The sequence below is a fragment of the Helicoverpa armigera genome, chromosome 19 (assembly GCF_030705265.1).
Source record: "Helicoverpa armigera isolate CAAS_96S chromosome 19, ASM3070526v1, whole genome shotgun sequence".
NCBI classification, from domain to species: Eukaryota; Metazoa; Arthropoda; class Insecta; order Lepidoptera; family Noctuidae; genus Helicoverpa; species Helicoverpa armigera.
Genome location: NC_087138.1, coordinates 9,377,829 through 9,522,007, shown reverse-complemented (window position 1 = coordinate 9,522,007; position 144,179 = coordinate 9,377,829). Strand labels below are relative to the sequence as shown.

The 144,179-nt window shown below is 35.8% G+C and overlaps 8 protein-coding genes across 12 annotated transcripts; 2 read left to right on the top strand and 6 right to left on the bottom strand.

Moving 5' to 3' along the window:
* Window positions 1-45,522: 45,522 nt before the first annotated feature.
* Window positions 45,523-49,450, bottom strand: LOC110382599 (uncharacterized). 2 transcript variants are annotated; one of them, XM_021343243.3, is made up of 2 exons: window positions 49,321-49,450; window positions 45,523-46,500 (listed from the first exon to the last, which is right to left on the bottom strand). In XM_021343243.3, the coding sequence occupies exon 2, from the start codon at window positions 46,490-46,492 to the stop codon at window positions 45,590-45,592; it is 903 nt and encodes a 300-aa protein (XP_021198918.3). In that variant the 5' UTR covers window positions 46,493-46,500; window positions 49,321-49,450; the 3' UTR covers window positions 45,523-45,589. The 2 variants fall into 2 exon arrangements, with proteins under 2 accessions (XP_021198918.3, XP_021198920.3); XM_021343245.3 differs by lacking the exon at window positions 49,321-49,450 and adding an exon at window positions 46,942-47,120.
* A 10,370-nt stretch (window positions 49,451-59,820) lies between these two features.
* On the bottom strand, window positions 59,821-88,289 carry LOC110382600 (coronin-7). 3 transcript variants are annotated; one of them, XM_064039332.1, is made up of 23 exons: window positions 88,216-88,289; window positions 87,393-87,769; window positions 79,957-80,143; window positions 79,401-79,604; window positions 78,837-79,058; window positions 78,363-78,490; window positions 77,740-77,880; window positions 75,390-75,965; window positions 74,024-74,132; window positions 73,426-73,554; window positions 72,222-72,342; window positions 71,495-71,596; window positions 71,093-71,190; window positions 70,741-70,854; window positions 67,059-67,301; window positions 66,265-66,524; window positions 65,771-65,892; window positions 64,688-64,826; window positions 63,923-64,054; window positions 63,462-63,536; window positions 62,584-62,719; window positions 61,805-61,929; window positions 59,821-61,550 (listed from the first exon to the last, which is right to left on the bottom strand). In XM_064039332.1, the coding sequence occupies exons 2-23, from the start codon at window positions 87,699-87,701 to the stop codon at window positions 61,458-61,460; spliced, it is 3,765 nt and encodes a 1,254-aa protein (XP_063895402.1). In that variant the 5' UTR covers window positions 87,702-87,769; window positions 88,216-88,289; the 3' UTR covers window positions 59,821-61,457. The 3 variants fall into 3 exon arrangements, with proteins under 3 accessions (XP_063895402.1, XP_063895400.1, XP_063895401.1); XM_064039330.1 differs by lacking the exons at window positions 59,821-61,550; window positions 61,805-61,929 and having other exon boundaries at window positions 62,291-62,719; window positions 75,381-75,965; XM_064039331.1 differs by lacking the exons at window positions 59,821-61,550; window positions 61,805-61,929; window positions 75,390-75,965 and having other exon boundaries at window positions 62,291-62,719.
* Window positions 88,290-88,878: 589 nt separating this feature from the next.
* Window positions 88,879-95,550, bottom strand: LOC110383065 (ras-related protein Rab-30). Its single transcript, XM_049841689.2, has 4 exons — window positions 95,100-95,550; window positions 93,811-93,994; window positions 92,957-93,108; window positions 88,879-91,502 (listed from the first exon to the last, which is right to left on the bottom strand). The coding sequence occupies exons 1-4, from the start codon at window positions 95,268-95,270 to the stop codon at window positions 91,401-91,403; spliced, it is 609 nt and encodes a 202-aa protein (XP_049697646.1). The 5' UTR covers window positions 95,271-95,550; the 3' UTR covers window positions 88,879-91,400.
* Window positions 95,551-95,841: 291 nt separating this feature from the next.
* LOC110383061 (speckle-type POZ protein-like) lies at window positions 95,842-97,379 on the top strand. Its single transcript, XM_021343781.3, has one exon. It carries the CDS (start codon window positions 95,954-95,956, stop codon window positions 96,971-96,973), a length of 1,020 nt encoding a protein of 339 aa, XP_021199456.1. The 5' UTR covers window positions 95,842-95,953; the 3' UTR covers window positions 96,974-97,379.
* An 89-nt stretch (window positions 97,380-97,468) lies between these two features.
* LOC110383062 (probable RNA-binding protein EIF1AD) lies at window positions 97,469-98,429 on the bottom strand. Its single transcript, XM_021343782.3, has 2 exons — window positions 98,179-98,429; window positions 97,469-98,073 (listed from the first exon to the last, which is right to left on the bottom strand). The coding sequence occupies exons 1-2, from the start codon at window positions 98,299-98,301 to the stop codon at window positions 97,741-97,743; spliced, it is 456 nt and encodes a 151-aa protein (XP_021199457.2). The 5' UTR covers window positions 98,302-98,429; the 3' UTR covers window positions 97,469-97,740.
* A 596-nt stretch (window positions 98,430-99,025) lies between these two features.
* Window positions 99,026-112,633, bottom strand: LOC110383064 (DNA polymerase subunit gamma-1, mitochondrial). Of its 2 annotated transcripts, XM_049841649.2 has the most exons (18): window positions 112,265-112,633; window positions 111,916-112,111; window positions 111,516-111,670; window positions 110,706-110,905; window positions 110,281-110,429; window positions 109,634-109,847; window positions 108,122-108,696; window positions 107,744-107,962; window positions 107,226-107,331; window positions 106,523-106,653; window positions 106,041-106,213; window positions 105,364-105,487; window positions 104,812-104,992; window positions 104,026-104,198; window positions 103,272-103,407; window positions 99,726-99,894; window positions 99,346-99,462; window positions 99,026-99,233 (listed from the first exon to the last, which is right to left on the bottom strand). In XM_049841649.2, exons 1-18 carry the CDS (start codon window positions 112,555-112,557, stop codon window positions 99,029-99,031), a joined length of 3,516 nt encoding a protein of 1,171 aa, XP_049697606.2. In that variant the 5' UTR covers window positions 112,558-112,633; the 3' UTR covers window positions 99,026-99,028. The 2 variants fall into 2 exon arrangements, with proteins under 2 accessions (XP_049697606.2, XP_049697607.2); XM_049841650.2 differs by lacking the exon at window positions 112,265-112,633 and having other exon boundaries at window positions 111,516-111,657; window positions 111,916-112,045.
* Window positions 112,634-113,105: 472 nt separating this feature from the next.
* LOC110383059 (AP-1 complex subunit mu-1) lies at window positions 113,106-114,828 on the bottom strand. Its single transcript, XM_021343779.3, has 2 exons — window positions 114,672-114,828; window positions 113,106-114,523 (listed from the first exon to the last, which is right to left on the bottom strand). Exon 2 carries the CDS (start codon window positions 114,514-114,516, stop codon window positions 113,248-113,250), a length of 1,269 nt encoding a protein of 422 aa, XP_021199454.1. The 5' UTR covers window positions 114,517-114,523; window positions 114,672-114,828; the 3' UTR covers window positions 113,106-113,247.
* Window positions 114,829-115,305: 477 nt separating this feature from the next.
* Window positions 115,306-129,311, top strand: LOC110383058 (peptidyl-prolyl cis-trans isomerase D). The gene is made up of 8 exons (XM_021343778.3): window positions 115,306-115,659; window positions 119,828-119,965; window positions 120,389-120,495; window positions 120,657-120,848; window positions 121,566-121,685; window positions 122,237-122,405; window positions 122,775-122,878; window positions 126,018-129,311. The coding sequence occupies exons 1-8, from the start codon at window positions 115,575-115,577 to the stop codon at window positions 126,282-126,284; spliced, it is 1,182 nt and encodes a 393-aa protein (XP_021199453.1). The 5' UTR covers window positions 115,306-115,574; the 3' UTR covers window positions 126,285-129,311.
* Window positions 129,312-144,179: the final 14,868 nt, after the last annotated feature.

Here is a 144,179-nt window from a genome sequence, read left to right as displayed (position 1 = left end):
CAACAAGAGGCCTTTGCTAACCAATAGGACCCCTTGAACCTTTTATACAAAATTTATTGTACGCCCTTAAGGAGTTCCTTCACGGTATAAATAAAAAAATCTAAGCCCACCATATTACATTTCGCATACATTAAATTATAACAACAATGTGTTCTTTTTCACGGCGAAAACTGGAATATGTTCTTATAAAAATATTTATGTATTTCTGAAGGAAAAAATATTTACCCTTCTAGTAATTATTGAAAAAACATCTCAATTTTGGTTTTGTATGTTTATTTTGTTGCTAATATGTAAACTATTGTCTATAGCTTTTGTATCGTTCGTGGCTTATTAGGTCTCAAATACTTAAATGTATTAATAAATCAATCTAAGCTAAATATTCGATAATAGATTCGTTTCCATAATAAAAGTAGCCTTCTTCAATACATGGACTAACTAAAAGTAACATAATATAAAAGTGAAAAAAATATTGAAATCGGCCTGAGATTAGTCTGTTCAGGCAAAGAAACGGACTCACCTTTTAGCTTTAGATATAATATGAGTATAGATTTGGATAAAACATTTTCTAATCTAAACAAAAACTTTTGTATCAAATATTTATTTAATCCCAATAGTTTATTTCACTCTCAACAAATAATGTTGGCGTGAAAATAAATTCGTTTGCTAATGTTGGTTGCTTTTATCCGAGGTTGGCCAACCGTTACTCAGGGTAATAAATATACATCAACCTCGCAGAACGATTCGATGAGGGAAACTTGTTTTTGAGACTTTTTCTAAAGATTACTGTTAACGCACGACAAGTAAAGGAAGTAAAGGCATATTTTTTGGTTATTTCAAAGTTTTGGAAACAATATTGACAGTCATAGCTAAACCACAGTCGCATATAAACACATTTTTGGCTAATAGTTTGATAGACCAGAATGTAGTGAGTATACCTTTTTTCAACTACCAGTATCGACTTGATTATTGTGTCCAGCTAGACTTATGCATAGCAATCACCAACTTAGGCATATCATCATCTGCCTTACCTTTTCAAAATTATTTTGGGGTCGGCTTCCAGTCTAAGGCTATGTTCAGATGGCAAGCGCATAGCGCGCGTTTTGATAACGTGCGTTTACAAATACATACATTTTGTTCAGGATGTACACATGCTAACGCGCGTTAGGCGTTATAAAATGTATGTAGTTGCAAACGCGCGTTATCAAAACGCGCGCTATGCGCTTGCCATCTGAACATAGCCTAACCGGTTGTAGCAGACTACCAGTGTTTTACATGAAGCGACTGCCTATCTGACCTCCTCACCCTGTTATCGTTAAAGGCACAGATAAATATAGAAAATAAATCTCCCACTGTCTCTTTAATACTCCTACCCTCATGCAACTCATTAAAAAAACATAAAAATTAATGTCTTACCATGAATAGGCTGGCATATCTTATCGAGTGACTTCGTAACGGCGACAAACGATTGTAAATGCGCAGTAGAAAATTACGAGAACTGTGAACTCGCGATAAAGCTTTCTCCTTTACTTACAATGACCATTTATAACTTCAAGTCCTTTGTGAAACTCCAATTTTGTGACCTCTAAACTCTAAAGGTTCTTAATTCGTTTCTGATTTTCACTAGGACTGTCACAGTTTGAAAGTGAAAAATGATATCCATGAAATGCAAAAAGTAATGTGTTACTACACAAATTCTACTTTACAACTAGATCCGACTAAGTAGTAGACGTAATTTTTTTATAGTCAATATCTTCAACTTTACCAGAAATAGGTAGGTACGGTAGATATGGCATCGCGAAGTTTTAGAAAAATGTGTAATCTTAAAAAAGACAAAGTTTCCTGAAACATTTTGTATTTTTTCCGCATCTAAGCTCAAAAGACCACGCTACAATCATTATGAATTTAGCGTACATTCATAACTAAATCGATAGCCGACGAACAACGGGCCAACCAAGTGCTTTCTCTTGTCGCGTCTTACAAAAAGTAGCTTTCAATAACTTGGGCACAATACCGCCATTCAATACTTAACAAAGTTTTTTTAACGGCTCAATTAATAGCTGTATTGTTTATATCTTTTGTTTTGCACGAACTTCGGGTAATGGTCGAGGCGATGCAAAAATTAATCATAATGTGTAATTAATCGTTTAAGTTTTTATTGCTGTTTATTGTGGGAATTCTTAGACATTGCTCTGGAAGGGAAAATTATGAATTGTCTGGTCTATTGCGTCCAGCATGACCTTTTTGATTAGGGATTTTCTGAACTTAAACCTAGCAATTGACATCTTACAGTACCAGCAATTGCAAAGCGGTTAAATCAGCACAGATTTATATCTTATACATGCGAAGATAGAAAATTTCTTGAGAAATGAAACCGCGTGAAAAGAGCCAATTGGTAAGCTGTCGGCAAAACATAGGTATATAAACAATAGCAAAGCAATTATTCGGCACAAGTTATGCGATAAGCTTGACAAGCTGGCTGACATGTAGGTAATTGTATTCAGATGCGAAGCTATGCTTGTACTGCAGTGTGTTTATTTACACGCTAATACAAACTAACTGTGTTAGTCAACATCGTGTAGCTTCAAGATTTGCTTATGAAAAGCCAAACAGCTGACTATGAAATAACTAGTAAAACTAGCTAAGTTTGCCTTTTAAAATATATAAACGAATGTGGTGTTAGTTACACTACTTATAAGTCGAGAACGACTGAACCGAGAAAAGTACATAGGTTGCTCTTTATCTTAAAACGTGAAGCACACTGATACAACATTAAATGTTCAAGATATTTTATATTCCAAGAATTTTTAACAAAAAATATTGCAATAAGAATAAAACATCACAAAAAATTCCGGTCACAACGTAAATCCTGAAATATGTACAGCCAATAGAGCTGCTTTTATTAAACCATATCTGCAAAAACATAAATTGCTTATACATGTTTCAGAGTAGGGATGCGATATTAACATATCGACAGCATACCTACGAGTAATAATTACATAACGGTTGTTTTCTGTCAACACCTTTGTCAACAAAGGTGCAACAAGACTTGATGATGCCTAGCTGATGACAACATGAGAAATATGTATATAATATTTTATCCGATTATATTATTAAGTTATTAGTTTCGAAGCACAAAGCATGATTGAATGAATATGCATGATTTGAGTTTAATTTACTACGAACAATATCCATACAAAGAAAGATAGAGGAAAGGCTTTATCACATGAATATAATCAGATGTATAATATGTAATAATATCAGATATATAAAAGGGATGCTACAGGAGAAAATTATACGTACTCTGCAACTTGAATAAAAATTTGCCTATCGACATATCGATAATTAAAGAGGGCACGTCACTACAGCACATTACAGCCGAACGGCCGAAGGAAGGGGCAAACATTAAAATGGCATCGCGCGTTTTTATTCGCTCGCGATAAGGATGCGCGGTGGCATGCACCCACACACGTACCGATGAGTCTTTATTACCACAATATTCTATTCTGTATGTTTTAAGGCCTTTATTATTATTTTTTGTTGTTTCTGTTACAGCCTTTTTATCGTCCCACTGCTGGGCACAAGCCTCCTCTCACATGGAGAAGGTTTGAGCATTAATCACCACGCTTGCTCAATGCGGGTTAGTGATTTCAGACTTTATAGTCTAGGTTTCCTCAAGCTGTTTTCCTTCACCTTTTGTTGCCATTGGTGTCTAAGATATACTTAGAAAGTACGTACAAACTTAGAAAAGTAGCACTTTCCTGACCTGAAATCGAACCCACACCTTCATACTCGAGAGGTTGGTCCTTTACCCACTAGGCCACCATGACTTTTTGTTGTAAAAAAAGGGATTTTATAAGTTTGACCGCTTTGTTGGTATGTCTATTATTGGTATTTATTTATTTGATTTACACGATTTCAAAAGTCAATTACATACATAAATTAGCATAGTAACGTTGCTTACGAAGGAAACTATAACTGACGGTAGGATATGGATGCGTTTTTTTCTGGTTGAAAGCTGGTTTTAATAACGTTAAACTGTTTAAGTGCAGAGTTGTTTAGGTGAATCGTTTTGAACATAAATTGTGTTAGTATGCAAAGGATCAGCATAGGTATGAGTATCATACAAATAATGGTCAGCATTAAAACCGACAACGCTATAAAGCATACAACAAATATTTAAAAACTCAACACACTGTGTATCCGGTTTACTTTGGCACTGTAATATATATAACACAGTTCACAAACAAAAAATACAAAAGAAAATATTATATGAAAATATTTTGTCCCGTTTCATCGTATCTCCTCAGATACTGGTCGGTACTGTATTAAGCATTAAAATCCTACTTAATGTACCCCTATTGCATTTGGTTGTAACAACCTTTTGAAATGTAGTGAATGGAACTGAAGATATGGCGAGTACCAGATTACAGCTTGTTTGCTCATTTTGTACTTATCTGAAGGGGAATTTACAAAGAAAAAATTGCGGTTTAACTGCAGGGCAGTCCTTATAATCAGCTAGTTACGAAGGTATAAAATACTTGAATGCGAATAAATGAGAAATATTTATTATTTATACATAATTTATTTACCTACCCCTGAAATAAATGTTAACGTGATATAATTTAATGTATGCTCTAACATTTTTGGAAAGCCAGTTTACAAGCAAGGAGCCAAAATTGTTTTATTAATGCGTTCCCTTGACCTAAAATGCAAATTAACTTTATTAATTGCAACCCTGTGTTGGCTAAACAGTCTCTTTTTAATTAAAAGTACGCATGTAGTGTGCTTGTGGTTTTTTAATTCGTAGTTTTTCGTGTCGTAAAATTTTATAGCGCACTATTACATTTTTCGAACGCCTGTAGCTTACATACCGCCTATATGTATGCCTTATAATCTTTTGGATATTTAGTGTAATTCTAGCGAAAATTCTCTTCCAAACTTTATCATTTCACATGTTGTTTAAAAACCTCAAGTAATTTACTTCTAGTTAGAAGTACCTACCGTTAAAGTAAGTCGGCTAAGTATTGAATTTAAAATTTATTTCACTTAATAACATTTTTGAAACTTTGTCGTGACATAAAAAAATCTTTGAAATTAAAACTATTGACTTACCACCGAAATGAGGTACTTAGATATAATTTAGTTTCATAAATAAAATTAACATTCAAATGTACAGAAAACACTCAAATATCAATACAACAATACATATACAATGCAATAGCTGATCACATAGTTCCACTGACGTATTGATCACGTACGGCTGTAATGGCGCGTTAAGATCGCGAACGATTCCCGCTTCCATGCTATTGCCCTGTTATGTACTATATGTATAATGCTATATACTCACGTAACTGGTGAAATGTTAATGTATATATGTATAACATAGGCATATGTAAGGTAACACCTCTGATGAGGTCTGTAGGAAATAGTGGGTCTAACATGAGTTATTGTCGATATTACGCTTTTCGAAACATGTAATTCCTGTCTACCTATGTAGAGTTTATAGCGATTAATTGAATTTCTTAGAATTTAATTTTTATCTAAGTAAGTTAGATTTTCATGCTTATCTATTTCTGTCTATGCATGACGCAGATATCCTCATTCCCAGCAATGAACACAAAATATTAATTAAATAGATAACTTAACAAGCTTATAACTTAATTAAAACATTGATCATGTATACCTCAGTCTGATTAAAGCTGCCATTGCGAAAATTTCATCAAATCTGAAATCTGATTCGTTGATTAAAGCGAAAAAGGCCGCGTTTAAAAAGTATTCGTTAATTACTAAGAATTACACGGCCTCGCTAAATCTTAATTCAATAAAAAGGGATGTTTGAAAAAACTCTAGTGAAAAGATTAAGTGTAAAGAGTGACTAAAAGCGACCTTTTTTAATATGAATAACTTGGTTATGCCTACCGTTTTCGCAATCTGGTTTTACTAGATATGGTATTACAGAAAGTCTGGGATATTGGCATATTTCACAAGTGACTAAAAGTGAGTCGATAATTTTGAAAATACAAGATATACTTAATGTAACGTAAGTGTATAAGGTAAAAAGGTGGGACTGAGCTACAGATAGATACTTAGATTTCAAAGTCTAACAATGAATGGGGGTGTGTTATCACCAAAGACTAGGTTATCACCACTTAAAACTTTGGTGTCGTCGAGAAATATATCGTATAAGCCTCTCCTTCAACATGCTAGCAATATGAACAATATAATCATCCACACCAGAAAAACAGATGGTATGTTACACGTATACTTTTTTAATACAATTCCATCTACTCATATTGGTTTATACTTCTAGCCGTTTTCCTGAAGTCGTTAGACACGAAACGAAGACAAATGACGTATGTACGTGATCAATCATGACTTTTGACGTAATTATATGATCTCGCACCGTATGCGATAGGTTTGCGTAGAATTGCAAAAGTTCTCGAGTACGAAGCCGCAAGTAGGTGGCAGATTAATTACATTTCGTTACGCATATTTCCAAGAATGGGAGAAAACTCTTAATAAGTTTTTGTCACTGGTTTGGATGTGGGAACATATATTTCATACTTTAATAAGACGTTATACTCTTCAGTCATTTATGCCTATATGTCATTGTTGATAGATATGTACGTAGAACGTATATCTGGTAGCCAGAAATACCAAAGAATAAGTGCTAGGAACGCAATTTCGACTAAATCGAGAACCTCAAGGAACTAAAAAGCAGCATATAATTTTACCTAATACAGGAATTGAAACTTCATCCTAATTATTAGCAAGAAAAAAAACCAAGAAAAAGGCGGAAAGCATCTTTTTCACGTGAATAATGAAAGAGGGACAAAAAATAGTGCTCTTGATAAATTGAATAAAAAGTGTATGACAGCCCCTCCCTGGGCAGGTGACGCGCCTTACAACGGTTAATTACTATGAAAATTATCCACCTTTATAAAAGAGGGGGTGAAAGTGGGCCAGAGCGCTTTTATGCTTAAATTTTAGAAATTGAGGAGTGTTTAGTTTGGGAGTTCCTGAGCCGTTTTTGTAATCGGTAGGTGCTTGAGAATATCGGATGAAATTCAGGTGTTTTGCTATTTTATAGCTTCATTGAAGCAATGTGACTGATATAGACTAGCTTTGGTATTTGACGTTGTCTTTGTGATAAATAAAACTTGATTGGTAGTGTAATTTTGTCAATTGCAGATTTTGAGATATACAAATGACAGAAAACACATCAAAACAGTCTGAATAATAAAAATATATTGTTTTATTTGAAGACTGTTCAATTAAGGAGGTAAACAAAAACGTCTCGATCTTATAATTGAACAATAAAACTGTGAGCCGCCATTAAAAGTGAATGGCAATAACATTTGACTGGCCTGATCCTGCCGAGATTGATGCCTTGTGCCACTTCCGCGGTACTATTATATATCGGAGATACAACTTTGATTTATAGAAAAAAAAAACCGTTTTTTTGTGTCTATGTGAAGCTTCAGGATAGCTCAAAAGAGTTAAGGCTGACATTTTTAAAATTGAACTTCAAAAAGTACAGATTTAGAATCTATATTAAAAAAATATTATCAACACCAATAAAGTTTTCGTAACAAGCGTTCGATAACTTATTGCCACAAATCTAGCTTCAGGGCTGAAGAGTACCAAAACGAATAGGTCCTTGAAGAATACCATAGCTAATACTCACAAAATATGAATGTAGGCAAATATTTATAAACAAAATACAGAAACCACATCTGTCCGTTGTACCACACGTCCGTGCTTGAAGGGAATTTAATTAAAAATAAACATTTATAATACGCGGCCCATTCGTTTCTGTGTTATTCGACCGCGAGCGCGACAGCTTGAAATTAAACACCACCCCGTTTAGATATTAACGTGCAGTTTTTAGCATCTGTGGGGAAAATAGGTTGTGTTTTTGATATTATTAATTTGTGATTTTGTAACTATTTGTTACTCGAGGTATAGCTTGCATGGATGTGGAGGGATAAAAAGATAAAGATAAAACGTCATTTATTCAAAGTAGGCTGAAAATCAGCACTTTTTGAATGTCAAATTAATAAAAGTCAGCCCCCAAAACGCCCGCCCTTCACCACTTCCTATGTGTTTTTGCTGGGAAGAAGAAGAGGTTTTTGATATAGAGGTAGAGGTAGACGAAAGATAGATTGATTACCTGAACGTTGACGTGAATAAGAAGGTAGACTGTTGAAAGAGGAATGGAAGTAGAAAACACGACCAGCGCAGGCCTCATACGACTTGGAATCAGGGTCGAAGAAGAAGAAGCTTACATACTAAGGAAACTGTCATAAAGTCCTGTTCTAGGTTTCTAGGTGTCATTTATTAAAACTTTCTTGCAAATTGGTTCAGAAATCAGCCATGTTTCAACGAAAATAATATAGTAAGAAGGCATTTTGGTTGAATTTTTCGATGTTGTAATTTTTCGAACAGTAAAAATAACAAGAATTATTCCACTAAAATTCACACAAAATCGTAATACATATTTAGACACTGACACCACGCGAAGCTAGTCCTCTACATATAAAATTAGATAAGCCGTTTATGCGGGAGTTCCCAAAAAACAAACAAAGAGAGGTTACCCTCATTTGCTGCTCTCTCACAACGCCCATAGTGATAAATAATGATCTGAAGGGTCTAAAGGCATCTATGGACATGCATGCAGATAATTTTATTTTGAAAATATGTATTATATGTATAACCTTAACGAGAATGCGTTAATATTGTAAATTCTTTCTATTGATTCTTATTTCTTTTGAGCTTTATAACAATCTTAAGAACTACTGGTCCGATTTTAATAAATACATTAATAAACCATTACGTACCCATAATGTCAATGGTTTGTTTTGCTAGCATCTCATAATGACTTACATTTAAGCATGGAAGTAAGAGAGTTTTAGGTATTTAGACATTACACGTTAGTAGCGCCACACTCGTGAAACTTGCGTTCCATCAGACCTGCTGCATGCTGGGGTTTGATGCGAGTTTTTTTCAGTTTTGTTGCTTAATGTCCAACGTCATTATAAGCAGTGACGTCACGCCGCGCTACAGAATACGGCCACGCTGCGCCCCCGCAATAAAACGTATTAATGATTGTTTTAGAGTTGCTCGTAAATTTTACTGTTGTACCGAAATGTCTGCTGTAGCCAACATACGCGTGGAAAAACATTTTATTTTTAGAAGTTAGGCATCGTGAGTTTCAGTACCGCGAGTCTACATTTCATCTTTCAATCATTAAAATATTTCCACAGAATACGGATTTCAGCTAGAAAATTCGAGAACATAAGACGTAAATTGAAAATTAATCGGCGTTTTCACAAAAAGGCTTATTCTCGCAGGAAACGAAAACGTTTTTCCTTCAGCGCTTAAATATATCTTCGAGGGATGTATTATACGGGGTGCTTTATCTGCCGAATAGAGGATGGGTTAATTTATAACCTTACGGGCTACGGCGTAGCTCGTAGCTAGCTCGTAGGCGCGTAGCACTACGAAGCTACGATGCGTAGAACTTTATGTGGTGTTATGGATTCACCGTATAACTGGTTATAATCTTGATCTAGTGGATTCGTTTGTTTGAATTTAAATGGCGATGTATAAGTCAGTTTTTTACTAACAAGTCGTATAAAAAAGCAGTTTTCTCACACATTTGACATAATTCAATTTGCAAACCGAATGACGTAAAATTAATCAAATATATAGCGAGACATACATTAGTCTAACTACCTAATGACTAAAGCTCCAAAAAATAAATTAAGATATACAAGACAAGAATTTATTGAAGGCGGTAATTTGACGCAGTGTTCAATATCCGTCAGGAGCGAGACGTCGCCGACACGTACTCATATCTATCATACTTTAATACTTTCAGCTCTCGCGTGAGAAAATGTTAGCGAAAGTGGAGGGTTGTACGTACTATACGTAAAAAGGAAAAATTGATAAAGAATTTCTATGGTACTGGTGAGAATACTTAACAAGAATGTATCAGTTTTTCATGTGATTTAGTAATGAAGATTTCAATTATATCGCCATCTGCCTTTCTGATCTAACTTCATACAGCTACAGTGTTTTGCATTAAGCGAATGCCTATTTGACCTCATCAGCCCTTTAAGACTTCTTGTCAGATTCTCTAGCTTTTGATTACCAGTAACGACTACCATAGATGTACAAATGATAGCTGAAACCCACAAAAACGTGTATAAATTATGACGATGATGATGAAATCCTTATGACTTGATGTTCACCCATTGAAGAGCATTTAAAATAATGAAAACTAGTTTTTTTATCGGTATTATGTCGAAGTTGTTGGTCCATTATACAAAAAAAAAACCTTTATTCTCTGTTACATCTGTCTAAATTAAGCTTTTTTATTCAGCAGTGTATTGTAACTGAAATACTATTTCATTGGCTGTCAAAAGAGATTACATTGTTTTAGTAGAATTCTCAATCTGTCACAAAAGTAATGGAGTCAGTCTAGCGTGACTGGAATGCCAATTGTAAGCAATAAAGATTTTATTTTATAAAACTTTTGTTGAAGAATTCACCCATAATAGAAGTTAAGAAATAATTGATTTGCAGAAAAAATTGACCTTCCAAAAATTTAAAAATATGTTTTACTTTTTTACACTCCAAATTCTATAGTTTGGTACCGAGTGAAACACCAACCAACCAAGTCCCCACAGAACATTTTGTTAAAAAGCCTCACTATATAAATCATTCGAAACAAGCAAGAGGCTACCCAAACTTTTTTATTATTTTACAATAGACTGAAAAAAATGCTAGAATAAACTTTGTTTCACAAAATGAACCAAAAAATGCCTATAAAACCAGTGGTAAAATTCACGTAGCGAGATGGAATTTTATTTGATCTACGTGCCTACGACCCACTGTGCATAGAATAAGTACAAACAAAACGTTTCGCCGCTCATTTTTATATCGATTCTAATATCTAGCTTGATATTCAGTGAAGAGTGCGAGATTCGTGAAAAGTAATAAAATCCTAATACCGTTTACGCAGTCACTGAAAATATCTATACAAATATCATGTTTTCAGATATCGAATACCAGTTTTATTACCTAACGGAGGCGGTTGGAAGGTTAAATTCTATTTTTCGCTCACGTCTACATTGCCTTTGTTTTTCGAAGTTAGATTAAGTTTAAATTCCATGTAAGTGAGACAACCTTTCTTAGGGTTCAAACCAAACGATATTTAAGTCCATCAAACTGGCATAAGGCTACTCATCGCAAAATTTGATTTACATTAAAAACGCAAGTTTGCGAAAAATCCAATTGAAATCTAAACGCAATTTTAAAAACATATACATAAAAATTGAGAACCTCCTTTTTTAGGAAATCGGTTAAAATCACTCGGTACCGTTGAAGCTACATTAGTAATCAAACTAACAAATCTAATGGGAATCGAGCTTCTTCGTGAGTTACGAACTATTTGCACGTACACCGCTCGGGCTCCGTGCATGTGGTTCCGATCCTAACATCGCATGGAGTATGGAAGCAATGGAGTATTCATTATCTTAGTCCTATCAGAAATGTGAAGGTTAATCTGTTTGTCATGGATGCTAAAACTATTTGATGATATTTAGTCACTAACCGGAATGTCTTAATATCGAGAGTCGGATTTCCAAAAAAAAATAATTACTTAATAGAGGCACCATAACTGCTTCGAAACTATGTATCTCATATTCTCATGTTCATGAGAAAAAAAAACAAACCAAAATAAATATTGTGTCATATCTTCATCGTTCCGTTTACGAAAGTTATTTATTTGGCGTACATAAATATCAGTTTTCATTTTTGCCGGGTAGTTTGCGTATCGAACAATAAAGAACGGAATTTAAATTTTATTTTATTAAAAACATTCTACTGGCAACGGCTCGCTGAATTATAAGTGGGCACATCCATATTTACATCTTTATTTAAAAAGAAAGCTCAAACATCCAGTTTAATATGAAAAAAAACATGAAATTGTTTTATTTGTCTTCTGATAATGCTTTTTTACAATCATGTGTACTCCATTTACTTGGTAATCTGTGTATCTAAGTACGTTCTCCATACATTTGAATGTTTTATCCATACGAACAACTACGGATGCACCGCTCGTGTAACCAATGGTTAGGGTGGCTCAATATTTCGTTTTTGGAAAACTATGCAGAAAGGATATAAGATAATTCATTTTTTTAATGTTTGTTTTTATTATTTTATACATTATTTTAACGTTATTTTCTAAGATTTCTTATAAGTACAAAGTGATATGAATTTTTTTCTCAGTGATATTTTCACCCAAAACTTTCTCTATAATAACATAAACCGTCTGGGCAGTCGTTTAAAAATATAATATGCATACCTACTATAAATTATAAAGCACTCAAAATACAGCTGGATTAAGATTAACACCTTTAATATGAAAATATCAGGATTCGACTATCACTCCGTATTCAATCTAATTGTCCTAAAATGTCCTTAAATATACTACAGCGTGGTCACAGTAGTGACGACTGGGAAATACCGTACAAAGTCTAGCCCCGCGAGAACAGGCTCATTGCCAATCGGCTATCGTTGGCATTCAACAAAAGTAAGGTGGAATCACGCTTTGAACGCTCATTAGATACCTGAATTGTTTTCCCCGAAGACTGTTCACTTAATGCTCTTTATACTCACGAGAAAACAATTTAAGTGATTTCTGTTACTGCATAGGTTTTTTATTTCAGCACCAACATATAATCTGCGGGATGGTTTGAAAGAGTTACCGCGACCCTGGTACATAAGAGGCCTACGACGGAACACGACGGTTCCCAGTCAATAAGAGTCTGAACCCACAGCGGGAGGAGGGGTAATTTGATAAGTTTTTGGTTTCGTTAAAAAAAAGCACCAACATATAATACTGCATACAAAAAAGCCTCTGACCACAGACTGGCAAGCGCAGAGTAGGTCACACACGTATGGCTTACCCGCTTTTGCGAGATAAAACATCATATCTTAGAAATGTTTTCGTGCTTGACCTAATTCTGGCATCAACACTAAATAATCTCGCGCTATATATTACCGGTAGGCATTTGTTTTCCTACCATCCTTAGTTTTTCCCTTTCAACACCTCCAATGAATTAAGTGGAGATAAAGCGAGTGATAAATAGTCTTACCTTACCTCAAAGGTCCTTAAGCAAGCCCTTTTTAAAAACATCTTTGGCCCATTGTCCTGGCAGTTTACGTGTGATGCAATTTTGAATTATGGACTACCAGAGCTTTTACACTATCGGATAATCCACTAGGTTTTTTCAAGCGAACAGCAAACAATTTGACAAGCGATTCAAACGATGACACGTGAAAACTCGCGACAGGATTTTGGACCGGGATTTCTATAACCAATTTATTGTATGGCTAGAATGTCAAAATTCAATCTTAAACAAACGAATCAAGAGATAGCTTATAGAAATCCGTTATTAACGAGGTATTCTAAGTAAAAATGTATCCAGTTACATTAGCAATACTTTTCAAAGAAACAGATCCTATGAAATCACTCAACTGCTAAGTTGAAAGGAGTTAAATAAATAACTACTTAGAGTAACGAGGTGCTCTTGTAAGCGTTTAGTTTCAATGTTCCTTTGTAATGAGGAAAAGAAAAGATAATAATTGGAAGAGACTGAAGAGGTCTTACGTCAGTTCAGAGTATTTTATTACTGCTAGCTTCGTTTTTCCGGATCCGAATGACTTAAGACTTTAGAAGTATTTGAAATTACATTGAACAAATAAAATTGCTTTAGATTTGTATTAAAATAAAACGACAAAGTCTTGCTTGATCATCTGCCTAGCCTTTCTGCGGCTATGTACCAGGTCGTAGGCCTTTTATGTACCAGGGCCGCAGTAACTCTTTCGAACAATCCCGCAGGCCATATAACATACCTAATAAATTAAGATAGGTATATTTAATATTCTTAACCGTACTTGTAAGCGTCGCTTAGTTACGTATTCTATGGTCAAATCTTTAGTTAACATGGCTCCTTTATTAAACTGCTAAAGCAACAGCACTATTTTCTTAACACAGAACTATAAAATAAAGTTAACCAGCTCGATGAACGGAAACCACATTAAAACTAAACTAAGGTGTTTGCCAATTCCCGGTAGGTACTGCATGTAAGGGCGGCGACAGACAGACGACTTTGAATGGCTTTGGCCTAGTTGAAACGGGTGGCAAGTATCATTGTACCTGCTGGCTTTTAATAAACTTGTTAGGTTTAAATACTCATGTTTAAAAATAGAAGTTTTAGATGAAATAAACTGATAAAATACTTTGAAGTAATAAAAAAATATTTTCACTAATAAATATGCACACAGTTTTCAATATATCCATAGGTCGCTGGTTCATATCCAAATGCTCGAAAGACCAATGTCTAGGTTCCCCACAAATCAAATAATAAATTCTTCGATAGCACTAACTGGTTGTGGATAATCAGGAACATAGAACAAAAAGGCTTCCAAGTAGTATTTTAGATCGTCAGTTCGATTTTAATATGCAAAAAATATTGTCTGACATTCAGTACAACTGACAGTTAAAAAGAAAAGGGGGGTTATAAATGATATATTAATCATACTTATTAGTGTAGATTTTTTGCTACTTTCCAACACATGTTAACATAAAAAAATTGAAAGCTTATAATCATGCAGTGCCATGAACTCACATTGCAAAAATGATATTGTCCATTTCTGCAACAATGGGCATTTATTAATTTTAATTTGCATTTTCACCCACTCTTCAAAAAAAAAAATCACGTAAACTACACTGATTCAAACAAATATTTTTCTCAAAGCGACTTTTACTATTGGACCTAAAATCGGCACTAAGTTAAGATTTATAACCTGCCGAGGTTAGTCGTAAATGTATCGCTGGCCTTAGCTGTGCATTCGGCCCACATACAGGTGTAAGGTAGCTAGAACACAGAAAGCGATATCTGAACGATGCTTCAAATAATAATCACTATTTTTAATACTTTTTTTCATCTATTTTTCAGTAAAATAATTGCCACAACAAGCTCAATGCATCTTAATAAATCAAATTATTGAATAAAATGCCATGAAAATGCAGAAACTTATGCATTATTTATTTCAAAGATCAATTTCGGGGGTCAATTTCTGTTTTTTTTTTTTTTAATTTTTACTAACTGTAACTAATACTGTTGATAACTTCACAATTACATAACTAACATCTAAAGCATAGTACTGGAGCTGAAGCCTTATTTTCAAGCTGGATTCGGATCTGAAATCGTGTCGATAAATCGGGTCCCGTAAGCGAGAAGGGTAATCCCGATGTACGGGTCCGTTTTATTAATTGCAGCGAGTGTTTCGTCTCTGCAGTGCAGGGACATCAACTGCGAAAGAACCTTTAAATTAAGAAGGTCATTGACCCATGCATCGGACTTTAGGTTTATGAATCTTAGGCAAAAACTCAACTCGTTTATAATAAGTGTAAGAAGGGATTATAGCTTGTCAGGCTTGGGAATTTCAATCACTCATACTTACTTAAAAAAAAGTGTTTATTTCACGATTCAGAAATATATTTTTATAATACAGTTATTGATATGTTATCTAAAGTTGTGTGTGTGTTGTGTTAATTGTGGATGCACCATCATATTTTTACTCATTTAAAAGGCAGGCCCTCGACTTTTAATTCACATTCAAAATGGCACAATCAAAGGTAACAGCGCTGATCCGAACAGAGTAAACATGTACAGTTGTGAAGGTACGTAAAAATGTCACTACGTAAAATGTACGTGCATCGACGAGCTTTTATCGGTGCTATCGGTGCAGTAGTAGCTGTAGTACTGACAAGCGTCGTGCATTGAACACATGCGCGTGTGAGTGACAGCGTTACGAACGTTAGTACGTAGCTTCACAACTGTTTACAAGAGAACATATTTAAACTGTGATTGTTCTGAACAGTTTGCTTGGAGTCTATATCCAACAACAAAACAAAAGAGAAAAGCTCCAATTAGAATGCAAGGATACGAGTATAAAGGATCTACAAGTCTGAGATATCCGAGAGTAATTGGCAAATATGGACATCCAGATCTGAACGTAGTCAGACAATAATTGTTAGACTGTTTTGCTTTTCATTGGTATCTTATTGCATGCAAGAGAATATATGACGACGAGATAATGTAGTTAGTGTATGCTTGAACAGATTAATTCAATGAAAGGGATTTCAAGCCATCTTATAAGCTGTAGTGAAATACAATTCTATTACTTTAGAATTTTGTTATATGACTCACTTTATAGTTTAAAATCTCAATATAACTCGGGTTCTTATTATTTTCATAAAACAAATGTTCGCTGTGACTAGCCTGAGCAGGATTAATAATCTTGATTATATAAACATTCGTGGTGAAAATTGTATTAAACCTACATCCCTGCTTATCCCCGAAAAACTAAGAACCGGTTTACAAAGAAAAGAGCCCACAAATGTTCTCGCGATTTCCAACACTCCTAATTGTGATGAACGGCGCACCTCGCCGGTATTACAGATTTCTTTGCGTAATTTATGTTGCAATTTACCGCTTTTTTTTTATTTTTACTTTACCAGAATTTTTCACTTGGCAGCGTTTTTTATTCGCCCAGATTTTGCCTTTATTTTTTTAGGCTGTCAACTCTGACTGGCTGTGTGTTATATTGTGTTGTTTTTTTTTTGTATGTTGAATTTTATGGTTTGGTTAATTTATGTGTATATTTTAAGGGCTACGAGGCAAGACGTAATCAACCATACAATGAATAATAAGATGTTAACTGCTCGCAAACAGTACATAATAAATAGTTTTCGAAGCACTTATTTCAGAACAATATTTTACCAAATCATTTACCATCCAAGTGGAAATAGATCCAAAACAATAAACATCAATAAAGGTGTATCTTCTGAAGTGTAATCCAAACACTCGGGCGTAAATTATTGTGAATTATTTTAGACTTAATTATTATTCGAATTTGAACTTTTAATTGATTCGCCGACTTCGAGCACCAAGTTCCGACTGCGAAACATAGGTAAAGAGGAATATTAATTATATTGGAGAATAATTTATGAGTTTTAAAACGAATGTTGTACGTATTCGAATATTTCTGCGAGTAATTGAAATACTTAATTTGCTCACGTGTACGTAAATACATCAAGCAAACATAATAGAATAATATTACGTAATATTTATTTGGTAAATGTGAAGTAGAATATTATGATCGTAATTGTGAGCTAGGACGACATTGAGATTTCAGCCATTATTTTGTATATGACGACAGTCAATAACTAAAAGCCCATTCGTTATTTTTTCTAAGCTTTTAGCTCTACACATTATCTTTTTCGTCTATAATATTTTAGGGATCGTAGTTAGGAGGATCCCTATTTTTTGACAAAATATAACATTAGGCCTGTTTCTTTTACAGTTTGGCAAAGTCAATAAAAGTCAATGTGCCTTAAGCCATCAAACACAGACCTGAAAACATTTGTTTATATACTCTATAGTGAATTTGATATCAACAAAATGTATTTAAAATTAACAACATATTAAGATACGTCACCCCGGATTTGTTGTTCAACAATACCCGAAAAGCGAGGATTTGGAATCGCGGCAAATCCCGTTTCAGGCATAATGGGTGCAAATTTGTGGGGATTCGCGGTGCCATCCGACCGAGCGGTGCTAAGCCCAGATTTGTTGCTTACCTACCGTATTTTAAGCCCCAATAATGGCATAAGACATATATTGCGTGATACAGCCGCTTGTCACAGAATCTGTGAGTCTGTGAAACGAACGGTATAATTTTGACCCAAAACAAAAATGTGAAAGACTGCCAAGTTCGATAATATGGGAATGCTTCGCCTATAAAAGAAGTGAGATCTGAATAAGTACCAAGTTCCATACAGATACCTCAGTTAAAAATAGTTACTTTTTAATGATGTCACTTGGCAAGTTTTCATACACCTTGTTATAAACCTTCTAAACGCAATGAATCAAGTATTTAATTTTCTATTAAAACTTGCCAAGTAACATCATTAAAAAGTAACTATTTTTAACTGAGGTATCTGTATGGAACTTGGTACTTATTCAGATCTCACTTCTTTTATAGGCGAAGCATTCCCATATTATCGAACTTGGCAGTCTTTCACATTTTTGTTTTGGGTGGGATTTCATTTATTTTTGTAAGGTTGTTTATTTTATTTTTTTCTTATGATGAAGTTAGTTAAAGAAATGTCTCATTTATACTATCTTTTAGATTTTTTTTATATGCACTATGTTTCTTACAAAGAAATGAACTAGATTAACTAAATGGACTAGATTTACCAACTGACTGACATGACATGTTATCATATATTATGTTCGTGGATCAAAGTTACACATTCGTTATTTTCGAAAGTGATTCACACTTGGCCGTTTTCAGATTTTTACTTTACTTTGACTAAATACAAACCTTTGTACCATTCGAAGATATATTATATAAATATAGATAAATTTAGTTCGTTTTAGTTCCTTAGGAGTGTAAATAAATAAATAAATAAAATGTCATTTATTTCAGGCAAATTCACCCATATCAGAAATTCACACAAACAATATTAATAATTAACTTATACATACAATCAAACAATATTAATAAATCAATTATACATCACAATTACAAAATTAAAATAAAATGAAATAAAATAAAATAAAATAAAATAAAATAAAATAAAATAAAATAAAATAAAATAAAATAAAATAAAATAAAATAAAATAAAATAAAATAAAATAAAATAAAATAAAATAAAATAAAATAAAATAAAATAAAATAAAATAAAATAAAATAAAATAAAATAAAATAAAATAAAATAAAATAAAATAAAATAAAATAAAATAAAATAAAATAAAATAAAATAAAATAAAATAAAATAAAATAAAATAAAATAAAATAAAATAAAATAAAATAAAATAAAATAAAATAAAATAAAATAAAATAAAATAAAATAAAATAAAATAAAATAAAATAAAATAAAATAAAATACAATAAAATAAAATAAAATGAAATAAAATTAAAATTTTCTGTTTGGCATTCGCACAGTTACATGCCTGTCAGAACAGTGTTTTATGAAAGGGCAGTCTAGCCTATCCCCGATCATCGCCAAAATAGTGTTGGCACTGGCCCGCACTCTGCGCACTAGGGATGCCGCGCGTTTGCGCATAGTAGCTTGAAAGCCATCGGTGCGCGATTCTGTGAACATACCCGAGGCGCTACAGTATCGGGGCAATCCCACAACTGCCCTGAATGCATTATTGTATTGGACGCGGATGGCACTGTAGTCTCTGCTAGTATAGTGCGCCCACAGACTGCACGTGTACAGCGAAGTACAGTACGCTCTGAAGAGTGTCACTTTGACCTCGCGTGAGCACCTCGCAAATCTGCGAGCGACCATATTCGCTTTAACAGACAATGCCCTCCGCTCCCTTTCCATGTCAGCATGATCTCCAAGACTAACAGTTACGATATGCCCAAGGTATTTAAACTGTTTAACTCGTTCCAGAGCAACACCGCTAAGTTTCACAGGAGGTATGTTTACTGGGCATCTCGCACCCGCTGTCTCAAAGATCATATACTGACTTTTTTTAACATTGTACATTAAACCATGACCACAGGCATATTCCTCACAAGTCTGTATTAACTTTCTCAGTCCACAGATTGATGCACTCAGCAGCACCATGTCGTCCGCATAACTGAGATTATTTACACAAACACCATCAATGTGACAACCAACATGTTGACTACTGAGTGCAACAATCAGACCGTTAATGTACACATTAAATAGGGTCGGAGATGTTAAGCCTCCTTGCCTGACGCCGCACTCAAGCTGGTACGAATCCGACATTACCCCCGCCCATCTGACATTATTGGTCTGCTGAGCATACCAGTATTGGAACACGCTGACGAGTTCTAGTGGCACATTTATGCTTTTCAGCTTATCCCACAGCAACCTATACTCCACACGGTCAAATGCCTTTGACAGGTCGAGGAAGCACGCGTACTCTGGGGTTTTACGATTTGTATAGTACTTGACAGTCTGCTTAAGACACAGTATGGCACTTTCAGTTGATAGGCGAGGGCGAAACCCAAACTGGTTATCATGTATTACCACGAATTTATTCAACTGTGTGTTAAGCAAACTGTCAAACACTTTTGCTATCACGGTGGCAAGAGAAATAGGCCTATAGTTACTTTTGTCACTAAGGTCTCCCGTTTTATTTTTCACTATAGGCACCACCACAGTTTTCATAAAGTCCTCCGGTAGGTAAGAATGGCTCACACACAGCGAGTAGAACACATCCAGAACCCTTGCGATGTGTAAATTTACACCGGGTATAAAACACCTTCATTATTTTGAAACCGACTCACACTTGGCCATTTTCAGATTTTTCCCTTTACCTTGACATAAAGACCTACCTCCATGCCAAATTTCAAGTCAATACGACCATTGGAAGTGGTCTAGGTTTTTGATGAGTGAGTCAGTGAATCAGTCAGTGAGTGTATAGTAAAAATAGCGATTTTCTAACGTCAATATCTCAAGACCTACAATAGGTATATTAATGAAATTTTGTATTTTAGATAAGTGAGGGGGTCTCAACAGATACTAGAAATTTGATATGCGTAAATAAAATAGATTTTGAGTTACAGGGGGGTCGAATTTGGCCCGAAATGGTTCGTGTAATATAACCCACGGCCGGTGTGTCGCATTTTTTGCTCGAACTTGGCGGACACACTGCCGTGTGTCTAGATATCAAAAGTGTAAAATTCTGTATCATGAGAGATAAATGTATGGCCTGACTTATATACATGAACTGGAAATATAGAAGCTGTTTATAAATATACTAGCTATTTCCAGTACTTGACTTCGTTTTCTAGAGACCTACTAATTCTACTATGTCCTTTTTCAGGCTTTATATCTTCTACATACAAAACATTATGTGAAATCGTAAAAGCCGGACGGATAGACAGAGTTGAATTGACATTATTATTTTCATAGCAAGGATTAACGCAGACCCGTTTCCAGCAGTGGGTGAAAAACTGAATTGCAATAATTCTTTTTTTAATATCACATTTGACGTAACTCGGAAATGTAAATACAACTGACAGTTCCAAATCTCAGGGACGGATTTGGAAAAAGCGCAAATTATATTCATTGGCGGTCTTTGATTTCTCGTTTAGAATATATGAATAATTCAATGCACCCTTCATCTCTCGTTGTTTTTCCGTAGAATCATTTCCTGTCGTATTTCTTCAAATCAACTTGTTTACTTTTGAAAAATGGGGGTGTAAAAAGATCTGGATGAAAACTGGATTTAATTTTTTTATTTTGTGCTTTGATATATCATAAGCCATAAATGAATGTTGAAAAAAGTATCTGTGTTTCGGTTCCTTGGTCAGAATTTAATATTTGAATTTGGACTCTCCCAAATTGAACCTTCTACACCTACTTTTCTGCCTAACCAATTGAGTAAAGCTTGCGTTGCTTATTCATTCATAATGTGATACATTATATATAAATTAATAGTGTAACATAAAAATAAATTTAAAAAATATTGTTACATATCAGTTACGTTTTTTCCCAGAACACGTAATATACATAAATTGCAGGGAACAAAAGCCTCGTCAGTATTATTTCTCCTACTCAATACTGGAAAATAACAAACGATAAGTTAAAAATATTCCGCTACTTCACTTAACAATACGAGCGTATATTTTTACAAAAGTGCAGCAAAATAAAGTTCGTTTTTACAACCGCGCACCGCTGCAGTCGGATACCAATTTGCTATAAAAGTAAAAATGTATTGGAATCAAATGAACATATTCGTACTGTCGCGCTAGTGCTGTAACAAATATCGATATAAAGTATCGACGTCGTAATGTGATTTTAATGCAGCACTACGGGGCGGTTTGCGGGCAAACGGTGTTTGCTTGCTACTATTTGTTCGACCTTATTAACTTGAATGTGGGTGAAATACGTACATTACTGAATACGGTAAACATAAAGTATTGGTATAGGAAAACTGTTGGGAGGTCGTAAACCACAATGTATGGAATATTCTGTTTGGTCAGTCGCACCCACTATTCCACGCTTTCAGCAGATATAGAGGATTAAATAGCACACATAAGCCGTATAACAGATATACCTAACTGTAAAATCGAGTTTCGGGAAGCTAAAAATGATTTCAGTTCTTTCTGGTATCCGCATCTCGCGTTCACGAGTGGAAGATATAGAAAGATAGAAATCGCGCTCTTTATGAGCAATATCTAAAAAAAAAGATAAAACTCAAAAAGGTTTTCATCTTTGCATGTTTGAATAGTACAATCATTTTTGAACATGCAATATATGAACTTGCTCCATTGAACTATATGTCTATACATATAGTTCAATGGAGCTACATGTCTATATGTATAGACATATAGTATTGAATTGAAAGATTGATTCGATAGGGTTCGATCCAAGAATGAACTGGATAAATCCTTTTAGTGAGAGTAGATTTTTCCATGGAAATCTCTGTGGCTGCCTTAACCGGATTTGGATCAAGCTGATAGCAATTAACCAACATGTTACACGGATCGATGGCGAAATGAAGATGTGCTCCAGATAAACCCTTTGGGAAATTAATTTCTTATTATGATATGAAAAGATAGCACAAGGAAAGTAGAACTATACCTAAGAAGGTAATTTCTTTTGTTTTGTTTTAAAATAAATGTTTTTTTTTTAATCAAAGCGGGTGACCTTTAATTGTGAGGGTTAATATACACATGTACATTGTCTTTGCACGATTCGGGGTCTCGGCCGAAAATGGTGGCAGATATTGTTATGGATGAAAAAAAAAATTGCTTTCTAGTGTCTCTGAATAGGCTTTCCGATTAATCCTCTATGGCGCAATGGTCACCAAGCCGGACTGCCGAATCTGAGGTCCCGGGTTCGATTCCCGGTTCGGTCGACATGTTTGTGTTGAGCATGCTTGTTGGTCGTGGTCTGGGTGTTACAATATGTATTTATAAATATGTATATGTGTAGCTATATGTAATTTATCAGTTGTGTTAGCACCCATAACACAAGTTAATTAATAACTTACCATGGGACTAACCAACCGTGTGTGAAAAAGGTGTCCCGACATTATTTATTTATAATCCGCGAGGACATAACCAGAGCAGTAGCTAGAAGGGATAAATGAAAATGCTTTAAAAAACTCGCAGTACGCAATTCGCTCACAAATCAAGTAAAGCGGCGACCGACAGTAGCGGCACGGGCTTCACAATAAAGCGAAATAATCACCGTCCCACGCACGGCGTTATGCCACTAATGAATGAAGTTATTGTTTTGTTGATGCCATTATAGACCTTCGGATAGCCGGACCGGCCTGCCCCCAATAGCCGTGAATTGTGGCCGAAGCCGTTTGGGAACTTCCTCTTTGTTACTTTCCAAGAAATATTTTATGGCGAATTTGAGGTCCAATAAAGGCAGAAGAAGTGCTCGTTATAAATCTTAGTGTTTCGGAGTCTTGTGATAGTTCTCAGGTGTGGAGGTAACGAGGTGGGATTGTTTTCCACTTACGAGTTGGACTTGAGTTATAGTTTGCGGCGTATCGGAAAACTTACGCTTAAGGGATATTCAGTTTCATTGTTATCTCGCGCAACTTTATCGCATAATTGCTAATCTGTCAATTTTCAAAGTTTAATTACGTAGCTGCTATTTTATTATGATTTGAACTTACAACATAACCTACATACCTATCAATGTACGAGTATTACAATGTGGGCGGTTACATACACAAATAGACCGCAAAAAGTGAAGATCAATTGTGATCTTTCGCACTTTGGTAGCTCTTACGGATCCATAAACCTCTCCCAATTTTTATTTAGGGGCGTTGACGAATTAATCAAAATGACTGAATGGAATGAAAGCAAATGCCTCGAATTCAGCGCTAATGGCGGCTTAAAAATATATAGTCATGTTCATATACGCCTTTTCAAAAGTCGTGGTGGCCCAGTGGGTAAAGGACCAACCTCTCAAGTATGAGGGCGCGGGTTCGATCCCAGGTCAGGCAAGTACCAATGCAACTTTTCTAAGTTTGTATGTACTTTCTAAGTATATCTTAGACACCATTGGCTGTGTTTCGGATGGCACGTTAAACTGTAGGTCCCGGCTGTCATTGAACATCCTTGGCAGTCGTTACGGGTAGTCAGAAGCCAGTCAGTCTGACACCAGTCTAACCAAGGGGTATCGGGTTGCCCGGGTAACTGGGTTGAGGAGGTCAGATAGGCAGTCGCTTCTTGTAAAGCACTGGTACTCAGCTGAATCTGGTTAGACTGGAAGCCGACCCCAACATGATTGGGAAAAGGCTCGGAGGATGGAGGATGATGTTCATATACGCCTTTTATTTCTGACCTAATAAATGTGTTTCGCTTCAACGATTTAACAACTATTTGCTTTATCAACTCGAATTCTGTTTTCAACTTAGGGATAGCATCTCTAGGGGTATTCTCTTTCTGAGAAGTCATAATTAAAAAACAGAAACTTGCTAAGATGTTGATTGAGCCCAGAACTTCGTCGTATGTAGTCGTTCTTGGGCTTTTATCGTGATGTTTGCTTTATCTCCAAAGACTTAGTATTAAGTTGTCTAGTGGTCTGTGGTCTAGTGATTAAAACTCTTCTCGGATTAATAATACGCGAGTTCGATTCCCGGTCAGGTATTGACAATAATTGGAAATCCCAACGCTAGACCAACTCGTAAGCGTTTACTTCGATTGAGTTACAAATAATATTGAATTTTGTAGTAAAAAGAACTTGGTGCCAAAAAAAATGTCGACCAGTGAATTTTATTTAACCAAAGTCATTACTCGCCTCGTATAATAACGTGTACACAAAATAATTCAAAAGGATTCTGCTCACCCCTTTTGGGATTACGCGTGACAAATTAACGGGGCGCCGATGATACACGAATTGAAACGACGGATCGTATGTGACAATAACCGTCAGTACCGACCGACGGAATTACGGCTCGTGTTTCATTCAATTTTAATGAATTATCTTTTCAATTTAACTTGTGTTTATGCGGCAAACCTTTTTGTGGCTAGTTTTTGGTTATAAATGAGTGGTTTTGGTTTCTTGTTGCTATGTGGGAAGGGCATTTTGAGACCTTATTTGAATAAACCATTCGATTTTAAGGTTGAAAAGGCTGTGTTAATATTTGTTTACTTGAAAAAACCTACTTAGATTTTATTTATTTTGTTACTTCCCCCCATGGTTTCACCTACATAAAGAGTATGTTATTCTGATTGATATAGATACATACCTATAAACCATATATTACTGTAAAGTTTCATTAAACCTATTTTGAAGGTACATTGGTACTTGTTTTAGGTACGACCTTTAATACAGTGAAATATAATGGTATAAAGGGATGAGCCGAAAATGTTACACAATGAATTAAGAAGAGGCGCCTACGCAGTAATTCCAGGTATATCATAAAGCCTGCTGGGACTGAACACTAAACTGACTAATATTTTGCACCTACGAAGTCAACCTACACTTTGTTACAGTGCTTTTGGAATATTAAGACCATAAAGAAAGTTTGTTACAGTAAAAAAATATATATTTATAAATACTTTATCTAACAAAAGCGGGCGAAGGACTTGTGTGCGTAAATGTTCACTCGCATTGTTTTTCTATGTGTAAGCTTAGAAGCGCTCACTGTATCTTACGCGTACTGTATCTTCAGTTAGAAAAAAATATCCCAACGAATTGAGAACCTCTCCGTTTTGGGAAGTCGGTTAAAAAGAATGTCTAGTTTTTGCAGGTTTGAGGTTGCGCAGTCATTACGGTGGAGATTAAATACTGTGTGCGAGCCTCACGTAACCCACGCAAGAAGATGTCAGAATGTCAGGGAGAATAGCTACGGGGAGTGTGCTTGTCAATAATATACGTCAGTACGAGCTGAATGCCTTTAATGCACTGTCATAACATAACTAATACATATAGGAATTAGGTCGGTTTCGTAATCCGACCCGACAATGACAAAAAAATACTTAATGCTAAATTATGTATTTAAATAATGGCTTGCACATACTGACTGCAGGTGAGTAGAAAATGTTTCTGCTTTTTCTGTATCTTTACGAGCCCACGAGAAATGCTTTTATCTAAAGGTTTTTCAGGTAAAGAAACCATAGGTCCTCCAGTTAAGAAATGCCTCGGTGTTAAAACATCACTCTTGAGGGTCTGAAGAGAAATTACAAAGAGGTCGTGAATTTAACACGGCTTCTATCTTAGCTAATATAGTTAAGAATTTTTCGAGAGTGTACCTACATTTAAAAGGAAAATGTTTATTCGGCTATTTCACTTTTAATGTATTTACACTTGCTGCTTCTTTACAATTGTTATTTATCATAACATGAATTCTACTTCTCATGACATCCATTGTATTTTGATTTTGATTGGGTATCTCACTAATCCGCCAGCGATGTATAGCACTCTGACACTATCACGACATGCGTCGTTAATTCGGTTGAAGGTACCTATGTGACAACTGTGCAAACACGTTTCTTCGAATTTAATTTGTTGTTTAGCTTTGTTCAGGCCTTTATTTCAGAGTTCCTTCTGAGCTCTTATGAATAGCAACTGGTACGAGATTCTTCATCATCAACTTTCCTATATTTGGGTGTTAGATGTATTTTCCTTAAGACGAGGTAAAGTCGCAGGCAACGCAGTTTCGCAGAACTCAGTTAATAAGTAATAAGACACAGATCCTTATAATTAGTTATCATACCTCATTTCTATAGCACTAAACCAATGTGGAAGTACGTAGTACTACGAAATATCCCTAACAGCAGATAACACGAGAAATAGTCGCCAACCCGAGCTCAAGTGTAGACAAACAAAAGTTATTAATGTATTCATCTGTGTGGAATTTAATTACCTTTCCGTCCTTAGTGAATTATTAAGTTGGCTGAACTGTGAGGTATTTCTAGGGTTCAGTACCCTTGAAATACCGACTACACAACCCAAATAGAGAGGTACAAGGATTAGTGGCTTCCACGTGTACTGAGAACAAGTTTAGGTATCGTAATCTAAATGTAAATTTCCTAACTTACCTATGTGAAAATGCGAATGTGAGTTTACATATTTGTTCGTGTGTAACGTTTTCATGGTAAAATGGCTGGAGTGGTTTTGATGAAATCTGTAGCTTATGGTTTATTATGACTTTCGTGCTTGAAATTCTTTATTTAAAAGTTTATGTACACAGTTTATAAGACAAGAAGACAAACAGAATACTTAAGTGCAAAGGCACTGCTTATTTCTTAAGAAATCTCTTCCAGCAAACTCGCTATATGGGAGTTAGATTAAAAGAGATGTAGATAGAATCACTAGTAACATCCGTGTTCCGGGAACATGGGTGAAACTGAAGAATACGACTAGTTATGGTCTAGAGCCAAAAACTGGATTAGCAACTGAAATAACCTTTTTGATTTTATGCTTTGAATAAAAGGATTTTAATATTTTTACAATCAGCCAGTTCAGCAATCAAATATATAAAAATATGAGAATATTGAAATTTCCCAGTACTTTTTTAAATTCATACAAAAAAAATAAACTGAATGCTAGTGACACAGGTAATGCCAATATTACAGCACAAACAATTTTAATTAATAATATTACTCTCCCTACAAATGCAATTGCAAAAAACAACTGAAACATGATACTTTGTATCCATTAATAAATGTTTTTATTCAGATACTCTTTTTTTATTCCCGATCTACGCTTTCTCTCCAAAATATTTTTGCTTTAAAATCTGCACCGTCATTTTTACAAAACTTGTACCTGCATGTATGGCTGTTTTACTGGCTTCTAGTATAACCGAATGCAGGTGAGCAACAGTGTTTTAACATAGAGCGACTGCTCAACGGACCTCTACAAAAAAACCGTTTTTTTTTTTCATATTCTTCAGGGAACAAATATAATGACCACCATAAAATGCTTTGATACCCTTAGTTTTGTAACCAGAAATATCTACTGAACACCAGAAAAATAAAGTCTAAAAATGTAATGGTACCAGCTATTGTAGTCACGACTTCACTTTAAATTGTATTCGACCACCAAATTTAGTAAATGATCACCAACTCTTGACGGCCAAATTAATGTATTATTTTTGCCTAAATAAGTCACTGTGATTGCCATAAAATGTAAGCTTATTACTAAATAAAGTATTATGATGCCATATTAAGTTATGTGTCCGGCTGGCAATGCATGCGTGAGTGTCAGTATGACGAGTGACAGCCGTGACTGGGGAAAATGGAAGAAAATGACATAATTGCGCCGACCCCAAGTAAAAATGGGAACAGGGCAGGAGAAAGAAGAAGAATGTGTTTCTCAATACTGTTTAGAGGCATGCAATAGACAATTTTCCACCCTAGTGCAGGAAAAGGGTCCCCATAATGTTATTACATTTATTGTATCAGGCCGAACTTATTTTTTTGGAGTCAGTTTACTTAAACAGGATAGCAAGATGTAAAAACTTTGATTACATTTTATATTAAAACGCTGGTATAATTTTGATGATCATTTACTACTTTTGGTGATCATTTACTACTTTTGGGATAAGAATGATCTATTTGAACTCATTTTGCTTAAATTACTTTAAAATGGTGGTTTAATTTTGGTGATCATTTACTATTTTTGGCTTACGCATGATTTATTTTGGAGTAATTTCCCTTAAATAGGATAGCAAAGTGTTAAAACTTTAGTTATAGTTTTACATTAAAATGCGAGTTTCATTTTGGTGATCATTTACTATTTTTGTCTGCTATTTGTTACTATATCTGGTGATCAGTTAAACATAAGCCTATTCTTCATCTGACTATCATGCCTAAGATCGATAGGTTAAAATTATGACAATGCACGGAGAAGTCACGGTAGGCCTTAACTTAATTCAGACTCCCTAAATTGTTTCCTAATTAGGATTTAATTAGTAGCGACACTTCTTCCGATTTAGGATTCCAGTCAGAATTTTAAGTTCCTAAGTGCTATTTCACATTACTAAATTAGTATGTGAATTATTAAGGACGTCTGAATTTCAAGTGGAATAAGGCCTATACATAGACATATCATCAGACGACCGACCAGCCAAGCGTACCTTAACCTTTGAACCGACCCGATTCTTCCAAACTTAGCCACATAAAAATAAAAATACAGGAACATCGAATAAAAATAAAACATCCAACAAGGCTACAAAAGCATGTGTCATGTATACTAACAACATCTTCCCACGCCTTCATTATTATCGTACAAACACTTGTGATTCTGCCTACCCCCGTACGTAATATCACCGCCCGCAATATTCGGGCACTTTCAACGAGCCCCTGATTTATAACCCGCACGCCACGAGTTACGACTAGGAAGAGCTAAGATTACAATATCATCATTTCTCTTCGATATTATTATCATTTTGATTTAGTATTTCGAGCTTACTGCCTTAGGCTGAAGTGTAATTTAGTTAACTAAAAATGAAATATTTATAGGCGTTTCCTGAAGGTGTTTTTTTCGTTTTGTTTTATTCAAACCGTAACAGTATTTAATATGGTTCTCAAATCTGAATACATTTTTTCCACGCGATCTTAGGGTTCCCGCACCGGGATGAAAAGTATCCTAGACTTTATTCAGATGTTGAAGCTATGTGGTATAAAGTTTTTTTCTTGAAAGCGTAACAAACATTTTCTTTTCATTGTATTATAGCATGAAATAATCGATATGATCCATGAATCCACATTCTCAATATTAGTTAGACTGATGCTTTAATATGCCACTGTTGTTAAACTGCAAAGTAGTCCTCTTCGCAGCTCCGTGTGGACGAAGTAAGTGGCTGAACTTACTAACTTCATATAATGGAATGAGATAATTTAATGCCGTACCACTGGCCTCTGATACTACTATTATGTACTTACTTCACACTCGCAGACTTTGCACAAATGTGCGAAATTCGTTATTTTGTTCAATGCAGTAGTTACGGCTGTTAACTTTGTATAGAACTGACTGCAAAGGATTGAAGAAATGTGGTTTTCATGCCTTTCATGATTTAAAATGTTAAATTCATTTGTTGTTTAATGCTTTTGAACATGAAGGGCGTGACTACGTTTAATGTAAGAATCAGATGTCAAACAAATATGCTTTAACATTTTAATTAATTTAATCAAAGGTACACACAGTCTGAAATCCTAAGAATGGAGATATCCGGGTGCGGGAAAGTGGTTCCCAGAAGCTCATGGAACCGGAAAAAAGTTGTTATAATTTTCTTCTGCTAATGTAAGCACATCATTAGAAAAACATGCCAAGTCTCAGCATTTATGTTGTTTAAAAAAAAATGAACCTTTATTGAACTTTCAAAGATAAACAGAGCTATCAGCTCGACAGTTGAACGTCGGAATATATTCGTACCATACCAGGTGAGGCTGAAACAGACATAAATCTAAATCTCCCGAGACCTGCACTGAACAAGTTGCAGTGAATGATTGCATCAGTTTCGCTGTATCACTCACTTGCAGACCAAGTTTTAACTGTTCGACGCTATGGGAAACAGGTAAGCTTTTGCTAGTGAGTAGTAAATGTTAACTTCAAATATACTAGTCGGGATAACTACTGTAGCGCGTAGCTAGTGACCGGGATCTCGGGAATATTTCAATGAAAAATCATTAATAACTTTTCACTAAAGAAACAAAAATCTATTAAAAAACCGGTGCGAAAGTGCGAATCGGCCTCACGCACAAAGGGTTCCGTTCCATTATTTATAAAATGAGCAAAAAATCACGTTTATTGTATGGGGCCCCCCAAAATAATTATTTTGTTTTCAGCAATTTTGTTATAGTGGCAACAGAAATACACTATCTGTGAAAATTTCAACTCTCTAGCTATCACGGTTCATGAGATACAGCTTGGGACGGACGGACAGAGGAGCGAACACAATATATAGGGTCCCGTTTTACCCTTTTGGTACGGAACCCTAAAAATTTAACGATGTCGACGATAGAACGATCCTAAAATGTTAATTAGCACCAGAGCCTGTAGTGGCTGAACCCTCTGAGCTCTGTTTGGTGCACTGAATGTTCAGTTTTGAAACAAACTCCTCATACAAACAGGAAATCGATGCTCCTGTGTCCACTAACGCACTGTGCTCCTATTAAGCAATTACAACACTACTTAGTAGGTATACATTATTTTGAATTCGTTTTTGTCAAAAATATTTCACAGATTTAAATAAAATCAAGGCGTCTTGAAAAAGGTACACCATTGGACGCACTTTCAAAAGTAACTTCTAAGTAAAGTCAGTCGGTATTTGTATTACAAACTGAGGAAAATACAAGCTTACATTATATACAACCAACACGGAAATGATTTCAAATATATCACGACCCATAATCTACGTAAAATATCGACGATAAGAACTTTCATCTTTCCCAAATTTTTATTCCAAAAATAAACACGAGAAAAGTTTTATAGCATCAAATATTTGCGGAAGCGACACCAAACTTGGATTGAATCCACTTTTAAAGTTTATTGACATTTCTTTTAAAATATTTGTTAGGAGAAGTGTATTTCTTATCATTATAATATTTGTTGCTGACATCTAAATGGTACCTATTTACACTTTTTTTTTGTATGTTTCAGTCACATGATTTCATTGAATACAATTTTGATTACCTTTGCTCAAAAAAATCCAGCTTCTAAAAAAAACAACATTGATATTCCACGAACTTGGTAAAGGGTAACGCATTCCATACTATTCCATCTAACTTTGTACCTACGTGCTAAATCCCGGAGGCAGGGAATCCAGAGCCCGGGAATTACACTAGAATCCCGTATTTACGTGATTCACGAATTCTTATGTAAACGTAATGAAATATGTGGACAGTTGGGACAAAAAAATTATACACCCGATTTTTTTTGAGATTTTTGAAGTAGATTCAGCAATATAAATACAGCTTTTCAAAGCTGAATTCGTAAGTTCGGAAACAAAGATATTTTGAGTACCTAGTGCCGATTTATTTTTAGTTCGCTTTTCTTTCGTGAAAGAGCAAACCGTAACATTTATTCGGAATAGATTCGTATCTTCCTTTTACAAACAACTGCACGCTGCATTTGGACTTTCCAAGAATTTTCCTATAAAGTATTGCACTTGTGTTTTTTTTGCAGAAATATACAAACCAGGGTTATTGTTCTATGACTCTCGATGGCTCAAAGCATATAGTACACTTTTCGAAAAACTCGGTGTCGTTCTACAACTAAATTCCCAGCACAAGTACTTCACCCCTGAGAGCTGATACCTAGAACTGGTTTCTGCGCAGAGACTGGTGCAATGTTCAGTAATGACAAAAAGTTTGGTAACCTACACCAGAAGAGTCTTTATTTTCTGCTATTTTGTATGACAGCTAGTCTTCAGCTGTATTCGGTTAGACTGGAAACCCACCCCAACAATCTGGGAAAAATATTAATTGTCAGGTGTTTAATATTTGTAATTTCATTTGATGAACAATAACACAAAATAATAAAACACACATCTGCAAGGTGTTAAGTTGGTAATTAATTCGTTTGCGGTAAACAATAGTGCTAATTTGTCAAATGTTGCCTGCCTTACATTATTATTAGCGTGTAATGAACGCGTCCTGTGACGTCATTTGTCATCTCGCGCGTTTGAAACGCTATACACATTAATTAATTATCTGTGGCATGTAATGTCAGTGAAAATTTTTGCCGCCTATATTTACAGGCTAAAGAGAAGGACAAAAAATTAGACAAACATGTTGTAAACTAGTCTTAATTTTCAGTACAAGCGTAACGAATAAACTTACATCAGCTAGGGTTCACCGCCTTGACCACAACTCTCAATGATAAACAAAATATTTGTCAATCCTTTACCCTCTTAAGACATGCAAATTGCTGCGATTTATCGTCCGAGCCCCGGCTCACGATACAATATATTTATTTCTTACTTTTCACAGCAAAAACCAGTAATTCAAACAAACGGGCCGCTCAAATATCTTGATAAATATCGCCGTTTAGATTTTTTATTGCATTTATAACTCAGTTTCTGAGTATAATGCGTTCTTTTCTCGCTGTAATGTAAACAACATTTATTTTGTTGGCAACCAGAATCAGACCGTGACTGGGTCGCATTGGGCAAGATAGCATCGATGCATTATTTAATGTCGTTGTAAATATAACTTACTGCGATAAGTAAATAAAGAATTTGTCAATTATTTATTGATAAATCTATCAATTAAATAATCAACTATATGAGATGCTATTGTGTATCTCGTGTGCCTTGGGTGCGGTTACAAATATACAAATCCTACAAATGATGCCTTGTGCGGAAATCAAACCCGCAACATGAAACTCAACTGCCGAAGCGATCGGTCTTTACCTAAGACATCATCATCTCAGCCGTAGGACGTCCACTGCTGCACATAGGCCTCCCCCTTAGATCTCCACAGATACTTGTTGGAGGCGACCTGCATCCAGCGTCTTCCTAAGACCTTCGGACGAAACAACGACAAAGCCCATTTCTGAAAAGGTTTCAACTGCAGCTAAAAACATTGCCTATTTTCGACAGTTGGATAAAAACACTTTCATATTTGTGAATAGTCATAAAAAAGCGTACTTTACGGTATTATGATTTCAGAGTTATTTAAACGAAAATGTCGGGGAAATTACGTTTACTAAAAGCAATTACTCAGAGGCTATCGGTATCATTTTGTTATTCTAGACTGCTTTAGCTGGAAATTCTGGTTTATGTTGAAGTAAATAATTCATTTGACGGTGCTTACTTGGAATTCTCTTATAAGAAGCAATGGTGTTATTACAAAAAAGTTCAAAAGACGCTTTTTAAAACTTTTGTATTTTTTTTTAAACTAGTGTCAAATGACAGTTTAACTTTTTTTGTAATAGCACCGTATTTACATCAGAACAAGTACCTTTAACAAAATTTTAACGAAGATTTATGAAAGTCAGTTTTCGCACACCATGTGTAAATCTCACTTAAAATTGGGCAAGCCCGTTCGCCTTGAACGTACTAAATCATGAGTCTAAAATATGGGCTACGGAAGCTGCAAACTAGAAGTTAGCAGACTGACGAAATTGATCCCAAGATCTAAAAGACCAAACCCCAAGCTTTATTCTATTTTTCAGTATCTGTTGCTAAACATTTTCAATTCTGATTGAATTCTGATCTATTTCACGTGATACTGGATATTTATAGGTCGATTAAACATTTGTGTATAATATTAGAAACTATATTAAAGTACAAACATTGTAGTAAACTTAAACTAATTTGTAATTCTAGCTTATCTGCAACTTATTATATAATTACGATAGTTATCGGGTTCAAATATTATCTTCTGGGCAGAAATAGATATGCTATACTGATCTGTAATATTACGGTTATTTATGGCTACTAACAACATTACGTTTTACTATCAGAACTGTAGAGGTACTCGTACAAAGTTGCAAATGCTCTATATGAACATATTGAGTAACTCCTATGACGTTATTGTCCTGACTGAAACTTGGCTTATTCCTGACATTAGTGATAATGAATTTATTGATGATCGATATGTTGTCTTTAGATGTGATCGGGACCGTGTCGTGACGAACAAAAAGGACGGTGGCGGTGTTTTGATTGCTGTGCTTCGTGAATTGCGTGCAACAATTTTGACAGCTCAATTACTTAACTCTGAAATCGAACATGTATTGGTACAGATTCCTGCCGCCCAGCGAAATACACGCCATATTATTGGTGTCGTGTATATACCCCCAGCGTCTAGTATAGAAATATATGAACAGTACTTAGACATGCTGCAAGGCCTAGCTAATCATCCTAATTGTAATTCATATCATTTCTTTGGTGACTATAACTTGCCTAATATTGACTGGGTGCAGCTGGGCAATCATGCCACTGCCCGACACACAGACTCTACGGGACGTGTATTACTTAATTTTATAAATATAATAAATGGTCTACAGTTCAACTACACAAAAAATAGTTTGGGTCGTGTGCTAGACTTGATTATCTCTAATGCAGACCCTCAAACGGTGCCTTGTAGTTTCCTGGTAAATCCCGATAGTCACCACCCTCCATTCTGTATATTAACTCAACTAAATGTGCAGTTCAAGCCGATGAAATGTAATCAGGTTCGCAGGTATAATTTTTAAAGCAAACTATGATTGCATCATTCGGGACTTAGGGAACGTGGATTGGGACGAGTTACTCTCTCATCATTCATCTGAGTTGGCTGTTGATTGTTTTTATGAAACTATATACGGAGTTATTAGATCACATATTCCATTAACTTATTCTAAAAAATCTAAATTTCCGATTTGGTTTTCACCCTCTTTAATAAAAATATTTAAAACTAAGGAACATGCTTGGATTAAGTGGAAGAATTATGGTAATTACTCTGATTATGTGCGTTATTCAAACTATCGTAAACTGTGTCACAATGAGACCACAAAATGTTATAAGCGATATATGACATCGGTCGAGGATAGCATTCCCAAATCTATAAAGTACTTTTGGTCGTATGTCTCTTCCCAGAAAGGCAAAGCTAAGTATCCTGATAATATGCATTACAAAAACATCTCTTCTGATAACCCCAAGGAAATATGCAATCTGTTTTTAACTTTCTTTTCATCTGTGTACGAACCCTCTACTTTCGACCCAGACCAATGGCAACCGTCTAATTGCTATGAAGACAATTCGCCGTGCATCTCTGACATTTACTTGTCAAAGGAATCTATTTGTAAAGCATTAAAGTCGCTGGATTCTTCTAAAGGGGCTGGACCTGACGGCATACCACCTTCTTTCTTCATAAAAACATCCGACCAGTTATCCACCGCGTTACATATAATTTTTAATAAATGTTTGAAGGAAGGGGTCTTCCCTACTGTTTGGAAACAAGCCTGTATCACCCCTGTATACAAGAGTGGCGATAAAAATAATGTAGAAAATTACCGACCCATTTCCATTCTTTCCACTTTGTCAAAGGTCTTTGAACGACTTGTACACAGTGCGCTATATCCTCATATCCGTCATCTTATTATACCTGAACAACATGGTTTCGTCAAACGTCGCTCTACTACCACTAATCTCATGAGTTTTGTGAACTATCTTTTTGAAAAAATGGATGGTCGGGTACAGGTTGACGCTGTTTACACAGATTTTCAGAAGGCCTTTGACAAGGTGGATCATGCTCTACTTATGGAAAAAATGGCATTTAATGGTATACGTGGCAATTTGCTTAGATGGTTTGCTTCATATATTTTCAATAGGACTCAAAAAATCGTTATTAATGGGCATGAATCAGACTCTGTAGTAGTAAAATCCGGGGTTCCGCAGGGATCAGTATTAGGGCCTTTTCTCTTTGTATTGTTTATTAATGACATTAAACATTGCTTTGTTAACTCACATTTTTTGATGTATGCAGACGATATGAAAATATATAACACTTGTAAAAATATTCGTGACTGCTATGATTTGCAACAGGACCTTGATAGATTTTATGAATACTGCCTCAAAAATAAACTATTCCTTAGCCTTCCTAAATGTTTCAAAATTACATTTACAAAAAAAATTAATAAAATCAATTTTAATTATTCAATAAATAACATAAGTCTAAATGAAGTCCAATCCGTCCGCGACTTAGGTGTTACTCTTGACTGTCGTCTACATTTTGATACTCATATTGATAATATAGTGAAAAAAGCCTTTCGGATGTATGGACTGGTGATGAGATTTTCTTGTAACTTTGTACGACCCTCTACATTCTTATTATTATATAAAACCCTGGTTCGCTCGCAATTGGAATACGCCGTTCAAATCTGGAATCCTTTATATGATAAGTACAAGGATAGGCTAGAAATTGTCCAAAAAAAGTATTTACGTACTATGAATTTTAAATGTTATCGTCCTAGAGCCTCCTATGAACAATTACTGACACGTTATAAAGTTCTTAGTTTGGAATCTAGACGGCTTCTTCTAGGTGTAATGATGCTATATGGCATATGCAACAATAGATTCGACTGTATTGATTTATCAAATAGTTTAAATTATACAGTACCTAGGTCCGTCATGCTTCGTGGGGTACGTGTGCCTCGACTATTCCACACAAATTCGTGCAGAACTAACGCTGGGGTACGCATGCCTCTCCGTCGCCTCGTTGACGCGTACAATACTCATTTTATGGAGCTTGACATTTTTACTCTTTCCAAAAATAGTTTTAAGGCAAAAGCAGTAGAGTTATTAACTACATAAGATATTTTAGGTTTTTTTTTACCTTTCTGTATCTAATCTTCATAACAGTCTTCAATTTTTTATTTTGCGATGCACACTGTATGTTTGTTTTTTTCTACTGAATTTCTTTATTAATTCGTGGACAATAGTGTGGGTTACATGTATAATAACACTGTTTTGCATGAAATTATGTGTATTTTTGTAGAATAATATGTAAACATAAGGATCTGTTTGTATTAAGCTAAGCATGTAACTGTTTTTTGTCCCAAATAAATAAAATAAAAATAAAAAATAAAATAAAATAAAATAAAAATTCTGACATATCACGGTTCATGTTATGGCAGCCTAGTGACAGATAGACGGATAGACGGCCAGAATAAACTTAGTAATAGGATTTCGTTTTACCTTTTGAATACGGAAACCTAAAAATATGTGAGCATTTCCTTCAATGATACTCGACTATAACTAGAATATTACGTTGCACTACGAACTGAATTTGAACCGAATTTGCCTGTTTTGTACATTTTGTGCAAGTTTCCTTGTCCTTTAAATGATTACCCTATATAAGCCAACCTTCACTTTCCTCCCAGAGTGCTATAAACTGCTGGCTTCACACAATATGCACGCAAAAAATATAAATTTGTTCACTCCACTGAGCAACGAATGTATAACTCTGAAAAATTGTGCTTTTACTCACTGAAGTGGTGCGCTATTGTGAATGTACCAACCTTCAAATGAAGGTTGATAACCATCATTTGAAGTTATTGTAAGTGTACTATTAGCAGAACTTACTGTACATAAAATGAGAATCTAAAGTACCCTAGTGGCCCACATTACCTGCTTAACAAAACAGGTAATTAATTTGGTTTTTGTTGATGCATAACAACTTTTACATAAACCGCATCTAAATTATTTTACCCGTTTAAAAGCTACGGTGCCACAGACAGACACATACGGTAGTCATACTTATAACACTCTCCTATTCGCGGCGATTGTTAAAAACACAAAACGATATACATATTTTATACAGTATTCTTGGCCCCACAAACTACATTTTGCATCCATACAATCAATTTAAAAATTGATGTCTGATCAAGGTAATCGTATTTTTTCAGTAAGTGTTGTATTATTTTCACATCGTGGCTCAATCGCGTGGCTCACCAATAAAGCGTATTGGTGGATCGCCGCAAAGCCGTGGTTTTGATAAACCGATAAGCTAGATGCGTGGCTATAACACTGGGCTTGAAACCAAACCACGCATCGATCATTGGATGAGAGAAATTAATTGCACACTGCGGACCTATATTATTTTACGGTATTGAAGACGGCTGTTGGTAAATAAATAGTTTATTTTTGATGATCTATACAAAAATGCTAATAATAAAATGTACCTACCTCTTCAAAATACAGCTTTGGTTTATGAAAATTAAAACAGAATGTTACTACCACCTACCCCGGCACAGACTTGTAATAAATTAGGCGGAATTTCTTGAACGGGCCATCCGAAACCTAATTACAGCGTACAGAACGAAATTCCTTCAGCATTCGATATAAAGCGTGCAGCACTTCAGAACATTTTAAGGACTAAACACATCTACAGAAGTTTCATACGTACGCGTCGCGGGGTACAATCGCACAACTTTTTCGTTACAAATGAATTCCTTTTGCAGCGGCGCGTGACTGGCATGAACCAGCCAAATACGCTATTGTGGCGTACTCCGACAATGTGTAGTTGGACCCTTAGCACCTTATTGTGTGAACTCGCGGCAAGCACACGCGATTTCAACCTTCAATCGTGAGGAAATAATGCCTATTTTCCTATGAAGCATCTGAAAGGTGAAAAGAAAATTCCGTAATGTAAAGCTTTTTTGTTCGTTATTAGTTCGATTGCTTTGACACTGTTTAAAGTTTGTGTTTTACTACATGTACTTAATTAGCTTTACGTGCTTTTATTTATGTGGAATAAAGGTATGTTTGTAAAAGGGGTGTAAAAGTTGCACAGGCAAGTAGTTTCCTTTCTAAAATGAAACTGCAGGTGCAAATAAAAGTTTAAAAATCATGAAGCCGTTTCATTTGAAGGATGTTTCAATAAAACAATACCTGCAATCGATTTCCATCAGTATTGGATCCCAGCAGCAGATTGACTTCGAAAGTATTGGCTTTTTCCAAATAAATTGGAGAGTCAGAAAATCGAAAATATGAACAAGTTACAATTCACAGAGCGAAACAATCGGACCAAAATTGATGAAAAATGTTGAGCGTATAACGAGTTTAGTTTTAAAAAGTAAAGTGTGTGTTTTGGGGCACTGTGCAGTTTTTCAAATCATAAAAGTTAACCATTTGAATAAAAGTTCAGAACCAAAACCGGACTGAAATGTTAGGCAGGTTATATTTTTAGCTTGTAATTTTTTATTCAAATATTGAGTGTTATTTATTCTCCTACAGTTTGTCACTATTTATAGAGAAGATGCCTCTCATTTTTTACGTATTGACGTACCTACAATCTGGCCTCATCACTATCCCTTCAGCAAATGGGTCAAGCTGTCAAGCACCGATTCTGAATATGGTTGCAAGTCAAAAGCGACATAATTGATCGCCAAATTCATGGAATAAAATCGTAGTGAATTTCTGAGGCAAGTCAAAATCCAATTTTAAGACCCAAAGCAAAAGCAACTCCTAGTTTAAGCCGTACAGGATTAACAACAGAAGATACGGGAGTTTTACAGGCCCCGTGCCTACAATATAAGGGCCTACAATATACTATACAGGGTATAAGTGGCATAGAAGTCTGGAGAGACCCTGCGTAACTAGCCTAGACTAAATAGTAGTAAGTGTCGCTTAATAGCTGTTAGTAAAAAGTTTACTTTCTTTTTAGGACGTAAGAGGCCCATTTGGCTCGTTCATTACAAACCGTTTATGTTACCTGTTCCTGGACCAGGAAATATGTAGGTACTTTGAGCCGTTTTAAAAATGGGACTAACTGTTTTTTTTTTTTTGTTTTATATTAAATCCGCCAATATTTCACGTCATTTTTGGCGTTTTTGGGTTGTGTGGTGTACCACACAACCCAAAAACGTCTAGCAGCTAAACTAAGTGTTCTTGACTTGTTTGGGCACAAGTTGAAACATCAAACGTCAAACGCAGTACTTAGGTCGCCCCGATATTGGGGCAGTCTGGAAAATATTTTCTAAAATCTCTTGCGAAGTCCACATGAGTTTCAGAACGATAGTATCGACAAATAACAGCTGTACCTACTACAGTATTTGTTCTCAGTTTTATCGATACAATTCTTTGGCTAATCTAGAAAGAATGTGGAGACACTAAACTTGAAACTAGAGCATGTTTTTTTGTGAATGGCATATTTTTAAACCCCCTAGATACAATCTCTTTCTAATCCTAATCATGTTGTTTGAATTGCCCTTGCCTTTCAACCTAGCGTCGCGATAATCTTTAGATATTTATCTATTACGGGTATCAGTACACTGAAAGTTTTTCTCTCAAATTTTAGAGATCTCAAATAACGAAATAATAATATGATCAGTCCTATGCCATGAAAAACTGCAACGAACATTACCTGATCTTGATCATTTAACCCTTTGGTGAATTTAAAATATATTGTAGGTTAGGCTTATAATTTAACCTGAAATTACACCTTTTATATTTCAACGATATTTATTCAACAAAACATGATTGAACGCTTGTTAAATAATATAATTGTGTATGCATTGTGCCGCTCCAATATTGGAGACTGATATTCAGTTGACAGTTTAGTCGAATAATTCAATCAAATTCCTAGAATTATAAATTGAAATCGGGCGATCATGTTCATGAGTTAACGTTTTTTACTCATGTGATCGTGTAGTAGAACGTTAAACGTTAAATTATTGAGGTTTTTTCTCCGTTGAGGTAATCAAAAGATTATTCCGCCTAAAGCCGTATGAAACTCATAATGACATACTCCTATTTGCTCTTTGTAAAAATTCTCGAACCCAGAAAAGGGTTTGACTTAGTAGGCATATTCATCTGGAGGTTATGAAAATAATTTTATGAAATAAATAAATAATGAAGAGTACCTCTGTCAAGTATATAAAATGACTGAATTAGTACAGAGATAAATTAAAATCAGAGGAAGAGTATTCGTTTTATCATTAAATCGTGGTTAAGGCTCAAGACGTGGTTAAAGCTGGGTGAAATACTATATAACAGTAGGAACGCAACTTTATTCATCATTTGATATCAATAACCAAATCAAATAGAACTCCAGATCCAGTTCACATAGAAGGATTGGAGTACAAGTTTAAACAAGCCTCGTCAAACACATTCGACGAATCGCCAACGAACCTAGCCGAAACTTTTTTATTAAAACCAAATGGCCTATTCTCTGATTGTTTTATTTGACGTCAGATCCTGCAGATATTGTCCAACTTCTAACGTACAATGAGCTGCAGTTGAATTTTTTGAACCTCCTGTATGAAGTTCACTTTATTGCTCGACAAAATTCTACTAATAAATTCGAGACAAAGCAATTTTTTCGTAAGTTTTTTATTGCTTATTCTTTCATATCTGCCTTTTTGCCGTGGATTCCAATCTTCTATGTAAATGGATGGATAATCTTTTTCTACGTAATTTTTCAAAATATAAATAATGCCAGAATAGTTCTGCTCATACAATGAAATAGTCAACACCTTTATTAAATTAACCTGTCTTTGAGAAATCGATGAGGGCCTACCTACTGATCAAATTAATTGGACTTCAACCTATTTGCAAAATATCTTCATTCCATCAAATAATTCCTGGTAAAGTTTCTTTAAGTTGTTGCTCAAAGACTTAGGAAGTTACTAAGCGCTTAAGAAAGAATAAACAAGATGTTTAACTAATAAATTCCATTATTTATTAGCCAAGTAATGGAAAATTGATAGTCAATCGAATTTAACTTTCTTGGAGTAATTTGGAGAACATTAATTACTTTTGTTATTAGTCTTTGTATCTACTGTTTGGATTGCGAAAATGAAACGATGCAGTTAATGAATATGACACAAATATACCATTAATAACTCATTCAGAGAAGTATTACCTAAGCATAAGTTACCGTTGGTCCTCAGCTACTATTTGTCGAACTTTAGAGTGTATGAAAGATTCGTATTGACAACCTCCTTTTTTTTGAGTCACCAGTTAAAAATTGATTGGCAATTATCCATTGGAACAATCAATTTAAGAGGATCCACATGACGGAATACCCACACATGAATCGGCAGTTTGCTATAAATAACAGTCTATTCCGTTAATTACTTCATCTTATCTCAACGAGCTCAGTTAATAGCTTTGCACTAAGCAAAGCGTCGGTGTTTCTATTTTTATCATTTTTTCTCAATTGAATGAGTAGGAAACGTTTTATCTGTGATGGCCAGCAGTATCTAGGTAAGTACTTCCTACATAGTAGCACAGAAGATAGGATGAAGCATACAGTGCAAATGACAAAAGTACTTTTAATAATGCTTGATGTTATTAGTGAACAAACAAATATGCAATTGCATTAAGAAAGTCTTGAGCATGAACTTTAGATGAGGAAGAATGGGATACCAAATAAACGATGGATGGATGGTGTGAAAAAACCCAACTCAATTTTGGATACGGGCAAAATATTAGAGTCTACAAAACCAAAATGCTAACTTCAAGAAATAAGGTTTTTTTAAAGGCCAGGAACGCACTTGTGTATCCTATAGTGTTGCGTGTGTCAATGAGCGACGATATGCACTTTCCTGGGCTGACGCTCTGCTATTTTTTATAATATGGACACCTAGTACAATTTCTCGGATGTGGCTCTTAGACACGAATACAGAACCTCATCAGTATCTATTTTAACCACTAGAGAAATGAGGCAATAGGTTACGCCATACATTTTATCAACGACTTCATTTTTGAAATCTCTGACATCATTATTCGCCTGTCTTATTTCAATAAGCAGCAATGATCACGTCAGTCCAATTGACTCCTACGAGATGAAGAACAGCTGATAAGTACATATAATTCTTTCATTCATAGTGTGTGACGTCATTCCTAGGGCATGTTACTACCGATAGACGCCCACAACCTTCACAACAGCTTGCTTCCGTCCGTTGATTCATAGTAAGTAGTGGAATCGCTTCTAATATAATATTCTAATATGTTAGGTCCTTGGACAGAAATGTGTTAGAAGGTCTTCTTATAAATAGCCATAGAACAATGTACCATGAGGTAACTGAGGAATTATTTTAGTATGAATATCACATAATATTGGGCTCCCATCATACCATTCATTCTGGGATTTGTAAGATGTTTTGACCTATATAATATTCAGCAGTACGGACCCAGTAGCAATTCAGTAGTACTTAATGATCACTTCTGGCCAAATTAACAAAATCTGCCCTAGTATTTCTAGACAGATCAAGTATAGCCACAAAACAAGATCCCCAAAATATAAATAAACGTTAGACTGTTTTCATAACATAATGACACATTCAATTAAATCCAATCTTTCGGGAAATCCACACACGTAATCCTATAGCCGACCTTGTGTATATTAACGTTAATTGTTTCGCTCGAGATATTGACGGCATCGTTCTTATTATAGTTTCTTACGGTAACCCGTCACTGTTCACCCTGACCTCAGGACAATTGTAGGAATTGCTCGAGAATGCCGCTAAGGTCGCGCCCGATACTTGTAACGGAAACCCCGTCTGGATTAGGACTGAAGTGTTTTGTTTTAGAATTAATATTAGAGTCATATGGAATTATTCGGAGGATTGTGAAAGGGAAATGGGGAGGCATTTACCCAGCAGTGGACAGTGTAAACTAAGAATAAGTGGGCTAGTTTAAGAATCGCAGGGAAAGGTAGCTCCATCCTGAGTAGGAATATGAAATGCATATGGGGGGCTCGGGCTAGGGGCTTACAACTCTTACATACTAAATATTTATATATGTATTGGCTGTCACTAGCAAAACTTTCATAGTGAAAGAAAATGTCGTGAAACTGCGAATTCACATACGGTTAAAATAAAACTATGCCCAGTTCTAATATGTTCTTAACAACTATATTTTATAAATACCTAGAACTTTTAAAATTACAAAATTAATGAATGCACAAAAGCTTTTAGGTTGATTGTATTTTTATTAAGGTGCCAAAATTAATCTGAAAATATTCTAAATTTTGTTCCAAACGTTTCTCCTTCTTAAAATTATTACGTATCTATCAAAGACATGATCACAGTTGTACTAATTAATACGTATATAGATTCGAGTCTACATTTTACACATGAAAAATTACTCGAGAAATCTCAGGTAGCGTACAAGCTTAATAAATAATTGAAACAATAATTCATACAATAATTAAAGTTTTAGTGATAAAATACAGTGTAGATATCGATTGAAGCAGTAAAATAACAATAGTACTGTTGAAGTATTCCGAAATTGTCGACGACTGAAAGTAAAAAGTATTTTTTCTTAGTTTATTACAAAGAAAAACTCGCATTTGTTTAAGAATTGTACATTGCATTGAATACAACAAGTTATACTGGGTGTCCCATAAGTCCTTTGAAATCTAAATTTCGAATAAAATTTAAATGGCGCACGGGAATGGCATGCGGGGTGCGGGGATAGCATCAACGGTCTTTAGGAATTCATTCGCCATGGAAAGTTTTACCGTAGCGGACCGTGGTTTTTGTGTGTTTGAGTTTTATCACAACAATGATTCAACGTTGACGGAAGACAACATCGACGTAGTGCAAGAGTCAGTTCGTGAAAATCCTACTCAATCCATTCGTAAGCGTTCCAATGCATTAAATACACCCAGATCGACGTTACAGCGCATTTTAAAGAAAGCTAAGAAATTACCATCCATAAAAAATTCAGTTAATACAGGAATCAAAAGATACGCCGCGCAATGAACGCGCAATGGTGGCCGAATCATTGTTTTGATAAAACTCAAGCACACAAAAACCACGGTCCGCTACGGTAAAACTTTCCATGGCGAATGAATTCCCAAAGACCGTTGATGCTATCCCCGCACCCCGCATGCCATTCCCGCGCGCCATTTAAATTTTATTCGAAATTTAGATTTCAAAGGACTTATGGGACACCCAGTATTATATTACACTTACAACTAAAGTGGCTTTGCATTTCTAACTAAACGGTGGGATACAGATTAAAAGAATTTGAATATTTTTTGCTTTTCAATGAACATTATTATCTACAGTTTCCAAATATCAAGAATATGTACATTTTCATTAATATCTCGGTTTAGCTGGTTTAACCACGCCACAATTATTGTGTTCAGTTTGCTTCATAATAAACAGAGACTTATCAGAAGTGAAAAGAATGTTGTTATTATTGTCAAAAGCCATGGCACCAATAGTAGGGAGCTTCGCGACTCTTACAAGAGTAGAATACGCCACATTCTTTGAAAGCATAACTTTGTAAATACCATCCAACCACCAAGCGTACACATTACCATCTAAATCCATAGTTAAACCTCTGAAGTAAGCATTTTTAGAAATACGATGCACAGTATTACCTTTACTCACAAACAAACCTAAATTACTTAAGAATATAACATAATTAACGTTTTCTTTTTCTACAACTAAAAACTTCCTGATTGGCCAATCTTCCAATATCGTTTGGAAGTAATCGCCTTTCTTCACAATAATGCCTTTATCTTCATACCTCGTGAAATATAATTGATTTTTGTAAAACACATTCGTTATCGTATCACCTCTACTACTGTAAGATGAAAAAGTTTTCAAATTGTTATCTAAAATAAATATTCCATCACTGCCGCCGAAATAAATCAAGTTGTTTGCCTGATCTATGTCGAATGTTCCGAAATTAAGTATCTGAGTGCCAGAAATTATTCCATGTTCATCGGGGTGCTCTAGATCCACGAAGCCGATCTTGTAATATTCTTCGTCTTCAAATGTGGGTTCGAAACTGAAGTATAGGACGTCCTTAGATCGCTGGAGATCTATCTTGTGAATAACGATGCGTTTTCTGAAGGGAGCATCGAGTTCTAGGAGATGCGATATATTATAGCACGTGGTGTTCACTAGGACGCATGACGGGCACGGAGGTTCTTCTACGACATCGACGATGGCTGCCGTAGAAACCGCCAGAAGGAACGCGAACAAAATCATAGTTGTATCTGTAAAAAAATCCCAGAATATTAAAAAGGATAATTATGAATAAAAAAAATCCCGAGTAAATTATGCTTACGAAAAACCGAAATTTTATTTTATTATTTAACATTCTGCGAAAATTCCAACGCTCGTATGCTACATAAAGGTTTTATTTAATCTACGTGGAATCGAAAAGTACATTTTTCTATCAAAATAAAAAACACAAATGAAAATCCAGTAAAGAAGATGCATAGCAGTACTTGCTGAACACTATGTGTATAGTTTGGTGCGGTGTTTTTCTAACAAAACCAATATACATGGCTCCAAGCTTTATATTACGAAACATATTTTCAACGCGAAGTTCATATTCATTCACTCTCTGAGCCAAAAAACGCGGGAATCGGCCACAGTTACACAATACCAAACTGAACCAAAAAAGCTAACTTAGAATATTTCATATGATATACCTGTTCACTTCACCGAATCCGAGTCAAAATCCGAACAAATCGAATACATTTATCGAGATTCACTATTTTTATTTTTAAAACGTTCACGTCACATCGTTCTCGATTTAAAATAAAGTTACGAATAAAAAAAGCTTAGAGTAAATACGGGCCAAGGCTTGACTAGCGGAAAGCTTATGAACGAATCTAGGGCGCGTTTGTAGTAAGATCGATAATGTCACGCGACGTATACTCATTAAATATTAAACGCTATCAGCGGAATTAGAAGTGCACTTAGCGCATTGAAAACTGTGTCACTGAAACGAATGAGGATCGATTTCATTGGATTTTGTTTTTCTTTGTTTCGCGATGGGTAAAGAAAACCTTACCTGTCTATGGTCTGTTTATAAAATACCTGATTGTCTAAGAGCTTTTTTAGGTCGTTTGTTTTTTTTTTATATAAAAACTATAAAAGATATTATTTAAATTATAAATATTTTTTTTACTTTACAGTGTAATCAGATATCGGTACTTACAAATTAATAAAATAGGGAGACGAATATCAAAAATGTGAAATTACGTTATATTCATCTTGTACCAGATAGATTATGGTAGTTTGTATAATGATCCTCTTGCCATAAAGCATTAAGTTGTTCCATTATGAGCTCAGCATGGATATTGCATAATAAATCTTTAGTAAACAATCTTGTGGAACAATCTCTGTATAACTTTGTTGGTAACCGGTTTTCTTTTCACATTGTGACTCTGTGATTCATTTGTATTATAAGTTTTAAGTTTTTATCCCCTTTGTTTGTTTTTGAGTAATAATTTTGTCTCCTATTTTTGTTTTTTAACAAAAAAGTCATAATCCTCCGAGCCTTTTTCCCAACTATGTTGGGATTGCTTCAAGTCAGTAAGTCGTAGGTATGTGTTTATTTTGCTTGAATAACACCGCAGTATTATAAAGCACTCTAAAACTAAACGGACTTTTTTGGAAAAAAACATAAAAACACAGTTAACATTTCATGACTTTGCCATCAAATCTTCAAAAAGCTACACTCTTACATTAAGTACATTTCGTTTCGAAAATTATCTGAAAAAAACTCATTACTTCACCGTCTTAAGTCTCAAAATGCAGTTTTAAAATAATTTAAAGCTGTTTTAAGTTTGGTACGTTTAAAGCTAAAAGGAAATGCTCTTGTCCTGAACATGTTTCCGGCTTACGGAAGCGACAGCTTTGAAGAAATATATTATTTACGATACAAGTAACCATTTTAAGCTTTTATTTACTTGTTGTTTAAACAGAGTTTAATATTTTACTTTCTGTTATGTTCCAAATTCGTGTAATATGGAAATGGAATCGGTTCCTCAATTCTAACCAGCATATTCGTATTATATGCGATGAGAAAGCGTCTGACATTGTTTTTTTTTGACGGCTTCATGATCTTTCCATCTACTATTCTACTACCACCATATCATTCACATACCAGTTTTGATTTTTCATCATGGCTCGTTGCATGCATCAAATGTCTTTTTAACAACACTCGGAATTACAATGTTGAACATTAGAATCATCTCCGACACATAATATGCATTTACATATAGCCCTTAGCGACAATTTGAGTAGGAACAATCAACTACCTCTATCTTCTTGTATGCATTATAATGGGAGTATATGCCACACACAATTTTTAACACATTTGAATACTCTGTAAATAAAAAGTAACGTTCGTCGAGAGTCTTTTGTTAATATTTTGTGAACCGTGAACTCGGTGCGTGTGATGCCATTTTTACAAGCTAATTGTTTTTTGCTCCTTTTTTGTGTCGGTTATAGTTACTTTATTTATTTTTGTGGTTTTTGTTTTCAATTAATTTGTATACTTTTACCAATTGTTATTGATTTTTTTAGTAAGTATTTTTAAACCTTTATTGGTTCATATTGTTTTGTGTCTGCAGGGTTTATAGATTTATGACTGGAGCAAGGCTAACATGGCTCAAAGCAGTAATAGTAGTAGGAGTGGATAAATTAAATCTTGCTGCATTCTTGTATACCTATGGGGGGAAAAGACATTCTATGCTCTATACTGAAAACGGGGCTAAGTGTAGTATCGTGATGATATCTATTATAATGATTTAAGTATGCCAAGGCTGAATCGATGCAATTTTACTAAGAAACAACCCAAGTATTTAAAATCGATACAGGTTTCCATAAAGTGAATTTATTGTCAAAATTGTAGGCAGCTTTATGTTAAGCTACGTGTACCTAACTTACTGACTTTTACGTACACAATGCTACACTTGAATAAATACTTTACGCACCTACGCATATAGACAGTAAAGTTGCTCAAGCTTTTTTTTTCAATTCCTCTTTTAGACGACGTAGAAATAAGTAAAAGTTCTCACCTTTTAAAATTAAAAAAAATCCAAAATGTCGCGTCACATTTTCACATGGCCGTACAAATATAAACAAATACAAAGTAGACAATAAAACGCGCGCTCCCTATTCCGTCAGGACGCACAATGTGTATCGTTTGTAACAGCTACCTTTTAAATACCAAATTACCACATATGTTTATTGCCACTGCGTAGGAATAACAGAAGTTTAGGCTCGTAATATGATAGTAGAATACAAATATACAGATTTCAATTGCCTATAAAAATAGGAATTTGGTGGTGTCAATGTCAAAACAACAAGAGAAAAGCCATTAAGTTCTATGAGTACCTATTTGTGAGACTTTTCAGTTTACAGTCTCATGTATTTGCGTTTCTTCTTTCTATATCCCCATTGAATTAAATATCTTGACTTAATAATAAAGTAAGTACTTTGGTTTTATTTCGAAAATTAGCTCAGGCATGTATCATAGCAACAACAATCAATGCGCGAATCACGAATTGCAGTGATATAGACTAAATATAGATAATTCCGACCTTGATAAAGTCTATGTGCTCTCTAAGGCTATAGACTATCTATATGTTTAAGTAGTTTTGGCCTGAAAGCGCATATTATATATTATTTATATATTCTTTCTCAAGGTTAACTCTATCCCTGTACCAAATTTTGTTAAAATCAGTTCAGTGGTTTAGACGTGAAAGCGTAACAGACAGACAGAGTTACTTTCACATTTAATTTTATAATATTTATAAAAGATTTATCATCGCATTTTACGCTGTCTGATTTATGTCACATTGGTGTCATTTTACATTAAACAGATGCTAAACATTACGCACATACATTTTGACATATTGGAATAGTCGTATCAAATCCCTATTTCATGAATGTCCCTTTTTCCTACTTATGAACCAATTATGTGCTACTTGTGCTATATATGTTAACTTAAACGACAATTTGGAATTTTATTTTATTTTCAAATATTTAGATTTAAAATGCAATTTTTATATTTAGATCTTCTGTTTTTTTATAATTCAATCTGGTATTCAAGTTGTACTAAGACTTTTATCTTGGATCGCGACTTGATACGTTTTCTGCATTTACAGAAGTTGATTAATAGGTTTTCCTCCTCAAATTACAATTTAAAATAAATGCAGTTCAATTGGCACAACATTGATCTTGTTGACTAAATAGGTCTATTTTCAACTCAGGTCAAGATATATAGCAGAATAAAAACTTCTTCGTCTTATCGTGTATTATGGATCGATCAGAGATAAGTGCTCTTAAAGGACTTCTATTTAAAAGAGATTGATAATCGGAGTGTGAATCGAATATTTAATAGAGACGGTTTAAAATTTTTTAACTTTATTTTTAGACTCTTCAATAATTAAGCTGTCAGATTTTTTTGCAGAATTTAACGAAGAGATCAAGAAATCTTGAGATCCTGTGAATCAACGCGGTAATATGACAAGCTTCATTCATCTGTGGTTTGTCCAAAAGGTAGGACTACAAATACGTAAGTATATAAGCCCACTTATTAGCCCAATAAGGGGCACCTAAATTGCATCAAGTCTCTTTGAGGACTCGTTAGATTGGTAAGACTGGTTTTTCTGGCTTCTGACTACTCGGAACGACTGCCAGAGCTCTTTAATTGCCTGCCTCATCAATTTAACGTGCTTTCTGAAACACGGAGGAACTCCTTACAACAAGATGGTCGCCCATCCATGGACCCACCGCGCCAACCGTTGCTTAACTTTATCGATCGACCCGTGCAGTTGTTACATGCATTTCTCTGACCGTAGTACCCTCGGATCCACCGCATGGCCACAGATAATACAACGATACGGTAGGTGCACAGTCAAACAAAACGTTAGGCTTGACCGGTGAGAGTCACATGGGACAGTATTAATTATTGTTCAGCTCTGTGCTGGCCATGGGTCAATCAAATACCGTTATTAAATGAATCTGACAGTCGGACAGTCAGAAAATTTGGCGGTATGTCCATGTTAGCTATAACGACTATCTATAATAATATTAGGTATAGAGCTGAACTGCTGAAGTCTGTTTATTTGCTTGAACGCGCTAATCTCGTGAAGCTATACCCATGTTTTAAATGATCCTCCCACCATCCAGATTGTTGTAATTAGAAACTACATTTTTTTTAAAGCTGGAAAGAAAACATCAGTATAAATAAAAACATCAACTTCAGAAACAATATTGTTTCGCGAGCCGTTCAGTTAAACAAAATTATTTTCACTTTGCATACGCTTTTTGATAGGTTTTTTTTTAAAATAAACTTTTGTTATTTTAAAATAAAACAAAATGCCATCTGCCGAATTGCCATTAAAAACTCTGCTTCATAAACTTGACGAAAGAGCACCATTTCTTCTCATAACTTCTCAGAAAATAACTGTTTTAAAAATGATTATTATAGAACTTGTTTATAAGAAATACCTACATAGTTAGGTACATGCAGCCATCCCAAAATTTCCCAAAATAAATGTAAATACAAACGCTTCTGTTACATTTGCGACTGAAAACTCCCAACGACAATATTCTCACTCAGCATTATAATTGTTGAACACGGTCCTAATATACAGAAACACTTAGGGAATTGGCGACAAGCAAATACAATTATTAGATATATTAAACTAGCGGCGGTTTTAATCTCAATATCTTGTCTGAAGAAAACACGCGCTTTATACCAGTCTGTTGTTTGTAGTACCTGAGCATTCAGTAGAGGATCTATCACAGTGGGCTGGTGACTTCACATTTATTTCTTCTTTTTAGATACTTCCTTATGTACTAACCTTAAATACTCCCCCTATATAACACTACTTATGTACTTCCAAACGTACCTCCTTAAGGCTCCGCACTTCGAAAACAACAGTTTTTTCGTCGGGTAGTATGAGGCCTGGATACATTCTATAGATCAGAAAATTTAACAGTGAGTAGTCGAGGATATTGACCAGAGAATATGAAAAAAACCTACTAAAAAAATAGTCTCACACATAGAAAAAAAAAGGCTTGAAAATGCCTCTCGAAAAAATTTTTCGTCAGCTAATTCTCAAAATATTCAATGGTAACCTACACATGTTTTATCACTAAACGATAGAATATTTCCTAAGCTAAAGAAAAATACCACATATTATATGGCTTTATAAAGCACATAAGGAGAAATATTTAAAAAACGTATAAAATTCAATGTCAATTTTCATTTCATGAATTTTACCTTCTGCCAGACGGCGTTCCGCCGTGAAGACGAATGGTCATGTCGCTTTGTCATCCAATGACAGTTCATCCTTCGTATTCCCAAAAATAATATAAAAAAATATATTTGTAATAACATCCTATAAGTTCTTTTTTTATGACTGAAAGTGGATTTATTTTAATGTACTACATATAATTTGCTACATGGAAGATGATCATGAGTGTTGTGGATACTTTACTCTTACAAAAAAAATGTTTTCAAGCGTATGATGTGAGATTACAGTTTTAGACGCCTTCCACCGGTCTTAAAAAATAGGAACATTAAGATAATGACCGTTAAACTCAGGTAAATATGTGATTCCATTCACAAAATTTATTTATTTTCCAAATATTTATTTGTATTAGATTGTTAGGTTGTTTATTGCAAAACGTAGTTGTCATGGTAGCCGAATTTAAACTGTCATTGCTTGACGCGCAAGGAGGTTTGTGTTTGTAGTAATTTATTTTGGAATCTGACTAATAAGGAAATTAAAAATGATTTATTTACGATAGCGAAAAAGAATTATTTACGTGAGAACGTCGAAAATAATTAATTATTCCGTAATGAGTAAAAATATGAAGTAAACATAGAAGTTTTGTTTAGATATCATATCAACCATTTCGGATGATAGAAAAAACGATTTATAAAATTTATATATTATTATGATACAAAACCACTTATTTGAATTTCTACCGAGGTGATCATTCTTCAGTTCAAGACTACTCGTAAAAGCAGTTGGACCCGAAATTAAAAATAAACCTGATCAAAAAAGCCAAATAGAGCTTCATTGGAAGCGGTGAAACAAAGAACTAACAAAAATGTATAGCAAAATGTTGCTAAGTTGCCATTCAGAAAGTAACGGGTTTGTGAAGATATGACTATTTTAAAGAGCATTTTCTCTAATTTCCTGGGTTCATGTCTTAAAATTACGATGTATTTTTCGCGACCTTTTTTATAAGATTGCTTGAAGGCAGTTTTACAACCAAACTTCTGTAATGAAGCTAACGATGTGCCTATTTCTCAATATTGTGAATGTTTTGTGCAGTACACAACTGTTTTCAGTCTGTCAGTTATACAAGGCGTGGAAATGGTCTCTATGCCTTGTATGCCTATGCAAACAATATTTGGCAGGGAAAATCATTACAACGAAAAGTCCTTAGGAGTTTGGGCGTTCCTGGGCTTACGGCGGCCAGCCATGAAATTGGTATCAAACGATAGCTCTAGTAGTAATTAGAAATAACTTTTACTATGGGCGCTATCCCGCGGGACATTTAGGAAAAAAGATATTCGGTTATTTTTGCATCAGAAATGTATGAGCTGAGACATCCATTTTTTCGCAGTTTTTGATATAAAATTAACTTAATTCTGTTATTTCTTAGGTATTTGTTTTGTTATTTCTAATCAATCCTGATCATCTGATATAGGTTTCTATTAAAGTATTTTTTTGTTCTTGTATGAAAAGTAGCTCGTCGCTAAATAGCGATTTCTTCAATGTTACAGAAAGCACTTCTAGCTATGCTTATGTGGTCCCGGCGGGTTATTCCCGGTAACACCCTTTCGTCGACACTGTGGACGATCGGGAAAAAAAGTTTCGTTCGTTCACAGTGTTGACGAACGCTACTTATTATTTCGGGTAATTCCCATTCGGTAACACCGTCGTCAACACTGTTGACGATCGGGAAAAAAAAGTTTCGTTCGTTCACAGTATCCATGAATGCTGGTTTTTATTTTTAAAATATAGAAATAAAAATAAAACATGTCATGGATTTTTAAAGTGTAAAATAGTTATTATGAACATGATAAGGCTATTTTTTATTTTCTAGTTAATTGTGTTTTAAAAGATCTAACATAATCCATTAAAACATTTTAAAAATCCAAATATAGGTAAAAACCAGCATTCATGGACACTGTGAACGAACGAAACTTTTTTTTCCTGATCGTCAACAGTGTTGACGATAAGAACGAAAGGTGTTACCGAACGGGAATTTCCCGAAATAATAAGTAGCGTTCGTCAACACTGTGAACGAACGAAACTTCTTTTTCCCGATGGTAAACAGTGTTCACGAAAGGGTGTTACCGAACGGGAATAACCCGTCCCAGCTATGTTTATTCACCTTGGACAGTTGTTATGAGTAATCAGAACCCGTTTAAGGCGTACCTTTTAACTGGGTTGTGTGACAATAGGTGGCAAAAAAGTTCAAAGTTCTTCGGTTTTAAAGTACATCACGGAGACAGAACTTCATAACAGTAATTATAGGACCACACTTATGACCACACTACATTCGTTAGTCCCAAAATCATCGCTGGCCGCTGATAGCCCGGGCTCCGTAGAGATTTGCCCATTGTCCTTTAAGTAGTTTTTATTCAAAATCCAAAATTACCTGTAATCTATAAAAACTCTTATCTCATACCATATTCTATTTTGACCTTTGTAGGAATATTAATCAAAATTATAAATGAGACGTCTGTTTGGGAACATATTAATGTGAATCATTTGTTTGCGATTTCTAAAAAATCTAAAGAAAATTATTGCAAGATTATTATTTGTTAAAAAAGTTTAGTTTCCTACTGACTACCTTATTCCATCCAGTGAACACAGGCAAGGATACGAGTTATGTCAAAAATCAGTTGTCGACTGTTTTCGTATCGGCGAAAACGTGAGCGGCGCCCCGAAGTGGGCTCGTACCTCACCCCCTTAGGTTGTCGATTTTGACAAGACAAGGAGCCTTAAGCACTCCCATGGGGATGAACCATGATTATACTTGTGTAAAAAAAAGCATTTCAGCTTCACCTATTTATTTAAAAACAGACAAGCATTGAAACCTGAAACTTTTGTAGCATATCTAAACATTGTATCCTGCGTTCGATACCCAACCAAAGGTCAAACAAACGACCTATATATTCATAGACAGGTAGGCTTTACCGTATTACTTTTGCCTCCCTATAATCATGGCCGAGTATTTCAACAAACCTTTACCTGGTCCGTGAGGTTGCTCACGTACAACGTAACAAATAAGTTGGGCCCCAAAAGTTACGGCTTACGTTACTTAGATTAAATAACTTGGATACTAAAGGAGGCAATATCTGTCCCGTAGAGCACGAGAATCGCAATTAATGACGTTTGTTCCTCTCAAATTTTGACGCAGTGACATTTCGGAGGCTTTTATGGAAGGAAGGTTCGGGAACGGATATAGGATTGTTTATCGCTGTTTGTAGTCGTGACGATATAAAGACAACAATTTTGTTTTAGCACCTAGGTTCTCTGGTATGCTCAGCGAGCCTAATTGCTCTCAAATCTATAAATATCAAGACTTCGAGTTACTCCCAGCAATTCTTTACGAAAGTTAAACATCGAAAATCAACGCAAAAAGTAGGTTACGTTAAATCTAGATGACGACACACACTTTAAATTAAATGTCATTCTTATTTACTTCTTCTTTATTATGTTTGCAAGCGCACTATATTCCTGAGCACAGATATCAGTAAAGCACTTTGTCAGCGCTAAGTGACCGCTTGTCGTCCTACTCCCCACTTATCTTACGTACCGAGATAGGTGCTCTACACACCACTAAAGCCTGCCCAACAGATTGCGAACATCTATCAACTAACAGTTCTTTGAAAACCTTTTTTACGAGACCTTAAGATAAGTTGGCTTTGAATTACATCGACGCGAAGTGGCTTCTTCCTGTGATTTTGTTTTGCAGAGCATTGGATTTCCCAGTCGGATTAGTGAGTGATTTACATATTTATTGGTTGCTGTGTATATTTGTTCTTCATCTTTAATATCTTGCTGGTGCAACAATTTTAATGATAAGTAGGTATCTGGCTTAAAGATGGTTAAAATGATAAATCAAAGAATAATGAAAACCGTCCTCCAAAATTCAAGAAAACCCATGTAATACAGCAGGGTGCCTTTCTAACAAATACACTCTACATCACTAAACAATTTGAATAAGTTTAACGCCTAAGTAATCCTATTCCCAATCTAGTAATCTCTTATTATCTGAACACACGACGTAATAACCCACTTGCCATGCAACCGACACCACGTTCCACGCTGTACCTACGTCAGGAAACACAAGTTCATCAGATTGAGTGACAAGGCTGGTCTGATTGCTCCTGACCCCTCACCCCTGGGATTAAGCCAGGCCATCAATCTACGACACGACACGGGTTGACAATACTGTTTCGTGTACCAAGGATGGGTGTAACGTGACTTGGGAATTTCTGTATAAATGTAACATAATAAAATGCCTGTTTTTCCCTGAAGGATTGTACAAAGGTATAAGATACCCATGTTTCGAGCGTTATTTTCATGTCTTAAGAGAGTAGTCTGCCTAACTGACCGACCTCAATCCAGTTACCCGGGTAATCCCTTGATAAGAATGGTACTACTGCCGGATTCAGCAAGAGTATCAATTGTTTACATGAAGCAACTGCCTTTCTGACCTCCTCAAGAGTCACCCCTGTAACCTTAACCCTTAGTAATATTGATTGTCAAACTCTTTGATTGTTGACTACCCATAACGAGTGCTTGCGGTGTCCAAGTGAAAGTAAATTCTCACTAGCAGGATTTAAACAGCGCCTTGAACTTCCACACCACCCACATTTTGCTGATCATGTACCTACACTGGAGTCACGTTCCAGCCAAATGACGTTTATGGGAATACGTTCTCACGTTAGATTCCGGGAACTAAATTGCGTGTTCAACTCTTCGTGTATGGTACGAATTAATTGTCTAAAGTCGTATTGTTTGCTCTTGACTTCTCTGTTCAGGGCAATTGATTTGTATTTGAAACTTTGATGGACAAAAATATAGTTGTCTGACCAATTGGAAGCAACTTTTTTTGCTGATTCTGTAAATTGTGGACCATGATGATGTCACAATTTTTATATTAACAATGGGTTTTCATTGAAGTAAGTAGGTAGGTTCAAAATGATAAAACACTGAATAATTTAGCAAGAGTTTAATAAAAAAATGCAAAATAATAAAAATATCTCCAAATATTGAGCCTTAACGCTAGGATATCTGTAGGTTTACAACATCCAAAAATACAAAAATTACACGCACTCACACAATGAGGGTATCGTCTGTGATCATATATTACATTACATGTCACCTTTATCGATAAAACTGACAAATGAATCGTCTGGAAGTTTCCTTATTTCTTGTTATCGATCAATTTTATCGATAAAGGATTAGGGAAAAGATTCAAGACATCTAACGCCGATTTCATAATAATTTAAACGTAAAAGGAAACATTGGCACTAGATTTCCAATTTTGTAGCAATTTTACGTATTACATACATAAAGGTTTTGGACGAAACAATTTAAAAAGTGACGAGGAAGGTTTTACGTTACAAAATTAATTTATTGTCATTTCACAACTTTGGTAAAGGGATTGTTTAGAGAGCAAGTTTATGCTGAGTTTTTGTGCATGTCAGATAGTCTATAATTTGACGATTTCTTTACAAGCTGTGGGATTCAGGTAAAATATATTTAGTTGCAACTTCATTTATGTGACTGAGAATGTAATAAAATAATACTGTAGAACTTTTTACTGTATAATACTCATCATAATTTATGTTAATAACACAGTATGCCTAATACTTTAAATTCAATAAATTATAATATTTCTTCAAGCTGAGCACACAGAAACTTGTATCATCAGAAACCGTCAAATGTTACTTTTGATTTAAATCTCTCAAGATTATAGATTTAATAAAATAAACAGATGGGAAATAGGGTGTGGTCTGAGTACATGATACCATTAAGATGGATTCCGCTTTTGGGTATGTTATCATACAGATAACAGTAAAGTTAACTTCTAAAAAACAGAAGCCTAAACCAGATTCAACGATGTAGTAAGGCTTGGACCAAAGCTGCCTTAGAATTTCAGGCAAAAGCGATTTTTTGAAATATAATTGAGCCCATGAATGACTAGGCTTTAAGTAATCGTTCAGCTTATAAACCCGCTTTAACTTAGACCACAACCTCTATACCTCTAGGACTTTACTCTTTCACAATAATCATCTTGCCACGTTTAATAGTTTTTTTACCAAAGGTGCGTTCTTACAAACAAACGATATATGGGTGATTTACTTTATTATTTGATATGAATATAATGTGCAATAGTATGAAGCGTCTGTTGTCGGTGATGTTCGAATATATGTAAATAACTAGATAAGAAAAGTGGTTGGATATCTAGTGTATCCTTAAAAATGTATATGAAACCTTAGTTAAGGTTTATTTATGAGCAGTCCATGACACCTTCAGTTTCCTAAAGCTATAGGATGCTATTGTTGTATCTTGATGGTAACTTGGTAAATAGAGTTTACTAAAAACAAATATTTTTTTGATAGTATATGTTACCATATAAAAACATCACTGACAACAAACCGCTTTTAATCTAAACTAAAAAATATACATAGAAACCTTAATTATAAATTAATCATAAAGTAATACATTTTGAACATATTTTTTAAGAATCTTCCCATTTAAAGTATATATTTTTGACTAGTGAATAAAATTACACCTATTCGTAAATATTTAAGTAAAATACGAAAGCCTGAGTATGACATATTCGAGTATCGTCTCGAGAGAATGCATTTCGTCATACTCGCTCTTGTAGGCCTATTGATGCGCTTTAACTTTTAATTTCATGACTATAAAGTTCAATTTTGAATGGGAATATTTAATACATAATTTTAAATAAAATGAGATTCCATTTTAATACTAGGTACAAAATCTAGCTATCTAGAACTGTCTGTCAGTTACCAGGGAAGACAGACATTTTGGAATTATATAAGAAATAGGGATGAGACATGTCACACAGCAACTTTTACAGAATTTCGTCTAGACTCATTTCGACTTCGAATAAATACTTTAGACTTCTGACTTGACTTGTTGTTACCGTAATGTCTCAAAAAAGGAAATAAAATATAAACTAATACAATTTCAACACATTGACAAGAAAAACATAGTCTTTGGCGTTTTGAGCAAAACGTGATGGGTTTATGGCATCAACTAGCGGTTCTAAGTCGCGCTTTCATACGTTAAAGATATTTTTTTTTCATATACAAAGACTAAGAGAAAGACACGTTGAAGACGAAGCAAATTATGTCATGTAAGCAAAAAGTGAAGTATATTTATAACAATATTCAATAAACTGTATAAAATTAACAGGATGTCAATATAAATTAATGCATGTCTATTCAAATGTAGGGAGTAATTCATAACGCCATTAATATTCTTTTCATTCCATTTATTTAATACTTCCTACTAGTTGTAGGAAAGCGACTATTGTTGGTATCCAAATCAAGTGTTGCTTATGTACATACATAAGCAGTCATTCTATTATTTAAACTCACTCCGACTTCAACGTGCTTTTATACTAACTTTATAATCATTGTAAATCTTGTTTGAGTAATTAAAACACTTTCCGTTTCTAGAGTACTTTTTTAAGACCAAATAAATGCGGAGAGAAAATACATAATAAAGATTCATTATCAAAAATTTACAGTGATTACAAGGCAGTAACATTTCTAGCAATATTAATGGTGACTATAGAATAATATCGGTTACATAATAAAATGTCAATTCCCTAATAAGTATGAATACCCTACACATCCTTACATACAAGTATTAGATACAAATCATACGTATATTCAATATTTCTTGTTATTTCATACATAAAGTAAATACGCAATATAAATAAATGCATTTTTTTATGGCAAAATGTAGGAATGTTGCGTTGACACCTATTTGTTTAATAAAAACTTTATGCGATAAATCGATTGGCGTCGATACTAAAAGTATCGATATGTTGAGTGAAGTGACAATAGTCGACTAATGATTTTTTTGTAATTTTGAGCATTGGAACGTTGGAGTTGCACAGTCGTTATTAGAACAAATATGGGGTCAATAAGAAACGCGATATAGTGAGCATTCTATGAGCATGGTTGGTTAAGTTTTGGTCGAACATCAATGAGATCACGAGTTAGCGTTTAATAGCAAATAATTCATTTAGCAGTGCGGCGATGAAAGTGTGGCCGTGAGCATTGAATTTGATATCTTTTGTAATAAAAACCTGTGAATTTGGAAATAAGAGTCGTCTTTATTGATTCTTATTCTTATGTCATTAAAATGTTTTTGCACCGACTATACAAATGTCTATTATGTGACCATTTTTGTGACTTAAGTTTATATTAAGACCCAAACGAGGTTATTATAACACATTTTTTAAATATCCTGATTTTAGTCAATTTTAATTTCATTGTCTTATTTGATGAGTAGCTTTTTGAATTGGGATGCATTTAATTCACGTAATTTTTGATTAGCTTTAGCATTTCGACAGTCCTTATTTCCAAACTCCACAGTATATTTTGACAATGGACTTAAACTATAATCAGTACATATTATTGGACTTATGTGCCGACTTATTATTCTAGTACTCTACAATACCACGACTATTTGATATCTAAGATTAAAATGTAAAAATGGGATCGACGGGAAAAATTTCTAGAAAATATTTAGAAATCCCAAGTTATTGGTAGGTATAAAAAGTTAATTTTATTCTGCGAGGGGGCTATACCTGTTTTGCTTTTGGCAGTACGTATAAAGATTAATCGTTTCACAAAGTATAAATTCGTTAACTGTTATTTAAAGTTTTTTTCAAATTCTCGTATGTACAGAGAAAATTCTGTCTTGTGTCAAAATACCAGAAATCTGGCTTTCTATAAAAAGTTGACGAAAAACTTGCCAAATACAGCTTTATGCGTACCGCCATAACAAGTCTACGGGCGGTCAGTCGAGTACATACAACGCGACCGAATACGGGAGCCTCTAAATAACACTACAAGCTAGGGTTGTTCAATTGCACTTGGTTTAGTCGGGTTACCTCACTGATCCCATTCGGCTTCGTCAACTCCCTCCATGCTGTCTTGCTCCAGTTTCATATTCACTGCTACCTTTGCGCTTATGGATTTCATTATCTGTGTTAAAAAGAAATTATACATGTAGGACTAACTGCAATGGGCATTATTTTTTTGTGAAATTTCAGATGCAAACGCCATAGAGAATGAATACATGAATGAAGCAGAGTAAGGAACGATAAGTAGAGATGCCATAATGCAGGTAGGTCTGACACCTTCTATGTCAAAAACGAACGATGATATTACTTGATACTTTGATTTATGTAATTGACTCTTGAGGCGAGAAAGAAACTGTGAGGTATGTATGTACTCACGCTGTCCTCCTTGGCGCGGGCGTCGTGCTGCGCCACGGGAGCATGCGGCACGTGCGACTTGATGAGGTCGGGCTTCGGCGCCGGGGCGGCACGCGACACCGGCGAGCCCGCTGTATGTGCTGATACTGTACAACATAAAGTAAGGAATTAACCACAACGTAGGCTAGCATCTTCAAATAACCCCTTTCCAAAGTAACTGGACAATAATAATGAGATTGTTTGGAAGATTTCCCGCGGCCCTGGTACACAAAGGGCTTCAGAAGGAACATGGTGGAACTAAGTCAGTAAGAGTCTGTCACTCCCTAACGTTTCACCTACAGCCGAGTTGGTTTGATGATTTCCCACCATAAAAAAGGTGTCTGATCTATTGACTAAAGTAAAATTACCGGAATCAAGCCTCCTGAATTATTTTCAGGGTGCTCTGCCCTACCACGTCGGCGGGAACAGTCGTGTTGGCAGAGGATAGTACAGCAATACTTACGCGGCTCCATGCCGGGCGGCTGCAGGCTGGCGAGGCAGGGCGTGACGCTGCAGGCCGCCAGCCACTCGCGCCCGCTCTGCCACGGCGACCACGTCACCAGCGTCGGCGGGAACAGTCGTGTTGGCAGAGGATAGTACAGCAATACTTACGCGGCTCCATGCCGGGCGGCTGCAGGCTGGCGAGGCAGGGCGTGACGCTGCAGGCCGCCAGCCACTCGCGCCCGCTCTGCCACGGCGACCACGTCACCAGCGTCGGCGGGAACAGTCGTGTTGGCAGAGGATAGTACAGCAATACTTACGCGGCTCCATGCCGGGCGGCTGCAGGCTGGCGAGGCAGGGCGTGACGCTGCAGGCCGCCAGCCACTCGCGCCCGCTCTGCCACGGCGACCACGTCACCAGCGTCGGCGGGAACAGGTCGTCTTGGAATAGTTCGCTCTAAAACACAAAACAAATCTTCACCTTCCGAGCCTTTTCCCAGCTATGTTTTACAAGGAGCGACTGCCTCTCTGACCTCCTCAACCTAGTTTACCCAGGCAAAACACAAAAAAGTATTATATTAAAATTCCAAATAAGAAAGAATAAGGCATAAGAAATTGCAGCGACCAGCAACGTAGACACGCAACTAATGAACACTTAACGTCAAAGACGACGCCAACACCCGTTTTGCTCACACGGTGAACAGGCAGCTATATAAGTGTTACATAATATAGCGCAATGTACTAGGCAGTACTCATGACGTGACGTCAAGTCATCCTACCGTGCGGCTTTCTAAAATATACCGGCCAGTGTATTCACACAGAATAAAGATGTACAGTAGCGAAGCTACCTACTAACGTTCGTAAAAATGTTACTCAGACACGCATGTGCATCGACGAGCTTTTACCGGCGCTACCGGTGCTGTCAGTACCGAGTGTCGTGCATCGAGCACATGCGTATGTGAGTGACATTGTTACGAACGTTAATAAATACGTAGCTTCACAACTGTTTACAAGGGAATATATTTAAACTGTGGTAATGACGTCATAAATTGACGCCATATTGAAATTATTGTTTGTGCTTATTTGGGTACAATATGGCGTCGGATTGCTTATACTGATTTATGTTTCGGAACTCACTATGTAAAAGAACTGTTAAACTTGCTTTTCTGTGAAATCCTGATTTTGTAATCTAAACTTACCTTTATTCTGGGCACGGTGAAGGACAGCGGCTCAATAGTTCCGTTGGTGAGTCGCAGAGCTCGCGCGAATTCCACCTGCAATGCGATCGTAACTAAGTAATTGCTGTAAAAGTGTGGTGGTTTTCTAAATTATTACTTATATTTACAATGCGGTCTTTTTCCCAACAGACAGGATACGATCGCCATCAGAGGTAAACACGTAGTCATCACACTAATGTTATAAAGACGAAAGTTTGTCAGTGTTAGTGAGTGTGTATATGTGTCAGTGTGAGTGAGTGTGTTTATGTGTGTGTGTGAGTGTGTGTGCAAGTGAGTGTATGAGTGTGTGTGCAAGTGAGTGTATAAGTGAGTGTGCAAGTGAGTGAACGAGTGAGTGTGTGAGTGAGTGTATGTATGTTTATTACTTTTTATCCAAGTATAAGCATTTTCTCTATCAGGAGGCGATTATCATTACAAGTAACCTTTTCGACGGCGACGAGGTTCTTCTGCAGGAAGGCGATGCCCTGGTGCAGCGTGGGCGCGCGGTGGTGCGAGAGGGCACACAGGTGCGGCGCCTCGCGCGTCACCTCGTAGCAGTAGATCGTCGAGTCGCCCTGAACAAACATACAAACAAATCTCAGTTTTATCACACTACATTGTTACCACCAATGAAGTTGAATACATCTGAATGACCGTCAACTTAGACCAGGTTGACGAGTCCTGGCTTACGTCGAGGCGATTGACCCGAATTTAATCCTAACTGTTACTATTTCGTCGTATCGTCATTCAGTCGAGTCGTGACGGCCTAGTAGATAAACCTCTCAAATGAGTGTTAGATCGATTCCAGGTCAGGCAAGTACCAATGCAACTTTTCTATTTTTGTATGTACTTTCCAAGTATATCTTGAATATCAATGAGTGATTGAAAAGGTGAAGGAAACTCGAACAATGATGCAGAACAATGTGTAGCCGGCAGTCGCAGTCGTCAGCTCGATTCCAAAACATATCTTTTCTTAAGATTGAAAAGTTATTTGCGAAACTGTACTATAAGATTTGATAATTAAATAAAACTTGTTTTACGGATTTAATCCTGACTATATAATAATATTTAATCCTGACTAAGATGTTGATCGTCTTGATATTTTAGTTACAAACCGACACCTGAATCTGCCCGTGACCATGGTGATGTAGATTGTAGAGGATCCGATTCAAGTGTTAGAAATGAATAAGATTTGATAATAAACTAACCCGTCCAGTAAGGAAGAGAGTTCCGGAGTCATGGTCGATGTGTGTCTGAAGTATAGCGGGCGACACGTCCAGCCCCACCGTGCACACGGGCGCAGACAGGTCGGTAGCCTTGTACAGCAGGATCTGACGCTCGGATACTCTGTTACAAAGTAAATACATGTAGTAAATAATGCGAAAATTAATTTTATATATTTTACTTAATTTAATTCAAAAAGTCGTGGTGGCCTAGTGGGCAAAGAACCAACCTCTCGAGTATGAGGGCGTGGGTTCGATTCCAGGTCAGGCAAGTACCAATGCAACTTTTCTAAGTTTGTATGTACTTTCTAAGTATATCTTAGACAACAGTGACTGTGTATCGGATGGCACGTTAAACTGTAGGTCCCGGCTGTCATTGAACATCTTTGGCAGTTGTTACAGGTAGTCAGAAGCCAGTAAGTCTGACACCAGTCTAACCAAAGGTTTGCCCGGGTAACTGGGTTGAGGAGGTCAGATAGGCAGTCGCTTCTTGTAAAGCACTGGTACTCAGCTTAATCCGGTTAGACTGGAAGCCGACCCCAACATAGTTTGGGAAAAAGGCTCCGAGGATGCTGACTTAATTTAATTCAGACAATAATAATTCTTTAAACTACAGCCATACTGAATACTACACTGTCATAAGTAAACGTAAATAATGTTTATATGACTAATTCAGTTAAAAATGAAAATCCCGCTAAAAATAGCATCTAATTATTATAAAATGTTTTTTTTTACTTTTAAATACTATATTTTTCTAACTTTTAATGCAATACAGGTGAAACCGCGGGTATAAGCTAATTAATGATAGGATAATTTACAAACTAAATTACAATCTAACCATTAGATTGATTAGATTGTAACGACAATAATGTTAGTTAGTTTATGTACCTTACCCTACCCTACGTTGTTTACCCTAGTTTATAATTTATTTTGCTTATATATAACATGGATGCGAGAAGCCGAAAATAGATCTCAGTGGCGTGCACTTGGAGAGGCCTATGTCCAGCAGTGGACTGCGATAGGCTGATGATGATGATATATAACATACATACTTAATTTATAACTTACTTATCAAACCCGGTGACAACAAGATGTGTGCCGTTAAGTGCCCACACGATGCGGGCGCCGCGGCTGCCGACCGGCCCGGGGCCCGATAATATCGGCTCCGGCGACGAGCGGGGCTTGTACACCTATATAACAGTACATTGCTTTACAATTATTATTATTTTGAAAGAACTTTTACTTACCGATTGCACAGATTTGGGCGAGATGCACCATTTAAGTATAAAATAAACCATAACCTGGAGTGAAATTGGTTGGTTTAACATATCTGTGATTTGACAGCTGTTTAGTTTGGTTATCTTTATACTTGAATAGTGCAAAAACCCTCATATGTAGATTAAATCAGGAGGATACGGCAAACTATATATTTAGTATAAACATATGGGCGAAAATATTATAATTATACAAGCCATAAATAAGTTGTTTCAAAATCATACCATGGCCTGTAAGACACGTGAAAAAATCCCTTTAAATAAATATTGCCACTCAAAAGAACTCACCCTAATAAGTCCATCCTTGCAAACCGTAGCGAGATACTCGCCACACGGTGACCAATCCAATGCAAATATCTGGTCAGTGTGTCCAGTCAGCACTATAGCGGCCACTGGGACCTCCGGGCTGAGGTCCCAGATCTTCACGCTGAGGTCATGGGCAGCCGTGGTGAGGAGATCGGAGGCCGTTGGGTGGAAACGGATGAGGTAAATCTTATCCGGGTGCGCGGAGAATGTCCGGTTGGGCTCGTTGGTTGATTCTGTGAGACCTGTTGGGTGGTAAGAATTTGTGAGGCATGAGTTGCTGATTTATTCACAAACAGACATTTAGATAATTCATTTTTAGAATTTGTAATCTTTTATTTTGAATCATGGCACGTTTAGTGTGTTCAAAGTACCGATTTCATTAAAGTTCTATATAAGTAAGTTACGGATTATTGTTATATTTGATTTATTACACGCCGAGTTATTACGACTCATTTCCCACAAAAAAAAAAACTGTTGATTTGAGAAATTACACCTGAGGTCTCATAAGACAATTTACATTTTAAAACATCACCACATTTATGTGTAACCGATTCCACAAATTAAAAGGAACAATCTCAATTGAAACACCCACATATTGATTTATAATCTATAATAAATTCTGCAAAGAAAACGGTCTCTTTTTACAAGCTTTTATTTAACTTGCAATGTATGTATGTAACTAAGTGTGTTCGGGTGGAATTTTACAACTCAATTTTAAGGCACTTGCCCTCAACCAATTGAGCTGAAATTTTGCATACATGTTTGTTTGTACTGACCTTCCTCCGGTATAATCCACTCGCGGACCTGTCCGTCGTCACAGGCGACCAGCAGGCGGGTGACGCAGAAGGGGTCCCAGGCCCAGTCCTGCAGCGGCGCGGGGTGCAGCAGCGCGAACACGCGCGTGCTGGCGGGGTGCGCGGCCGCGGCGCGGGCGCGGGGCGTGGCCCCCACGGGCAGTTCTACCACCCCCACGCGACCCCCGCCACCGCTGAGCGGGACGGCGCAGCGGACGCCGTTGGCTGTTGAGTATTGTCATTATGAGACGAGCGTTCGCAACTCGATAAGTAATTATAAATCTATTGAAATAAAGAGTCGTATGCTTATGATTATTGATACGTATGCGTAGGTATGTCACATAATTTAGATATTACCCGTCTTACCACAAAAGCTTTTAAACGTCAGTTTAAGTCTTGTCTAAAAAAATGTCAAATTATGACGTTGAAATAAGATCCATTTTGGAACCACACTTTTTTTAGACAAGTGTAAAACAGTTGCTAAAGTTTTTGTAGTAAGGCCATACATGTTCATTCATTTTGCCGGTTAATAATGCTTACACTGGCAAAAGTGAGCTGGAGTGTTATATGACCAAGTACCGATGACAGACTTTATTAAATAAACAATTCTATGATAAGCGCTACGTGATTCAATGGTATGATAATCTTCGCATCGAAAAATTAACTTGCAAAACTCGCACTAGGCACTCTGATTATAGGCCTGCGGGATTGTTCGAAAGAGTTACCGCCGCCCCGATACATAAGGGGCTTGAAAATGGCGGGTTTTAGTAAGTCTGACACTCCCTTAAACCCACAGCTGGAAGGGTCATTTGACGACTTCCAATAGAAGAAGGCTACATTATAAACTAAATTACTCAAACTTTTTGTCGTCACGGAAAATTACAAAATCGCCACACAAAAACCAAGTCTAGGCTTCAACGGGTAGCAGAGGTAAGAGAGAGATATGAATAGATACGCGGACTATTGTGAGGAGTTCAGTTTCAGAACGACAACGAGTTCTACGAAAATTGTAAACTGTAGTTCTATTGAACATAGAAGTCTTTCATTATTTTTGTAATTTTCTTATTACTTTTTCAATATAGCACTAATGTGACTTTTACAAAAAAATAACATAACATTTCAAAATATTAAAAAAATAAAATGATGTTTATACATAATTCACACAAATCAAGTCATCAACCAGGGTCGAAATAATGAAATAATATTTAGTCCGCTTTTTAGATAATCAAAAAAATATTGGATACGTATTTTTTCTTTTTTTAATTAAACATAAAATGACAAAGATAATACGCTTCAAAAATTAGGAGTGGGGGCCTTTTACGTCACAGTGTCCTGAAAATTGTAGCAACTTGTGACGTCACACTCAACTTTAACACGCTATATCTTAACAAGTTCTGATCCAATTTAAAAAAGAAAAAATACGTATCGCTTAATTTTGGACAATCTACAAGACGGACTAATTATTATTTTTTAGGAAACTAGCCTATTACTTAAATCAATATTTATTTATTTATTTATTTATTTATTTATACTTTATGTACAAAATAGGTACATTGGCGGACTTAATGCCTCAAGGCATTCTCTACCAGTCAACCATCGGGTTAAAGGGAGAAAATAAATAGGTAGTACAAAAAAAAAAAAAAAGAAAAGAGAAAGTCATGAATAGATAAATAAAAACATATTACAATACATAAATACTTAAAACATAATAATATATAAATATATATTATACATACAACATAAAAATAAAATATCAAATGTGACGTGTGAGTGACGACGACTCAATTAGGTAAGGAGTTTAAATAATGATGGCGAACTTTACGCTTAAAGGAATACTTACTGGGTGCCTTTTTTATGTCAAGGGGAAGAGCGTTCCAGAGTTTAATTGCTGATACAGCAAAAGAATTAGCCATAAATCCGGTGCGGTGACATGGAATTTCGAGCAACAAATTCTCAGAGGAACGCAGGTTACGGCTATGAGAACTGCCCAATAACTTAAAATAATTTTGAAGATAATCAGGAGCACAGGGATCGTTGAGAATAGAGAAGAGCATACAGAGAGATCTAAGGGATCTTCTATGACGAATAGGCAGCCATTTAAGCTGAGAACGAAAAGAGGAAACGTGATCATATTTACGAAGGCCGAAAATAAAGCGTATGCAGTTATTGAGAAGACGATCCATTTTGTTGAGAAGTTCTTGAGATAGATCCGAGTAGCAAACATCAGCATAGTCAATGATAGGAAGCACAAGAGACTGTACCAAAGTAGTTTTAGTACTGATAGGAAGGAAATGCTTGAACCTGTAGAGAGATCGCAGCGTTAGAGTAACCCTTGACTTACCTGGTTAACCTGCTTTGACCAACTGAAGTTGCTGTCAATCAGCAACCCCAAATCCTTCACCTGTTGCGTTAAGCCTATTGTTGAACTATTGAAGACGATGGGTGTTAAAGAATTAGTGTCCAAACGGTTTAGGTAACCGGAGCTGCCTATAAGGATGGCCTGACATTTGCCGGTGTTAACAACTAATCCAAATTTGTCAGACCACTCTTCAATAGTTCGCAAGTCAGCATTAACTAAAGATATGCAATTATTAAGATTGCCGACCTCAGTTTGTGCGTATAATTGCAGGTCATCGGCATACAAATGGTAAGAGCATTTTAAAGAGCTAGTGATGGCATCAATAAATAAAGAGAATAAAAGGGGAGAAAGAATACCGCCTTGCGGAACACCAGCCTCCAGATCACACCAATCGGATAAACCCTGATCAGTGCGAACCACCTGCTGGCGACCACGAAGATATGAGGAGAACCAACCCAATGCTGGCGATGAGACCCCAAAACGAGACAGGAGAGCAAGGAGAATATCATGGTCAACCATATTGAAAGCGTTGGAGAAATCAATAAGAACTAATAAAGTAACCTTTGAATTCTCCATGCCCTCCCTAACGTCTTCGGTTACCTTGAGCAAGGCAGTGGCTGTACTGTGACCGGGCCGAAATCCGGATTGGAAATTAGAAAGGAGGTTGTTACTGAATATGTGTGATGACAATTGTTTATGAACAACTGCTTCAAGGATTTTGGATAGAAAGGGGAGTATGGAAATAGGCCTAAAGTGATTAAGTGAGCTGGGGTTATTAATTTTAGGAAGTGGGATAATAAATGCTTTACACCAAGACGTGGGGAAAACTTCAGACTCCAAGGAAAAATTTATAATATGAGTAAGGATAGGCAGGATAACATCAATAAGGAAGGATATCATGATTCTGCTGACACCGTCACACCCAACCGCTTTGGATTTGATGTTAGCAAATATTTTACGAACCTCATCGCCAGATACAGGGGAAAAAGAGAAAGAATTTTGAGTGAATACGGGCATGGAAGTAATTTCAGACACGGTTTTATTTTTTACCGCATCCGCGAGCAAACATGCTTTCGAAAAATGTTTATTTAGATCATTCAGTGAAAAGTTGGAAGATAAGTTGTTGTTAGGAATAGATCTAGAGATACCGAGAGTTTTAAGAAACTTCCATATGTCAGCCGGTGACGAGTTGAGAACATTTTCAAAAAAGAACAATATTTAAAGGAGAGCATCACAAAAAAGATAGTTTACCTAACCTAAAGTTTGATCAAATTGCACATTCAAATATTAAATGAAGTCACTTACCATAGAATCCGTTGCATTCCCCAGATATCTGTCGGCTAATATTCTTGATATTTTCCACCTGAGTGGACTTGTGGCCCGGAGTTCCCTTCAAGTGACGGAATTTCGACACCTTGCCTGTTAACAGAAATTTGCTTTCAATATTTAAAAGTATGTAAGTAAATGCTAAACAAATATTAAGTAAGTAAGTAAAAAAGAAACACGGATTGCCGATTTCATGCGCTGATCAGGTTAGGTAGTTTGTTCTACTAAAACTCTTGAACCAAACAATTTGTGTCAGTTGTTCTCCTATTGTACAATAGACAGTTAAGAAATAAAAAAATAATTTAAAATGTGTTTATGTTTTTATTCTTACCGAAGACAGTAGACGTCCTCTTGGTAGTGACATTCGGCACTGAAGCTCTCTTGTCTTCGCGGTCCGGACTTTTGCGAGATTTGAGCGAATCTCGCCGTCTGAAACAATTGTGTTGAATTAGTAAAAAAATAATATAATAATGTTAGGCAAAAATAAAAGAGACATGAAGTTAAACAAAATATGCGTTATAATCACGCAATACGGCCTTCGGTCAGCATAATACTGCGACCCTATGCGAAACAGAGCCGAAGTGGTAACTAAGAGAGCTTTCTTTAAAAAAACATAAACAAAAATAAGTCGAATTGAGAACCTCCACCTTTTTCGTCGGTTAATAAAAAGAAGCGTATAAAATGGCAACATTTTGGACAGATTTTTCAGTAATAATACGATGTTGTGGCCTACCTCAAGGGTGCAGGCGAGGGCGGCGTGTCGGACTCGACGGCGACGCTGACGGAGCGAGACTCGTACGCGCGGCGCCGCTCCGCTATCGACGCAGCCCCGCCACTGATACATACAAACAAAATTATTAATTTTAATTATATATTCAACAAAATAAAAACAGGCCAAGAGCTGATAAAACTTTTTTCCCACTTCAGTTTTCGTACCAAATTCAGCTCTCTAGTGCTAACGGTCACTGAGATTAAACGAGGACGGACGAACGAACAGACATGGCGAAACTATAAGTGTGCCCAGTTTACTATGGAACCCTGAAAGTAACATTATGGAAAGCACTAGATGTTTTCCCGCAGTACCGAGATAGAATATAGCCTATGTTACTCGGACTATGTTATGCTGCTCAGGTATAGACTATCCCCGAGTAACATAAAGTAGCTTTCCAATATTGAAAAGCTTTAGGGTTGACCCTAAGCAAAAATAATTATAAAGCATTTAATTGATTTATGACCGAGTTTGCCAAAAACCAAAAAATATCTTACTAATATTAGATTATAAATGTGAAAGTTTATGAGAATGTATGGATGTATGTTTTCTTTCACGCCAAAGCGGCTGGACCGATTTGGTTGAAATTTGGTATGTAGATAGTGTACCCTGGATTAACACAGACTACTTTTTATCAACACACCACGCAGGCGAAGCCGCGGGCGGATGCTAGTTACTTTAATAAACTTACTCAGTAGTCTCGAACATCTTCCTACGCTCAGCTGTGCTCGGAGTCTTGGGCCGGTAGCCGGAGTCTGAGGAATTCACCTCCTCTTCCAAACTTGTATCAGACTTGCCGTTCGTGTATTCTTCTGTGGGAAGAATATGTGGTAAATGTCAACGTTTATGTAATTAAATAATGTTTTTTCGTGACAAGTTTGTATATCACTGTTTTTTTTAAAGACATAATTTTGTGAAAAGGACTAATTTAATTAAACAATTTCAAAATCAATAAATCAATACATAGTATAAAACAAAGTCGCTTTCGCTGTATGTCCGTATGTATGCTTAGATCTTTAAAACTACGCAACGGATTTTGATGCGGTTTTTTTTAATAGATAGAGTGATTCTTAAGGAAGGTTTGTACGTATAATAAATGCATAATATAGTAGAGAAATACTGATAAATTTAAAGGTTTCTAATGTGATGTCGTAAATAAGCACGTTTTTTTGCGCTTATATTGCAAACGCTGGCTGAACCCTACGAGATAGACCAAAATAATGTACTACAGTATTGTTCACCTTAAAAAGTTCAACAAAAAAGTCCGCGATGGTATATGTCTATCTCTTAGGGATAACCCAGCATAACCATTTTTATTCTTTACTAAAAAATGGTTATTTACGAAGTGATTTTAAACAATACAGCATTAATCCTTATCCAATTAAGTACCTTAAATAAATTGTGCATTTATTATAGATCAATATGCTTTTTACAGCATGTAATTTAAGTGAATATTACCGAAGATATTACAAATTTAAAATGCAGGGTCGTAGTTGTTTGCGCCGGGCGGCGCGTGCCTATAAATAGCGCGTCGATGGCCGCGCTTCGCCTTATAGGTACATTTTGCATTACTCAAATTTTTACTCAAAATTACTTATTGCTGTAGTAGGTATATTTTGCATTGCACCCGTGCGAAGCCGGGGCGGGTCGCTAGTCACTTATAAAACTAACTATTGGACTTTAATCAGATGTGCGTAGTCATTTGACCCTTAGTACCTTTATACATAAATCTTAGACTTAAGTTTATTTCATTGACTTTGTGGTGGTTTAAGCCTAATAATGAAGCCAGTACTCTTTTTGCGTGGTCTCGAACAAAGTTAATGGACTAAACTTAGCACTTAAGCCGGTACTTTTAAGTCCACTTTTTATAATTAAGTGTTAGTAGTTCTCAGTACCTTTATTAGGTGCGATTTCGACATCGCTGGTCGGCGACAGAGACTTGTCTTTCTCTTCGCTGCCGTCCTTAGCGGGAGGCGTGGATGTCGCCGTCGGGGTGGTCGCTTGACCCGACACGGGAGAAGTCGCTGTAAAACAATCTTATTATTATAATATCGCTATATTTTTTTCGGCTGATATAGCAGGCTCTCGCTAAACTTTATGACAGCACAAATATCTCATGAGTCATTCCGGAGATTTTTTTTATCTTCTAGTGGCGGAGCTGTGCACGGAAGTTAGTTACAAACCGCCACTGAGCTTGGCGAGAACTATACTGTGCATTGAAACGGGATGTATCGTAACTAATCAAGAAAACTTCGTTTATTATTAGGCATAGAACTTGCGGGTCTAGAACAGCTGAACCGATATACATAAAGATAGATGGGAACATAGAGACAAGAGTGCGAAAATTCACTTAAATTCTAAAGAACGTTTTCACGGCCGATACACGTCCACTACGGAACAACGGCTTACCCCAAGCTGTGGGGATTTGTCCATACCCCGCTGGTCATAAGTGCCGGTGATGCTAAAAAACATATTTTTATAAGAATAACTGACCTGAATCAGACTTAGGCAGTCCCGGCACGGCTGGCACGGAGAACACCTTATCGAACGAAAAGTCTTCGTTGCCGGTAGCCGCTGAGAACGGCTTCGGTCCAAGGCGAGGCTAAAGAACAGAATATTCATTAAACTACAGTTTAAGAGGTTATTAAAATATCTTAATAGAATAATAAATAAATAATTGATAAAAAAGAACAACAAAAAAATAACTCAAAGGTATTCAAGCAATTTCAATATAATAATAAACTCAGGATATCTTCACACACATACACAAAATTAATTCTGACTTAGTTTTTTCTGCTTGGTGGTTAATGGACACTGGAGAAGCGTTCAAATGCATACTAAAATAAATTAAAAACAAAAAGTTTATTAAATATATTTGATAGAACTTCAGAGAAAGATGGGTGTGGTTTGGAACTGATATGTGCAAATTAAAACCTAAGACCCAATTTCACCGACATCATAAACGTCTGTTTTTCTTAAACAACCGTTTACTTTGAAAATTGAAATTGAATCATAATAAACAATTCTTTTAAGAAAAATTACGTTTAAGTTGTTTCTGACCTTGGGCTTAAGAAGCCTACGTTATGAAACCACACTATGACCAAAATAACTTGGCGAGTCTGAAGCTGGCCGATTATTTATGCAGTAGACAAGTTCCTAAAAACTGCTCAGACTAAAACGCTAACTTCACACTCGTTGAGTAATTTCGCATGTACTGTGCTGCACACTCTATACTCCATTTATTTAACTAAATATAAACAACCTTGATACAACTTTTTATTTAAAAACTCTTACACTCTCTTAAGGTTAGCTGTATGTAAGAGAACCCAACACTGGGTTAAGCTCGCCGTTGTGCATAATCTCTCTGTTATCTGTATCTCAAAATGTGTTTATGTGTGCAATAAAGAATAAACTAAAAATAAAATGCTGCTAAAAATCAAAACTAAATACAGTAATAATGAATATACAATTGAACCATTACTTTAACCTGTAACCAGTGTAAAAAGCTATATCAAGATTATTTACCTTTATTTAAATACCTAACCAAGAGGAGTACCTATACATACATCCTACTAATATTATAAACGCGAAAGTTTGTATGTGTGGATGTGTGGATGTATGGATGTATGGATGTTTGTTACTCTTTCACGCAAAAACTACTGAATGGATTTTAATGAAACTTTACAATAATATAGCTTATACATCAGAATAACACATAGGCTACAATTTGTAAACATATTGTTCGAAATACTAAACCTGCGCAGACGAAGTCGCGGGCACCAGCTAGTACTACGGTAAATAAAACCTCACACTCACACAAATACACCAATCTACACTTCAAACCACAAACCTCATGTACCTTATAACCCGACCCAGGTACGGTGGTGGTCCTGGGTTTAGGTTTAGGGGCTTCAGAATGTTCATCGGTAGACCCAGGCTCGGATATCGAAGACCTAGGCATGGGTTTCGGTACCTGTACAGGTACGCCATTGATCAAACTGTTGCTTCTTGACAAAGAAGACTCGGTAGACTCAGTACTGTCAGTTTTCTCGATGGTCTTTTCAGTCTTCTCGTCGGTCTTTTCGCTGGTCTTTTGCGGAATGACGTCAGGCTCGTTCTTCTCTGATTCAGGATCAATTTTCTTCTCGTGACAGTTGTCGTGGCCGTTATCTGTGATCTTTTTGTGAAAGCCATTTGTTTCTTTCTGATAGTCCACTTTGTTTGGTTTCTGTCTTTCCATTCCTTTTATCAGGTCTTTTACGTTAACGAAGTCGATTCTGTCTTCGTCTTTCGGCTCTTGTGGCACTTGAGGCTTTGTAACCGGTTTTACGGTTTCTTCGATTTGGACTGGTGTTGGTTTTTTCGAGTCTGTCTTTTTCGGCGGAGGCATTGCCAATATGGCCTTAGCCATCTCTTCTAAATTGCCTCGATGAATCTAAAAGGAGAATTTCTAATAAATTAACTTACAAATAAATTAGATTGAATAAAAAAAATAAAACTTAAAGTACTCACTTTCCCCATGTACACCCGCAATGTTAAATAATACAAGCACCACACAAAATAACTAAATAAAATAACACCAATAATCACTGAATAACAAGCTTCTAAACTCACCTTGTTCTACAATAATAAATAAAAACTTCAACCACTCATTCACGTCACTATAATTACAAAAATAAACAAAAACCATGGGTTAATATTCCATGTAAACCATAAAAAGAAAACGCAACACAAAATAGCTAATGCTATAAAAAAAACTCAATTAAAAATAAAACATGCAGAGAAAAATAATATCTACCACAACTAAAACTATTTTACTATAGTACGCGCCAATTAAACTTGTAATAAAGGTCATTCAACCGCCCTGCCGTCAGGGGCGCATCACCTGTCCGCCATTTTGTAACAATGTCCTTCCGTCATTCCGAATTTGGAATGCGCTTGTCTGCCCATATTTGAACTAAAAACGACTGATCATAATTTTGACCAAAGGTTTGTAATTCTTTGCGACAAGGACGCCTCTTACCACGATACACTTGTATTGATCGTGTTAGCGACACTGTTCATACATTTTTTTCGTATCGTTTTGAAATATTGGGATACCTTAGTAGAAGGAGGTGAACGAACTTTATTGCACGCTTATTTGGCGCGTACTATAATCAAGTTCTAATAGGTCAGGCTTAGGGTCAATCCCCACTGAAAGAGCAGCGGCCGGCAACGGCTGTAAATGCAAGTGATTGAGCGCACCGCACTCTTACATTGTCCGTGCTCTTACGGCCGCTGCCGGCCGCTGCTCTTTCAGTGGGAATTGACCCTTATTAGCGACTTCTTTGAGTTTACAATTTACAATCGTTTTCAGTTAGTAACCTGAATTTTCAAAAAAAAATCTTAACATACTTTGTATTCTAGCTATCCAGATTTCGGATCTACGTTATCCTTAACAAATTGAATTTTCTTCTTATACTAACTATTCTGACTGAATCTGGACAACTAAAACAGGTCATAACCAGGCCTCTGATTCTATATACCATGATACTCTTATGGTGAAATTCCACGATTCGTGCGAATATTTGTAAAATGTCGGCGAAATTGCAGACATGCACAAGCATGAAATCGCAACTTATTTTTACACAATTTTGGTGGAATCTCGGCATTAGTTGGGCTCTGAATAACTATAATGTTCTTATTGTTCACATTTAATTTTATTCCTATATCTGAAAAAACTATGCAATGTTTTTTTATTATTTAAAGCTGAGGTTGTCTCAGAACATCTCTGGCTATTTTTTATAGCTTATAGCTTCCCCAATAAATAGGTTATCACGGCAAACAAGACGAATCTTATCCCCAGGATCGTGAGTAAATCACATCAAAAATTTAATATCCTCATGCAACTATTCAATTCTAATCTCATACAAAAAGCAATCCTAGCTAAAATCAAAATATACATGAAAAAAATCACACCCACTGACTGAAAACATAACATAACAAACGGGTGTAAAAAGACTCACGAAATATTTATATTACATCTGTGCATAATATTTCAAGATGACAAGATCTTTATGTAAGACAAGACATGAATATTACTTTGCTATTGAGATAAAACAATAAAGTCTGTCTTGCCCATAGCGGAGTAGGGCATAAAATCACATCTAAGGATCTTTTTACACCCGCAGCACTAACAGACTATGTACTTTAGCATAGTATGGACCTACCTGAGTGCCATTGTTGGCGTCCGGGTGCAAAGAAATGTTAGGCACGGGGTGATCCTGGTTGTCCAACCACATGGGGGCACTGAGGTACGTCACTGAACCGGATGTATCCGGATATAAGTCTGCGTGGTAGTCACGGTAACTCTGTAGGAAAAGATGTTGAATACCACCAGTAAGTCAGTATGAAAATATGTGATTGATTTGTCGCAAGACTATGATAGAGTCATTTCGACTCCCATATCGGACTGCGAAGTCAGTCTTGTGACCTTGTGACTTTTGAAACTTTCGAAACGCATTCTGAGAAGAATAAAAAAAAATGGTACTTGTACAAACTGCTTTTCGAAAATTTTATTTATAAGACAGTTTCAAAGTAATTTGAAAAAGAAACACTTCTAGCTTTTTCCACTTTCAGGAAACCAATGGCATTGAGTTTCAACTTTCGTGTTAATATCGTGATATTTTTTTGTTACAGGTACACATTGGATGCGTCAAGCTAAAGATCGTACACATACTAGGACGTATCTAAAATGAATGTTATTTCCAAGAGTGAAGCGTATTCATATATCTATAACATTACAAAACTTAGACCAACATGTTCCCTATAAGTAAACTAAAGTGTAACATACCTTTCTCGGCACTTGGTACATGATAGGCACGACGGAGGAGCCAGCAAGTTGCAGCACGCGGTTAACTTCGCCTTCCATTACACGCAGAGCTCGCTTCGGTACTAAGCATGCACCTTTAGTTTGTTCACCTAGAGTATTGAAATAACAAATATGTGAATTTTACAAGATTTACGGTGATATTTTTAGAATGAGGTCCTTGTATTTCAAAATAATACGTGTTTGCAAGCATGAAATTCCATTTCTGTTCATAAAATTGACAGTTTGGTAGACAAGTAGCTTAAGTATAATATATTTCATGTGTGAAGTGTAAAACTCCAGTCAAATTAGTATTAAATGACAAAAGTAAAGGTATCAGTTAAACTACAAGCTTGGATATCACAGTGCAGACTGTAGTACTAAGGATGTATCAAGATATTTGCAAGTTTGTATCATTTATTCTGAGATTTTGTACTTAGCATACAAAATTCAACTTACCCGAATGTCTAAGGCCCTCGATAAGATAAGGTTCCCTATCAGTTAGCTCCATATACAGTATGGTTGTATCTCCCTTGCCGGCTAAGAACAGCATGTTGGTATCAGGATCGAAGAGAGGCATCAGGATACCAGTAGAACAGTCCAGTTCCAATGTCTTCTGAGTTTGGGAGAGGTTGCGAACATCGCGGATCATTATCTGACGGAGACGGGCTGAATCGAATCCTGGTAAAGACATTGTATAGTGAAACATGTGTAAATTTGTGTATATTGCTCTATGTTTGAACTCTTTTGTGATATTAAAAAAACTGAAAAAAAAATGTAGCAAGAGCTAATTTGTAAGTCAAAAAGTCAATAAATAAAGAAATATTTTATTGCACATCTAACCTATGCAAAAATGGAACTTCAAGTTTCAGAAAAACTTCCCCAAAAATAAAGACAGCTTCCCATTTTGTTAAGAAAAATAATAGTTTAGCCCTAGCACTAAAGGCTTTTTAAAACCATATTTCAAAATAATCTGGATCTCAGTTACAGAGTAAATTATAATTAAAGTTTTAATATCCTTACCAGTAGTGAGGATCCTGTCCTGGTCTCCCAGCCACACAATCCTGCTGTCCTTTATGTTCTGATGGCTGTTGGCCACGTCAGCCACCGCGGTGGAGGCCCGAGGGTCTATGATGCGCACTTTCTTGTCTTTGCAGGACGTCGCTAGCAGCTTGCCATCCTTCTTCCAAGATGTTGACTGTATGACCTCGGAGTGGTCTCTGTTCACTGTAGGAAGATTATTGATATATGATTTTAACTAATTGGTTGAATAAAACACCGTAGTTACATGATCAAAGCGGAGGATTCATTAGTAGGTAATCCTTAGATTTATCAAAATTCTAGGATACTTTTTCAGGTACAATTCAAAGTTATCATTTAATAAACTCTAAGTTTCAATTCTATCCCATTTGCAACCTACTTGGTTCAAGTTTAAATAAATAATATAACCATGAAAAACTGTTTTTGTAAAAAAAAACTATAATAATAACTTCCTAGAATTACTACGATGATATACTACGGATGATATCTTTAGCAAACTTAGACTAAATATAGTTATTTACAGTTCTAAAGCACTTACCAAAAGCCTCCTTCTGCTTGGTAAGGTCCCACAGCGCGAGCTCATGGCCCGAAGCCACATGTATCAAGCCATCAGCCACGGGGTGGAAGCCCACGTTCTCGACGCGGCGCTGCTTCTGTGACAGCGTGCATTCGGGAGTCGAGAGTGACTCCTTCAAGCCTTCAGGCGGGATATGCCAGATTTTTACCTAGAAATAAGTATTTTGATTGCTAAGTTTATGTAGCACGGTTGGTTGAAATAAAGCTAGCGCGGACCTAGAATAAGAAAGGGTTTAGAAAGTCCAAAGAAAATCTTACATTTTACGCAGTAATGGGACATAAACAGATGTTAAAAGATGCAAAAACTAAGATTTAAGATTACTATTTTATTAATTCCCCCCGAAATCCCCTAGAGTATAAGAAATGGCAAAATTGTATGTGAATAAATCCTACTTAATATTATCAAAGTTTCAGCTTGTAAGGATTGTTCTTCTTATAGGTACAAACTACTGTATGAATTTTGATAAAACTTAGCAGTAATGTAGATTACAATCAGAATAATTGTGGGTGGAATTCAGTAAGTGAAATCGCTGACGGAAGCTAGTAATAATATGCCCTGAACATGTACTATCTGAGAAAATTGCTATTTCTTTCAAGGAAAACAGGTGAGACTGTATTACAAAAAATATAACATTTTGCTGTCTGCCACTGTACCATGCAGACCTATTTCAGTCTGAAGACTTTCTAAATAATTAATTAATTCCAATTTTAATTAGCATATATCGTGTACGCGAACGTGTAGGTAATTAGAAATAATTACCATGAACATAATATTAATCTCTGTGTTTATGTTTGTAATTGGTTTTCCTATGAATAAATAATCAGTTTATGACTCATCCAATCAATAAAGCATTTGTTTTTACACAATGCAAACTTAATGTTTAGTAGGAAGTAGGTATATCAAGATTTGACTTGATCTAGCTATACTACAATTTTAATATTATAAAGCTGAAGAATTCCTTAGTTTACTTGGACGCTCTTATCTCAGGAACTACTGGTTCGATTTGAAAAATTCTTGGAGTGTCAAACAGACAGTTTATCGAGTAAGACTATAGGCTAATTTTTATCCGGGACTGTGAAGTACTTCCTACGGAGCCCGGTCGAAACCGCTGGCGGAAGCTAGTTATATTTATAGGGGCCAAGCAAGCAGACACTTCGCCGTTTTGATTCCAAGTTGTATTGGTTTGGAATACCATAGGCTACACATTCCACAGTATATATAATTAATGATAAAATATTTAACTTAGCCATTTGAAGTTAAAGAGAGCATCTAGGTGACTTTAGGTAATCGTTAATTAAGAGGGCCACATAATGCAGGAAAACATTACTACCTCAGTACTGAAGATATCTGGTTTTATGAGGAAAGAGTTAATTGATCCGATTTGTAGCAGGAAAAGGAATAATATTCAATTAAATAACTTTATTTCTCACTTACAATATCTGGATCATACAAGTCTATGCTAACATTATAAAGCTGTGTTTGTTTAAACACTTTAATCTCAGGAACCATGGGTACAATTTGAATAGTTATTTCAGTGTTAGATAGCCCATTTTTTGAGGAAGGCTATAGGGTACTTATTATCCGGGTGCGCAAAGTATGTCCTACAGAAAGTATCTCATAATTGGCTCTCCTGTTGTTGCTTGCTTAGAAGAAAATGTTTGAATGTCCTAACTCCTATGTATGTATGACAATAGGTCCTAGGCTAGAAATATTAAATGACTAGCTTCCGCCCGCGGTTCATCAGTGTCCTGGTTGATCGCCTTCCAGCACACGGATAAAAAGTAGGCTATATGATATATAAGCTATATTTCATCAAAATCCAACCAATAGTTTTTAATTTCTGTTTTAGTTATGAACATACAAACTTTTTCATTTATAATGTTAGCAGAAAGTAGGATGATGATGACTGTTATGTTTGCACCTCCTTTGTGATTTGTTTTGTTAGATGTCAAGAATAATATTTTGTAATGTTGGTATTCGAAATAAAACAGTTTTGCTTTCTGATCTCGACCACGTTGTATCTTTTATTGGCGACTGCGGAAAATAAGTTAGATTTCGGTGAAAATGACGGCAAATATAACGAATATAGTGTTTCCCGGGCAGTTTAACCCAAAAACTGATAAGTGGTGTGATTATAAAGAACAGTTATTGTGCGCGCTGGATGCGGCGGGTTACGACAAACATAACCTAGACAAAGGACGATCGCTGTTTCTTTCTCAGTGCGGAAAAGAAACTTTTGCGTTAATTGCATCACTTCTTGTTCCAAAACGTCCAACAGAAGTGCCGTTGGCGGACATTTTTACGGTTTTGGATCAGTTTTATGAACCCGAGGTTAACGAAATTTTGCAAGCGGGAAAATTTTATAAACGTCAACAAGTGCAAGGTGAAAGCGTGCAAGACTTTGTGGCGGCTATAAGTCTGCTTGGTGCAAATTGCAATTTCATAGACTTAAAACGCCAGTTGAGAGACCGACTAGTACTGGGGGTGCGGGACGATCGCTTGCGACGCGACTTATTGAAAAGAAAGACTTGACCTACGAGGTCGCGTTACAAATGTGTCTGGACTATCAAGTGACGTTCCCTGATTTGTACCCTGCGTGTGTGGCTAGTGAGTCTAAGCAAACTCCGTCTAGTGTCACAGAGGCTGAGCCGATGGATATTGGTATTGTTAAATCGAACGAGTGTCGGCGGTGCGTACGTGCACACCGGCCGGGGGAGCGCTGTCCGTTTGTTAAGGCGAAATGTTTCTACTGCAAGAAGTTTGGGCACATTGCGGCGGCCTGCTCCAAAGCCAGGTCGGGAACACCAGGTCGACGATATGAGAGAAGCCAACGCGAGTAACACTTCGATTGAGAAGATGATGGGCGTATATGTCTGTGTAGAAAATTACTCACCACCTATTACCACAGACGTTATGATAGACGGCGTTCAAATATCTATGGAAGTGGACTCGGGTGCATCTCGGACCATTATGTCGGAAGCGACATACAAGAGGCTTTGGTCGACGCCCCCTTCCCTCCGGGCTACCAATCTAAAGCTTGTGACATGGACTCAAGACCCTTTGAAAGTATTAGGGCTAGCAGATGTGCGTGTTGTGCTAGCTAATAAGGAAGCACAATGTGAACTGGTTGTAGTATCCGGGAATGGACCAAATCTGCTGGGAAGGAACTGGTTCCATGCACTAGGCCTTCAGGTATCAGGTTTGTGCTGGACTGAAGAGGAGATAGAACCATACAGAAGAGACTTTCCTGAACTATTTAGAAGGCCTTGGCGAGTACAAAGGTCCTGAGGTAAAACTTCACGTACGGCGCGAAGCTACGCCCCGTTTCTTAAAGGCTCGCGTTGTGCCCTACCCGCTTAGAGAAAAAGTAATTAGACAATTGAACGAGATGGTGAAGGCGGGTGTACTGACACCTGTTCGTTATTCTGAGTGGGCGACGCCAATCACGCCGGTAATAAAACAGGACACAACAATACGTATATGTGGCGATTATCGTGCCACGGTGAACGCCGCTATAGATACAGACATCTATCCGCTACCGACGTCTGTGGAAGCGTTTGTAAGACTCAGTGGCGGCAGAATATTTAGTAAGCTGGACTTGAAAAACGCGTACACACAATTGAAGGTAGACGACGAGACAGCGATGATGCTCACGCTGAACACTCCGATCGGCCTAATGAAAGTGAATCGCTTGCCATTTGGTGTGAGCGCGGCGCCAGCAATTTTTCAACGCCTAATGTCAACAGCGTTAGCGGGTATGGATGGAGTGGCGTGTCTGTTAGATGACATTGCTGTCACTGGAGTCACGATGGATGAACACAACCGGAGACTTAGAGAAGTGCTGAACAAGCTGCAACAGATGGGACTCCGCCTGAACGTAAGGAAATGTGTGTTCGCTGCGAACAGCATTACATTCCTGGGACACATGATTGATGCAGAAGGACTTCACCCAGCACCAGCGAAAGTCAAAGAGATTCAAGAAAAGTCAGCCCCAACGAACAGAGAGACCTTACGTGCCTTCCTGGGCTTATATAATTTCTATGAAAAGTTCTTGCCTGACAAGAGCACGGTGTTGGAACCACTATATCGACTTTTAGAATCAAAAAGACCTTGGAGGTGGGGTGAGAAGGAACAAGAAGCATTTGTGGAGGCGAAGCGATTACTCGCTTCAGAGCGAACATTGGTAGGCTATGATTTGCAAAAAGAACTACTTCTCATTTGTGATTCATCGGAATATGGTCTCGGAGCGATTATTGCTCACGTCATGGACGACGGCTCTGAGAGGCCGGTGATGATGGCCTCACGGACACTTCAGCCGCATGAGAGACGATATGGGCAGATTGATAAAGAGGCCCTGGCCATTATATTTGGAGTGACTAAGTTTCACGAATTCTTGGCGGGTCGCAGATTTTCTATTGTGACAGATCATAAGCCGTTGGTGGGTTTATTTAACCCTGCGAAACCAATTCCAGACCAGATTTCACCGAGAATGTTGCGCTGGTCATTGAAACTGTCCAGTTATAATTACAGCATTAAATACAGGCCTGGTAAATTAATCGGCAACGCGGACGCATTGAGCCGGTGGACTGCTCCGGACACGTCGAGCGTGCAGGAGGAGGTGCTGCGCGACGTGCTGCTGCTGGAGGAGCAGCCGAGTGGCTGGGAGCTGGATGCTAGTAAGATAGCCGCGGAGACCAATAGAGATTTAGTATTACAAAAAGTAATGTTTCATGTATTGCACGGATGGCCGCGAAGGAACATGGACCCGAGCCTACAAGCTTATTGGACACGGAGAGAGGCTCTTTCACATAATAAAGGTTGTTTATTGTGGAGCAACAGAGTCATAATACCTACGTCCTTACAGGACAAAGTGTTAAAGTTGTTACATGACCCTCATGCGGGCATTGTCCAAACAAAAGCGTATGCAAGAGGTTACGTGTGGTGGGTCGACATGGATCGGCAGATTGAGAGAGTGGTGGCCAACTGTCAGCAATGTCAGCTTGTAAGAAATAACCCACCAAAAGATCCGCAGACATGGATAGTTCCAGAGAAGCCGTGGAGCCGTGTGCATGTGGATTTCGCGGGGCCCTTTCAGGGAAAAACTTTTTTTAGTACTAGTAGACAGCTACAGCAAATGGTTTGAGGCTGAAATCGTACCAGGAATGAATAGTAGTACGGTGATAGCTGTTCTAAGGAAAATTTTCTCATCACAAGGGCTGCCCGAAGTTTTGGTGTCTGATAATGGACGTGCATTCACCTCGGATGAATTTAATAATTTTCTGAAAAGGAATGGTATTAAGCATTTGTATTCACCGCCCTATCACCCAGAGACTAACGGGCAAATTGAACGCACGATTCAAACATTTAAAAATAAAATGAAGAAGTTAGGGAATTTGGACATGCAGTGGCAAGAGAGACTGTGCAAAGTTTTATATTATTTACGGACGTTACCAAATAGTTCCACGAACAAGACACCTGCCGAGCTACTGAATGGGCGAAGATACAGGACGGCCGTGTCGAGCCTACATCCCGACTCGATGCCGAGCCGCACCGAGCAGCAACTGGAGGCGGCGGCGCAGCGCACGACGCGGACTTTACGCTGCTGCAGCCCGTGCTAATACGCATGTACGGGCCCGGGAACAAGTGGTGCCGGGCCACCGTGGAGACGGTAGAGGGTCCGACCACTTATTTGGTAAGGACGGAAGATGGCGAGCTGCATCGGCGACATGCAGATCAAATACTGGCCAGATCGCAAGACACGTCTGATAAGGGTTCACCTGTCATTGACAGCCAGCCAGGCAACGAGACGGATTCTGAACTATCACAGGATCCGCCGATTGTGATTCCACCGCCCGAATTATGGCCGGATGTTGTAGGAATTCCTAATGATTAAGTTAATTTATGTTAGAAGTAGATTTTATTTGTAATTGAATTAATTAGTCTTTACCAATCATTATGAGGGAAAGGTATGTTATGTTTGCACCTCCTTTGTGATTTGTTTTGTTAGATGTCAAGAATAATATTTTGTAATGTTGGTATTCGAAATAAAACAGTTTTGCTTTCTGATCTCGACCACGTTGTATCTTTTAATGACAATAACAACTCAGATATTAATTTTTCATTTTTTGGACTCTGTTTTTAATCTAACTATATTAAAAGGAACATGTAGCTCATAGCTGTTACTAGTACAGACTACAGACCAATCCTGTGAGTCACCACAATCTTAGAACAAAATGTGAGTGAAATAACATGACATTTATTTATCTTGTTGCAAGTTTCAAGTGATAAGTACGAGTTTTTATCTACTCACATTGTTGCTATTATCACTTTTTACAAATACCCTTTCACTGTGTTACTGGTTACAATGATAATATTAGTAGAACAAATAATAGTAATGTAGTTCAACTCCAATTGATGACAGCTGCATTACTCACTTAACTTAATTATGAATTAAAATAGAGTTTAAAATAAATTATTATAAAAACTATTTGATCTCATAATATTAGTTTTATGTATGATATGGCCTCATATAATAAATGGAATTAGTATGTAATTGTAAAAGTAAATGAATAAAAATGTTATTCCTGAGATTACTTAAGACCTAGCTGACTAACTTAGAACTTAATTCTGAAGATAGGTACTTCAGAATGAAGTTCTAAGATTACTTATCTAAAGAATTAAATGCTATGTATTGTGCTATGTCTCAGAATATTCAATTAACACATATTTGTACTAAAATTCTAACATAACAATTGTTTCTAGCTCAACAAATAAAACAAATATGCGGCTAACATACAAAATTCCATATATCTGTGTTCTCCAGAATTATAATAATTATTCTGCTTACTCTCATTTGGTATAAGCATGATAGTCTAGTATTTGAAGTTTAACCACATTAAAAGAAATCTTCAAGTCATAATAGCTAAAATATTGCCGTTGGAAAGTCAAAATCTAGTTTGCACACTTGAGTGAGTAAAGAGGTCTATGATAATATGTGCACATAGACAGTGCAGATTTATCATTTGGAGCCAAAATAAGATTAAATATTTTGTATTGGGACTCATTTTCAGGATTTGTATGGGCCTAAATTATTTAAATTTAAATATAAAACATTTTTTTTTCTTCATTATTACTGCCATTGAAAATATGAAATTGTGCTTATTGAATGATTATCTTAATGTGTACACTGACTGTACAGCAATTTAAGTGGGGAGATACTAATTCACAAAATGGTGAGTAGGATAGACAGTTATAATATAAAAAAATGTAACATTCAAAGTATTATATACCTTTAAAAAAAATATTTTCTGATCACAATATACTTAAAGCAATTTTGGGAGTAATAATAATGATATTTTTTTATTAAATGCAAATTATCTTAATAATCAATGACTTACCAAGGAATCCTGTGATCCTGTCAGTAGCAATCCATCATGGAATGGTGAGAACTCCATATCTGTTATGGTGTCGGAGTGTGCATGAAGCAGAGGCATTGTCTTGCTCTTCCTCCCACAGTCGTCTAACGGCAGCACAGCCATGCTTGACCCCACATGCTCCCAGTTAAACGCCATGAACGCCGCAGACGCACAAATGTTATTCCCATATGTCTGATATGATCCAACACAAATGTCCCGAATGCATGCCTCCGGCTTAGGCACGATTGGTGCCGCATTTTTATACTTAGAGGCTTTGAAACGCCAAGCCATGATTATCCACTTTTTTAAAAAAGTTTCTCAGTCTTTTCAATTTGGAATGTATGAAGAAGTGTGTAAATCTGAAACAATTTTCACCAACTTAAAATTTTTAAAGTACCTCTTATTGCTCATAAACGAATTTAACACTGCATTACGGTATTTTTAACCAACAATAAACATTAAACATACCCTAATTGCATTTCTAATTAGAAAAAATCAGGCTAGAGGCATAGGCGCAGTATTTCTTTGTACCATAATCACATAGAAGAATTGTAACAGAAACTTAGTATTATATATAAAAAACAGATAGTTTATCTACATATACAACAAAGTTGTAACAGAACACCTTAAATACCTGTATGGAAAAATACAAAATACCATAAAAACACCTTTTGTTTTGAATAACTCGGCCGGCTGTCGCACCGGAAACGCTTTCAACTAGTTATAATCCTGAGTTTTGTGGGGCAATTAAGTTTTATGTTGTTTTCTTTACAATAAAAAATATAATTTTTAATCAACCACTCACCTTATCTGGTAAAAATTACTCAGAAATTCTGATTTCCGCTAGACACTCCCCCTAAACGTCGGCCATTTCAAAGCTGTGATTTCAAAGCGACATTAGAGTGGATCGATAAATAATATAAACACTATAGTCGATGCCGTGCGTTGACATTTCAAGAGGTAAGCGAAATTAATTCGATTTAGAGTTGTGAATCACTTTCTTATTTTCAGATTATTCAAAATCAATAATTTCTAATGAAAAAAGTTATGAATGAAACTATCGAAAAGTTTTGGTACGTATTTCCTTAAATTATTTTGGTCTTAGTCGATTTTTTAAATTGAATTTAGTAATTTCTGCTACAGCACTTATGTTTCGCGTTCCGCTTCTTGCAGAATCTTTCGGATACAATTTGTAAAAACATTTGCACTCACTTTATTGACAAGGCGCAAGTTTAAAATTCTATTTTTATATTTATTTTATTGTTGCATTTAGTTATGTACTCAATTACTAATGGAAAGTAAGTTCAAATCGCTACAGTCAGATCACTCTGTGATGACACATTACAGTTAAAAAATATCTACCCCTTCTAGGTATTTTTATTTTTGTAGGCTTTTTTAAAAAGAGTATTCAAAGGCTTTTGCGTGTAATTTGGAAAGGTGAACTAGTCAAGTAAGTAAAATACACAACTTTATATCCAAAGTGATCATTTATTATAATCAGAGTATTACAATAATTCAATTTCTTTGGTGAGGATTAATTTCAATATATTTATAATCAATGTAATATGGGAAACATTTATTCAATTACATATTTCAGATCCAATAATAGTGCAACCAGCCACAAACCAACTTTAAACTGTATTAGATGAATTCAACATTACAAATAAGCATAAAACATATGCAATTTATAACACAGGTAAAAATATATTTAAAATTAGCGTTGTCAACTTGGCAAGTGTGGCCGACAAAAATAAACTTTATATTGCACAAAATTACGAACAACATGAAATATTTAACTATAATAATAACATTCTTTGAAAACCACGTATATGTGCATTATATGGTTAGTGTGATGTTAGGTATAAAAAATGTTTTAACATATAAAATTCCACAATAGGCACCTACAACAAAAAATAATAAATATTATTTTTTAACACTAAGTTAAAATTAACAATTTACTAAAACACTATTATGTAGCTTAAGTATATTGTAGCAAAATTAACATATATATAATGATAAATGGATCCATAATAAAAATAAGTTTTTTAAAGAAACTATTCATGTTTCAATGAGATCACATTACCATTCTTCCCTACCACCATTACCATAAGAACGACCTGTTACTAATAGTAGACATCCTAGTGAACTTACTATGAGGAATGTAATAAAAATATCCCTTACACCTATTAACGTTTTCAATTTTATCTGTTAAGGTTTAGTTGAATCACGAAATGCCTGTCTAGAGAATTTAAATTGAAGTAACGACAACGTTAGTCACAAATTCTTGCATGATGAGTATATTAGTTCTTAACAGAATTGCAGCTGCCTATTGAACATTTACAGTAGTAAAAACAAAAACGAAATCGTGCCTTGACTTCAGTTTCATCCAAAAATGCATATGACCTGCATAAAAAACAGTCTCCAATTCTGTAATTCCTGCGATTACCTTCAGTTCGTACTTTTACTATTTTAAGTGTACACTAATGCTATTCAATTGTCTACAAAATAGTATTTCAGTAATATTAACCTACATTATCTAGTTAACCATTCCGAAGTCAATCTGTTAAACCCATAGATATTTGTAAAAATGCGCTAAAATAGTCTTAGTAAAAAATAATACTTCATAAGTACAAGCAAAATACTGGTTAAATAATGTTACTGTAGGTTCATTTACTGCTATTCGTAATCTATAAATGTCATTAATGGCGAATTATTACAAACAAACCTACAAAGAAATTCTGAATCATAAAACATCAAATATTCGTTTTACAACATTTTTACAAATCATCAAGGGTAACACTAAAGTTTACAATAGTAACAAAAGTTGCAAACAGCAAAATTGTATAACTTGATTACATTGGGACAATGTCATGACAGTTTTGACGTTACCGGCGAAGACCAGCAACATTCTTGACAGATAATTGATTTACAACTCGCAATTACCACTAACTACCCCTTACATGACCATGTTCTGTAATTTAAACCAATTAAATTCACGCTACTATTATTCATACAAAAAACAATGTTAAACGTAGTTAAACTCATCAGTATTCAAAAGATATAAATCAATCGTCGATGTAATTACCTTTATCGATTTCAATCGACTAAGTTAGGCGTGGTTCTTTGTGCCCAACCCTGTTAAACTGATATTAAAGTGGCGCCAAATTTTGCTAAGGGACCTTCTAAACTATTTTTTTTTTGTTGGGACTCATGGTTATGTATCAATCATTTGTTAAAAAGTACATAATCTTCGCCATCGTCACATGAAAATTATGTATGTATGTACATTGAATCGAGTAAACCTATAGTTGGTCTCATTTTTACATTATAAATAGAATTAACACTTGATATGCAATATAATGGTACCGATACACTACATCTACGAATTGACACAAATGAGTGACTGACGAATGACAATATGACCACGACGTCATGACATTGTGACAACGGCACAGCACTTAAAAGCAAGTGGAATGACCTCCGTTCTACGAAATACACGACATGTATGCAGCATTTTTGAAAAGATTTAATCAAAATATACATATAAAAAATCTCATCAGTCCTTCGTTCGTTGGCAAGAATAAAAAAAGTAAAAAACACAACGACTATCACAAAATTATAATCAATAATATATTTTGTTTACAACAAATATCAATTCCTTCATCTTAAATGGTAACTAGTTCTAAATTATACCATTAAATATGTACTACTATTATACTTAAGTGAAGCGCGCTATTGCCGATGTTATACTAAAAGAAATACATAAAGGTCTAGATAAATTTCAAGCCTGTGCCGAAAACGAATTAGTAAAATCTGCATGTTAACTTGTTATACATAATATTATTTTAATTGTTGTTCAGCGCACATAGAAACGCATTTTAAGAAACAGAGAAATGACAAGCTTACCTATGCAATCTACATAAAAACCATCTTTTCAAAAACACCGCAATGTTAACAGCTAATAATATCAATGAGATAAATTCGTAATATTTACGAACGTAGACAACATGAACTGTCGCCTACCGACGTTGTCTTCCCGTTGATCGGTCCTAAGCTGCCATCATATTTCGGCAACTCCTTGCACTTAGCTTGCTGAAATATAAAAAATCACAAGTTAGGGATGAAGTTAAACTTAACTTTTTTACCGCCAACCAAGATTACCAGGATTTGGTAGGTATTCTGAAAGCGTAAGGAGCCAGTCACAGTTTTTAAAGGGCCTCGAATATACTTTCTAAATTGTTGTGATACAATTTAGAGTAAAAATTAAGTCTTTGTAAATATAATTGCAATTGCTGCGGAGTATTTAAATTGAAAACCAGAAGTGATTACAACAACGTCACACTTCATCCTACGATGATGAAGTGATTCTTCTTGTATTCCCAGAAAACGCAATCAAATCTAAAGGGTTTAATAATTCAGGTCTCGTTTGGTACATTAGTCGAGAGCGGTTCTAGCTAGCGTACACATTCGTGCGAAATAAATAGGTCAACTACGTTCATTGCGGATGTAAGGTATACATATCGACTTCAGGCCCGGTGCCCTACTTTATCCAGAAACCTCATGGGAATAGAAGGCATACAGGTACACTTACGAAATAAGAATCTCGTTAGTATGAAGCGGTCATGTATTTTTGATGTCAGGTGTCTTATTGGGAAACTCAAAAATTACCAAACGAGCAGATCTAATTATAAGATCTTATGGAATGACATTAATATATAATAATATTAAAAAAAAAACAAGTTTAGCTGTTCACGGGTTTTGCCTGGATATTGGATAAACCAATGAGTAGGTAGTAAATACATAGGTAAATCCACACAAAGTGTCTAATTTATTATTCATTCTTTGTTGATATTCATGAACAGGTGTTTTTGCCGCCTTTTCAGACTAAGTAATAATAACGAGAGGGTCTGGCGTAGCCATTTGAATGTTTTCGGCTGTTTTGTACAATTTCTCCGTAGCTACCCGTGATATGGGTATGATACCCGTTACCTTCCTAGATAAATAAATACGTTATATCGTAGCTATGAACAATCAGTTGGATTTGAATATCCATCGGCGATATCAGAAGTTAAATCCACTGCTGTGTGATAATATTCCACGGCCACTCTTTGTATTTCGCGTAGCCGGAAATAATTGTGAGAAGTGCCAAGGGCAGGAATACAAAGCGGTGGTAAATTATGTATTGTTTCTCAATCAATGACTCACTTACGATATTATGAAAATGATGATATTTTATTTGTTTTAAAACTACGTGTCAATTTTATTTTCATCACTATAGTTTACGTAATTGTTAAGTAGGTAAAGTGTGCAACGTAACTCATAGATAACGTAAATAATATTATTATGAGAGCTAGTAGGTGAAATATGACTCATTACGCCACCTCTCTGTAGTTGCGACAATCTGTATTTTATATGTTTGCAAATATTTCAGTAGTAAAAACGAAAATTTAACATGTCTGAGAAAAAAAAATGGGGTGATTTTACATTACACAATAAAAAACGTAAGTAGCATGCTTTAATAATAGATGAAAAGAAAACAAACTTACTTCCATTAGTTCAACAGCTATCTCCATGAACAATCGCTCGACATTCTCGGCCTCTTTTGCAGAAGTCTCCAGGAAGTACATGCCATGGCGCTGAGCGAAATCCTCCCCAATATGCCTCGGAATCTCTCTGTCTTCTCTGTCAGTTTTATTACCTGAAAGTTGTCACACCAATGTGTAATAAAACTAGCAATATCAACTTCCTCGTAAATCACTCAATCTATTAGTGAAACTTGTGAGAAAATCTGTTCACTATATTGTTAAACTTTGTATTTACCACATTAGTGACAAAAGTTCTATAAAACCCTGAAAGTAATTGATAATAGATTGGTGTCCTTAACCTTAATGGCCACCCTACCATTTATCACATCCAGTTTGAGTTTGGTTAGTGGTCTGGAATTAGGGTCAAATGAATCAATGAATTCACTAACAAGTTCCTGTATAAATAAGGTCATGTCCCCAATTGTAATGTAATAACGCAAGGTCTTGCAATGCTATATACTTTCTCTTTTCAATCATTATGATAATTATGTCAACTGAACATCTCACTTTCATTTCTTATAGCACATGCAGTAAAAATAAAAAACAGGAGCATCAAGCGCTTATAGAAGAAGCATTGATAGTGGTATCCAAATAAGCTTTTTGGACATTTTGTTGTATTGTATTATGAGAAGGCAGTTTTTATTCATATTAATTTTGAGTGCAGATCAAGCAATTGACATTAGGATATTTTGGAAACCCAACAAAATGACTATTTATATAGTGTTGTCCTAAAATGACATGTTTTCATACATTTTGCTCGCTAAAGAATTAACATATGTATAAGTAAAAAGTACTTAGACATAAAAAATCCTTACCAACTAATATCCTAAGAACCTTATTGTTGGCATACTCCTCAATTTCTCTGAGCCAGTCCGGCAAGCAGTCAAATGTTGGCTGGCACGATATGTCATACACCAATATAAGGGCGTGTGCAGACCTGTAGTAGCTCTGGGTTATTGAACGGAACCTCTCTTGACCGGCAGTGTCCCATATTTGTAACTAAAAAATTAAATAACACATTTTTTCCTATTAAGGTGACTCTAATTTATGTAATAAGGCAAATTAAAACTAAGCATATTTAAATAGATAATTGAAATAATCACAAACTTTAAAATAACTTCAGTAGACTTACAATAGATTAATTTTACTTTGTGCATGAATGATGCACATATTGAGTACAATCACTGTATTGTAAATGTGGAGAAAAAGTAAAACTGTGTGAATTCTGATAGAACTGAAAGGCATAGTCTAGACATAGTATAGTCATAGTATAGACTTTTAGCTATTATGTAGCATGAAAATTGTTGATTAACTTTCACTTTGCTATTGAATCCTAGACTGTATAATCCTTAACTGATTCTAATTGAGTTCATTATATTCCTTAGTACAAGGACATCCAATTTTTACAGCCAAGGTCTAAGTTAGAAACAAAAACATAAACAACATACTGCCCAAACAAGCGATTCCAGCATTAAAAACCGGCCAAGTGCGAGTCGGACTCGTGCACGAAGGGTTCCGTAAATTACAGTTAAATCAACCTATCTCAAAAACTATAAGAGATACTTTGATCAAACCAAAAATCGTTGAAAGAGTTAATTAGCATGCATCACCTCTATTTTTTTTAGAATTTTATACCCCGTAGTTATAAAAATAGAGGGGGGGGGACATACTTTTTACGACTTTGAGAGCTGATATCTCAAAAACCGTTCACTTTAAGAAAAATGTTTTTTAGAAAACTTTATATCATTTTAAAAGACCTTTCCATTGATACCCCACACGGGTATGTACATCGAAAAAAAAAATTTCATCCCTCAGTTACATGTATGGGGGGCCCCACCCCCAATTCTTTTTTTTACTATTTAGTGTCATATTTTTGTAGCGGTTCATACAACACATATTCCCATCAAATTTCATCACTGTAGTACTTATAGTTTCCGAGTAAATCGGCTGTGACAGACGGACAGACGGACAGACGGACAGACGGACAGACGGACAGACGGACATGACGAAACTATAAGGGTTCCGTTTTTGCCATTTTGGCTACGGAACCCTAAAAATGATGCAATAACAAAGCCAAATATGTAAAAGCGTTAAAGGAGCTCACCTTCACTTTCTCACCGTCAACTTCAACAGTTTTAATCATGAAATCAACACCAATTGTAGCACCTTGCCCAGGTGGGAAGAGGCCTTGAGTAAAACGACGCACCAAACATGTTTTCCCAACGCCCGCATTACCAACTAACACTACTTTAAATAGAAACTTATAATCCTCCATAATGAACACCAAATAACATTTGACGCAGGAAAAAAAATAGATTTTTTATTTAATAATCTTCTCCTCTCACTGTTACGCTTTGATGAATCGAACGTTTATTCCATACCGATAAATCACTGATATTTTATCAACATGATTATTTTACGATCACACGTTCATTATAGATTAGATAGCGAAATCAGACTGTCAATTGTCAAATCAACTCTTTATCCAAAACAATGGAAAGAAAACTCCAAGAGCGAAAATATCGACGTCGGTCAGGCAAAAAATATCGAATTCTTTTACGAAGATCGCTAACTAAATATTTTCATCTGATTCATTTAATAATTTCTTCGAAGGCTCTAGTAATGTAATTAATCTATACATAAAGATATTTAATAAAGGAAAAAAGCCTTTTTTTACACAAATTACATTAATAATTGGCGATTTAACAGTTTATTTCTATTATAAATATTGTGGAGCTACTTGCTACATTCACAAACATTTGTGATAAAACATACTCTGTAAACTTTAACTGTCAAGTTTCAGTCGATTCTTACCGATTTCTGTTAAACAACACTATTTTGTCATTTTTGACATGACAGCCACAAAATAAAAAACAAAAACAATTTTGGTGCGGTTCGTTTTCGCCTTTTGGGGCGGTTTGTGAAAGAGAATAAATAACTTTGTCTCGATTTTAAAACATGTCTACTATTAATTATACGACCCGCACCGAAGGGCAGACGAAAATCAACACTATAATTTGGACAGTGCCAAATTTTATTGTTCTATTGGAAAACAAAACTACCCGAGAGTTTCGCACCGAAAAATCTAAAGATCCGGCCGATTTATCGGAATCTCGATTTCAATTAAAAATGCAATTCTTGGGGAGAGATAATGATATCATTGAAATCTATTATTTATCTCCTGCTCCTGTTTTCTTGAAGTCTATTTTGACCATATGTTTGAAACGCTTCGAAGAGCGCTCTATTGTTATAAAGGAATACCATACTGTTCAGGCAAATAAGTGGCAGTATTTAGCCACGCTGTTCAAGCGAGATATCGCCAGTTATGACGGCAGAGATATTTTCTTGCTGAGTGATGGAAGTCTCAGACTAAAGTTCCAGTTTATGGTAACTAATGATATAAAGGTAGATCGCACTAACGTACCTGAAGCACAATTAAGTAACGACTTTGAGAACTTGCTGAATAATGGCATGTTTTCTGATGTGACCATGAAATCTGCTGAGCAGATTGAATATAAGGTCCACAAAGCGGTTTTAGCCAGCCGCAGTGCTGTGATGAAAGCTCATTTTGAGCACAATACTACAGAATGCTACACTAATGTTGTTGAATCACCCCTTGAATCTGAAGTCTTGAAAGAAGTCCTGACTTTTATATACAGTGATAAGGCTCCAAGAGTTGATGAAATTCCAGAGAAATTGTTGGCTGCAGCTGACTATTATCAACTTAGTCGATTAAAGAGTCTTTGTGAAGAGGCTTTACATAAGAAATTGACAGTTGATAATGCTATAGAAACCCTGCAACTGGCTGACCTGCACTCTGCAAATGCCTTAAAACAGTTGACTCTGGAGTTCATCAAAGATGGCCAGGCTAAACTGATAACTAAAACTGAGGGATGGGCCAAAGTGAAGTCTGTAGAACTTATCAAAAGGATTTATGAATACATCATGGCCGATGATATTGATGCAGATATAAAATAATCTATCAAATCATGTAGTGAGACAATATTTACTCTTATGAAATTCCTAATGCATTTGCAATGTACTTAATAAATTACTACAATTTCAAAGTTATGTATATAGTTGAAAATATTATTTATTACTGAATATAAAGATTATGTAACTTTTTTTTGATGATTATGTGCAAATAAGAGATTTATTTTGTGGCATGGGCTCAATATAAATTAATGACATTTATTTGTTCTGTGATATGTATATTGGATATAATCTTCTTATCTATTCAAGCATTTATGCATAATTTTTATAAAAATCCCAAGAAGGAAATTGTGAATTAAAAGTAGAAAATCTGATTGTAACTCAATTATTGTAGGTTGGGCACCTAATTATATTAGAATCCTAAAAAATATTAAAGTTTTACTCAATTATCTGCTGGTTCTTTGATTCTACAAAAAATATTTTAAAGTTGTCAGTTATAATATAAACCTGATCCCAAAGTTTATTAAAATTAAACACTCATTAAGAATATTAACATTTATTACATACAAGTAACATTAATATTGCTTATTTTGCAAACATTGTTATTCATTTCATTTAATTCCCCAGCTTGCAGGTCACTGTGAAATAGTGCCTTTAATCTAGCAGACATTCATGAAATTGAAGCATATATTACAGTAATCTTCAAAAGATATCACTGAGAGAATTTTTGATTGTAATAAACAGTTCTTTTACCGACTGCCCAAAGAGGAGGCAGTTCTCGATATGTCGGGACCTTTTTTTAACAATTAATATCATTTATCACTTTCATCATCACCGTCACTGCTATCACTGTCCGAGTCACTATCACTATATGTCATCACAGGTTTTCTATTAGTGTTCACAAATAACTCATCATCACCATCAGCACTAGTTTCCTTCTTCTCGTCAAACTCTTTCGGCCACACATTATTTTCTTTGTAATATTTGATAGAGTCTTTATTCATTATTTTAACTATTTCCGCTTTTACTTTATCACCTTCTGGTATTGGTTCAACGAGAATATAATCACCTCTTTTCACCCAAATGTTCTTTCTGAATTTAGTTGGCATAGACACCAAGTATTCCTCGCCAGTAGGGGTTGTAATCTGAAAACAAGAAGTAATCATTATTTTCACAATTTGAATATAAATAAAGCAAGATAAATGTGCACTCGAATTATGGGGAAATTATGTAAATAGAGAATAACGTACCTCATGCAAGTTATTGCCTTTACTTTTCAAAACTTTTACAATACTTTGGTTCTCTTTAGGCATCTCATAGTCGTCCCACAGAGCTTCATTCATCACATGTTTCCTTTTAGTTACTTTAGACATGTTTGCTTTTCATTAAAATGAATTATATAAGATGAACAAGTTACTAACAATTTTTCAATAATTTAATTTGTAATGTTCACAGTTTCACACGCTAACACAAACATAGGTTATGTTATGGGATGAATTGCGGTCCATTTCACTAACTATATAATAAGCATTGAATCGGTGATGGTATATCTTAAAAATGTTCATGCTGTCAAAAGAACTACTAGAACTTCATGATTTTTTATTATGAATTGTAGCAAAAAGTCAGGTCAGAATTTTGCAAGACAAATTATTGTAGATTTGCAAGAAATCTAGTGTTATTTCTGATTAAGGATAATATTTTTTTCTGTAACATGCTAAACATTACACCGAATAATTTTTGTAACATGGAACGTAAGAGAACTGTCATTTTGACATTAAATCTACATTCCGTTTCACTCTCAGTGGGAAAATAAATAAACTTAATTTAAAAATGATAAAAGCTCCTTTTGTTATATCATTTCGATAGGCACCGGCTATGACTCTTCATGGGCACACTACAAAGACTGTAATCGTAGGTAGCATGGGAATTTTTATCTGCTTAATCTTTTCTTAGATATGTTGGGGTCTTGGGGTAGACTTCAGTTTAACCTGTTGCAGCTGAGTACCTGCGTATTTTACCCCTGACTTCCTTAACCCAGTATCCCGAGTAACTCTTCTGATGACCCATAGTGAATACCACAGGAATAAAACCAATACCTTCTTAATTGACTAATTTATTTGATTTACACTTATCTAATACTTCAAATATGTTCAATGATTCTCCATTAGGAATTCCGTATCCCTTATCTAAGCCATGAGGGTTGGATGGCGTCATACAGTTGAGATTCGACTCTTTTCTTAGAACCTGGTCAACTTCTACTGATGTGAAGAACGCCACTGACAGGGGAAGATCGTTTAATCCAACTCTAAAAATTAAGAAAGAGAATCTGATAAGAATATTATGACATTCAAACCAAAGGATAATATCTCCTTAATTTTTGTCATGCCAAAGATCGGACTACAGTGAGTAACAATTACCTTTGCGAACAAAATGCTCTCGTCAGAAGGTTGGTGATTTGAAGCGCCAGCGCAGTTTCATATTTATGTTCATCTGACACCAGATATCTCACTTCATCGTGAAAACTGAGGCAGAATCTGAAGTGAAAAAAGTAAATTTCGTAAAAGGTATGGTCCTTACCAAACCTATCCAACTTGCAATGTCCTAAGCCGTCATTATACCTACACGAATTGTAAAGTGAATAATAAAAGGGTCATATCGATTATTTTATCGACTACATTTTAAATAGGTTACCATTTCAAGTATCTTACTAGAGAGCTAGGAACCCTACTTTTCAAAATATTAGAAAAAGTTTTATTTTTACCGAAATCTATACTGAACTATAAAAAGTCTTCAATACCTGGCTCTAGGTGCTAAATGTGCCATGCTAGCGAGCATGAGATGCAGGAAGTCTGCGGCCGCACTCTGCACTGCCCAGTTGAGTCGCGTGCCCCCCCACCGGCCCTGCGAGTGTTCTAGCGCTCGCGACAACCGACCCGACAGGAATGCCGTTGATGGACCCTCGGAATCTGGTGGAAAGGTAAGTTTTTTTAGTAATTATTATGTACAAAAAATATATAACAAAACCTAGATTTTCAATTTACATAAGCAAGTAGGTACGAGGTTATCTTCTAGCTGTTTCTTGCTTATTTAGTGTCAAATTGACTGACACTCAGGCCCATTTTCACCGACTTCATAAAGGTCCGTTTTTTTTCAAAACAACTGTTCACTCAGAAATGTTGATATGAAAATCATTCAAATCAGTCATAAATTATTTTAAGATAACTGACGTTTATGTACCTACTAGCTTTCCGCCCGCGGCTTCGCCCGCGTGGAATTCGGTTATATTGCGGTATAAATCACAACTATAAGAAAACTTCTCATTCCCACGGAAAAATCTAAGAAGCGCGATGTAACGCTGGATACGATTAGTTGTTAAGAGGACGAATTGGAATTTTTGGCCCCAAGGATTTCAATTTTTCTCAGTAAATACAAAACGGATCAAAATACAACTTGGTTATCTGAAAGTTCACGATATAAACCTTATTTTGTTTGTTGTAGAAACATGATTACGTAACTTTTATAACAGAGAAAAATATATCAAACATACCTCTTTTTAAAAAGAGATTCACATATTATGGGCATACGGGACCGATTTAAGCCTCTTAACTTTTTTAGTAGTTGAGTATATACATACTCTTTAAAATGGTAGTAGGAATTTTTATCAAATTATCATTTCTAAATAATAAAATTACAAAACCATTTTGTCGCTTACGACTTTTAGTTATAAGCTAGCGCGCGTATTGTTATCCTCGCCCCGCTCAGACGCTCCGACCCCTTTTGGCGCCTTAGATGCGCGTGCCGGTTATGGAATTATTGTTGACCACTTCCTCGCCTTAAACCAAAACTGAATGGTACACTATATTATACGTTTTCCCTTGTGGAGCAAAAACATGCAACATGCATGCAATTCGCGGCGAACCTTAACACCGCGATACAGAAAAGCACAACGCCATCTATCGAGCTATCGGGAAGCTCGCGATTGAACAATGAGCTACAGGTTAAAGCGCGAGATATCATTGCACTTCTTACGTATCTTAAAAAAACAACGTCACCACGTTTTAAAAAGCTATCATTCCACTTCTTACGTATTTTAAAAACACATCGTTACCACGTTTTAAAAACACCCAGCGCCATCTATCGCATACCTCAAGAACTAAATAACTTAACTAATACTTATACCAATTAGTAATTCGTTGAATTTTAGTTATTTCTGGATAAGTAGATGTAAAAAAAACAGTTAAGACGATAAAACAAATTGTACGTCATCCCTCGGGAATTCCTCATTTTCGGGGATTCATTATCGTATCATTTAGCTTCTTTTACATGTTTATATTCGTTTGCAATATATTACCTTGTTTTAAACGACACACAGCGCCATCTACAATCCATCCATCAAGCAAACAATATTTTTGTTTTCCCTCGGGAATATCTATTTTTTTCGGGATAAAAAGTACCCTATTATTTAATCCGGACTTCTAACTTTACGTGTGCAAAATTTCAAAGCAATCGGTTCAGTAGTTACGGCGTGAAAGCGGAGCAAACAAACAAACTCACATTCCGATTTATAATATTACTAGCTTTCCGCCCGCGGCTTCGCCCGCGTGGAATTCGGTTATATTGCGGTATAAATCACAACTATAAGAAAACTTCTCATTCCCACGGAAAAATCTAAGAAGCGCGATGTAACGCTGGATACGATTAGTTGTTAAACCAAAACTGAATGGTACACTATATTATACGTTTTCCCTTGTGAAGCAATCGGGAAGCTCGCGATTGAACAATGAGCTACAGGTTAAAGCGCGATATATCATTGCACTTCTTACATATCTTAAAAAAAAACAACGTCACCACGTTTTAAAAACAACTCAACAACTTAACTAATACTTATACCAATTAGTAATTCGTTGAATTATAGTTATTTCAGATGTAAAAAAACCGGCCAAGTGCGAGTCGGACTCGTGCACGAAGGGTTCCGTAAATTACAGTTAAATCAACCTATCTCAAAAACTATAAGAGATACTTTGATCAAACCAAAAATCGTTGAAAGAGTTAATTAGCATGCATCACCTCTATTTTTTTTAGAATTTTATACCCCGTAGTTATAAAAATAGAGGGGGGGGGACATACTTTTTACGACTTTGAGAGCTGATATCTCAAAAACCGTTCACTTTAAGAAAAATGTTTTTTAGAAAACTTTATATCATTTTAAAAGACCTTTCCATTGATACCCCACACGGGTATGTACATCGAAAAAAAAAAATTCATCCCTCAGTTACATGTATGGGGGGCCCCACCCCCAATTCTTTTTTTTACTATTTAGTGTCATATTTTTGTAGCGGTTCATACAACACATATTTCCATCAAATTTCATCACTGTAGTACTTATAGTTTCCGAGTAAATCGGCTGTGACAGACGGACAGACGGACAGACGGACAGACGGACAGACGGACAGACGGACATGACGAAACTATAAGGGTTCCGTTTTTGCCATTTTGGCTACGGAACCCTAAAAAACAGTTAAGACGATAAGTAATAGTAGTAGTAATAGTAGATAAGTGTAATAGCAAGTATTCTCTTCTCTGTACTTAAGTGTCCATAGAATTTAGTATTGTACTGTACCCTATAAGTGAGGACTTGTTATTGGCTCTCAGGCTAACTTACAGTTCCTTGTCTGTGTTTTTTAGCTGTTAGTCCTCCATACTACTTAAATAAATAAATAAAACAAATTGTACGTCATCCCTCGGGAATTCCTCATTTTCGAGGATTCATTATCGTATAATTTAGCTTCTTTTATATGTTCATATTCGTTTGCAATATATAAGTAGATGTAAAAAAAAACAGTTTAGACGATTAAACAAATTGTACATCATCCCTCGGGAATTCCTCATTTTCGGGGATTCATTATCGTATCATTTAGCTTCTAAATTCACATGTTTATATTCGTTTGCAATATATTACCTTGTTTTAAACGACACACAGCGCCATCTACAATCCATCCATCAAGCAAGCAATATTTTTGTTTTCCCTCGGGAATATCTATTTTTTTCGGGATAAAAAGTACCCTATTATTTAATCCGGACTTCTAACTTTACGTCTGCAAAATTTCAAAGCAATCGGTTCAGTAGTTACGGCGTGAAAGCGGAACAAACAAACAAACAAACAAACAAACTCACTTTCCGATTTATAATATTAGTAAGGATTAGTAAGGATATATATATTATATATATTATATATATATATATAAGTAAGGATGTTGTCGGTGAACTTGGGCCATTGACAACATGGGAAAACATACCTACAGGATGGTAATATTTCTAACCTAACTGAGTAAATATACAGTACCAGCAATTTCTTCCAATTTGTTGAACATATCGGATTCGGTGCCTCCCACCCACTTGGGTCTTTCGAACATATCTTCTACTCTCTTCCCGCTCATTTTCGCCAGTCGCATCGCTTGGTACCCCGTCATCTCCACGGCCTGAATAAAATGATAGCAAGTTTAAATGTTTGCAGATAGATGTGATGGTGAAATGGGCGAAATAGCGGACTTAATACCCAGAATAAAAATTTTTACCTTACAACAAAACAAAATGTTTCTACATGGCTATTAAAAAACTAAAAAACAACATATACATATAACAGAAAAATAATAGTTAAAAAACTAAAAACCACTCTTCAAAAAATTACAAAAGCGTGAACCGTTTATGTCATCTTTACTCTTTTTGAACAAAACGCTCCACGCTTTATTTCATCAACTAAATGTCCGAATGTGTGCAAAGTTTCAAGTTAATCAAATGTTTAGAAACCGATTACACCGAGATTCCGTTACATACATCTATACTTCTATACTAATATTATAAAGAGGAAAACTTTGTTTGTTTGTTTGGTTGTAATGAATAGGCTCAAAAACACCTGGACCGTTTTTAAAAATTCTTTCACCATTCGAAAGCTACATTATCCACGAGTAACATAGGTAGTAACATATATTTTATCCCGGGACGGGCAGTAGTTACCACGGGACGCGGGTCAAACCGCGGGAAAACGGCTAGTACATACATAAAGTAAAAGATCCTTATGTATCGATTACGGAAGTTACCTGTTCATTCACATCTTCTTCCATAAACCCTTCCATGTATTGTTTCTTGAGTTGATAGACGCGCCTGCCTTTTGTCGAAGTGAACATTTTGGCAGCCTTGCTCTTAGCTTCCGAAATCGTCATGGTAGGATTAAATTGTTTTAGCAATCTCTCTGCAAAATTCTGACCGGCACCTATAAATTGTAATTTTGGAATAATTTCATACATAAATAAGGGTTATTTTGGAGTATTCATGGTCCATGGACATTGATGACCGATCTTCGGACTGTGTACTTCAGGCTAAAGTACCTATATAAAATTCATACCAATCCTCAGTAATCTACATTGGCCAGGAAAATAAAAGGGACCAATTTATGTGAAAAAAGATACAAACAAAACCTTAAATTCCCTGAATATAGCTGCGTCGTCCTAAAAGAACTTCTGTGTCTGGAACCCGGAGACATGAGTCCATTAACTTGAATCTAATCTAATCTAACATTTAACTTACTTACGTAAGTCACTCCTTACCTCCCCACTCAGAGACATTTAATGATTACTTAAGTCACTCCTTAGTGACGGAATGTCATACAAATCCTTCACCAAGGAATGATTTAAATAACCATTAACCGTCTTACCACAAAAACTTTTAAACGTCAGTTTATGCCTTGTCTAAAAAAATGTCAAATTATGACGTTGACATATGGTTCATTTTGCAGCCAAAATTTTATTAGACAAGTGTAAAACAGGGTTTAAAGTTTTTGTAGTAAGGCCCTAAATGTTTAAAATCATAACAGGCACTAAACTTACCATAAATCCTGGCATAATTGATAACTTTAGCGTGATCTCTCGACACGGCGGCTGCAGTGGCCGTGAGGGAGTGAAGGTCGGTCTTCCGGCTCTTGTCTCCCGCGAGCACGGCCCAGCCGAACGCGCTGCCGCCGCAGAGACCTAGTGTACTGTCTCCTAAGAGAGCGGCTATCCATAACTCCTGGAATGGAAGGTTGAAGACACCGTGACATAATATGTTCCCAACTAGAAGCCGACCCTAAAACAGTGAGGAAAGCTAGGCAAATAATGATTTTCTCAATTATGTTGGGGCTGGCTTATAGTCTAACCGGACGCATGGGTATCAGTGGTTAAAAAGCAGCGACTGTCCTGTATAGCGCTTCAACCCGGTTAACTGGGTAACCTGATACCACTTGGTAAGACTAGTTGTGAAATTTGTAGTGCTTTATAAGTATAGTGCCGTAAGACTTCATGTCAATCAGATAGTCTATCAACCCTACTTACCATCAAGTAACCGCGAAAGATGAGATGGTAATTAGAGTTACGGTTGCTTAGTATTGTTACTTAGCTTACCTGCGAGTCTACGTCAGCGCCCACAAACTTGTACCCAGTGGGGGCCTGTACCATCGCCCGCAGCTCCGAGCCCACGCGCTCTGCGTGCGAGTTGCTGGCTGTCATCCATGTTGGCTCGCTCGCACTATTCAGGACAATATCCGCCTAATTAAACCCTGGTCTTAATGAACGCTTTAGTGAGAGATTTAGACAGTTAACTTTCTTCGAGATGATAATTTAATTAAGCCTAGCACTAAAACCGGTACCTTTTTTAAGACCACGTTTATAAGATGGTTTTCGTTTAAGCTGAAACGACGCGTCCCACTGCCAAATTGTAATTGCGTCGTGCGCTGAAAATGTGGTAGTGTCGCGCGTCATTTCAGTTAGACGAGCTGTACAGACAAATTTATTAGATATATGAAGAAATTATAAAAAAAAAATTGGGGAATTAAGCACTCATAATCAATGTCTATCACAAGTTTTATGTTGATGATGTGTAGCCCAGGCACGTTTAATGTTGATGATAAGTAACCAATTACACTTTTTCGCTTAATTTATTTATCATATTGCATTTATACCTTCTATCTATACAATCCCGTTCCATCATAATTATTTTTAACACCCCCCAAAAACATATTCTTTCTATCAATCCCATTTCCATGTTAATTGTTTTCCCCTAATTTCTATATAATACTCACCGCCTAGTAAGAGTGCCACAGACCACAACTTGTGGTATGATGGCTCCGTACTTCTTGACGCCGCCTCTGAGAGCGGGGGGCAGCAGACAGTCCGGCAACCAGACCACTTGCTGGCTCAATATACGCTCCCGGTTGTTGCGCCAGTACGACATCATACGACCGAAAGTTAGCACCTATTAGATGAAATAGAAAGTTCAAGGGTACAGATGTTTCTAAAATCTGAAGAGACATTATAAAGTGGAAAAGTATATATGTTTGCTTGAATGCGCTAATTTCAGGACTTAATGGCCCGATTCAAAAAAATATTTCAGTCTTAGCCACATAGTCACAGATTCACCTGTTTTCTGAAGGTTAATCCGAAATCGTTTAAAAAGCAAATCTATCTAAAATAACATAAATATTCCCCCTTTTCCCCCAACAGTAGAATTTACTATGCTATGTATATTAGAACGAATTATTTACTTATCTATTGCATACTTTACCTTTTCAGCTTCATTCCCTTGAGCGGAGAGCACGTTTTGACTGAACATCTCCAGAAAGTCTTTCGCCAAAGGATTGCCTACTTTGTACTTCGGCCCATCTTTATGTGGAAGTCGGAGAAAATGACAGCAGCCTGAAAAAAAATAATGGTAGGTACCTATAAAGTTTTATGTTTTTCACCCAACACGATGTATTAGAGGTGGCATATAGGTAGGTACAGTTAGCAACCAAATAAACACTCAAATCTGTTATGCTTAACTATTGGTACTACTACATAGCAAGGATGAGAATGAATGCGGCAGAGATGAGAATGTTAAAGAAGAATGTGTGGTGTTACACGAATGGATACAGTAAAGAATGAGTATATAAGAGGAGGTTTGAAAGTGGCACCTGTAAGCGAAAAGCTATGTGGAAACTATCTGTGCAACTGTCTCTCATGGTATGTGATGCGGAGAAATGGGGATCATAATGTTAGGAAGGTGATGAGAATGAATGTGGACAGGTACAGTGGAAGGAGACGACTAAAGAAAAAAATGGATGGATTGTGTGAAAATCGACATGACTAGAAAGAATGTTAGGGTACTTATGAGACGACGGCAAACAGAAGAGTGGTGAAATTGAAAACATTAGGCTGCGCCGCGGCCAAATAAAATTGAGATAAGAGCAGGAGGATGATGATGATGATGACGTAGTGAAGCTATTTACCTTGAATTTCTACCCCGGACCAGACTCCGAGGCCGTGGTACTGGTTCGCGGCAGCTTGCTCGTCAACTTTCTTCCTAGCGTAGTAAGCACGCCTGCCCAAATCTTCCTATTGAAATGTTGGTTGATGTTATTTTTTAGATAAAGAAAAGAAAGAAATTAAGTACATGTAAGTACATATTTAATTCTTAATTTCTACGTATTTATAATTTTTCTCACAACATATTTCTTTTTTTAAGTCGTAAGTCGATGGCAAAATTAACTTAGGCACCATTAGACACTGACTTCTAGGCGTTTTTTTTTGTGTTTTTGGAAGTCGGTTTTATTTTTTTGTAAAAAGTTTTATTGTTTGTTATTAACGTGTTTTTACTTTTTGTTTTAAATGTAAGTCAAATAAATAAATAAAATATAACCGCGATAAAATTCGTAAAAGTGGTTTTATTTAAATGTCTAATATTCGCATAAGTGTCAGAAATCAACCTACATGTGTGTATAATCTAATATCCCAAAAAATTACATACCTCAACAGTTTTAGGCAGCATGTGCACATCAGGTTGGAAGTCGGTGTCCTTACAAAACGTCAAGGGGCACGACTTCAATAGTTCTTCTATCGGTACCAGCGGTTCTTCGGCATCTTCACTACGCTGTCGACTGTATGGGACGAGAAACCCCCACCCTTCGGACTTAATATAGTGGAGGGGGTAACCCTCCCAGGATAAGCGAAGGAGTTTTGGTGTTATCTACAATGGTGATTTAAAAAATATAGAAAAACATGTAACTCTGAATCGAAAAGAAATAACTGCTTTTTTGAAAATGTCGAATTTTTTTTGATGACGTGAAATCCCTGCGAATTGAAATCTCCTTATTCAATAAATAAAAACATACCAAAAGACACTTACTTGCATACTAGTAGTTATATTATTAGCTCCAGGTGTCCAGTCAGGATCCTTTCCGGGTTTAGTACACAGTTTTCTATACCAAGCCGGATAGCCGGCTAAATATGGCCTTTTCACAGGCAACAGTTCTCCTAATTCAAACAGGTATTCAAACTCTTTGCTCAAAGTCTCATCAACTTTCACATCCTTTTTTCTAACTCTGTTCTCCATACATTGCAGGTATTCTTCATTCAAAATTTTGAATTTCGACAAATCAGGCTCTACATTTTCGCTTGGCGATTCATTTTTGATTTCGGGAGTGCCATTTTTCAAATCACTAGCTTTTTGGTCTTTGTTTTCGCTTTCTGTGACAGTTTTCTTCTTCTTGGTTTGTTTTTTCAATTTCAAGGTTTGTACCGACCAGTCTTGGTCCCACATCCACAAATCTTTTTTGTAGGAATTGTCGGCCATCATTCGGCAAGCTTCGTCGGCTTTTCGTGATAACAGCTGTCGGGATTCCAATTTTAGATCCTCGAAGACTGTTTCTGCTGAGTCTATGTATTGCAGCCAGTTGGAGTTAACTGGTAAGTACGCAGATCCTGGTAAACGAAAGAGCAGAAAATGCGTGAGAGAGTGTGTTCAAGTAAAAATATGTTATTTACAAAGACGTGCTCAACCCAAGCTTGATATAGTGGACACTAAGAATAGTTATGGCCTTCTTTTCGTGAGAATTTTATTTCATTGGTTCACATTAATGAAACTATAGGGTTGATTTTTTTTATAAATATCATGTTTTTCCATGCAATATAATTTATCTATTTACTGATTTCTTTCTCAGAAGTCGCGGTTACACTTCGAGTAATTGAATTAAATTCTATCCACATGAAACGAATGCCTGTCTGACCTCCTCAACCCAGTAACCCTGACAATCCGATACGCATAGCCTTTTCCTGATAATGTTGGGGTCAGCTTCCAGTCTAACCTGAAGCAGCTGATTACCAGTGTTTTACAATGAGCAACTCCCTATCTCACCTTCTCCACCCAGTTACCCGGGTAACCCAATCAATACCCAGTAAGGCTGGTTGTCAGACTTACTGGTTTCTGACTACCCGTAACGAGTGAGAAAGATACTCAAATGAACAGCAAAATCATTGCTATTGCTGAAAATCAGCGCCGGGACTGTCTCAGATCGGGTCGCAGCATTCTGCGTATTGCGCTTTTTAAGTCGCATATTTTCCATTACAATTTTGTTTTTCTTTCTAAAATCTCTATTAATATTATAAATGCGAAAGTAACTCATACCGCCTTATTATAAAACGTCTAAACAACTGAACTAATTTTAATAAAATGTGGTACAGAGATAGAGTTGACCTTGAGATAGAATATAGGATACTTTTGAAGAGTTCTCTTGGAAACGCGATATAACCGACCTCGACGCGGGCGGAAGCTAGTGCTTCTATATGTTAAGTGTATAATTATGCCTCTTTTACACGTGCAATTAAACTTATATCTTTCTTTTTAAATCAAATAGCTTACCTAACTCCAACATGCCAGCCAACGTGACGGGATGGGGGAATCTTTGCAAGAACAAAGGCAGTAGTTCCTTCAATACATCATGTGTAGCTACCACGTCATTGGCACAGTACTGCATCAACATCTGGAAGTTATCATGAACATCTTGCAAGGTGCCTTCAACGAATATGTCTCTCGTTTCTTTGTCTACAGGAGTGCCGCAGTATAACTTGTGCACCTGGAATGAATAAATTCTACAATTATCTGAATGTTCAGAGAATAATATATAGCTATTTTTTCAGGGAGCCGGAAGTATTTTCTACGGACGATGAAATCGCAGGAAATAGCTGGTATGTAATATATGTATACTTATCTAATAAAGAGGAAACGTTTTTTTTGATTCTTTGCTTGTACACGCTAAAGGCTCCGAAAATACTGAACCGATTTGAAAAATTATTTGACGGGTGGAAAGGTACCGAGTAAGGTAGGCTATGTTTTATCCCGGGACGGGAAGTTTACCCGGGACGCGGGTGAAACCGCGGGAAAACGGCTAGTAATATATATCTGCATTTTACATGCATGTCAAATAATTTCTGCATTATGGGGCTTCATGTTTTTTTGCGCAAAATCGCTAGCGCAAAGTAGCGCAAAACAGTAATAGTTGCGCTAACCTCGCTAAGGTTGTTAAGGGAGCTGATCTCGATCCAGTCGTCGTCTGAAGGGTGCGGTTCCTTGTTCTTCGCTTTGAGCACTGTTCGCTGGTAGCTGGTGACTCCACTCACACACGTGTGCATAGACATCGTATCCATGAAACGTACTCCTGTTAAACATAATTTTTAGACGTGTACAAAAGACTGGTTATTGAAAATTGAAAATATAGATTTCTTTCGTCAAATAATTTTTTAGCCCAGATTTAGGCTGTGTTCAAACGAAACTGATTGTCACCCGCCGAATCTCAGCGTCTATGCATATTACGCGTCACGTATCGTCGGTTAGATGTGAACGAAAAAGTTCATATGTATGGAAATACAATAAACTGCGTAACGTTAGCTCACATTAGGTGGCTGACAGTCAGTTTGGTATTTTCAATATTTACCTGTCCTATCCAACCAGTACTGTTCTTTAATCTTAGCTCTGTCAAAAGACACATTATGGCCGACCACAATTCTGCTTCTGCTGAGGTCTCCAAAGGGCTTGTCGCCATCAGTCTCCAATGGTATCAGATCATCGTAGTTTATGTTGTCAAACACTCTATGGGGATCCCCATTTGCAAGTGGTGGACTTATCCAGCCATACCTGCACCAAAATATTGCAAACAGTTAGCAAGACTGAATTTTAAATCTGTAATAGTACTTTTTAGACAGAATGGTTATCAATGATTAGGTACATGTATGTACAATGTAGGAGAATAAGCATTAGCCCGGCAGTGGTAGAATAAACTACCATCAATTTACCATCAGTGCAATTTAATATCTTTACTGTTTTATATGATAAATGCAAACATCTGTCTCTCTGGCTTTCATCACACCAATACTACCGATTTAATTATGGCACAATTAGACTCTAGAACACAATAAGGGATACAGGCTCAATCATCCAATATTCCTACGAGTACTGCTCGAAATAGCGATGCAAATGTCGACGGCTCCTAAGTATACTGAGTCAACTAACAAATTTTGCGAATTGCACTTTTTTGTGTATATAACACAAATAACAATAACAATATTGTAAATACACAAAAAAGTGCAATTCGCAAAATTTGTTAGAGTATACTTAGGAGCCGTCGATGTACAATTGTACATTTCCTGTCCAAGTTATTATAGAGGGAGATATGACATTCCTACTGTCTACAGAAAAAGGGACTTTGTTTTATACTATGTAATGATAACAGACGAGATGTACAAACCAAGCATCAGAGGACACAGCACAGGCCAGGGTGGGCCTCTTGCCAGCAGACATGAGGACTTCCACATCGAAAACCAGTGCATCGTCAGGTGGACAAGGAACTCTCTCCTGAGATTTACCTGAATATCTAGTCCAGCCTGCAACTTTGGACCATTTCTATGAAATAAATACATCTATTAAAAAATTGTTTTATGGATTGTATTGCACAATAAGGGAGACTTAAGTTCCATGGCAACATAAAAAGCAGCAATCTCAACTGAGATGAATTTGGTTATAGATAATATTATGAACCTCTTGATGATGCTTGTTGACTACTTAAAAAGGTTCTTAAATGGCTATGGTTTGCAGACAGACCTTGTAAAAAGAGAACAGTAAAAAGGAAGGTAGGTACATATAAATACCTTTGGCATTGGTGGCAATTCAGATGTAGCTAGTCGCTGCAATAATTCTCTGTAAGGTGCGCTCTGTTTCTCCCCAATATTATAAAAATGTTCCACGATATCATTGCCTTCAAGTTTCGGCAACTTTAACTCTACGTCGGGTAGATGACTGCATTTCTTATAGTCTATTCCATGTTTTAAAAGATTATTTTGGCAACTGAAAAAAACAAAAAATAAATGGTACCTCTGTCAAAATAAGGAAACCCGTGAAGGAAGGGAAGGGAACCCAAAATAGTTAAGTTTACTATTTTTAACTACAGGTAAGGCGATAAAATAGTAGAATATGCTAAGGAAAGAATGCTTTGTTTACCTTTTTATAACATCAGGATCTACACTCTGACTAGGACTTTTAAACAACTGTTCGTATATATTCTTTGAAATCATTTGTATGTTGACCTCATTGACTCTAAATTCCTTAGAATTATTGCTAATAATGTTTTCTTCCTTCTTTTTTTCAGTTTTGAGGTTAACGTCTTCATTTTCTCGTTTTTTCTTCTTTATAATCACAACTTCACTGGAAGGCAGTAAATTACAATACAGTCTGTTATTATAATTTCGTAATTTACCATATTTATGCCGAAATATTTGCTTGGTACTCCTCATTTTTATTTAGCAAATCCAAAACAAACATTCGCGGCATTTCATCAGTTTCATGACAGTTGCTGCTTTTGACATTAATTATTCCGTTCCAAAACTTAAGCCTTCTCGTTTAACGACACTTTAATTTCATTTAATTACAGGCATGTAACGTCTATCCAGATCCATTACTTCATGCCGGTGCTAAGGAATATCATGTATATGTAAAGGATTTCTATTTGAAGCTACTTAAAACTGCCTGATCATAAGTTTTGCTGATAATCGTAACCGTTCAGGAATTATATTCTGAGAAAAGAAGTAGATATAAGTAGGCATGTGTAGTAAACAGTCAGGTATGTATGAACAATGAGTCATCAGGACCTTTTATATTTTATAGTAAGTACCTACATAGAATAAAAGCATCAGTGATAAGATTGATGGCTTGATAAATAATTTATAATGAATCTTTAATGGTAATTCTCTGGTAATTGAAAATAGTAAGTCTCTTTAGGCCAAGGATAGGATAAGGATTTAGGTAGTCTAAAAAAACTTGTGTAGTACAATAAAATAAACTATTATTTTGAAGAATATTAATTTATTGTAGTCAAAACAAATACATAATACTACTTTAATACCTATATTTAATAATGCAAAATAGACAACTTGTAAATAACATAATATGGTGCTTCTTAAATCTATGGAATGTAATATAAATGATTAGTTAGTTCTTAGTTGATAGTCTCCATTCTGTGTGATATACCGCACCCAAGGTAAAGCTTGATATCCACTCTTCTCAATGATCTTCAAGTATCTGACTTGAATACCAGAAGTAGTGAAGTAGGGGATTTCAAATTTAACCTGTATTGGTGGCTTTCCATCAACTTCTTCACACTCAACTGATGGTAAACCAAAGTGAGCTCTCATTAAGTATTCCTTGCCTCCAGGGAATGATTTAATTGACCAAGTTATGGCATTTTGTTCAGGAGTGTATTTCACACTACCAATTGTAGTTTTGAACTTAGGAGAATCAGCATCAGCTGGGACAGGTATAATAATCTCAACATTATTGGCAGTTGAACGCCTCTTGAACTGAGACTTGGCCTTAATCATGTACTCAACTCTGGAGTGAGCATGGCGCTCAATGACTGACTCAATCCAGATCAAAGGCTTAACATGAGTGTTCAATCTGTACGACATCAACTCAAATTCACCATCAGGGGGAATAAAAGAAATTGTCCTGTCATTCTCAAAACGTGATAATCTAACACACTGGTGGAATTTAACATCTTCAAGCTCAACAGACTTAGATTTTCCTCTGCCAGTGCTCTCAAACAGAACCTTATCATTCAAACCAAGACGCAATTCAGGCATGCCAGACAAGTAAACTCTCATTTTAATTGCTCCTACAATCTCACTTCTTAATACATTGCCATTACAGTTAGCCAAGAGGTTGACAGACTCAATGACATCTAAGAAGACTTCATTCTTTCTGTACTTGATACCCTCAGACCTCCAAGAGACAGCATTAGTCACAGCCATTGGTATGCGCGGCTGCATTTCCAGTTTATGTCCTTCCTGAGTTATGTATTCTTGCAGTATCTTACTGTCTGTGGTTTGTGGGTATCCAAAGTCGATCAGTTCATCCAGCAGCTCATATATGACCACAAAGTTGTCTCTAATGCTCTCTTCTTCCAATTCTTTAAAATATTCAGTCATGACTTCAACAATTTTGTACAGGAATACAAAAACGAGTGCTATATTTGCATTTTTCCTCGTAGTAGACACTATATACAAGTTGTTGGTCTTGATGTAAGCAAAGGTGCACTCGCTAGTTTGCAACAGTGGAGTGAGCATACCTTCTTCCTCTTTCTCCATGAGCAAAGGCATGAATTTGTCTATGATGCCCAAGTCAACATCCCCGCGGTAATTCCTCGAAATGAGGACTTTCCCTTTCACATCCAATATATATATTGCCGAAGAAGACATTTTGTAGCTGAAATGAGACAACCATCATGTTACCTTTGGCGAAATAAGATACGTAATGAATTTAACTTAATTTTGGAAAAAGGTGTGTAATTAACTTATTTATGTTGCTACAACTATGTAATATGTTGAATTAATTAACGGACATAAGTACTTACGTGAAATTCACAACTTTTTGGATATTATTTCTACATTATCTCTAGCAAACATACGTGTGAAATTATCTTTCACGCGTTACACGTAGAATTTGTAGGCAATAATTGCATCAACTTGACAACAGGACAGGGTATCAAGAGTAAGCGAAATAGCAACATATGTCATGCTTCAACTCATGAGAAACACTCTAACGACATGAATCGCGATAGCAAAATGTCGCCAGTATAAATAAATCACTTCGGCATTTTAACTCCACCGTGGACAACTTAACGAGTTTTCATTCCCATACTGCGAATCTTTCTAATTTCTATTACTTTCGCAGTTTTGTCTAAACCAAATCAAAGGTTTTGTACACAGAGAGAACCACTCACCGTAAAACAGTCGACGCTGATCGCCTTCAGCGAGCCGTATATTGCCCGATAAGGGCTGCGGGTTGTTCGAAAGAGATACCGCGGCCCTGGTACATAAAAGGCCTATGACGGAACACGACGATTTTAGTCAGTAAGAGTCTGACACACCCTCACCGCTGCTAACCCACAGCGGGAGGGGTCATTTGATGATTTTACGTCGATAAAAAAAAAAAAAAGCTTGCCCGATAACAAAAACATGAATTGACAGATAGCGCCGCTCATCGCTGACGCTTCGTTTTTTTCGACTTTCTTTCGTTCGAGTTTGTTCGACTGACCTACGACGGACGCGACGTCAAATTTTAATTGCTACAGCTACAAGCAAGCTTTAGTTTTCGAATTTGATCATAATTTGTGCATCATGGAACTAAAATAAAATGAAGTTAATATTATAAGCACTCATGTGCACAGTATTCATGATTTTTACAAGTATCATAGACCTTTGTTTTGCTACCAACAAGTAAACTTCGTGTTGGGGGTTCAAATAAATCGTGCTCAATGTTGATCAATAATATGAATCCTGTTTGTCTGACACAAAGGAACCCTTTAGTATATTTGGATATTTCGATTGATGGAGAACAAGGTATGTTTTGACTATATTTTTCGATTGTATGAACATAATGCGTGCTACAATACCGCTAGTAACAATAGCAGCTCTGAAGAAACAATTCTAGCTATGATTATAGTATCAATATGTGAGTAAATAAGTTCAGAAGCCGTCAGGTATCTTCATTGTCTACCTGGCTGTGTATTTAATACACATTCTCCCAGGTGTTGATAATGAATACCTTCTTTATGCACATGTGTTGATTTTTAATTTTCTATAGCCATGGTATATTTTTACCTAACTTTACTCATACACTCTAGGTAGATATTAGTATTTTTTGATATTGGTTGGTACATAATGTGTGTTTAGGTTCTCTTAAATAGCAAATATGGCACACCATAACAAATTAAACTATGGATCAACACAACAATGGGTCAGTGGGTTGTCTTAGAATGTTATATTTTGAATGGATAGTAAGAAATAAACATATTAAATGGATCTCTATTATGGTTGTGAACAGTCACAGTGAAACCAAAAAGGTCTAGACACACGGCAGTGTGTCCGCCAAGTTCGAGCAAAAAAAGCGACACACCGGCCGTGGGTTATATTACACGAACCATTTCGGGCCGAATTCGACCCCCCTATAACTCAAAATCTATTTTATTTACGCATACCAAATTTCTAGTATCTGTTGAGACCCCCTCACTTATCTAAAATACAAAATTTCATTAATATATCTATTGTAGGTCTTGAGATATTGACGTCAGAAAATCGCTATTTTTACTATACACTCACTGACTGACTGACTGACTGACTCACTCATCAAAAACCTAGACCACTTCCAATGGTCGTATTGACTTGAAATTTGGCATGGAGGTAGGTCTTTATGTCAAGGTAAAGGGAAAAATCTGAAAATGGCCAAGTGTGAGTCGGTTTCAAAAAAATGAAGGTGTTTTAAACCCGGTGTAAATTTATACCCCTAAGGAACTAAAACGAAATAAATTTATCTATATTTATATAATATATCTTCGAATGGTCGTACCGATCTGAAATTCGTTACAAAGGTTTGTATTAAGTCAAAGTAAAGTAAAAATCTGATCTGAAAACGACCAAATGTGCGTCAGTTTCGAAAATAACGAATGTGTAACTTTGATCCACGAACATATATGATAACATGTCATGTCAGTCAGTTGGTAAATCTAGTCCATTTAGTTAATCTAGTTCATTTCTTTGTAAGAAGCCTAAATCTGAAAGATAGTATAAATGAGACATTTCCTTAACTAACTTAATCATAAGAAAAAAATAAAATAATCAACCTTACAAAAATAAATGAAATCCCACCCAAAACAATAATGTGAAAGACTGCCAAGTTCGATAATATGGGAATGCTTCGCCTATAAAAGAAGTGAGATCTGAATAAGTACCAAGTTCCATAGTTACATATACCTCAGTTCAAAATAGTTACTTTTTAATGATGTTACTTGGCAAGTTTTAATAGAAAATTAAATACTTGATTCATTGCGTTTAGTAGGTTTATAACAAGGTGTGTGAAAACTTGCCAAGTAGCATCATTAAAAAGTAACTATTTTGAACTGAGGTATATGTAACTATGGAACTTGGTACTTATTCAGATCTCACTTCTTTTATAGGCGAAGCATTCCCATATTATCGAACTTGGCAGTCTTTCACATTATTGTTTTGGGTGGGATATTTATTACTGATACAAAAAAAAACAATACATATTAATTTTCAAATATTTAACCAAACCTCTTTAGCAGTTCAAAGCTGTGATGGAAAAATACAAACTACATTAACATTGATTATTTTATTGAAAGCAAAAAAAAAGATTAATAACATGAGGCATTCAAGTGCTTACATAATTTAAATTGTATGTAAATAATTGCATAGATAAATGCAATGACCTTGCCAGTACAGATTACCTACTGTCGTCTGCAAATTACATGTGCACATTTATACCTAGGTAACTTATTGGATTTTAACATAAAAAATATTAAATTACTATATCCCATTATCTATAGCAATACCTGATATTTAACAAAAAATCAAAAACTCTGTCTTAAAAATAAAGTGCAACCAATGTTAATACAATAAATTAATGAATATTGAAGGAACCATTATTCAAAGCAGTAGTTTATTAGTTTGATATGCATTTGTGTAAAAAGTCCCATTAAGATTAAGATTGCTTATGTAAATATGTGACTCATTTGGACACACTCAGAGACGTTTAATGGTTACTTAAGCCATTCCTTAGTGAAGGATTGCTTTGACAATCTGTCACTAAGGAGTGACTTAAGCAACCATCAATGTCTCTGAGTGTGGGGGATAATCTTTTCTTTTTTTATTCGAAAATTTACACTCCTGAATAGTTTTTGAGATAATTGTAACAGTTAAAAGAGGGGTTGGAATCTGGGGGTTCAAGAACCTACTTTTGTTTAAAATCTTCATACTAATATAATAATAATGTTTTTTTTAGCTATCCCCGAATAACATACTATAATTTCTCTTGATACGGAAAGTAGTTATTTATTAGGAATGTAGGTGAAACCGTAGCACTAATGTATTTAAAAAGTAAACTATACTTTATAAAACTTTATTTTAAATATATTTTCATCCATATTTCTGGTTATCAGCTGATAAATCTAACAGTTAACGAAAAAGTGCAAGGTTGTCTTGCATGTGTCACTGCAATTCAAATTGACACCAATTTCAATGCAACACAATGATAAGGGTATTTATTTTTGTGATAACACTGCAATACATTCTTATGAGTTGATTCCAATACTTAAAGCAGGACATATTTTCTACATCTATTCTAAACTGATATAATAAAGAGGAAACATTTGTTTGTTAGTACCTTAAAGGCTCTGAAACTACTTAACCAATTTAAAAAGTCTTTCACTATTGGAATGTATTCCCGAGGGTTCGGGGCAGGAATTCCCCCAGCATGATATAAAAATTTGTTTAGGATATTATATACCTGTCCTAGATAGACTGAAATATTCATTCAAAGGCATAATATCTGAAAAAGAATGAAGAATTAGGTCAAGGGTAAAATGGGAATCTCGAATAGCTTCGCAACTACGCAGGTGTGAAGCAGGACATGGCTTGATGTATTCACTTCACCTATGGCTAGGGTTACCAAAATAAATAAAAAAATCCGGAGAAAAGGCGGGTTACGGGTTGAGATTTTTTCCGCAAACAGCGCACTTACAGTACAGATACAATGACACATACAAAATAAGTATGATAAATTATAGTTATCACGATTTCTATGGACAAACTGACTAAGCTGTAAGTATTTGCAAAATCCGGCCGTAATCCAGAGGAGTCCAAAAATCCTGAAATCTCAGGACTAATCCTAAGACGATATGGTAACCCTACCTATGGCTACACAGTGACACAAGGTCAAATTGCAGTCGATGTGACGTAGAAATTGCCATTGTTAGGCATTATCATGAATACATTGCATAACATAACATCAATTTGTTTTTGTATCCACCTTTGTTTTTGTAGTTTCATTCATAAAGGCTATGTAGATTTGCATGTATCGTGACGCGACTGAATAGTTTTGAGTTCCTTGATAAAAAAACGATTTGATTTTCAATAGAATATATTTATTTGCCTAACAACAAGGATAAAAGGTTGGTACATAAAATTTTTGCTTAGTAGCATGCAAATTATGATATTAAACTTAACATTTAACAAATTTCGTAAAAAGAGACGGTTGCGACAAAAAACCAAGTTTTTTAAATATCGGCCTGCAGGATTCATCAAGTCGAAGGCCATATTGGCATTATGATGATCGGATAATACCTAGTTGACGGTTGCAACCTTCAACATGAAGGGTTCTATAAACGCTATTCTTCGAAGCCTGATCGATAAACTATATTATTCAGCACTGAATGCGATTTCAGTTCCCTTCACTTATTAAATATAAGTAATTTTGCGTGCGAATTTTACTTGCATAATTTAGAATCCATACTGGCTTCTGCCAGCACATTCACCCGCTATCTAATGAAAGCCTGCGTTATTCTGATATACAAAGGTGTCTCACTGCTAAGTCTCATCAAAATCTATTCAGTAGTTTTTTGCATGAAAGAACAAACATCAACAGTGGAGTCGTTTTTTGGGGATTAGTTTTTTTAGTTTTGTGGGACCAATCATTAGGAATCTTTTGTTTCAGCGGGACGTATTGTGATCAAATTAAGAAATGATGTGGTGCCAAAGACAGCAGAAAATTTTCGAGCTCTATGTACCGGCGAAAAGGGTATCGGGGTCAATGGGAAGCCGCTACATTTCAAAGGCTCGAGATTTCACAAAGGTAAATAAATATTGGATGTACATTTCTAGGATAAGAGGAGAAACGTATTGTAAGGAGCCTGAGTATGAATAGGTTGCCTTACATAAAGTTGATTCTTATCACCGGCCACTAACTAGTATGTAATAATAGTTTGAACATGCCTTTTAAAAGCCTTTTTGATGTCTAATTTGTTAAGCTACATACACACGATTACTTTAAGGCTGGCTCAATACTTTGGACCTAATGAAGTGGGGTACATATTATTGTAATAGTTTGGAATATAATTAGTATAATTAATCTCAGCGTGAATGGCAACAGTTGTGTGTCATTTATTTACACACCAGCTCTCCTAATAAATCGGTATTGGGCGGCTTGGTCCAGTATTTAACGCAGATTCACAATGCTGGTAGGCTGGTTGTAAATGGGGTTTTATTTTTATTTTAGCTGTCACCCAGTTTATGATACAAGGAGGTGATATTATAAATGGTGATGGAAGCGGCGGCGAAAGCATATACGGACCCGTATTCGAAGACGAAAATTTTAAATTAAAGGTAATTTAAGATTATTTATTTTGCTAATCGACTTCAGTACAGGAATATACCATTTCTGCCTATATAGGACGGAATCTCAGCCCATGAATTTACATAATATAATACTGGTATGACCTAAATACATAGAATGCTAGTTCTAATGGTGCATTTCATTCTGTTAGCATGAAGCCGGAGTCTTAAGTATGGCGAACGTCGGCCGGCCTCACACTAATGGCTCCCAGTTTTGCATCACAACCGTCCCGTGCAACCACCTAGACGGGACTAATGTAGTGTTCGGTGAAGTACTGGCCGGTATAGGCATAGTCAAGGAGATACAACGCTTCGCTGACGAAGATCTATGCCGCCCCATGGTGGTATGTTGGTAATCGATGCTTTTTTAAATGTTTTTTTTTTTAATTTGCTGATGCGATTGCTTTTTCGGTGTAAAAATCGTTGGTACTCTAATTTTGCTGATTCAGTCAGTCAGTCTTAAATGATTAGTTTTTGTATCTAATTTTGACAGAAAAATATTTTTATCTAAGCCACATACAGATATAATTATGCGGATGGTATGTTCAGTTTTGAGAAAATGATTTCAAGTGTCTCATATTCAGCTGCAAATTACATTTAAAATGGATTGCCAGTGGCTTAGCAATGTGTATTAAAAGGTATTTTTTTTTTGTATTTACCAAAGACCTTCGTATATCAAAACAATCATTTATCAAAGTTTAATCGAATGACGTTTTTGGAATGCATTGAGGACAAACTACAGGAACTTGAATTTTAAATAAACGTACAGAATTTAAAGAATGGTAGTATTTGTTTCTTCAAAGTATTCTATAAACAGATAAAGTATTTCTGCACCGGTTTTTCAATGCGTTTTGGTACTACATTGAGTAAAACATTTTGTACTACCAATCCGAAGTACGTTGACCTTTTAATCAACTTATAGACCAATCCAGTTGGTTTTTGAAAATAAGAGTGACTTTCATATTTTTTGATAGCGTATAATTACAGTTTTTTTTAAGATAACTTAAAACTATAAATACCTATAAATTTTTGACATACTAATGGTGACTTGCGGTTTAAAGGAATGCGTGGTTCACGACTGCGGTGAGATTATAACCAGCGATTGGGACGTTTGCTGCCGAGACGGGACCTCTGATAAGCTGCCAGAGTACCCCGAAGATTACAGGGATGAAGATATTACAGTAAGTTGTCAAGAAAATAAAATATAGCTACAGTTGAAATGGAAAGTCAGTTAAGAACAGATTTTAATCGTCACAACTTAAATCTTAGTCATCAATAAATCTTGTCTTGCAGAGTCACGCAGCTAATCGTTTTTGATAAACCAATAAACAATTGTATACCTATAACCTTTACTTATCTTAAACTAATCTTTATATATCTTAAAAAATAGGTAAAATATAAATTTCAGCAAAGAAACAGTTATTAATAGTTAATCTGGAGCTGTAACATTTTTTGTCTGTTTGTTTTTTGGTAAAAGCAATATTAAATGCCTCGTTGGTCTAGCTTTCGCAAGCGCGGCTGCTGAGCACGAGGTCTCGGTTTCGATTCACGGGTTGGGCCGAAAGTTAAGAAAGAAAGAAACTCACAAAGTAGCCCTCTAGTAAATGTCGGTTTTGCGCCTGATCTCTCCGGTTGTGTCATATTACCGTCCCATCGGGCTATAAGCGCAGTAGCCGCTGATCGGCTAGGATGACATCGATAGATATATTTATAAGGCTTTATTTACTCACAGGTAGAACAACTAATATCATCAATAAGGGATGTGAAAAACGCCGGCAACTGTTATTTCGGCGAGGGGCGGTATAAGGCCGCAGTGAGAAAGTACCGCAAGTGCCTGAGGTATCTAGACCATGCCTTGTATAGGATAGAAGAAGTTAAGGACATTGACACGAAGGAACAAAGTAAGTTTATACTCCTTAGTAACACAACCCTAATATAATTTTGGACTACTGACTTTTTGTTTCATCAGCGCAATGGAATTCCTTGCTATACCAGGTTAAAAAGTGCTATATACTTATTCTGATGCTTAAGCGATATTACTGTGAAGTTTCATCAAAATTGGTGCACCCGTTTGAGCGAGAAGTTACATAAATGTGTAGGATTTTTGAAGGAAAATTACTTACGATGTGAGTGGCCTATATTTAAGTCTATAAAAAGAACATGAATGACGCTCATTATCCCTTTTCTGTCTAGACATATAATCTATAATACGTCGACGTCTTATAGTTTAGTCGAAAAATACTTTAATGATGTCTGTTATTTGTTCACAGTACAAGAAATTAGAACAACTTATGTGTCTCAATGTTATTTAAACATGGCGGCGTGTTATATGAAGTTAGAAGATTATAGATCTACTATTCAATTCAGCACAGCGGTAAGTATACAATACGGCACTTGACAACTAGTCAAATTAAATATTTTAACCACTTCACTGTCCACGACGCAGACACAATAGTTAAACAATCAGTGTGTAACACATATGACTCATGGGACAGGGAAGTTATTAATGAACCGTTGACAAAAAAGGTTAGTTTATTTTGTACTAGCCGTTTTCCCGCGGTTTCACCCGCGTACCGTGGGAGCTACTGCCCGCACCGGAATAAAATATAGCCTATGTTACTTGCAGATAATATAGCTTTCTAATGGTGAAAGAATATTTAAAATCGGTCCAGTAGTTTTTGAGTTTTCCTCTTTATAATAATAGTATAGATGAAACTACGAACTATGACGTCACAGATGTTTCAAATGAAGCTGTATACATTTTTTTTATACATTTATAACAACTGTGTAAAAAAGGAAATAATTTTTCCGTCAAAACGATAAATTAAAGTGACGCTTATTTAAAATGCTTCACCAAATGAATATGATAAAAGATCTTATTTTCAAACCTACCTATTGACCTAGACAAATACCTAATTGTATGTTTGCTGTACAATTGAATCTCATTTTCCGTCAGATATGAACCTACCCTTAGACTGGCTAAGTGACATCGTATGTAGTATACATAACGTGACCGTTTATTTTTTGACTCAAAACGGGACATTGTTTTATTTAGGTCAAATCATAGGTAGAGAAAAAAAAGACACTTTTGTAATGTTATTTATTGAGAAAAAGTTAGTTGGCTTAAAAGTTACGAATCACAAAATATATGTAGGTACCCAAAATGTTTAGTTATATTTATATTTATCGGAAGAACAAATTTTTTTTAATATATCTGGTGACGATTTCAAATAAGAATGAAACTCCTGGCATGTTTTTTTTATATTCACCTTAATTATCAACATCGCCTTTAGAACTGAAATTTGTAACTGAGTTTTCTCAGATGTCCACAATTTATTCATAATAGAAAATACTCTTTCTACTGGAGCATTTGTAGCAGGCAAACATAAAATATATTCAATAACAATACAAAAGTTTTCATGCTGAAGATTATTGGCGCGAAAGTGTTTGAATATTTCCACCCAACGGGTTTCTGTGGAAACATTTAAATTATTCCATTCCGTTATTTTTTGTGATGTAATGTAATTTGAAATTAAGGAAAATTCGTCAAAACTTCAGTATCTTTATTACAGTCAATATATTGCTTTTCAATTAATAAATCCAGAGATTTTTGAATGTCTTCCCATGTGGGAACCTTTTTTAAATCTGCCCAATAAAATATCTCCATTTCTTTGGTAAGAAAGGAAGTCCACTGCTCCAGATATTCACGGCTTGTTTTATAAAATTCTGTAGCCGTCCTTTTCACAAATTCTTCATCAATATTAGTACCACTATCTTTCAATTTTAATATTAATTGACGGACCATAAATGGAAGAAACTGATTGGTCTGTTTCTGAATTAAATTGTCTTTTAATTGATTGATTTCTTTTGCAGCTTCTATTGCCGATACAGTCTGACCTTCAAGTTTCAAGACAGCTTGATGAAAACTTGCTGACTGGGCGTGTAAAAAATAAAACCACAATTCTGATGTGGGATCTTCAAAAAGATTTTAGTAACTGGGGACATTTTTCAATACTCAAAAAGTAGTTTTTTAACGGCTGATACATTTTTAAAACCCTCTCTAAAGCAGGCATAAGAGCAAGCCATCTGGTTTTGCTATAGCCGAGCATTTGTTGATATTCCGTTTCAGTTTCGGCACAAAACTCTTTTAGAGCTTCAACTCGAATCGTATAGATATAAAAAAATGAATATATCTTCACAATAACGCTTTCGTAATCTACGGGTAGTCCATCTGCAGCGGATTTTACTGCATTGTGAATAACATGGGCTCCACATCCAATACCTATTAATTCTTTTTTCAGAGATGATTGTAATTTCGTTAATACATTGTTAGTTCCTCGCCTAGCTGCACCTCCGAAATTGACGTTGGCATTGTCCCCGCAAAATGCTACGACTTTTGCTGTCAAATTATTATCTGTCAACACTTGGCTTAAATAATTGACAATGATGTCAGACGTTTCACCGGGTTGGTCTTGTAAATCTAAAATTTTTACTTGCACACCTACGTAAGGTTGAAAAAAGCGCACTACAATGGGGTATATTTTCTTGTTACCGTGGTTTGACGCGTCGTTTAGTATTGTAATGCAATTGCACTTATCAAGGTCATCTTTTATTCTTTCATTGCTGTAGGCGTCAAAACATTTACTACAATAGCTTCTGATTTCGTACGCGCGCATGTAAATTTGGGATCAAAACATGATTGAATCAATTTCGATGCACAATCATTAGAACGAAAACTGTGGTTTTCTTGTACCGTGTGATAAGCCCAGACGCCTTCTGCCGCGGCGATATCCAAGTCCTTCAAAGTTGGCGCGTCCGATTTCTTGAAAAAGTTTAACATCGTAGAACTCGAAGCCGCGGCACGATCGGCATTTTTATGTTTGTCAGACTTTAAATGCTGTTCAATATCACCGCCACCGCTGTGGGCAACACTAAATTCTGTACGACACTTTTCACATCTAACATCTGATGGAGTATTTATTTGCTTGATAAACGGATATTTTGCTTGTAAGCTAACATTGAACGAACACTTGCGTTTCGGCATTTTAACTTGTGATTCCAAACCAAAAGAAATTTAAATTATTTACTACACAAGCACCAAACAATAACAAAACAAATAGCGAGAAATGGGCAAATGAAAGTTTTTCAAGCAATAGTCAATAAGTCAACAAAACACGAGCGATAATTATTATGAGTTGACGTCTTGGCCACTATCGGCTGTCGCTGCGTCGACGACGACGCGGTCTCGCTCTCGCACACCGCTAGCTCGCGTCCGATTGGTGCGGGCGTCACATCGCGGCGGCGGGCGGGCGGTGGCCGGCCGTCGGCTGTTCAAATTTTCGCGCGGTTTCTGAAAACGGGACAATTGTGCGTCCCACAGTCCATTTCGGGGACACCGGGACTCGTAATTGTAAAAAGGGACAGTCCCGTTCAAAACGGGACGTCTGGTCACGTTAAGTATACAGTACTTATGTTATAAATTTTGAAACTAACAACGAATGCTTTTTTTACAGGTTCTAGAAATAGACCCAAGAAATGAGAAAGCTTTATACAGGCGCGGGCAAGCTAATTATGCACTAAAGAACTATGACGATGCTCTTATGGACTTGAAACACGCGGACAAAGTGTCGCCTAACAACAAGGCTGTGCAAAAACTCTTAGACGAAGTAAGGTTAACAAATAAAAGTTATAACGAAATGCAAAAACAACGGCTGTCAAAGTTTTTTCGTGAGCAAAAAGAGGCGTTTATCGAGATCACATGTGAGGTCGCAGATCACTGAACTAAGACTGACGGTAGTTATACGTAGGATTATGTAGACAATACGCTTTTTGAGCGCGTTTAGAACGGCCACCGGGCGGTGTTGCTAGATAATATCCGTTTTGAAATAAATACATTTTGTTTATTGTTTTAATCACGTTTTTAGAGATGAGTCATGACAGCTATACTATAGAAATCAAAGCTTTAAGATTAAAGTGTAATAGCATTTTACATAACATTGTTATAAATTAAAAAAGGCGGGGATTTTGCAAATTAGTTGGGCAACATCGGCTGTGGCGGCCGGTTGGTACGGAGAGTTAGTTAGAATGTTTCAAAAAGGTACTAATTTAGTATGCCACGTAAGGCATTATGGTAGGAATACATAAAATGCCGAAGGTATTGAGTCTATTTTTTAGACAACTAATTAATTCCATTCAAGGCAGTGATTTTTTTGACGTAATATTGACTGAAATTAAATCGTTTTGTTTGTAGTTAGGCGCGTATGTATGTATGCCGTAAATGAAGTAGAATCAGAGAAAATATTTGCGAATATAAATCGTATTATTTTGGTGTCGTCCAATTGTAGAGAAGAATCACAAAATGACAGTTGCATTGGGTAGTTACGTATGTGTTAATTGTAATTAATAATTATGTTTAAGTTTAAATTTCAAAGTTAAAATAATTTAAGAGGTGAATTATGACGTTTGACATTCAGTTGTCATGATGTCATGAGGTGTCTGTGTTGCATAAAATAGCTGTCCAATCAAACAGGCACTTCAACGGTATAACACCATTATAATTTTCTTTTTTTAATACTACGTCTAATTTTATACTGAAACAATTGAACTAAAAACGTTCAATTTTAAAGCTGACTGATTACAAAAACAACGGAATGAACGTCACTCAATGATAAAAAATCATACCATTCTAATTGTGCCAAGTTACATTCTATGCCTTTTGTTTGTCTGTCATAACGCACCTTTTAAATTACTTTAATTATAATGATTAGACATTGCGTAGTCTGTGTATTGAATGCAGGGGTAGTGGAATGACAATATGCTTTATTTTTAGGTTTAAGGTTTTATCTGTGGTACCTTTTTTGTTGAATTGTGTAATATTTTTTAAGTTAACGTTGAACTAGTGATACAATCAATACTCATACATTCAATTTTACTTGAGTATCAATATGTAATGTGTGTTAATGACAGTCGTTAATTTTAGACCCATAACCTACAAATTGGTTTAATATTATTTTGAAGGATCCGCCTTAAACATCACATAGTTAATCAATCCTACAAATCAATTTTACTATTTTTTTTTTATAGAAATGCGGTGTTTTATATAAATTTAAAAAGTGCCTCAGGTATTCACTACACAGACAGAGCTTTTTATTGTATATTATTAGCCGAAAGAAACAAGCTGTTATGAGATTTGATATTAGTATTCTTATACAGGGTGAAATTAATAACTTGCATTGGAAATTGAGTGAGTCACTTTGCGAGATTTAAATGTACCTTTTACCTAATTATTGTATGGTAATGTGAATATTCTGCTAAATGTGAGTGCATTTTTGTCCTTTTATATTGTAAAAAATAAACACCGCATCGATTTTTCAGTATATAATTGTGTCTAGTCTTGATATTATCGGATGTCAAAACATTTTTGAATTTACAGTATGTTTGTATAACGTTTATGTGTAAGTGTATTGGTCTATTGTTAATGAAATATTAAATTTAATCGATCATTTTTAAATGAAATTATCTTCTATACAAATTATTTTGTCGGCGTATGTTCTGGAAGTTACATTAAGTAACTGAAGCAGCCTAGCCGTTTAAAAAAAAGAGCTATGGTCCGTACGAACAACAGGAGGGTATGCATATAACAGTTATTTAAAACGTTGTTGATAACTTTTGTCATGGGTTTGTCTTTTACGGTTTTACCTCTATGCCGTATTTCAATCTATGTATATTATTTATTTCTCGAAAAATACTTGGCATTATTTGGCGATACAGTTTAACAATTAAAAAAATAAATAATATAATCACAATCAAGAGCGCAGGACGCAGAGTTGGGAAGTGTTTATTTTCATCCAAATTCACTCCAAATAAACGCATGAAAAAGCTATTTGAAAATGTCAAAACATTTTCTGCTCTTCATGATAGAAATTAATGAACAAAATTGAAGTATGTGAATATAGTTGTTATTTTAAAATCACGAACAAATGTAAAACTTAAATTTTCTACCGATTTGTAGCATATTTTAATTTCACTCTGTTAATTTATGTTTTAAGGATTTAATTGGCTGTACTTAGGTGTTAAGTTGTCACACTGCCATGCGAAAGTATTTTATTGGGTATAAATTGTATTAACATTCAGCCGATTTTGATATTCGCGCATTAAGACAGGTGGGATGTTTCTAAGTTGTATGAGTCGTCACAAAACTAAGACCTAGACTCTACTAACGAGACAACAAGGCTGCGGTTCCACTGAGGCGGAGACGAGCAGAGCTGAGAGGAGACGTGTGGGGATCGACCAATTACATTACATAAAATCTACATCTCGTCTTTTTCATGTAATGTGATTGGTCGATCCCCACACGTCTCTTTTCAGCTCCGTTCGTCTCCGCCTCAGTGGAACCAGAGCCTAAGAGCTGAGCGGAGCGGATCGGAGACGTTCTCAAACAACTAATAGAATTTCGTTATTGAAACGTCGTCCTACAGTTGTATCGACTGAGCGGAGATATTCGAAGGGTTGTTTAAAAAGCGTTTCCGTACCACTCCGCTTGTCTCCGCATTCGTGAAGTCTAAGCCCTAAGTAAAAAGGAAAAATAAATATTTTTATAGCACGTCTTAGTACAGTTTTACAGTAATCATTTATCTTCGGTCGATTGGATGCATATTAGAAAAGAACTAAGTTCGACGAACTGTAGACAGTTATGCACATTGAGCCTGTATAGCTTATATTCACACAAACTTTACTAAGTAACCTTTAGAAACATCTCATTTGCTTTATTATTTATCTCATTTTGTAAATAAACATTTTTTACCGTTGCAAGTGGTTTTAAAAAAGTTGTATTAAACGTTTTCCTAATTTTCTTATTAATTTTCAGGAAATCATGACTTTTTGGTTATTTTCCCAAAAAAAATGAGTCTGCAGGAGGAGCGTAAAATACTGGTTGGATAGCCAGCGACAATAGGATTCGGTCATTTATTTTATACTTTTTTGGGGGCCTGTATGATATTATTCTATTTTTTTAATGATTATTTATTTATTTATTTACAACACCGAAAACTATAATTACAGGCTTTTCCCAAACGGGACTTCAACATTTCGTGAAACTCAGTTGTTTCGATAGGAAAAGAGAATCTTGTGGTTCCTATAAAGTTTTGATATTTCGATTGTCTCATATTGTAAAATCTTTATAAATTTTATCTATTTATTTTGTACTGTATTTTGTTATGCTCCTTTTTAAATCACATTGGTTGCTCAGACTAATGAAAAAAAAAATGAAATTTTCTTTTAAAAAGAGTGTCCATGGTGTTTCTTGCCGGTACTTCTCCACGAGACCAACTCTTTGAAACCATGCACCTAACTTTGTCGTTTCGAAAGAGCTAGGAATATAGGTATATTTGAAAAAAAAAAAAATGAGTGAGTTTGAGGTCGAAAAAAGGTTCCATCGTTGTACGAGGTTTTGTTCGTCTATGCATGTCGTTTATCTTTGTTTTGTTAGTTGGGTCAGAAAGCAAAATAACGAGCTGTTCAACATTTTTTATTATATTGTTAAAAAAAAAAATTGTTGTTGCGGTTTCACCCGCATCTCGAGGGAACTAGTTTCCGTACTCGGAAAAATGTCTTTCGTTCGATACTGTAGGCAAGCATTCTAATGTTGAGAGTTTCTTAAATTGCTCGTTTTGTTGTTGAATCAATTATAAAAATCTATAAATTTCTTTAAAATATTTGGGTAGAAAATGGTTGAGTCAAAAAAGTGTTCGAATTATCGTATTATATTTATTTATTTTCACATTCATATAAAATTTTACCTACCTATTACTAAAAGAACTTATCATACCTTAAATATATCTTTATTTGGTCTACTTTCCGAAATATGTATGTTTAATATTGTTTTTCCATTTGGTAGGTTCTATATTTAAAGCCTATATTGTTTATTTATTTATTACGTAAAATCTTTTGTTTCGAGCTCTCTGTTCCGCAAAAGTGTCTATCATCAAAGTTTGAAGATCGGGCAATAAAATCAATCAAAAATAAAAAAAATAGACAGAATAGCCAAGTTACATGACCTGTTTTTTTATTAATTTTAGTTTTGAAAATGATCGTTCAGCACTAGCAATAGCCACAGGAATTGTAATAATGCATACTTCAGGAAAGCTGCAGGAATTAAAATGAAAATGTTTTTTTTAATATTAATAAATCAGCAGGGTATCAATACACGAAGGTTTTTCTATTTCGTCTCTGAAAGTGAGTCGAAAACTGAGAATTTCTCTGACAAATAGGTTTAAAGAATTTATTCTCATAAGAACAATTACAGTTCACTTAAAATGAGATACAAAATAGTTCATATCAAAATAATTTAGATGTCCGCATCTGGCACGTTGATCATGTCATCGGTTACAAATATGTTTTCTTGATTTGGATTTAAATATATTAATACTTTCACACTTCTTTATTTCTTCCGGTAAATCATTGAACAGTCGTACTCCTTCAAATAGTATTGTTCTTTTGCCGTAGTTAGTTCGTGCTCTTGCAGTCATTAGTTGAAACTTGTTTTTGCTTCTGGTACTGTATGTTGTTGTCTTTTTACGTATTTGAATGTTTGATTGTGTAGAATTAGTGATAATTTTTTTTATAATGAAAAATGATTCAGATATGTCTTTTTTATTTATTTCAACAAATTCTAGAGCTTTTTTTAGAGCTTAGAGAGATTTTAAAGTGGAACGCTGCAAAACACTGTTTGAAACAATTTCATTCATTGGAAGAAAACGCGATTTTAGTTGGTTTATAATGATGTCCAATACTCGATAAAATATATTCACTTTCAAACTTTCCGGATCTTGAAGACTTCGCAAAGCTTATCAATGGCGAGCTTAACGATTAACTTGATTGTATAAAGGTCTTTAGTTGTCTCATTTTGTATTTTAAGCAGAACTTATGAACATATTTAAATTATACTTTTCAAATAAAATAAAATGCTCAGGTACAATGTAAAATGTTATTTTGAGGTTGCGTCATTAGTTCGGGTGCTATGACGCCACAGACAGACAGACACGTCAAACTACCCCACTTTTTGTGTCGGGGGTTAAAAACAGCAGTATGTACTAATCATAAGGTGGGGAAAGGCATGGCTTAAAAATATAATCATCAATTGTATCGTCGTGTGGAAATCTTTTTCATAAATTCTGACTCTATGCACAAAAGAGATAAAGCACTAAGCTTTTCATAACTTAAAGTAGATCGTAGATAGTTTTTAAACCGTTTTAAGCAAGAAAAGCTTCTCTCACCTGAACAATTTGTCTCCGGTGTGCACAGAGCCATGCGAAGTCCTTTATCCAAGTTTAGATAAATAGGCTCCAAACTCTGTTTTCGCAGAAACAAATATAGACTTTGTAATGATCCAGAATCTAGGTTTATCGAAATTCTTTCAGAAGAAAGGTGACATTGAAAGTGTAAGCATTCCTGAACTAAATCAGATTCTAAATCATTAGGGTACATTTTTTCTAACGAAATGGCTTTTTCCTTTAGGGTCGATGGTAAGAATTCACTCATTTTGGTTAGAAATGAAAACTTCTCGTTAAACTCTGAACTCTTCTCGTGGTAGGCCTTTTGCCGTTTCTCTAACTCGGAAACGAGCCGATCTACGAGGACGAGAAACGTATTAACCCTAAAAGATTCACTTGCAGTCATTATAATAACTTTTCAGATATTTCATCAAATCTACAGCGGAGGCCTGAATTTGAAGATCGTTTTGTTTATTCTTTCCAAAAAAACATTCCACACAACTACCATTATCGCCGTTTCCAGTTTCTCCAAATTCGAAAGTATTCCCGCCGATTGATTTCACGAGTGTTTTTTATTTTATTTTTATTGAAACGCTATTGGAATATTTTAAAATTCATGATCAAAAGGTGTCCCGACATTTATTTATTATTTATTTATTTATAATTATAAAAAAATCTGTAAAAAATAAAATATTGCCGCCCCTCTAAATCTGCCGCCCTGGGCACCGGCCTACTTGGCCTATTGCTAAATCCGCCACTGTTAGTGTGTCAATGAATGCAGTGATAATAATCTATCAAAATAAATCATCACCTTTTGGCAAAAGTACGGAATGTTGAGCCTCGTAGGGAAGATCAGCATTGGAAAGGCTACCTCCGATTGTAATTATACCCTGCTCGTCTCTGAAAAGATCAAGTTTTTTAATTTGTGAGGAAAGTTTTTATTATAAATTTCGTCATACGTATTTTTAAAATGATGTTGGTGAATGCAACGAATTAAAGAAGTCTTCATGCTCCGGGGCAGGTTATTGTATTATTTTCATCACGCTACGATCAATAGGAGCAAAGCAGTGAAGGGAAATGTTGGGAAAACGGGAGAAGTTATTGCATTTTAAGCTTTTGTTGCGTGTGTAGCCTCAGCCTCAATGGTTAAAGGTACACAGAAATCGTGTATGACGGAAATGTTCTCCTCAAAATTTTATAAAATATATCCCAAGTATTTTGTTTTTTCTCCTAACAATTGTATAATTTCGTTTTATATTATAATAGTTATGGGTAGGTTTGACCTTCTCGACTTTATGTCGGTTTTAATAGGTATCCCGTTCCGCAGCCCGCGGAAAAAAAGATACCTATGTCCCCCCTAGTCTTTTTATTTTGATTTTATGTAACTATTTTGTATGTATTATTTATTATATAATGTGTATGTGTTATGTAGTTGACGTGTTTGTTTGCGTTCTTCTTATCCTTCTTCTTCCTCTTCTAGGCTGTGATGATGACGAATGTTCGGTGTTAGATGATTGCTGTGTGTTCTGTTCCTGGATGGCTGGTCCCGCTTGCGTGCTTGGTGATGGATGCGTGTTTTGTGTGTCAGTGTGTGAGTGTTGTTCTTCTACTGTTCGTACGAATACTGTGTCTCCTAATACTTTGCTGAGTATGATAGATGAATGTATGGCTGCTTGTTTTTGAAGTATGTGGATGTTAATTGAAGCGTCTAATTGGTCTATGTATTTTTTAATGCTTTTTGCTACGATGCCCGTTACGCCTACTACTATCGGAATGACAGCCGTTTGTGTATTCCACAGCCGGCTGATTTCAGTTTTCAGAAGATGGTATTTGCTTAATTTTTCTATTTCTTTGGCTCCTATGTTGTAATCTGACGGTACGGTAATATCTATTAAATATGTTTTGTTACTAGTTTTATCTGTGTATATAAGGTCTGGTTTATTGTGTGTAACAGTGACATCGGTTTGGACGGGCATTTCCCACATGATTTTGGCTGTTTCGTTTTCTTTTACTTGTGGTTGCACTAGTGTTTCCTTCCACCAGAGGTTGGCAAGTTATTATAATTATTTCGTTTTATATTATAATTATAATATATTATAATCGAATCGAATCGATTGTATAATATAATATATTTCCAATTTTTGGATACGTGCAATGTGTTCGAATGTGTTAAAATTTTGCGTATATTCAACTAATTAAAAAAAAAAAAACCATTATCACTTTCGTATAATTTTTCGGTCGTACCGCGAAAAGCCAGACATTCTGGCTAAAAATGGAATAATGTTTATTATGCCTTCTAGTTCTGCCACCCAGCGCTTTTTTCTTGTTCAATTAGATTTTGATTTAATGAATCAATTGACTTTCCTTTAACAATAATGCGTTTTAATTCAATTTGTTGTTTAGCGCAAGATAGGTGGCCTAGGATGTTTTCATGGCGTTCTAATGCTCTAGACCAGTGTTTTTCAATTTGTGGGTCGCGACCCCCCTAGGGGTCGCGAAGCCTTAATCGGGGGTCGCCAGCTGAAAGAAAATTCGAGGTTCTTACACAACTAAAACACAATTTTAGCGAGAAGGATGTGCTTGTTTATTTTTCAAAAGTTTATCAAATTGTGGTGCTATTTTTGAAACGTTAATAATCAAATCATTTTCTAATTGCAGCCTATTTCTTTTTTTAGTTTTAATGTCTACCATTGAAGAAAATGTTAGTTCACACAAGTATGAAGTGGCGAATGGCACTAATAATTGAAGAGCTTCCCTTGCCAGCTCTGAATATTTCGTGTTTTCTTTTCATCCAAAATACGTCGACACTTTGCGAATAAAATTCCATTTTAAGCATGCCATCAGCAGCTAAATCTAGAAGACATTCTTTCATTTTTGTGGTGATATCAGCCAGGTCTATTGATTTGTCCAAAAAAGGGTTTAAAATCCATCTACGCCCATTGTCAGCTTCAGAGTGTAAGTCTGGAAAGTATGTCAAAAGTTTCTCTTGTAAATTATGCATGCTCTGTATCATGCAAGGAATGTGAGCCGATACTGCAAAACTTTGGTCTGTTGCATTATCTTCAATAATCTTCTGAACACATGGAAAAGACTCAAACATTTTGTTTTGTAGAGAGGTTGACCACAAACGAGTCTAGAGTCTAGACATATGCTGCCAATCTCTAAAACCGACTTTATTGTTAAAAACAGTGTTATTAGCCTGGAACAGTTTGCAGTAATAACAATGTAATGAATCACTGGATCGGGAGTAAACAAGCCAGTTTCTTGAAACGGTTTCCTCATTGGTAAGCGTTTTTGTAATAATTGTTGGGAAAAGTTCTTTTTGAGCTGTTTATCGGGTATGAACTTAGTTTTATTTGTACTGGTCCTCGCTCAGTCAAAAATATTCTTTGATTATCACTTAATACTTGTGGACATAAAACGAGATCGTAAATAATATCCTCTAGAAGTATGATCTTCGGAGAGGCTTTGACATTACCTGGTTCTTGTTTTATTGCTACTGACGATGAAGACATCGGGAGCGTCGGTAGCGGCGGCGAATAAGGCTTTGACGGGACAACTTCTGTTGTAAATCATCATCTTGATGTGCAGATGTAGATGTACTCGCTTGTACGTCAGCGGATGGATTAGGTTGAAAAAAATAATATTAGTGGGACAAGTATTCAAAGCTTCCTCTTTCTCCAACTTTCTTTTCCGATTCTATGCACTAGATTTTTTTTCCATCACACATCTAAAACGAATAAAAACATAATTTAGGTTAGTGAAGAGGGTTGTTTGATAAAGAAAACAAACACAATTTATAATTAGCACTCCTAATAAATTATTTAGCAAAAAACTAAAAGTTTTACAGATTTTAAATTAATAACATTTTGTTTGCATAATCTTTACTAACTTCTGAATTCTTGGTTCAGTGCTACTTAAAGCTAAACGCATGTCGGTAGTGGCATCCAACCGATTTCGATGCTTATTTTTAATTATCAGAAGCATCGAAAACCCCTGCTCGCATAGATACGTCAATGAAAATTGCCTCCGCGGGCTCTTATCAAAACTTGAATACGTCTGCCCATACTCATAATGACATTCGCGATCATTTCTTGGGGTAAGTTGACCCACTCTTCGACCAACGCCAACTTTAACCCTTCAACATTCTGGGAGGTGGAATCTTCTCTCTTACCCCCAATCATGTTCTAGCCGACTAACGAGTGAGGTTCACTCTCTTGATTGCTTTTCCTCTTCCTATCTCATTTGTTAATTGTATCCAACGTTCAGTTGGCAAAAACAAATAAAATAGAGTCTAGTAGTAGTAGTCTACAATACTTATCAACTAATTTATTTAAAGCACTAAAGCCCTTAACCCTACAGGTTGCCACTCGCTCTGAATATTAAGCTCCATTTCCCTAATTCTATTTTGCTCTCTCTTCAACTCCATGTAGTCTCTGTGTTTCTGTGTGTGTGTGTGTGTGTTCTCTGTGTGTCCATTTTGAAATTTCTCCAAAACTCTTCAACTTGGAGAAACTGTTGAGCTGCCTCCTCTGTTCGTGCTGGCCTCACAGAGTCTGCGGGTTGAGCCTCTAAGTGTTCGTTGCCTTGAATGACGTGGTGTTATCTGTCCTGCTTGTGAAGGCTCTGCCTGGACTACATGGACTTGAGATGAAGGTCTTGTTGGAGAGATCATACCGGTATTGTCTGTACCGGTATACTAAGTCATCTTCGATCAGTACCACCTATATTTTGTTGTTATTATAAGTACAAAGTAGTTAAGGAATATTTATCATACCTTCCAATCGTGCCTGCACATATGATGGTATGATAGGTGTTGCCTGACAGAAAAACTGTAACAATGATTATATAATTAGTAACAATATATTGAAAGTTCACGATAGCAGCTTACCTTCTCCATATTGATCTTGTTGTGGAATGTGAACCCCCTGGAAGAGAAGATAAAATAAGCTGTAATAAACTCGAATTTTAATAAAAGCAGTTGCTGTATGTATTACTAGCTGCCGCCAGCGGCTTCGCCCGCATGGTGTGTTGATAAAATAGCCTATGTGTTAATCCAGGGTATCACCTATCTACATACCAAATTTCAATCAAATCCGTGCAGCCGTTTTTGCGTGATTGAATAACAAACATACATCCATACATTCTCACAAACTTTCACATTTATAATATAAGTAGGATAGGCAAGTTAATAAATTAACCCCTTAATGGATAATTTTTGTTTCATTAAATTATGTAGTCATATTTTAATAGAATGGCTTTTTTGTTCTGCCCATAGGAGGAATTTAGCCTACTGCTATCACGCTGGCCAGACGGGTTGATAGAGGGTTTTTTTTCGAGTTTTCCTTCTCTCCACTGGTTTCCGGTGCATTTTTGACTCCATTAGTCGACTTCTACAACACCCACTGGAAGAAGGGGTAGCGACACATGTATTCTTATGCCGTCGCTACACGAATGAAAAAGTAGTTTTTTTAGTAATAACTGCCCATTTAAAATTAGATATCAGCCACCATAATACCAATAACTGGCCATGCAAAAATAATATTTAAAATCAATTAAAATATATAGAATAAAGGAACTATATAAGAAATTAAAAACTTAAAAAAAAACATAATAAAACAAATTTTAACAAGTTGGTTCTTAATTCGTAAAAAAACTACAACTTAGCTGAATTTGATGAGATCATAATACCACGGTTCGTTTGCACTTAAATCATAGTATGGTAACGAGGAACTTGTCATTTGTAGTTATTGACGTGTTTAAATAAATTAATTAAATCATCATCATCATCATCAGATGTAGAGTTACTCTCTTTGTAAGTTTGTTCGGTGTACGACAGATTCTGGATTGGACTAATTCGTAATTCGGCAGATTGGCTACTCGACAGATTCGTCGATTAGGCAGATTCGTCAATCCGACATGTTAGCTATACGTCAGAGGTACAGGTGTAAATAAAATAGTTAGGGTCAGATTAAGTACAATTTATTAAAATCAGATAACAAAAACTAACATTCTTCATTAATTTTATTAAATTTTAATGATATCTAAATTAAATTTTAATGATAGGGACTCAAATCGACTGAGTCTAAGTACCAACTCAGCTATTTCGGTGTTTGTAATTGTGGTTTTTGATGTTAAATTGGTTAAATAATTTTTAAATTTGGTAATTTGACCCTTTATGGAGCTACGTTTAACAAATAGTTCTTGTAAACTTTGCATTTTCTCGTCTTTGTCCATTCTTATTATTGTTAGAAATACACAAGGTTAAGGATTGTGGGGAATTTAGGAGGAAACTTAGCTGCATTGGCCGGGCTGGTGACGGTGAATTTGGTGTTCTTCACGTGTGTTTCAACCAGGTATTTGTAGGCTGCAATGGCTGGATATCCGTGTTTACACGCTCGGTCCTGTCACGGTCGCCAAAATTTATGTCTTATTTTGACATAAATGATAGAGTTGCTTCTATATTTTATAAGGTTTAATTAAATTTTACAATATTGTGTGGTGTGATGTAGTAATGGCGTATAAAAAGTAAGAGAAGAAAAAACTTAACAAAAAAATATCAAGTACGCAATGCCAATATAATAAAAATAAAACTAAACTGGAACATGGTCCTTTGAGCCATGTTAGGCCCCAACACTAAGTAGGTATAATATATTAAATGGTTTCCTCACCAAAATAAAAAGAAGAAAATAACATTTTTTTACTTATATGTTATTATTAACAATGAAATTTATTTTAGATAGCCACTTCAAGCAATCAATTAAAGTGATGTCATTATTTAAAGCCGCAGTAATAATACCTTCGATTTGTTTATTTTTTTATAATAATTTAGAATTCCGTTGCTTACCTCTAAAATGGATGCTTTCCTTTTTCAACTTTCTATCTTGGAACCGTGATTCTTTTTTAAATAATTGATTAAAAAGGTACAGCGGTGGCTTTACGGGAAATCTTCTTTTTAGCCGCGCATGCCATCCTTCGATAGGGTTGTTAGTTCTAAAATTTTCTTTGTAACAAGCGAATACATTCTCAGTATATTTTCCCATCAATCATTCTGCGATGAAAAATATTCAAAAAATGCTTTGAATTCCTCAGAATCATCTGCCAGCTCTTGTATACTAAAAATGGCTTCGGGAATCAAAATGGGGGGAGCAATGGTAGTTGGATATATAGACGTGTGATAAATATTCCTTGTTCAGTCTTGTCCAAACCATATTTTTGACTCATTTTCAGTAACGCTTTCCAGAAATGAAAGTAACAGCCTGTTACTTTTGCATCAGGGTAAACAATTTTTACAGCTTGAATGGTAGCCAATTCAAAATCACATTTATATTGTTCTATTTTCATTGAAAACTGGTCCCTCAAAATAGTGAATATTGGTACTTTTGACGTCGACGCTTGTGTATCATCCGTCCAGGAACGGGAAACCGTGTGATTAGCGTTTAGCCATGTCTCGTCAATGAACACGACATCCCAGTTATCATTTTTTTTTGCTTCTTAAAAAACTTATCCGTTTAAAATTATGTCGTATCGTTCTAATATTTTTTTCTTTTCCCTTTTTTTCTTTTAAGATTTTGGTTAAAGCAGTTTTACCCCCGCTAAACAGTCCAGCTTCTCTTAACGATGCCAAAAGCTTCTTCCTGTTGAGATATTCATTTCTGGAATAGTAACCATATATATGATTTCCGATTGCATCGGCGTCAAAGGTGTCATATCTGTCACGGGTTTAGTTTTACGTTTCTTCTTCCGAGTACGTAAAATATTATCTTCCATGCCAGTCGAGCTGAACTTTTCTTTATTAATATTTGTTATCGTTCGTTTGCTAACTCCGAGCGCCTGAGAGACGTGTTCTTGTACATGTTCGACAGGTACCAGGGGTCCGCTCTTTTGCCGCTCCCGCTCAAAGTAATCTTGCAGTTTGATGATTAACTCACGGGCTCCACTTTTCAATGTTTGTCCACGTTTAGGCATTATTATGCACCAAAAGTAAAAAGAACGCAATACAAAACCCAATCGAAGTCCGATTTAGCGCCGATGTCAGATTGAAAGGCAGAAACAGTCCATTGAACGAAAGCCATAGCTATAGACAGTTATATTGTATAATCCTATTGATTATTCTTTTAAAGCTATTTTGTTTCAGCAATTATAGAGATTTTTTTCATTTTCTTCAGGGGCATCAGCTGCTCAGCATGGAGCTCTTATTTTTTGTTTTAAAAAGAAGTCGTAGTTTTGGAGGCACTCATTAAAGTCCTCCTCGCAATTAGCGTACCTTGAATGTGGGGTATTCAAATTATTTAACATTAGAGCTTTGAATGCCCCTTCGAAGGCAATAGTGTTTGGGGCAATATTTCGTACCCCAAAACTTCTGATACCCCAAGAAATTTTCAATGGGGTCTTGGTTGAAATTTCTAGTCAACATTGCATCTAAACCATATTTGTTAGACAACACTTTCCAGAGATATTCCATACCCTCTATAGTTTTAATTAAATTTGTAATCGATGGCACAACTGTCTCCGTCAATTGAATTTTATCACCCAATTTATTTTTCTTTACATATTTTACAGAGTTTAATACTTTTTTGGCTTTTGGCCACAATTCGTGGTGAGGCGAACTCTTTTTAACAGGCCCTTTAAAAATTTTCCCCTCAGGTATGTATGGAGAGACTGCTTACATTGAGGAAATCAAAAAGAATATCTATTAAATTAGTAAAATCAATTAATTGACAGCATTCATTGGGAATTTTTCCTCTTGCTATCAAGTGATCGGTTACTACAGCAACACTATGACTGAATAATTGTGTTGCCGATTTGACTCGCATTTTATTTATTTTGTCAGGATTAATATGCTCCTCTGTAGCAGCCGCAGCTCTCCACATAATTTATCTGATACATATACCATATGGTAATAATCCCATTTAATTAATTTTTTTTCTGGGCCTATATAATATACGAGGTCTTTAGATATTAAATTATTTCTAAGACGTTTTATAATGTGTGGCGTCAAAAAGTAGAGTGATAATTTGTGCTTTAACATAAATTAAATCATTGTGCCACTCTTTTTGGCGCCGTAAAAAACTGGCTTTCGTGTCATTGACCAGTTCTGTGATGGCACCAATATCAACCTGGCTTAGGTCACACACCGTGCATACTATTGCCAATCCCGATTTAATACATTCTTGGACTACAGTTTTAATAATTGTTTTCAATTTTATTTTATTCAAAGAATTGGTAAAATAGTATCTTACGGGTTGTTAAAATTAAGCTTAATGCCCTTCACCATAAATACAAGAACATGATCAGTGAACTTATTGGCCTTGTTCATTGAGGAACTTTCTAATTGATCTTTATGATTATTATAATTAATTTGCGGCGTAATGGACATTTCGTCAAATATAAGACTGAACAAGCGGTCTGACGTAACTTTATGTGAAAGATAACATTTTATTCTTTCAAATATCAGTGGATTTATGCCTGGACACACTTTAATTTCATGTGTGTATGTTGTTGTTCAAGTGTGAATAAAATTGATAATAATCTGTAACACTTAGGGCTCTTTTTCATCAATTGAAAAACGTCTACCCTTAGGCTTCTTTTTAGTTTGAAGCTGCATTTTAATGAATAGTTTGGCAGGTTTATCACATGTTGGGTAATATGTTGAAATGCAAGGTTTTTTGACAATGTTTCTCTAAGAATGATCAGGTTTTTGGTATATCTTTTCTTTGGTTTACCAGTCGATGTGCTTGTTTGAGTTGAGTCGGTTTCACTGTTTGGTACAAAATCATCACTACGACCCGAGCTGAAATCTAAAATTCTAGGTGACAAGTAGTCAAGTTTTCTAACCCTCTGATCCACTGCTTATATTTTCTCCATATTGATCGTTTTTGTCAAGTGTGGTTTCTTCTATCTCCTCTTCACATTGATCCACTTCTTCTAAGGCCGCCTTTTTACAGGATTCTATTTAAATTGTCTCTCCGCTGATAAGATTTCTTTTCATTTATTATTTCTTCATGTACCATATTTTCTTCATCCCTCTGTATCTGAATGCCTTCCATAGTCTTATCTATTCGTCTTTTCATTATAGACTGTAAAAATAACAGTTCGAATTAATATCGAAGCGTCACATTAAAACTATTCTAGGTAGAATTTCTAGCAGAGCGTCTGCGTCAGTGTGACATGAAAATGTATGGACGGTGGCACTCGGCGGCTCACGTGGCGTGGATGAGGGTGATGATTTTGATTGAGTTTTTGGAGAATCGTGTGTCTGTCACGATACAAAATGATACTTAATCCTAAAAATAAAATAAAGTACAATGGTGCCTATGCTAACACTGTACACATTCACTAATTGACTTTCACTGGTATGTATCACTGCACTGTTATCCTGTATTGCGTGAGACAGGAACTGTAGGCTTTCTAAGTCGATATTATCTAAATTGATAACCTTTCGCAGCTTGACACCTTCCGGTGCTATGATGCTAGGTAGATGTATCGTAGGTGTGCTACGAAAGCTGGCTTCGGTGGATTGAAGACGACGCGACGTTGCCTTAATGTGACTTTACCTAGCTTAACTTCGCAGGCGTTGTCTAGGGTAATTATGTAGGTACCCATGATGTCGTGTTGGCTCGTCTCGCTGTCGCAATACTCCGTCAGAAAGGTAGGAAAACCTGCGTAAATAAGCCAAGAGTTTGGCTGGATTTGGCTGTTTGGCTCAAAAAAGTTCTATGATGCCACGCGCTGACATAGCCGCCCAAGCTGTGACTTTAGGGCTATGTAAGGGCCTTGGATGTTTGCGACGTGGGTTTACGCTACTCCAGTAGCGACAATTTTGCCTATTGACATGGCCGTTGATGTGAAAGTGAGCTTCATCAGAAAATAACACGTTGTTAAATGAAGTAAAGTGGTTCAACATTTCATTCACGAAATTAATTTTATCGGTAGGATAGTATCTTTTAATTCCTCTATTAACTGAATTTAGTAGAATTTTAACATTTCTTTTCACAAGTTATTGTTAAATTCTATTCCTGGGTCTACGCTAATGCGTATTGGTATTCCGAACAGGGGAAAGTATTTTAGTAAAGCTCTAACTACTACCGGTCTTGATCGGTTACGTATCGGAAATGCTTGACCCAATTTACTGAATGCATCTATTATGGTAAGAAAATAAGTTCCTTCAATGGAAAATATATCCATGAAATGTTCTTGGAATGGTCTGTTTTGTGTTTAAGTTAATTGTTATTCGGGTTTAAGAGGTTTTCTATCATACTTCATTACATGAACTAATTATACTGATTACTGTCTGTTTAAAGTGAGCTGTTGTTTCTTTAATTCCACGATGACAGGTTTTTCCCATGTGATATTTGAGTATTATTTCACGCTGTTCGTTTTCATCTTCTCTATATAAACTAGGCGATTAGTACATTCAAACATTTTTATTGTGATCTTTTAAATAATGTTGCAATTATGTTAGAGAATTGTTCTCTATAGCGTTTGTCTTCAAAATAAAAGAAGTATTAAATATACTTACAGAACCATTTACGTTATCAACTCTTCCAACATCGGAAAATTTGCAAAATTACCTGACTTTTCCAAAGTAAGTTAAAAAACCTTTCAGCCATTCAGACGCATCCACGGTGGTGACGGCAGGACCCTGAAGAGGCAGGCTAATCTCGTTCAAATGAGTAAATATACCAAGTACGCTAGCACTTCCACAAAATTTTCTCTCTCAAGATATTCATACAATGAATTTGCTTTGTTTTTCAGAAAAAGTAACACTTCTTCTCGCAACTCAAACAAGCGCTTCAATACTTGTCGCCTTGATAGCCAACGAACTTCTGTGTAGTAAAGAAGTACTTCATGTTCTGACCCCATTTCTTGACAAAGTCTTTTAAACATTTGCATACTGAACGGAAACGGTGAAGCATTCAATACTTATAATGTTAACATTTGGTTAAAAAGATTGGTATCAACATTGAAACTCTAGGTTGTTAAGGGTTAATACAATCTATAGTATCCATTATGCCCGGAATACATAAAACCAAACAAAATCAAACAGTGAGTGGCTCTGACACAAAATGTTGAAGTTAAACAGTTTCAAAACAAGCGTATTCGGGTGTTAAATAAAACATATTTAAGCCGTGTCTGCCTCTAAACAATCCTTAAACGCAGTTTTGTGATAGCACTTAAGCACGAGCTCAACAGATGTCTAACTTTTTTGTAGTAAGACTGTCAGTGTTTATCTTTATACAAACGTTATTGCTTATCAAATATAGATCAGGTGGTTCTTCTTGGACGGTAGATTCATCCCTCATGACATGGCCTACTAAGCGAAGGCAGGTACTTATAGGCGAGCATGGCATACCTAGTAAAAATAGATCAGCTGGTTCTTCTTGACTATACCCTATACACGGA

Bases quoted from the DNA above. Each gene is read 5' to 3' on its own strand.
- LOC110382599 (XM_021343243.3), bottom strand. From the start codon at position 46,492: ATGATTTTGTTCGCGTTCCTTCTGGCGGTTTCTACGGCAGCCATCGTC.
- LOC110383058 (XM_021343778.3), top strand. From the start codon at position 115,575: ATGTTGATCAATAATATGAATCCTGTTTGTCTGACACAAAGGAACCCT. The intron at 119,966-120,388 runs GTAAATAAATAT...TTTTTATTTTAG, and splicing joins AGGCTCGAGATTTCACAAAG to CTGTCACCCAGTTTATGATA. The intron at 120,849-121,565 runs GTATGTTGGTAA...TGCGGTTTAAAG, and splicing joins ATCTATGCCGCCCCATGGTG to GAATGCGTGGTTCACGACTG.
- LOC110383062 (XM_021343782.3), bottom strand. From the start codon at position 98,301: ATGTCTAAAGTAACTAAAAGGAAACATGTGATGAATGAAGCTCTGTGG. The intron at 98,074-98,178 runs GTACGTTATTCT...TCTTGTTTTCAG, and splicing joins AAGGCAATAACTTGCATGAG to ATTACAACCCCTACTGGCGA.
- LOC110383064 (XM_049841649.2), bottom strand. From the start codon at position 112,557: ATGAGGAGTACCAAGCAAATATTTCGGCATAAATATGGTAAATTACGA. The intron at 110,906-111,515 runs GTTTGTACATCT...ATTTTGGTGCAG, and splicing joins GCTGTGTCCTCTGATGCTTG to GTATGGCTGGATAAGTCCAC. The intron at 99,234-99,345 runs GTAATTGTTACT...CTTAATTTTTAG, and splicing joins AGAGCATTTTGTTCGCAAAG to AGTTGGATTAAACGATCTTC.
- LOC110383061 (XM_021343781.3), top strand. From the start codon at position 95,954: ATGTCTACTATTAATTATACGACCCGCACCGAAGGGCAGACGAAAATC.
- LOC110383065 (XM_049841689.2), bottom strand. From the start codon at position 95,270: ATGGAGGATTATAAGTTTCTATTTAAAGTAGTGTTAGTTGGTAATGCG. The intron at 93,995-95,099 runs GTGAGCTCCTTT...TTAATTTTTTAG, and splicing joins TTGACGGTGAGAAAGTGAAG to TTACAAATATGGGACACTGC. The intron at 93,109-93,810 runs GTAAGGATTTTT...GACAACTTTCAG, and splicing joins GGTTCTTAGGATATTAGTTG to GTAATAAAACTGACAGAGAA.
- LOC110382600 (XM_064039332.1), bottom strand. From the start codon at position 87,701: ATGGCTTGGCGTTTCAAAGCCTCTAAGTATAAAAATGCGGCACCAATC. The intron at 73,555-74,023 runs GTCAGTTATTCT...ATTGTTTTACAG, and splicing joins ACTGCCTAAGTCTGATTCAG to CGACTTCTCCCGTGTCGGGT. The intron at 66,525-67,058 runs GTCAGTACAAAC...ACCACCCAACAG, and splicing joins GTGGATTATACCGGAGGAAG to GTCTCACAGAATCAACCAAC.
- LOC110383059 (XM_021343779.3), bottom strand. From the start codon at position 114,516: ATGTCTTCTTCGGCAATATATATATTGGATGTGAAAGGGAAAGTCCTC.